The sequence below is a fragment of the Orcinus orca genome, chromosome 8, assembly GCF_937001465.1.
Source record: "Orcinus orca chromosome 8, mOrcOrc1.1, whole genome shotgun sequence".
Classification (NCBI taxonomy): Eukaryota; Metazoa; Chordata; class Mammalia; order Artiodactyla; family Delphinidae; genus Orcinus; species Orcinus orca.
This window is the reverse complement of record NC_064566.1, coordinates 17,907,537-18,051,715: the sequence shown is the minus strand read 5'-3', so window position 1 is coordinate 18,051,715 and position 144,179 is coordinate 17,907,537.

The following is a 144,179-nucleotide window of genomic DNA, read 5'->3' as shown; positions in this document are numbered from 1 at the left end:
GTATCCTTGTATTAGAATGACTCTAGGTTAATGCCAAGCCAGCTAGCCTGGGCTTGATGTATTAATTCTCAGATTTTGATGTCATTCGTCTCTGGCCTATTTACCTTTGATGAAAGACCAATCTCTTTACAGCTAAGGGCAAACAAACTTATCTAATGGTAGAATTTTAGTTGGGGGTGGCAGGGGTAAGTATTCTGACCATTGTAAGTCTGGTCCTGATGAAACTACATATCCAGATCAGAGCCTTTATTCTTACTACCTTAGGAAAGAGATAAAGATCTTTGCTAGAGGATCTAGGAGTGGGATCCAGAGGTGAGAAATCATCTATTTGCTATCAGGTGCCTGTACAAAGATAAATTTTCATCTGGATATAACACAGGTTGAAAATTAAAAGTCAAGGTTGTTTTTGAAACTCTGCCAAGTGAGACTCTGTAATTGTGTCCTGTATCCAGAATAGCTTCACTCATCTTCAGTCAATACCCCCAGACTCCAGCATCACAGTTAATCTAATGCTCTGTGCGATAGGCATTGCAGAATGACCTGTTGAGTGATACAGAAAGCCATGCGGCTACTCCTATAGACCAAACCAGCGATGATGAGGGAAGAAAAGAAGGAGAAGAAAGAAAAGTAGTAATCGTAGCAGTGGTAGCAGAGGAGGAAGGGGAGAAAATGAGAGAGAAAAAGAATGAGAGAGAGGGAAAAAACAAAAGAAAACCCTCCTGGGGTCTCATCTACACTATATATACTGAAAGCCAAAGGCACTTAAATGAGCTACTGAATTCCTTTCATTTTTAATTGTGCCTTTTAATTATTTCACCATAGATATTTTATGCCATTGTATGTTGTTACTGTTCATCTTAATTAAGAATGAGGGAGAGAAAGAAGAAAAGCTTTAAGGAGAGAGGGAGAGATGAGAGGGAAAATGCGGCAGTGGGGGAGAACGAGGAGAAGAGGAAGAATAAGAGGAGGAGTTGGAACATAAAGGAGAGACAGTCCTTTGAGATCCTGAAATAGAACAACCTAGACTGGAAGGTAAGCTCATGGGCTTGAGTTTCCTCATCTCTAAAATGGGGATTGCAGGGCTTCCCTGGTGGCCCAGTGGTTGAGAGTCCGCCTGCCGATGCAGGGGACGCGGGTTCGTGCCCCGGTCCGGGAAGATCCCACATGCCGCGGAGCGGCTGGGCCCGTGAGCCATGGCCGCTGAGCCTGTGCGTCCGGAGCCTGTGCTCCGCAACGGGAGAGGCCACAACAGTGAGAGGCCCGCGTACCGCAAAAGAATAAAATGGGGATTGCAATGTATCTGTCCTTCAGAGTGGCTGGAAAACTTATATGAGAAAACTTATGCAAAACAATTGTCGGGGCTTCCCTGGTGGCAAAGTGGTTGAGAGTCCGCCTGCCGATGCAGGGGACGCGGGTTCGTGCCCCGGTCCGGGAAAATCCCACATGCCGCGGAGCGGCTGGGCCCGTGAGCCATGGCCACTGAGCCTGCGCGTCCGGAGCCTGTGCTCCGCAACGGGAGAGGCCACAACAGTGAGAGGCCCGCGTACCGCAAAAAAAAAAAAAAAAAAAAATTGTCAGAAAAACTTGGAATAATGCCTGGCATACAGTAAGCACTTAATGAATGATAGTAACTATTATTATTATTAATTATTAGCTCCTAGCTCCTATAACCCTTAATAAGTCAAAACTCTATAGAAACCTATTTCCCCTTGCACCACAATAGAAAAACCAAGTAATTTTGATGAACTGTAAATGCACCAAATTAAATGCCCAGGCATATGAATTAGCATAAGCAATATCTCTCCACAAAATTGGCACTCAATATCTCTCAGCACATAATCTTTACCATCAAAGGAATGAGCTACCTAAAATAAGCACATTAGTCAGCTACCAGACACAAGCAATGTTAACATCTACAGCAAGCTACAAATTATCCAACAGCCACAACACATGTTTCTAGAGGAAAATACCAGGGTACAGAAAATCAGACTTTAGGAGTACAAGGCTCACGGTGCAATCAGCTTCCAATGAGGAAATCAGGAAAAGACTGAACTTGGCTCTGGGAAAGGAGCTGGGAATGGGGAGAAATGTGTTCTTCTTCCTACCTGTAATTATATGTAAAGTGACACATTAAAGTTTATTTAATAAATTAAATTCAACATATATTTAAGTCTGCTTTTCTCAGGTCTCACACCCATTTTAATAAAAATCTAAAATATGAGCCAACATTTTTCAGGACCAAATAACTGACCAGCCTCATCTTGGTCACTACTACCCACTTTCTCCTTAATCAGGGTAAAATATTTATTAGAAAATTTTATAGCTTTAGAAATTTTAAGCAGATAACACAGAACATATTTTCTAATATTCTCATTTTAAACATGAGAAAACCTGAAGTTAAATGACACCCAAAATATTACTTCTTAGCAGCAAAAATTAGAATTTGAATTTACACCAAGGGTCCCATAGTAGTTCTAGTTCCATTTTGTCACTCTTCAGCTCTGTTCATACCGCCCGTGGCCCAGTTCCTGTCTTGTTTCCTCTTGCCCAAATCCTACAGCACAGTCCCATCTTAACTCCCTGCAACCCACTGAACCCTTTCTCCAGTTTCCACCCATGAGTCCAAGTATGCTTCCTCAAGTACATGTCTAATTTTGACTCTCCGGCTGGTGGCAACACTTGAATGACTCCCCAAAGCACTCAGTATATAGTCAAGAATATTTCACATGACATCGAAGGCCCTGTGCATTACATACCCTGCTAACGTTTCCCTCACCAGCACTCTCCCATTCCCTGCACCCTCTGGGCTTTCTAATACCTGCAGTTCCCCCAGGGCTAGACCACATGCTCCTGAACCCTTTCACCTGGGACTTCACTCCTGCCTGAGTACCTTTTCCCCATAAGCTCAAGTTTATACCTCCAAGGTCAGAAGTCCCTTCTTCCTCACCCACGTGACAGGCCAAGGGTTCTTTTTTTGTGCTCCCATGTATTTTTTTTTATAGCAATGATCACACCCGGGTGCAGAAGCCTCTTTGATTCTTTCTTTTTCCCTCTAGAGTGTCATTGAAGGTGGACACCATATCTTATTCATCATTATATTCCCAATGCCTAGAGCAAAGCCTGGCATACAATGAAAGTTCAATAACTATTTTTAATCAAATGACTTACCTCTCAAGCCTGAGATATTTTTGGTATTCCACCATATCTCCCTAGCACTTAATTATCTACTATTTGCTTCACATGGATTAGCCACAGCTCATCAATTATATGAAAGGCAACTTGAGGGCAGATAGAGTTTTACTCATCATTCTTACCTCCTTTGGGGCCAAGCCTATAAGGCAGCTTGCTATGACTAAAGGAGTTAAAACTTTTTATTTTTAAATCTAAGGAGTACTTTCTTTATCTAAAAATCTTAGGTAGAACAGAATGTAAAATTTTTAAAAAATCCACAGAGAAAGAGAGCAAGCTAGTGAGCTGCTCTGGTTTAAATGGAGTCTGTGGATTCCCATCCTCAAGGCCTGAGGCCATATCTCTAAAGGTGTACGTTTTAAAATGTGTGTCATGGGGCTCCCCTGGTGGCGCAGTGGTTGAGAGTCTGCCTGCCGATGCAGGGGACACAGGTTCGTGCCCCGGTCTGGGAAGATCCCACATGCCGCAGAGCGACTGGGCCTGTGAGCCATGGCCGCTGAGCCTGCGCGTCCGGAGCCTGTGCTCCGCAACGGGAGAGGCCACAACAGTGAGAGGCCCGCGTACCACAAAAAAAAAAAAAAAAAAAAAATGTGGGTCATGGTCCATTAGTGATGAGTGACATTAATTTACTGAGACACAATTTGCATTTACAAAATGCAAAAAGAAAAGATTAGGTTCATCATATATAGTAAAGACAAGTATTGTTATGGAAAATGACTTCTATTATTATTTACTTATATGTGGATCTCCTGTGTTTCTCAATCAAAGAATAAATTCAGGAGATCTTCTGTACAACATTGTGCCTATAGCTATCAATACTCTCTTGTACACTTAAAAACTTGTGAAGAGGGTAGACGCTCAGGTTAAGCTTTCTTACCACAGTAAGAAGAAAAGTTTAAAAAAAAGTTTGAAATCCACTACTTTAAAGTGCTTCTTAAAGCACAGGTGAAAATATTGGTGTAGTAAATTTGTTCCAAACTTTGGTTCACGTGGGGAAGACCTCCGTATTTGATGAAAATACAGAGTCCCAGCCACCACTGCTGTAGACTCTGCATCATGTAGTTTAGGTTGGATCCAGGCATTTCTATGAAGCACACAGAAGTCTGAAAACTGCTGGGCTCTTGGAAAGGACACATATATGATTAGAACCCCGGAGCAAAGGAATCTGAAAGTGTCTGCTCCCCTGATGTTCGAACGTATACCCTCCTGAGATGGAACAACTCATAGCACTCTAAGACACTTCCCTCTGTTTGTGGGCAGCTTCCACCCTTCACCTTGATTCTTGTGCCCAAGAGGATAAATTCAAATCTTCCTACCAGATAAGTTTTTTATTTATTGCACAGCTAGCCTCAATTTCCTCAACTCTCAAGGTGGTTGAAAGAGGTTCATAAAAGATCACAGTCAAACATACATTAACAGACATTGTAAAATGTAAACCATAGTATCACAAACAGTTTATCACCACAGTAGGAGTTCAGGAGATATTTTTTCATTAGCTGGGAGCTGATAAAGATGTCTCCTTACACTCCAAGCTAAGCACTGCCCTTCTCTTTCCTTCTGAATTAACTACTAGGTTAAGCTTTGTAAAACAGGGACCCTGATTTGCTCTCTGAATAGCCTTGGTGCTCAGCACAGTGCCTGCCGTTAAGTAAATATCTGTAGACTGAATGAACCCATAAGATGGAACCAAAATTCCTCTAAAGGTGGTGTATGTAGATGAACTGTGTCTCCACGGACTCTTTTCTTGGTCTCTCTCAGCCCAGTGCTCCCTCCTTCAGTCCTGAACTCCAATCACTCTCCTCAATAGGTACACATACCCTGGAAGAAGTAACTGTAGGATGGATGGAGTGCTAAAGTTTTTCACAGGCTCACACCTTCCTAGCGATCTTTAATGGCACCTGCAGTAGAAATGACATGAAATGGCTCTCTCATTCACAATGATCTGAGTGGCTCTAAAATAAACCAGATGTCTCGAATACTGGGACAGCCACAGGCATTTAGGGGCTCACACTTTTCCCAATCACTGGTAAAACATGGAGGCTCCAGCCTGAATTTATTGCTTGTGAAAAAAAAATGTTTTTAAATAAACACACTCCTTAAACAAGGAATCGAATCAGAGTCAATTTCAATCCTGTGCTCTTATATAGATTATCATGGGAATCTACACTGCAGGAATAATTATTTTGAAAACATATTGAGTCTATTTTAGTCCATTTTGTTGACTGTGATGCAATAGTGAGCAAATGCGAAAGTTAAAATATCATGCCTTTGATTTTTCCTACTTTACAAAAAGTTGTTCTATTTGATCATACTGGTCAGAGACATTGCTTGTGGTCTGAATGTTGGGCATTTTTTCTGGGCTACTCTAAATACAAATATTCTTTTATCCATGGAGTATGGTAATTCAAACCTCATTCCTGGTAAAAATAGGCATGTAGAAATATAGAAACCACAATGATAGTAATACTTAATGCCCTGATGATATTATGAATTAATCCCTCAAAGACTGCTAGACAATTATTTTACATGTAAAAGCTATGGAGACATTTTACATCATTTGAACAGAAGAAGCTAATACACTCTGTCTTCCAATTGTTGTTTTATCCCTATCTTGCCAAACTCTGCCTTCTATCTATTGACTCAGCCTCGTCCATCTGTCAATGATCTTTAAGAGCTTTGTTTCGTTGAAGACCCCACAATATAGGTACTACTATACAAACCGATTTGCAAGTAAATCAACTGTAACTAAGAGAACTTAAGCAACGTTTTCAAGATTCTACAGCTAAGCCACATAGTTAAGAATCACTATGTCAGCAGGGCCAATGCGGTATGTGTATGTGAACATGCCTGTGTGTATCATATCATAAAGCAGAAGCCAGAGTTTATTATGCTGCTAGATAAGGCTGCTGTTTGCCCTCTGACAAATTCCCATGAAAATACTTAAATCAGATACAGGGCCAACTACACAATCCGATGGGGTCCAGTGAAAAATGAAAATATGGGGCCCGACGTCCAAAATTTATTAATAATTTCAAAAATGGTGACCGCAGAGCATTAAACCAAGAGTCAAGCCATTTGTGACTGCATAGATCACACATCCAAAAAGCTGGGCCTGAATGTAGAACAGATTTAGTGTGAGGCACTGATAGAGACTGTAAAGGAGTGTGGAGATTTGACTTGACATATTAATCAGATTGTGCTGCACCAGCAAATAACCCCCAATCTCAGTGGCTTAAAACAACAGTCCTTTCTCACTCCCCAGTCAACGAGTCAGCAGCGGCCTGCCTGGACTTGGGTTCAAGTCTGCTCTCTATGTCTTCTATTCTGAAACCAAGCCTGAAATAGCAGCAGCTACCTGAGGCCAGTCTCCTCAGGGCCATGGCAAGAGTAAAGGCCAAACCATACAAGTGCATTTAAAGCCTTTGCTGAGTCACATCTCTTCACATTCCACTGGCCAAATAAAATCACACAACCAAGCTCCAGGTTGGTGTGGTGAGGATGAGAATGCCTCTTCCATGGAGGTGGGAAGGAAGGGTATTTGCTGAACAATCATATTGTCTCCCATGGTTGAGATGGTGCTCCCTTGAGAGTCTAATTATTAACTAATCCAAGCAGTATTTGGAGAAGATCTGGCTCTTGGCTCGAGATTCCAGGTTTGCCCCAAATGCAAAAGACATCAAATAGGTTTGTCTGCGTATTCTTTTTTTTTAATTAATTTTTATCGGAGTATAGTTGATTTACAATGTTGTGTTAGTTTCTGCTGTACAGCAAAGTGACTCAGTTATACATATACATATATCCACTCTTTTTCAGATTCTATTTCCACATAGGTCATTACAGAGTATTGAGTAGAGTTCCCTGTGCTATATAGTAGGTCCTTATTAGTTATCTATTTTATATATAGTAGTGTGTATATGTCAATCACAATCTCCCAATTTATCTCCCCCTTCCCCCTTGGTAACTGTAAGTTTGTTTTCTACATCGGTGACTATTTCTATTTTGTAAATAGGTTCATTTGTACCAATATTTTAGATTCCACCTATAAGCGATATCATATGATATTTGTCTTTCTCTGACTTACTTCACTCAGTATGACGATCTCTAGGTCCATCCATGTGTCTGCATATTCTAAGGACAGTTAAAAAGTGCAAACAAGGAGTGAAGAAAATAGACCTGTGAAGGAAAGCATAACCCTAGGACATGCAACTTATTCCCCCTCTCTGAAGTTGAGGAGAGGAGGACGTTAAGAGACAAGTTAAGTGTGAGGCATCTTAAAGGAAGGAAAGCCTGGGATTTCATTCACTGACACAATGTCCATTAAACCAGAGTTTATGGACCTTCCACATACAACTGGAGCAGACAGAGGCACATGAGAGGGGCATGGTGGAGTCAAGGAAGTGAGTGCTGAAGAAGCAACCTGCATTTCCACCACTTAGGAAGACAAGTTACCACTAGATGCAGGTAGCTAGGGGCTTACTCTGCATTGCCTTCCCTCAGGGGCATCTTCTGGATTAGGAGATTATAACAGCAAAATATTTGAGGAAATACCAACTGGAATCAAGGCTGAGAATTAGGGATGAAGATGCTGAGTGCCAGTCAGATATTTCAAGCCAAGACACTAAATAGGAGGGGACCACCACAAGATCTACTCAAAAGAACCAACAAATATGTCCCCAAGAAGGAACCCGAAGTTGGGTCCTTTTTGCACAAAAGGCAGGCATTTGGCATTAGTGTGGCTTCAACGACCTCAAAGAGCAAACAACAGCTACACAAGTGATTAGCGATTACTACTGAGAAAGGAGGAGACAGCTAACCTGCCATAAGGTAAGGCCATCCTTTCCTCTCTCTCTTCCTTATTTTGACGTCAGAGAAGTAAATACAGAAAAGCGGGTGAGGTCATGGATGGTAGAAAGAGAAAATGGGATGTATACAGCCCTGCTCCACTCCAAATCCTGGACTAGAACCACAAATCTAATTGATATCTGGAGGAAAAGGAGAGTTTTAGGTCACATATGAAGAGAAAAATTTTAAGCTCCACTAGAAATTTGATAAGGGGAAGGAAGTTATGTTAAATTTAGGGGATTTTTGTTTTGTTGGCATTGCATTACTGGAGTTTATTTATAATATCACTTAAAGTCATTATTTAACTTCTGGTACAATATATTAGGCGACCTGCCTGTGCATATTCTGAAATGAGAAATGGAATCCCAAGTGTCAGTTTTCAGCCTAGGGTACAGCAGGGCCTTGGAGTTAAATAATGTGCCGTTCAGGAATATTTCTGAGCTTTCCTGTGGCAGTCAGGGGGCAAACCGCTATCTACTAGCGGTGCCGGGAGAATCACCAGAGGAACAGGGGTTGGTTATTAGGGTAGGACGAAAATGGTTTAATGTGACGGGGAGGTAAATCTGACTCATTGGAGGTGAAATGTCAACAGGTTATAGCTTCTTATTAAAGTGACATCCTCCACGCGGCTTTATCAGTAACAAAGCAAAATTTTCATCTTCACCTTTCACATTGTATATTCTTTCGTTTTTTAAACAGCTTTATTGGAGTATAATTTATATACAAAATAACTGCATACGCTTAATGTATACAATTTAATGAATTTGGACATATGCCCATGATACTGTCAGCACAGTCAAGCTAATAAACATACCTATCACCTCCAAAGTTTTCTTGTGGCCCCCTCCTTTTTTTTTTTCTTTGCTGCGGTAACAACGCTTAACATGAGATATATCCTTCTAGCAAAATTTTAAGTGTATATACTGTGTTGTTGGCTACAGGCACGGTGTTGTACCGTGGAGCTCTAGAACTTACTCATCCTCCGTGACTGAAACTCTACATCCACTGACCAACATCTCCCTACTTCCCCCTCTCCCCCATCCTTGGCAGCCACCATTCTATCCTGGACTTCTATGAGTTTGACTATTTTATATGCCTCGTGAAAGCGCAATTATATAGCGTCTGCCTTTCTAAGACTGGCTTATTTCACTTAGCGTCACGTCCTCCAGGCATATTCAATCTTTCCATTCTAAACTATGCATGAGGAAGAAAAGACTGTTATTATTTTTCCTTCCCTCTCCCATATTCTTAACAGTACCTGTAGATGAGGTAAGAGTCAATTAACTCCAGGTTGCGTTTGTAGAAAGTTTTCAACCCAGATTTAAGTCCTGGTTAACTTTACTCCAGTGTTCAGATTTTTTCATCCCAATGACCATCATGAAGAATGTAGTGATATTATCTAATATTTATATAATAATCGTAACATTCACACCCAGCATAGGTACCCATTCTTTCCCTACACTGCATGGCCTGTAGTCAATATGCATTGGTCAAAATACATGTATAATATTTAATGGGGAATCAGTAATTGAATGAGATACTAAATGCTTAATATTTCATAAACTGCTACTGTCTTATTCTATTGGTAGAGTAGAAGCTACTAATCATTTTAAATGATAATAATTTACTCGACTTTACAAATGAGCGACATAACAACCTCAGTTTACTCATTCAGTTCCCAATTCATTTAATTCTTCTTTGTCAAGTTAATCTAAGATTTTCCCTCAAGTTATGTACCAGAGAGCAGACTTCCTTTTACTTACCAAAGCACTGTACTTTCTGTGATAGATTATTCATTCAGCACAAACTCACCTGCAGCCTGAAGCCAAGCCGTCTCAACCAATGCAGGGTCTTTCTGAGAGAGAAAATTAAATGCTCGGCGCGAGCCACTGAGGTTTTAAGGTGATTTACTATGCAGTATTTTTGCATAGCTGACTTACAAATTACTCCCAATCTTGTTTGAGAAGCCAGTAGGGAAATATACCTTCTGTAGGGACCCTGCATTCATTCACTCTCTGTGTTGCTCTAATGTTTCTAACTGCTGTGTGTTGCAGAAAGAGTGAGCAAGTGAAGAGGGAGTGGTATTATGTGGTAGAGCGAGGGGGTGTTTACGTGCTCAGCAGTTCTCAGCTGTCTTCCATGGAGAAATGCATGATGGATGGTGTTTACAGGAATGGCACATTCCCGTGAGGGTCCCTGGGAATTCTTGGCAAGCTAGCCGAAACTCTCCCAGCCCTTTTTCTCTAACTCAAGACAGCATATTGTCATAGAGGTAAAAGTGAAAGTGATGTTTTTTACAGAGATACTATTGAATCTACTTTAAAATGTATATAAAAATAATTGTCATGAACATCAGTATTTTAATATTCATCTGCCTGACAGCTAATATGGCTGAACTATGTGTCAATATAGCAGAGAACTATAGTAGAGGAATAGGTAGAAACATTCCTCTCGCATTGTATGCAAGCCTGTTATGTTCTACCTCAAGAGTTGAAACCATGCATATTACATCTCAAATTGCATACTACCGTATCTGGCATACAGCACACACTCAATAATTTCCAATCACTTTCTTCAATAGTCTTCTAAAGATAAAGGCATTAAAACTTCCACCCTTCTACACTAGTGAGAAACACTGATTTTGACCCCTGAAACTACTTTTTTGTATGATCTGATAACTTGTTGGATTTTGTAAAGGAAAAAATGTGAAACTCCCACTAACTGCTATTGGATCCCTTTTCCTGTTGCACAGTGTACTTCTTGTAACATCTCATGCCAATATCACAGTATTGTAAGCACTTCCAGTTATTAAAACAGACTCATTTCAACTATTACAACTGACTTAGTCTGGTCCATCTAAAACAAAAACACAATTATATGATAAGATCCAAGTAAATTAAATCTCACGTCTTATAGCCCTTCCCAGTTTCCATTTTGCCCAGTCTTAGGTAGGATGCTGACTCAAATTTCTAGGTAGAAGGATGTTCTTTTTTTTTTTTAGTTGCCATAGATGCAAGCCCCTTAAAATCGTTAAACTGGAGTGAATCTGATTCCCAGACTCTTGCATACCTTACATTTTTTTAACTTTTTATTCTGAAAGAATTGTAGACTTATAAGGTTTCAAAAATGTCACAAAGTAATGCTATAGTAAGGCTGCCAGAAAAACACTGGGCATCCACTTAATTTTGAATTTCATGAAAATAATAATTGTTTTAATATAAATATGCTCCAAATATTGAAAATAAAATACAAGACATCCAGATACCTTTGAATTTTAAATAAACAACAATTTTTAAATATAAATATATTCCGTGTACTCTTTAGGGCAAATCTCTAACAAAAATATCCATTACTTATCTGAAATTCAAATTTAACTAGGTGTTCTATATTTTTATTTGCAAAATCTGGTAATGCTACCTGTATTCCGTTCATCCAGATTCTCCAAATGTTAACATTTTACCACACTTGTTTTATGATTCTCTCCTTCTCAAGAAAAAAAAAAAGTGTAAGTTGAAAATATGATGTCTCTCTATCTCTATAAAAAGAATATCCTCTTACATAACCATAGTGTAATTTTTCTAATCAGGATAGTAATGCTGATACAAAGTGTTATCTAATCTAGGACCTTATTCAGACTTCCCCAATTGAATACCCTTTTTCCTGGTTGGCATCCAGGATCAGGCACTTGGTTTCATTGTCCTGTATCTTTAGTCTCCTTCAGTCTGGTAGTTTGTCCTTCATGTTGTTTTGACTTTTATGTGTTTGTCTTTCAAAGTTTTTCTTTTTCATAACCTTGGCCGTTTGGAAGATTACAAGCCAGTGATTTTGCTGACTCTCCCTCAATTTGCGTTTGTCTGACATTTCCTTATGATTAGATTCAGATCATACATTTGTGGCAGGAATCCTACAAAAGTGAAGTCATATTTTTCTCGGTGCGTCATATCAGGGTGCTTTACCTAAGGAGTACAAAATTGCTTAAAGAGTACAAAATGATAACAGGAAACACCAGTTTATCACAGCACCAGTCTATACCTACCATATTTAGAAACATAAGCCGATACCCATCCCCTGGTAAAGCTCTCCAAACAAAATGATGTTATCACCACTCAGTTATCTGTATAATCCAGACCCATCTTTTGCTAAAGACCAAGCAAAGATTTGTTTCTACCTGAGGCAAGGTGGGTAGATGAAATAAACTTTGGTTTCTTTCCTCTAGGATGCTAATCAAGCTGTGTCATCCAACCCCGATTTATGAGTTTAAACTTACTTTGCAGAGACTTCTATTCAAGAGATTCACAGTGGTTCTACATGTGGTCTTTTAAGGGGAAAACCACGCACAAAACCGCACTCAACTTTTATACTCTGTCCATTTTCTCCTTACACATTTTAAAGACTTGTAATGGTGGCATTCACAGCTGCTTGATCTTCTTGGAGTTGCCTTTTTTATCCAGGATATCCAGAACTCTTTAATATCCCTTTCACCTGTGAGCCTTAAGTTTCTGCCGCTCTAGTACCGAACAGGATCATGGTCTCTGCTATCACTTTTAAGCGGGTGATTTTAGTCTGGTGCTAAAGTGACTACTGCTGCTATTTCCTGCCACGGCACCACCTGAGCCTATAAAAACCTCCCTCATAGGAAAGGTTTCCACTTCATTCTGGATTTAGGTTTTGCTGAAGGATCACCCTCAACAGATTCTGTAATGCTTCTGATATTAAGCTGGTTGTATCACGAGAATGAATACCTTTGCTATGTTTTCTTTTCTGATACCTTGTCCTTCCCCAACTTTTAAATTTTATGGACTTGAATAGTTTATGTTACTTCAATGGCTGCTAAAATATCTTCAACATTTTTGTTCACAGTAGTAGAATATGGATATATTTCTAATGCTCTCTTTTTTCAATCCTCTATCACTTTGGGGAAACTTCTGTTGAGATTCTCACATATCATCCTGTCCCTTTCCTTCTCTCCCACAGGTAGGGCTAGATATGAGGACTTTTGTTCTCTTTGGCTTTTACGGTGTTTTCTGGCCCCTATTTTATTTTATTTTTATTTCTTAAGAGCTTATTTCACTAGATTTTGTCCTGTTTCATCCTCTATTTTGAAGAGATAGGATATTGATAATTTGCGGTCTGCCAAAAGAATTCATTGTGTAAGCAAATATGGTCCAAACTCAACTTTCTGAAGTAGAAAAACTCAGACAGGAACTTATTCTCCCTGCTGAATAACCCAGATATCAGCTTGGTCTATTCTGCTCTGACCTGGCTCCCCTTTAGTATGTTTCATCCTTCTTCATTTCCACGGAGTCCTAACTTCATAAATTTCTTAAACTTATTCCCTCAGGGCACAGAGAATATCTTTACCTTTTCCTATGGTAGCTGTGTCAACGTGATGGTCATCCCATAAAGCTTAAGATCATCTACAAGGAATGTTTCCAGTTGTTTTTTAGCCTCTAAGAGGTACCACTGAATGGTTTCTCTAGGACTCTTGGGGGTACAATTTCAGTCTCTCACTGAGATAATCTTTTTTTGCTGCTTGACTTATTTTAATCTTAGATATCCTTTCCATCTAAGGACAATTATAATGTCTAACCCTTTTCAGGTCCCCCTATTAAATGCAGTTCACCCTGGTGCATCTCTTTTCCCTTTCAAATGTATCTAGCCTGGATACCAATATCTAATTTCCTGTATATATCTATCTAATCTACTTGTCAATCTTTCTCAATGAAATAATCGTGCCATGTGTCTTTTTATTTTTCTTTTATTGCCTCATTGCTTTGATTCTGGTACTTAGAGTAAAATTTAGATTATTTTCTTTTCTAAGCAATCCAGTTCCACCTTGACTTCCTGAGCAAAACTGATTCTTTGAGACAGTGTTCTAACTACATGACTTTCTGACCTTTATTGGCTTATTAGCCATTGGGTTGGAAATAAAGATACAGGAAGTTGCTTTTCTAAGTTCAAAAAAAAACAATAGCCTGTGTAAAATAAGGGCTCTCATTACTTTTTATAAAAATTTCCACCTTCTAATAAATAAAAGCACAGTCAAGGACTCTGATATTTTCAACTGTATTCAAAAACTATGTAATTAACCTCTCTGGAGCCAATGTGAGACCATTTGGTGAGGGCTTAAACGCTTAGCCCTGAAAAAGCCCATGAGTCAAAGAGCTTTGCCCCAGTCCAGTTCTTTCTGTAGGCTCTAAACGCTGTTCAAAATAACATAGAAAGGAACAGAGCTTGGACGTTAGATTTTGTTTTGCCTTCTATGCCGGCAGGAGCCACACTGGTGTTTTGTGGAAGCCAGCTGCCTTTGTAGTGTCATATCGCATGTTGCAGACACAGGTGAATCACCAAATAAAAGCGGCAAAATACTGTTCAATTTTCCCATGCCAAGAGTCCAAACCAAGAGGCCTAGATACTAAAATTCTACTAGTTTGAAATAATTTTTGACTAGTAATAAAAGTCTTACTTTTCATTCCAACAGTTTCATTTACTCAGGTAAAATCTGTTTCTGCTCAAGTCAACCAGTATCACCTGCAACAGCTTAGTCTCCAATGCCTATTGCTTCTCAGTAAGGCCCAAGAAACCTGGTTTCCTATTAAACATTAGCTCTGCACCTATAAAAACTGGACACAATTAGCAGCTCTTACCTGTCAAAGTGGGTGGTCTTGTGTCATCCATGCCCAAATCCTCAGGCTGAAGTCACCATGCTCCGTTAGGTTATATCAGCAGCCTTCAAACCTGCGCCATCTTGCTTTCCAAATGTCAGCAGACTTTTAAAGCTGCAGACTAAGGCCCAAGATGTGGGTAGGTTCAGGGAACCGATAAATAATGCTTTTTTTCTCCTCCCGAGTTAGAAGTGATTCAGAGTTAAGCACTCTAGTTAGAGTGATCCTAAAATGCTAACATTGCCAGCTTCATTAGGGATAAAGCTGAATGGAGATGTGCTTAGCTCTGCAGTCACAATGGGCTCTCTAAAGTTCGCCTCTGAGGTGTTAAGCACAACCTACCAAGTCCTCAGCATAAAGGGACAGCCTCAGGACTCCCCCAAAGGGCAGAACACACATACTCAAGTAAGTTTGTTGTCAAGATGAACACCTCTGAAGGCCAGCAGATCCAGATGAAAAAGCCAGAGGAGGTTAAGGCAAGCTTCTCTGTTCTTGCTCTTAAATTCACCAGTCAGATCCGTCACCTGTCCTCCTTTGGGGAAGAACCGGGGAGTAGGAGGGAGTGTAAGAAGAGCCGGGGGGCTTCCCTGGTGGCACAGTGGTTGAGAGTGTGCTTGCCCATGCAGGCGGTCCGGGAGGATCCCACATGCCGCGGAGCGGCTGGGCCCGTGAGCCACGGCCGCTGGGCCTGCGCATGCGGAGCCTGTGCTCCGCGGTGGGAGGGGCCGCAGCGGTGAGAGGCCCGCGTACCGCAAAAAAAAAACAACAACAAAAAAAAGAAGAGCCGGAAACATTCTAACGACTTTCTCTCCCATGTCTGGAAGTGTGGCTCTTGGGAAATAGAAATTTTTGCCTCCAACAGGCAAAAATTTCACATCTTATAAACTTTTGTTAGCGGGGGTGCTTTCCTCCCGCCTCTTCACATGCCTGTGGGGAGGGATTTCCAATAGGGTAATGCCACTCATTTCTTCACTTATCTTCCCCACCTGAAGACAGTTCTTCTGATCGTGAAGTATGATAAGATTCAGCTGTGCTTGAAGACTGGCTCCTTCCTCTGTCTCCTCTCGGAATATTCTGCAGTCTCATTTCTTTCCTCCGTGGGATGGACCTGCAATTTGGAATAAGTTGGGCTGTGTTTGCAGGTACACGTGGCTGCATCTGCATCTCAGTCTCCAACAGCTTCAAAAGTCATAAAGCTGATATTTTCATCTCCATCTGTCAATCCCTTGTGTCTGCCTCTCAACTGCTTCTGAACTTAAGTGGAGAAAAGAGGGGGTACAGTTTATCAGGCCTCTTCAGCCCCAATAGTAATGTAGAGAAAATATGCAACAGTGCCTAGCCTGGGGCAGGCAATTAATAAATCTAAGTTCTCTTCCATTTTAAGCTAAACATCTATCATACAGATTCAAAGACCATGTTTTTCTAGACACCACCCCCTCCACCTTGCATATGATTTAAAGACTATTCAACTGGATAAAAATCAAGCTCTTCTCTACTCCTTCTATTATATTTTATTTCATCTGGCTAACATAGCACATCAATTATCTTCCGGCAAACTCCTTGAGTGTTCTTTTTCGTATCTCACTGTTTATCTACATAATCTGGACCCAACTGATGATCAGCCTTTTGTCAACTCTCACCACTCTAAACAGGCCTTGATGAGAAAGAGGGTTAGGAATACTCTGGCAATATGGTGTAGTTAATTTCTGTGAGCCCAAAGACAGCTAATGGGACCACAGAAGCATTGAGGGGAGTGGGTTCTCTGTAGTAAAATGGGTCAAATTTGTTTTCCATTATGAGTCTGCATTGTGCAAGTCAGTGTTATTGTATTTCTCTATCCTATCCAGAAAGCTCCTCTCATTCCTGCTGTGATGAAACAGGAATATCTGTCTTCCCTGAAAACAGACCAGTTTCTCAGCCTGGAGATATAACACAATGCACATCCCAAATGCAGCTGTCCTAATTTGCAATCTCCATCCCTCTCTGGACAATCCCCAGGGCCATTCTTTAATGACAGCCTTCACATATAAGAAGAGTTATTACATGGCAAATCTACTTCTGAATAGGGCTGAACAAGAGGAAATAGCTCTAAATTATACCAAATATTGCAGGCTGTACATTAGTAAGAAATCTCAAATAATAAAGCTCTTGTTGAACATGGATAAAGGTTATGACAGTATAAGATTATCCAGGTCATCCTTAGGAATACATTGACAGAAAGTCACTGTGTAGAAAGCTTTAGGCCTGAGTAGGGTAACTATCTGGCCTAGGTGCCACTGTTTCCCAGTTCCCTCATCATGACAGATATCACTAATTGATGCTGGAACTCCCATTGAGCCCAGACATGGCCATGGAATTACTTTCAATATTGTGTTTCAATAGAGTATTACCAATAGATCAAAGTAGGCACATGAGATAAAAATGTTGCCATCACTATTTTAGGCTTGCAAAGATGTCTTTGAAGTTTCAGATATCAATACTGGCATTCAGGATTTTATTTTCAAATATGCTTTCCTTTGATATAGTAAAGTGCATTTGTGAAACTCCATTGTCCTTTTAGTGTAATATATTCTCAGGAAAATGGACTAGCAATAATAAAGTTTCCGAAGATGGTGAGCCCAAGTATCTCTAGCCTAATCCTGACACATATTATACCCCAGAGGGAGGGAAAAAAACACAGCATGGATATTTAAAGAAAGATACTCTCAGGAGATGGAAGAAAAATCACTATATAATGCATTAAAATATTCTTATGTGATGTTCTCTTAAATATTTAGTAAAAAAAGAGGTACAGCCATTTTAAAGGAGGTTTTAGATGAAAATGCAAACCGACAAACAAGAGATAATTTCAAGCAGACATACACCAATCATTGATTATCATGGCTGAGAAATTGCCATGAATTTAAGAAAACTTAACAGAGAAAATGCAAAATCCACCAGCGTCATTTTGAGAGATGCCCCACTTTGGATAGATAGAGACTGCCCCAGCAGGGATATTGGAATGATTATATTTTGTGACTCTCCATTTTAATTCTCTTCCAAAGTAATCATAATATAAACAGGATTCATGACATAATAGAGCCAAGCAATGCAGAGGTCCTAATTAAAGTAATTAGAAAACAAATATTTTTGTACATGGAATATGTGGGACGAGACGGCAGACAAAATGGCCAGCCTTCATGTTGTAATTGTCCTGTAGCTTCAAAGCTGAAGCAGCTATGAAAAAGAATGTTGAAAGAGGAAAGATATTTGGTGTGCAGTTATGGTGTAGGTTAGAGAAACAGACCCAGAGACCGTCCATATCTGAGTCACATAAACTTCCGTATTATACATTCTTTTACGTGTTACCCTGTGTTTTAGTTTTCATTACATAAATATATACTCATGCACACATATGTAGCTCTTTGTAGTTGTCTACCAATAGCATCACATATTGTAAGTAACACGGGCTTGGGGCCAGAAAGACATGGTTTTGAGTCCCAATTCTGTCGTTTATTTGGTGTGTGACTTTGGGAAAGTTAATTAAATTTTATGTATGTTACTTTGAAGTCTTTATGACAATTCTATTCAACAGTCTTATGAAGTTACTTAGTGGAGTGTCTGACCTAGAGTAGTGATTTAGCAAAATTATTTCCACTGCCTTATCATAAAAAACGAATAAACTCAAATCACATAGACTGACTTAAATTTCATTTGTAGTTTATTTCCCTTAGAAACCTAGGAGGAATCATGCCAATGAGTTGCTGCCCCAAAACTCCTAATTTCACCTGGTGACGGCCACCGGGGTTAAGGTCTCCTAAAAGACATCCTGATATCTTTTGGGCTGGCCTTTGGGCTGCTAGTATCCTTTTATGTCATGAATAATACAGCACAGCAAAAGGGAGACAGATTGCCTGAGTTCAAACCCCAGCTCTAACCTCTTACTAGATGTGCACCTTTGAACAAGTTTCTTCACTGCTCTGTGCCACTGTTTTTGCATCTGCAAAATGGAAATAGTGATAAGTTTCTACCTAATAGGGTTGTCCAGAAGATTAAATGATTTAATGAGTGAAAGTACTTAAACATCATCTGACATACAGTCAACACTGTATAAACATCGTAACACTGTATAAACTTGGAGCCTGTTTAGGTTGTGAACTTGGTCGAATATCAGCTACTAACATGGCTCATCTGATGAAAATACAGTTCATTCAGGGTAAATACATTCCCTTCCTTACAATAAGATCTATGCTATACAGTGCACTAGAAATGGATTTACTCAATGGATTAAGACGTGTAAAGGGATACGTTCCCTGACATTTATTTCCTATGAATAAAAGTACCCATACTGAGAGGCAGACATACCATTTTTTCCCACTCTAAAGATGAGACTGAATTTCTGTGTATTGAAAGAAAGAGAAAAAAAAAATTAAAAGTAAAAAGAGAGAAAGAGAAAATAATCCTGGCAAATGGACCTGAAGTGAAAATCCTCTCTTATTTAGCAGTATTATTCACAGGTACAAAGATGTGGCCTTGTTTTCCACTGCGTGACCACGCAGTCACAGCCCCTCTTCTCTTTCTGCCTCTTTATTCAATTATGGAGAGCACATTTTGTAGTAGCCCTACATCTAAAAGGAATTTTTTTTTCTGATTAGATATTGAACATTACGATGGTCGGGCCTACTTACAAACAAGGGAGGCCTGAGTCAGTGGGAAATCTCAGCGACAAGGAACAGTCCCAAGGAGGCTATCCATTCCAGAAAAGTGACAAAGACACTTATAAAACTGTCTGAAGATTATAAATCAAATTGAGAGCCCAAAGAAATTACTGTATGTTGGATATATAAATATATATAATCACGTATACACAGCAATGATTCATGACATTGAGAGATGCAGAAAAGCTAAGTTTTAGGTTTAAATAATTCTGTTTCTCAGACATGCTTTTGCCAGGAAACAGGGAGAGAGGATGCAGCTCACTGCTCATTGGTCAAACAAGCATAAAATAAACTAGTGAAACCGGAGGATTTCAGGTGTTAGGCTAGGGAAAATGACGGCGGGGGACTAAGCAGCATCGTATTTAGCAAACCTGACCCTACTCAGGCCTCTCTAACAGCCCCTAGGAGGCACACTGTGGCATTATCCCATTTTATGGATAAGGACTCAATAAAATGTAGGCTAGTGAATCTCCCCATGGCTAGAGAAGAATTCGTTTTGGTGCTCCCTGTGGGGCTTAAGCAGCTGGGCTGTAGTAGAAAGTAGGGAAGACTTGGAGCCTGTCTAGGTTGTGAACTCGGTCAAATATCTTACTTCATTCTTAAAATGCTCAGTTTCTTTAACTGAAAAATGGTTTAGGTATTTTAATCATGCCTTTAGAGAACGCTTCACTATTGAGAAAAGGGTAGCCATATAATTGATGGATTGTGTCTACAATTGTAGCTAGTTTTGCCCAAGGTCATTTCAGTTCTTCTATATTTCCTATGTTACACCCATATCCCTTCACCTCCCTTACCTGTCACTCTGGCTGCTGTCAGCTCCTTCCCCCCAAGCTACTGTGTCTGGGCTATCAGAGGGATCTACCTATAATATGTCTATTAGCCCTTTGCTTTCCTGCTACAGACCTTCAGTGGCCCACAGAGCCAATACGTTCATTGAGCATATGTTTATGTTCTCTGCTGTGTGGTATAGAAAGGTTATAGCAACAAAATGAACATCAATTCATTGACTGGTTCATTTGTTCATTTAAGCAGCAATTATTTACTGAATGCCTACTATATGCCAGGCACTTTCTGAGCACTGAGGATGCAACAGTGAACGAAGCAGACAACAGTGTCACTCCTCATGGAGCTATGTTCTAATGGGGTAAACAGACAATATACAGATAAAGGTGTAAATATATAGCATGTTACATAGTGAAAGGACTAGGAAAAACAACAAACAAAGTAGAAAAGGAAGATATAAGGTCATGGGAGGATTGCTAAAATATCAGATAAGTTAGCCAAGGGCAACCTCAAGAAGAAGGTAACATTTAAGCAAAGACCTAAAGACGTGTAGCTATTTTGTACCGTGCCCTTTACATACCAAACAACTCTGTGAAGTCAGTGTGATTTCTCCATTTACAGATGAGGAAGCTGAGTCTAGTTAAATCTAGGATTGCTAGATTTATCAAATAATAATGCAGGACTGTCAGTTACATTTAAACTTCAGACAAGTATATTCCATGCAACATTTGGGATACTTATACTAAAAACAATAGTGTTGGGTTTCCCTGGTGGCGCAGTGGTTAAGAATCCACCTGCCAATGCAGGAGACACGGGTTCAAGCCCTGGTCCGGGAAGATCCCACATGCCGCGGAGCAACTGGGCCCGTGCACCACAACTACTGAGCCTGCGCTCTAGAGCCTGTGTGCCACACCTACTGAAGCCCGTGCGCCTAGAGCCCGTGCTCCACAACAAGAGAAGCCATGGCAATGAGAAGCCTGCGCACCGCAACGAAGAGTAGCCCCCCGCGCACAGCAACTAGAGAAAGCCCGCGCGCAGCAACAAAGACCCAACACAGCCAAAAATAAACAAACATTTAAAAAGTAAATAAAGAGGAGGAGCAACATCCTGGCGAAGTAAAGGGAAATAAAATAAATGGAGAACACATTTAAAAAAACAAAAGCAATAGTGTTGTTTATGGAGTTTCTGGGCTGGTAAATGACTGTGAATTGCCTAAAGAGATCAAAGAGATTATCGGTAGTACTAATACTATGAAACACTTACGTAGCATTTACTATATACTGGACATTGTTCTGCATTAACTCATCTAATATTCACATATTCATGTTAATTCTCTGAGGTAGGTACTATTATTGTTTCCACTTTAAGAATAAAAAAAAGCATAGCGTAGTTAACCTCTGATTATCAATCCAGGAACTGAGTTTGGAACTGAAAAAAGACTTTGTCACTTTGCTAAAGATCTAATATTAATGATAGAGTATTGTTTTGAAAAAGATTTTTATTCTTTTTTGTTTTCATCGTTTCTTACCTTACATACCATCTAAACAGAAATTTGTATTTCATGTTTATTTTGTGCATATCATTTTGAGCAGTTGCCATTTATTATATTCCTGGATTTCTTATATCTTTATCTTCAGTTCTTTAACAAAATTTTAAAATATACTCCTTTTCTCAGTTCAGGGACTGGCTGACCTCAGCTGGGCAGTTTTTATTTGAGGCTTTTCATGTAGTTGTAGTTGATGACAATTGATATGATTATCTGTGAATGGTTTCTTCATTCACATCTGGCATCTGGGCTGGATGGCAAGAACAGCTGGATTCTGGTCAGGCATCTCTCTCCACCTGGCTAGCCTGGGCTTCTTTACAACTTAGCTCTCTAGGGGAAACCAAAGAGAGTCTGGCTTCCCCCAGAACTAGCACTCCAAGGACACAGTCTATTCTTTACAAGAATAGATGAAGATGGTTAAAATACTTGCCCTAGATAGGTGATAGAGAAAGAATTTGAACTCAAACTCATATTACCCAAAGACTGATCATCTTCTTATTCTTCCATGCTAAAGCCTCAAGCTAGTGGCAGAGGATTTTATTCTACAAATAAATTTTCCCTCCCAAGTAGATCTTATTTAAATGTATATATAAATATATATCAAGTTTTCATATTTATATGCAAGATTTTTAACATGCTTTAATTACTGTACAACATGCTATACTGCATAATATATTTTTAAACAAAATCCAAAATACAATTAACTAATTAGGAAGGAAAGGACTTTGCCTATAAGCCAACATCAATCCTGAAGCATCCCTGCCAGACTCTTTTTTTGTCTTTCCGTTACAGTGTTTATCTCTAGATAAAAACTCAGAGAAAAATTCAGATGTATCAACTTTTTCAAGGAGTGTATTAGCTGACAAAGAAGGAAAAAATATTATAGATTCTCACTTTACAATCTGAGCTAACTTCCCTATGAATAAAGATCCCAGGGTAGAAGGAATAGCCTCCCTGATCCTTTACAACAGTGGAATTTTAGTGACAAAGAAAAAAGGAACGCAGCTACCTTCTGGTTCTGATTCTAATTCTACTTCATTTAAAATTTAGTTTCGATATTTGCAAGATACGGCTACAAATACAAGATAAACTGTATTCGAAATCCATCTTAATAATAGAAGTTTTTAAAAATGTTACACTTGCAGGATCTGTCCTTGTAGCCATGGAGTCCTGGGTCCTGGGAATGCTGCTGAGCATCGAGGAGGTAGAGACCAAAAGCACAGTGGCGTAGATGAGAAGAGCCACAGAGGGCACTTTGAACAGACACGAAAAGACAGATGGGTTCAAGGCGCAGTTTTTGAATGCCCTAGTAGGGAATGTCGATTTCACCCTGTGGACAACGTATCAACACTGAAGTCTCTGAGCAGGGTATTTCCTCAGTTTTCCCTTATTCTTATGGTTTAGAATAAATAAATCACCTGTGCTAAGGATGGATTGGACCGGTAAGTCACAAGATCTCTTTTGGTGTTCTCCTTGCTGTAAGATAAGGGAATCACCCTAGCTTTGTCTTGGGGTGGTCTATATTTCAGATGGTATCTAAATAGATAGATAGATAGATAGATATAGAGCCATGACCTCCTTTTTTTTTTTTTTTTGCGGTACACGGGCCTCTCACTGTTGTGGCCTCTCCCGTTGAGGAGCACAGGCTCCGGACGCGCAGGCTCAGCGGCCATGGCTCACGGGCCCAGCTGCTCCGCGGCATGTGGGATCTTCCCGGACCGGGGCACGAACCCGTGTCCCCTGCATCGGCAGGCGGACTCTCAACCACTGCGCCACCAGGGAAGCCCCATGAACTCCTTTTAAATGCCCCAAATTCTCTGTGGCACCTACAAAAACAAACTTTCATATACTTAAGTATTCAAACAGCTTCTTTCCTAAAGAATCACAGGAATGAGGCAATGGCCCCACATGATTGAGCATACGTTTCACTGGATGTGTTACTTCATGTCTTTCCTTAATGCAATATGAAATAAAGTGAAAAACTAGTTGGAAGATTTGATAGGCTCTTTCCATCTTTCTCAATGAAGAAAGAGTAAGCAACATTCAAAATAGATTTAAACAATAGCAAGGAACATTCTTTTTTCAGTAGGGACATTTTAAAATTCATATTCCATGCATAAGACTCTCACTGAAGTACTAAATTAAAAAGGAGTTATAATTTCCCAGGTGCTTCATTTCTGGGAACACCTCCTTTTCTGCAAGTTGTTCTAGTACTCCCTTGGCCCTGAACAGAACTTGATTCACGTTTTAACTATCAGAAATATCAAGTCGAGTATCCTAGAAAATAAGAGTATAAGGAGTACTACCAGGTAGACAAACTCACATTGTGGGTTGTTGTCCTACAAAGCTATGAAATCAAATGGCTCTGGTTTCAGTTAACTTGGGGATTTGATATACAAATATATTCAGATACTATTTAAAGAAACAGTCTAATTACAAAATAGGAAAATGTATATGAAGAGACCGTTCATGAAGAGGAAAAGAAGCACATGAAAAGATTTCAATGTCATTAGCCATTAGAGGAATGCATATTAAAACCACAGTGAGATGCTGATGCGCACCTATAAGAATGGCTAAAATTGTTAAAAAGTAACGACGACACTAAATGCTAGCAAAGTTATGGATAAACATTGTATATTGTTGATGGGAATGTGACATGGTATAGCCACTCTGGAAAACAGCTTTACAGTTTCCTTAAAAACTAAACATGCGGGCTTCTCTGGTGGCGCAGTGGTTGAGAGTCCGCCTGCTGATGCAGGGGACACGGGTTCGTGCCCCGGTCCGGGAAGATCCCACATGCCGCGGAGCGGCTGGGCCCGTGAGCCATGGCCACTGAGCCTGCGCGTCCGGAGCCTGTGCTCCGCAACGGGAGAGGCCACAGCAGTGAGAGGCCCGCGTACCGCAAAAAAAAAACAAAACAAAAAAACTAAACATGTAAATACCTTATGACCCAGCAATTAAACTTCTGGGCATTTATCCCATAGACACAGTAAATGATATTCACGCAAAAACTTATGTATGAATGCTCATAGCAGCTTTATCTGTAATAGCCAGAAACTGGAAAGAGATGTCCTTCAACAGATGGTTAAACAAACATTGGTATATCCATACTGTGGAATACTATTCAGCAATGAAACGGAACAAATTCTTGATTATACCCAACTACCTAGATGAATCTCAAGAGAATTACTGAGTGAAAGATGTCAATCCCAGTTCACATGCTGTAAAATTCCATTTAGATAACTTTCTTGAAATGATGAAGTTATGGAAATGGAGAACAGATTAGTGGTTGCCTATGATTACATAAGGTGAAGCGAGGGAGGAGGAAATTAGTATAGCTATTAAAATGCAACATGAGGGTTCCGTATGGTGATGGAAATGTCCTGTATTTTCATGGTACCAGTGTCAATATCCTGGATGTGATATTGTACTGATTTTACAAGATGCTGCCGTTGGGGGAAACAGAGTAAAGGGCTCATGGGATTTTTATGTATTACAGTGCATGTGAATCTGCAATTATCTCAAAATAAAAAGTTTAATTAAAAATAGGGCTTCCCTGGTGGCACAGTGGTTAAGAGTCCGCCTGTCGATGCAGTGGACACGGGTTCGTGTCCCGGTCCGGGAAGATCCCACATGCCACGGAGCGGCTGGGCCCATGAGCCATGGCCGCTGAGCCTGCGCGTCCAGAGCCTGTGCTCCGCAACGGGAGAGGCCACTACAGTGAGAGGCCTGCATATCGCAAAAAAAATAAAATAAAATGAAAGGGTACATCTCCTCTTAGCCAGCCCTCCTGTATTTCTACAGCTTCTCTTCCTTTGGATTACAATAACTGTTCCTTCCCTTTGCCCCTTCAGGCCTGCAGCTGGTAACATTTTCATGTTGTTGCTAGTCTTGGCCATTCTATACCATTCTTTGTTGATTTCCTTTAACCCTGCCCCAACCTTTGTTAATAATACATTTTTAAAAGCATTATTCTACTTGTTGCTACCAAAATCTGAATGACATTAATGTAAATATATTTTTCACCTGGCTTTACCTTCCGCTCCCAGGTGATGCCCTTAGTGAAAGAGAAGTTGTGGTGTGGTTAAAATAGCATATGAGTGAAGGTCAGGAGCCTGCTAATCACGTCCTGTGTGTCAGGCACAAAGTTAAATGATTTTGCATGAATCATTTCATCAAGCATCTTTCTGTCCAAGTCATGATGTTTTCTGCCATTACACTGTTAACACTTTTAAAAGCCTGGATTCTAGTCTAGCTATGCCCCCAAATCCTTGTGAGTATAATTTCCTTCTCCTTTTAAGCTTCAACATGGATATTTCATGACCAATGCTTAAGGGTCTCATCCAAACTCAAGAGCACACTCCTTTTATAGTCTTTCTTTTTTTTTTCTATTTCAGAAGTCAATGTTAGTGTCCCCACCTCTCTTAAGATGCAGCAGGAAAGAAAGTATGAGTGGAGCACAGTATCCTGGACTAGATGTCCAGGGATGCTGGCACTGACCCCATCTCCCAGTGTGACACTGGACAAGACAGTTAAAACTGCAGATGTTCAATCTTCTTACCTAACAATGGTGGGTAAAAGAATAAGATCTCTTTCCATTCTCATATATTATGGTTCTATGAAAGAACATATTTCTTCTTTTTTTTAATCCTTTTTTTGGTTTTACTTTTTACAAATTTTTCTATATTTTTGTTCTAGGGACATACTTCTTAATTTTTCTGTTCTGTGTAGCCAATCGTTTTTAACCAAAATGTCTGCCAGACTCAGAGAGTAAACATATATACATCTATCAAATTCTCATTTCATTTGCAATTTGTGTTCACACATTAGTATGAGCAAAATGTAGGACTTGAGTGACATTTTTTATTCATATAATTTTCTGAAAAAAATTCTTACCATCTCTGTTATTTATTTCTCAATTGATCTCTCTGAATTAGAAATTTTTTTTTAAAAAAAAGAGCCCTGAGATGCAATACTATTTCTATTGTTTAAAAGCCCACCAAGGGTCCCTCAATGTGGCTCATTTTCCATTTGGAAGGTCTTGTCCAACCATCCTGGAACACTTTACTTCACTTCCGTCCATCCCATGCCACCTCAAAAGATGAATGCTCTCTGTTTACTGGGGCTGCTTTATGTTCTTTGTATTGTGACAACCTATTTAAGAGAAATGGAACTCATGTCCTGCATAGGAGTATTTTGCTCTTGCCTTTAAATGGCTTGTACTCAGCCTGTCAGAGAAAGGAAACCCAATCCCATTTTCATCAAATATACACTGCAGAAACATTAGTATGAACCAGAGCTTGAAAATGGAGAAGCAATTGTTGTTGCTAATCAGACACAAATTTCACACAGAGACAATTGCTTTTTTCCTGCACAAATAATATATTTACTCATTAAATTCAGTCACACTCTCAGCACAATCTGATCAGAAGCCGTTTTTAGCGCAAGATGCCTCAGAAATGCTGGCTTGTGTCACACAAGAACACAAGCTCCTATCTACTTCTCTCTCAAGCAAGAGGAAGATGGAAAAACAAAAAAAGCAGCTACTATTTACAAAGCATGCAGTAATTGCCAACATTTACTAAACACTTTTTATGTACCAGGTACCGTGATAGGTGTTTGACTTCTTTCTTTTTTTTCCTCCTAGAAAAAACCTAAGAACTGTACACTGTGATGCCAATTTTCTTGGTAAAGTTAAATAACTTACAGAAGCTCACACTATTAAAAATGGCAGTAGAGGGCTCAAATCTAGTCCTGTTAGATGACAAAGACTATATACTCTCTCTACACATGAGATGGCTAAGAACAAATGTAAAAATGGTCTGCTCATCATCCACTCAATCATTCATTTACTTCATGACTATTTACTGAGGACTTAATATGTGCCAAACATTATTCTGGGAATTGGGATCTATCACTGAGAAAAAGCTATTATGATGCCTACTTTATAGAGGAGGAAGATAAAGAGTGAATAATCCACATCCACATAACTTAAAAAAATAAAATACATAGCATAGTAGAAAGTGGTATGGGCTATAAGGGACAAAAAGCACCGAGTAAGGGGGAGGGGGTGTGGGGTGTGTGTGTAGTGGGTGAAGGCTGGACACAATTTTAACTTGAGTGGTCAGGGCATACCAGATTGTAAAGGTAACATTTAAACAAATATTTGAAGAAGGCAAGGGAGTTTGATAGGTGAAAATTGGAGGAAGAATGCTTGCAAGAAGGGGAACAACTCATGCAAAGGCAGTAAGGAAGAGGGGCATCTTGTATGTTTGAAGAACAGGAACAGCAAAGAGGCAGGTACGTCTGGAGGAGAATGAGTGACAGGGTAAATAGCCGGAGTTGACCTTGGAGAAGTGACGTAAGCTAATAGAAGGCATTTGACTTTTACTCTGCATAAGATGTGAGCCATTGAAAAGTTTGGGGCAAAGAAATGACATTATCTGACTTTTAAAAGAATCATGCTGGGGAGTTTCCTGGCAGTCCAGTGGTTAAGACTTCGCCTTCCAATGCAGAGGGTGCGAGTTTGGTCGCACCCTGGTCGGGGAGCTAAGATCCCATATGCCTCGTGGCCAAAACACCAAAACAGAAAACGAAACAATACTGTACCAAATTCAATAAAGATTTTAAAAATGGTCCATATCAAAAAAATCTTTAAAAATAAAAAAATAGAAGAATCACTCTTGCTGCTGTATTGAGAATAGAATATATTGGGAGCAAAGTGGACATAAGGTGACCTGTGAGAAGGCTCATACAGGGTGATAACAAGTGGTAAAATTCTGGATATGTTGTGAAGGTGGGACAAATAGAATTTTCACTGAGATCAGATGTTTGAGAGCTTGAGATCAAGAAAAAGTGAAATCCAGGATGATCCAAGATTTCTGGTCTCAAAAAATTGAAGGCTAGAACTTTCACAACTCATTGACAAAGCCTGCAGATGGAACAGAATTTGAGAGGAAGATCAGAAGTTCAGTTTTGGACACATTAAGTTTGAGATGTCTAGTCATACATCCAATTGGTGGATCCAGGCAGTTGCACCTATCAGCCTGGAGTTCAGGATCTTGAGGTGTAAATCTAGCAGATGGTGGTACGAGCACGGAGACCAGATGAGATCATCAAGGGGATGAGTGTGGATGGAGAAAACAATAGGACTAAGGACTGATCTCTGGGACAGAACAACTGTAAGAGATCCAGGAAAAGACAAGGAACCAGCAAGAGAAGGTTAAGAAGTATTGTTGAGTGAGATAACATGAAAGTGATGAAAGTAATGTCCTGAAAGCCAAACAGTGAGAGTGTGTACAAGAGCAAGGAGTGATGACCACAGGCAAGTGCTACTCTAAGATTATATATGCATGTAATACATATATATATATACACCTATTTATATAAAGCACCAAGAATTAAGATGAGCCATGTTGGAAAAAGTAACATTCAAACAGGATCTAAAATCATTTCCATGTCAAGAGAAGTAGCTCAAACATTGGTAAGCAAGAACACTAGTGAGGGATGGTGAGTAGATGATATAATATGATGACATGAGATATCAATCTGGGGCTTTTAGGGAAAGATCTGGAAGCCTAAGTGAGGCAGAGAGATAGCTGCCCCACCGCCAGGACTAGTGGTTTGAGAGTAATGGGAGAGAAAATAGCCACACTTTAGAGGATGTTAGGGGATGCAGTGTTCTCAGAGAGCATGCAGTTTTCCTTCAGAGCAAGAAGATAAAGGAACGTCCATAGAACAATCTGTGGATACAGGGAATTCTGCTGATGATAGACTATTAATTCTAGAAGGCACACTGGAAAGGTTTTGGAAACTGGAAGTCATCAGGTAATAGGGAATGTGCAAAGTTTACAGAGATTTAAAATGTGAGAGACAAAGAAAGCCTGGGACTTCTTTCTAGTTATTCTGAGAGCCCAGAACTCCTCTGGCCTCCTGATATATAAGCTGGGGTGGAGGATAATGCTTTTTTTTTTCTTTTTTTTTCCTTGCGGTACGCGGGCCTCTCACTGTTGTGGCCTCTCCCGTTGCGGAGCACAGGCTCCGCACGCGCAGGCTCAGCGGCCATGGCTCACGGGCCCAGCCGCTCTGTGGCATGTGGGATCTTCCCGGACCGGGGCACGAACCCGTGTCCCCTGCATCGGCAGGCGGACTCTCAACCACTGCGCCACCAGGGAAGCCCGAGAATGCATATTTATAATGTTTAAAATGGGCTAGGCTCATAATTCTAAGGAGTATCTAACTTTTATACATTCTTCCCAGTTCTAATAAATCTAAGATTTGGTGGATATGGAAGTTTTTTTTTTTTTTTTTCTCACCTCCAATCCAGATTACTAAAAGGTTGGAGGGACTAAGGATTGGAAATGATCCCTCTGGAAATCGGAGGGAATCTACATATGTCTCTGTGAGGAAGAATGGTGTGTGTGTGTGTGTGTGTGTGTGTGTGTGTGTGTGTGTGTGTGTGTGTGTGTGTGTGTGTGTGTGTGTGTGTGTGTGCATTCATTGAGAATAGAAGACCAGAAAATATGTTCCCCAAAGACTACTCTTCTATTCCCCAGGTGATGAGGAATTGTGTGATAGGAGAGACTTTCTCCTAACAAGACTAAAAGCTAACAGGTTTTAGCCTTCCAGCCCAAAATAGCTGATAAGAATGAGCCTTCTTCCTACCCCTGCGCCTGCCTCTGATACTCCACAGAGCCTCCCAGGATGCACGGGATGCAGAGAGCAATGGCTTATCTTCCTGTGAACCTCTTTCGTATTCTTCCTTCTCACTCAGAAAGGGTGTGGGAGAATGGCTTTCAAGCATGGTCAGTATTCATTTCCTCTATGCAAGAATCTGTCACTTACCAAATCATTAGTCCATTCCATGCTGGATACCGAAATATTAGTTTTAATTCCATACCCTAAGATATTGGAGAGACTAATCAATTACAGACATTTTATCCTTTTATATGGCCCTTATTAATTCATAGATTACATGTAACTCACTGTCAATTTTCTTGACAAGAACATCAAAGGATTTCCTCTACTTTCTCCATTTGTGTCCAACTGACCTGCACTTTCAACCTCTTTCATAATCCCTGTGGACGCTCAGTCCCTTTCCATCCCTCGGCTATCACTAGAATACTCTCTAAACTTCTTCTGTAATTTGATTTTGCCACACAGCAACCTCAGTAATTGTTTGAATTCTCTTCACTTAGACATAACCCCCCTTCCTGGAATTTTATGATAATGCATGAGGCAACACAAGTGCTTCAAGAATTTTGGCCTCTTAAAAGACAATAACCAATGGTGGGTACTTACAACTCACAGAATCAGTGCAGTGGAGAAAGTGCTCATCTTGAATTCCCAAGGTATGAATACAAAACCCACTTCTATGGGTTCAAAAGGAGGAAGGTAGTAGGATGTAAGACATACTGTACAAATTTTAACATGTTGTACAAAAGTTAAATTATCTTTTCTTTTTGAGTCAGAAGCTGTAATATATAATCAGCCCACCTACCTCCCACAATTTCTACCCAGCTGTCAATACTGAAATTGTTCTTGTCCTTTCTGTCCTTACCTTTGACAAGTTTGATAATTTTTCTGAGTCTCATATTTCTCAACAGTAAAATCGATTATATATAAACACAATGTGTGCATGTGTGAGAGAGAGAGTTAAACATGCCTGCTACTTCCAGTGCCGCTCACCAGGTAAACAGGGGACCCGGAGTTCTGTCCAGGCTGGATTTCAAGGAACCTTGCTGGGCATGGACACATATAGTTAGCAAGTGTCTGAATGTCTGAAGGTCATGGGCCAGAACAAGATTCCAATTTGGGATGAAAGAAGGCCCAGAATACAAGGTTTAGTTTTAACACAGATAAGTGTCAAAGAATAAAAATTGGATTCAGTGGAAATGGCTGTCTCTACAGAGTAGACCTGATGAAATAAGTGGGTCCAGGGAGCAGACCAGGAAACAATGCCAAGAAGCAAAAATGGGATTATAAATATACTCAAACTAAAAGTGGGAGGGAGGCTAAGTTTGTTCAGTCAAGAAGGAGAAAGGCACACCATTCTGAGTCCAGTTACACAGGGATTGCTGATCTAACCAGATGTGTCCCAGATACTTCGCACCTCCAAAAGGATACTTGTTAGAAGTGTAGAAACATCAGATCCTTTTGATGACTGGTGAGGAATAACAAGACTGCCTTCCTAGCCCTAGGAGAGAAACAAACTGATCTTATCCCATCATTTGGAATAATGTGAAAACTGACTTAAAAGATTTTTCTTTTAAACATTACCACTGGTGTGATATAAATACATATGGTGTTTCATGGCACAGTCAAAATGTGAAAGGATGTTGTAGAGAATGCTCATTTTCTGAAATGCACTCTGCAGAAAGCTGTCACTCATGTGGCAAAGGAGAATTCTGGGTGGCTTCCTAAACAGGACTCCTGGTGGGTCTCTTTGTGCTATTGATCTTGTGTCATCGGTTCTCCTGTGGTTGAGTGAAGCCCAAAGGAGTTGACAGGAGAAGGAGCAGGTAAAGGCTTCGATTTCACGTCTTTTTCTCCTCTATCTCAGAATTATCCCAAGTGAACCAACGTCCAAGGTGTTCTTAGATATGCACTTCCTCAGCCCAAGCAAGGCTTAGGGGAGCCGGAGACCAGGGGCAGCCTCATCTGGTTTTCTCAGTGTACCTGACAAATACCACCACATTTTTTTTGTGCCATGAGGTGAAAAAAGATGTGACACACAGAGCTAATTAGTAAGAGGGAATCTGAAATGTACATCTATTCAGAAAGGATGAATCTCAGCGTCTAATAGCGGGTAGTATAACCGTGTTGAAGGAATATAGAATCTATAACAATTTAACTCTAAGTTTACATTCAAATTCTTCCAGTTAAGGGAAGTTTGTTTAATTTAACCCTCCTAAATTTGTTTTCTCATCTGTAAAATGGAGACAGCAACCGCACTTTCTGTTAACTTCTGATACAGTGAAAAACGAATTGCTTGGCCCAGTACTTGGCATGTAGTACATGCTCAACAAATGTTATTTTCATTCCCTGCCCTTTGCTCACCATGACCGTGGCTGTACGTGAATACGAGTTCCTGATTTATAAGCCCAAAGACCCTTCGAGTGAGATAAAAGCACTCTAAACTCGGGGTTTCCCATATTAAGATAAAGAGTTTTGATAGTGTCTCCGTCTTTGCTTAGAATGTCAACTGTTGCTTCCTTCTATTTAAATATGAGTCAGCTTCTAGATCAAATTAGATTAGCTTCTCCTCTATAAGATAGTCCTCATTTCCATCCTCAACCTCCGGTGAATCATTTCTTCTTCTGTAGCCCACGCTGTTTGCTTACGTACATTTGTTTCTTCTTCTGTAGCCTACGCTGTTTGCTTACGTACATTTGTTTTCTGATTCCATCTTGCCCTGCATTAGAGTTATCTCATGTTTGTGTTCATTAGGACATTCCAGCTTCCTTAAATGGCCTTTTGTGATTGCTCTTTGAACTAATTCTCTTAAACCTAATTCTATGCCTGATAACAATCATCTGTACTTATTATTAAAACTAACTATATTCTAAGAAGGGTTCTAAGTATTTCACTTGAAAGAGATCATTTAGTCCTCACAATGACTCAAGGAGATGGGCAGGATTCTGGGTCATCCCAATTTTACAGATGAGGAAACTGACATTCTTAGAGTTTAAGTCAGTTGTCCACGGCCACGTGGCTAAAACATTGTGGAGTCAGCATTCAAGCTCAGTCAGACTGCTTCCAGAAGCCACGCTTGTCACCACTATCCAGGTGATACAGCATGTTGATTTAGAACACAGGCCATTTCTTCCCCTCTCTGTCAGACTGAGACTCTCAGTAGAGTGACAGCACAGGAACACGAGTGCAGAGCAGAGAATGTGTCTTTCGGCACCTAGTGCATCAGTAAAGGTATTTAAATTAAACTGTCATGTTCCCTCCCACACACAGCGCAAGGATTTGAGTCATCCTTCAGGAGTAGCAGTGCGAGGCTGTGGGTAAACTACCTCATGCGGCACTAATTTGGATGGCAGTTCCCAGCCCAAATCTACATCTCACCACCAATCAAGGTGGATACTGTCTGTGCTGGGAGACAAATGATGTCAAACATCTGCTGGAAAACACGCCTACAGATTGTAACAAGCCGAGCTTACAAACAAGCGCAGGCACAGACACCCCAGTTACCTTGGTGGTGGGAGCCTTACGGGTCTCAACTGGATTCTTTCCGATAGCAAGGCAGTTTTCTTCAAGATATCATCTAGGCAAGGTGAGTGGGATGTACAGAGAAGGAAGGGCCAGAGCAGACCTGAAAGTAAGCTTTATTGAGTTCAAGGGACTATGCACTGTGTCAAGTGGTTTACAGATGTTATTTTTTATTTTTTTATACAGCAGCTTCTTATTAGTCATCCATTTTATACATATCAGTGTGTACATGTCAATCCCAATCACTCAATTCATCACACCACCACCACCACCACCCCGCCACGTTCCCCCCTTGGTGCCCATACGTTTGTTCTCTACATCTGTGTCTCAATTTCTGCCCTGCTAACTGGTTCATCTGTACCATTTTCCTAGGTTCCACATATATGCATTGATATACGATATTTCTTTTTCCCTTCCTGACTTACTTCACTCTGTATGACAGTCGCAAGGTCCATCCATGTCTCTACAAATGACACAATTTTGTTCCTTTTTATGGCTGAGGAATATTCCATTGTATATATGTACCACATCTTCTTTATCCATTCGTCTGTTGATGGACATTTAGGTTGCTTCCATGACCTGGCTATTGTAAATAGTGCTGCAAGGAACATTGGGGTGCATGTGTCTTTTTGAATTATGGTTTTCTCTGGGTATATGCCCAGTAGTGGGATTGCTGGGTCATAGGGTAATTCTATTTTTAGTTTTTTAAGGAACCTCCATACTGTTCTCCATAGTGGCTGTATCAATTTACATTCCCACCAACAGTGAAAGAGGGTTCCCTTTCTCCACACCCTCTCCAGCATTTCTTGTTTGTAGATTTTCTGATGATACCCATTCTAACTGGTGTGAGGTGATACCTCATTGTAGTTTTGATTTGCATTTCTCTAATAATTAGTGATGTTGAGCAGCTTTTCATGTGCTTCTTGGCCATCTCTACATCTTCTTTGGAGAAATATCTATTTAGGTCTTCTGTGCATTTTTTGATTGGGTTGTTTGTTTTTTTAATATTGAGCTGCGTGAGCTGTTTATATATTTTGGAGATTAATCCTTTGTCCATTGATTCATTTGCAAATATTTTCTCCCATTCTGAAGGATGTCTTTTTGTCTTGCTTGCAGTTTCCTTTGCTTTGCAAAAGCTTTTAAGTTTCAGTAGGTCTCATTTGTATATTTTTGTTTTTATTTCCATTGCTCTAGGAGGTGGATCAAAAAAGATTTTGCTGTGATTTATGTCAAAGAGGGTTCTTCCTATGTTTTCCTCTAAGAGTTTTATAGTGTCTGGTCTTTTTAGGTCTCTAATCCATTTTGAGTTTATTTTTGTAAATGGTTTCAGGGAATGTACTAATTTCATTCTTTTACATGTAGCTGTCCAGTTTTCCCAGCACCACTTATTGAAGAGACTGTCTTTTCTCTATTGTATATCCATGCCTCCTTTGTCATAGATTAGTTGACCATAGGTGCGTGGGTTTATCTTGGGCTTTCTATCTTGTTCCATTGATCTATGTTTCTGTTTTTGTGGCAGTACCATATTGTGTTGATTACTGTAGCTTTGTAGTATAGTCTGAAGTCAGGCAGTCTGATTCCTCCAACTCCATTTTTTTCCCTCAAGACTGCTTTGGCTATTCGGGGTCTTTTGTGTCTCCATACAAATTTTAAGATTTTGTGCTCTAGTTCCGTAAAAAATGCCATTGGTAATATGATAGGGATTGCATTGAATCTGTAGATTGCTTTGGTTAGTATAGTCATTTTAACAATATTGATTTTTCCAATCCAAGAACATGGTATATCTCTCCATCTGTTGGTATCATCTTTAATTTCTTTCATCAGTGTTTTATAGTTTTCTGCATAAAGGTCTTTTATCTCCCTAGGTAGGTCTTCCTAGGTATTTTATTCTTTTTGTTGCAATGGTAAATGGGAGTGTTTCCTTAACTGCTCTTTCAGATTTTTCATCATTAGTTTATAGGAATGCAAGAGATTTCTGTGCATTAATTTTGTATCCTGAGACTTTACCAAATTCAATGATTAGCTCTAGTAGTTTTCTGGTGGCATCTTCAGGATTCTCTATGTATAGTATCATGTCATCTGCAAACAGTGACACTTTTACTTTTTCTTTTCCAATTTGTATTCCTTTTGTTTCTTTTTCTTCACTGATTGCCATGGCTAGGACTTCCAAAAATATGTTGAATGATAGTGGTGAGAGTGGGCAACTTTGTCTTGTTCCAGATCTTAGAGGAAACACTTTCAGTTTTTCACCATGGAGAATGCTGTTTGCTGTGGGTTTGTCATATATGGCCTTTATTATGTTGAGGTAGGTTCCCTCTATGCCCATTTTCTGGAGAGTTTTTAGCATAAATCAGTGTTGAATTTTGTCAAAAGCTTTTTCTGCACCTATTAAGGTGATCATATGGTTTTTATTCTTCAATTTGTTAATATGGTGTATCACAAAAGTTGATTTGCATATTTTGAAGAATCCTTGCATCCCTGGGATAAATCCCACCTGATCATGGTGTATGATCCTTTTAATGTATTGTTGGATTCTGTTTGCTAATATTCTGTTGAGGATTTTTGCATCTATATTCATCAGTGATATTGGTCTGTAATTTTCTTTTTTTTGTAGTATCTTTGTCTGGTTTTGGTATCAGGGTGACGGTGGCCTCATAGAATGAGTTTGGGAGTGTTCCTTCCTCTGCAATTTTTTGGAAGAGTTTGAGAAGGATGGGTGTTAGCTCTTCTCTAAATGTTTGATAGAATTCACCTATGAAGCCATCTGGTACTGGACTTTTGTTTGTTGGAAGATTTTTAATCACAGTTTCAATTTCATTACCTGTGATTGGTCTGTTCATATTTTCTATTTCTTCCTGGTTCAGTCTTGGGAGGTTATACCTTTCTAAGAATTTGTCCATTTTTTCCAGGTTGTCCATTTTATTGGCATAGAGTTGCTTGTAGTAGGCTCTTAGGATGCTTTGTATTTCTTTGGTGTCTGTTGTAACTTCTCCTTTTTCATTTCTAATTTTATTGATTTGAGTCCTCTCCCTCTTTTTCTTGATAAGTCTGGCTAAAGATATCAATTTTGTTTACCTTCTCAAAGAACCAGCTTTTAGTTTTATTGATCTTTGCTACTGTTTTCTTTGTTTCTATTTCATTTATTTCTGCTCTGATGTTTATGATTTCTTTCTTTCTACTAACTTTGGGTTTTGTTTGTTCTTCTTTCTCTAGTTCCTTTAGGTGTAAGGTTAGATTGTTTGAGATTTTTCTTCTTTCTTGAGGTAGGCTTGTATAGCTATAAACTTCCCTTTTAGAACTGCTTTTGCTGCAACTCTTAGGTTTTGGATCGTCGTGTTTTGGTTGTCTTTTGTCTCTAGGTATTTTCTGATTTCCTCTTTGATTTCTTCAGTGATCTCTTGGTTATTTAGTAACGTATTGTTTAGCCTCCATGTGTTTGTGTTTTTTTATGTTTTTTTCCCTGTAATTTATTTCTAATCTCACAGCATTGTGGCTGGAAAAGATGCTTGATATGATTTCAATTTTCTTAAATTTACTGAGGCTTGATTTGTGACCCAAGATGTGATCTATCCTGAAGAAAGTTCCATGCACACTTGAGAAAAAAGTGTAATCTGCTCTTTTGGAATGGAATGTCCTATAAATATCAATTAAATATATCTGGTCTATTGTGTCATTTAAAGATGGTGTTTCCTTATTAATTTTCTGTTTGGATGATCTGTACATTGGTGCAAGTGAGGTGTTAAAGTCCCCTATTATTATTGTGTCACTGTCGATTTCCTCTTTTATACCTGTTAGCAGTTGCCTTATGTATTGAGGTGCTCTTATGTTGGGTTCATATATATTTATAATTGTTATATCTTCTTCTTGGATTGATCCCTTGATCATTATGTAGTGTCCTCCTTTGTCTCTTGTAGTAGTCTTTATTTTAAAGTCTATTTTATCTGATATGAGTGTTGCTACTGCAGCTTTATTTTGATTTCCATTTGCATGGAATATCTTTTTCCATCCCCTCACTTTCAGTCTGTATGTGTCCCTAGGTCTGAAGTGGGTCTCTTGTAGACAGCATATATATGGGTCTTGTTTTTGTATCCATTCAGCAAGCCTGTGTCTTTTGGTTGGAGCATTTAATCCATTCACATTTAAGGTAGCTATCGATATGTATGTTCCTATGACCATTTTCTTAATTGTTTTGGGTTTGTTTTTGTAGGTCCTTTTCTACTCCTGTGTTTCCCACTTAAAGAAGTTCCTTTAGTATTTGTTGTAGAGCTGGTTTGGTGGTGCTGAATTCTCTTAGCTTTTGCTTGTCTGTAAGCTTTTGATTTCTCCATCGAATCTGAATGAGATCCTTGCCGGGGTAGAGTAATCTTGGTTGTAGGTTCTTCCCTTTCATCACTTTAAGTATATCATGCCACTCCCTTCTGGCTTGTAGAGTTTCTGCTGAGAAATCAGCTGTTAGCCTTATGGGAGTTCCCTTGTATGTTATTTGTCATTTTTCCCTTGCTGCTTTCAATAATTTTTCTTTGTCTTTAATTTTTGTCAATTTGATTACTATGTGTCTCGGTGTGTTTCTCCTTGGGTTTATCCTGTATGCAACTCTCTGTGCTCCTGTACTTGGGTGGCTATCTCCTTTTGCATGTTAGGGAAGTTTTCAACTATAATCAGTTCAAATATTTTCTCAGGTCCTTTCTCTCTCTCTTCTCCTTCTGGGACCCCTATAGTGCGAATGTTGTTGCGTTTGATGTTATCCCAGAGGTCTCTCAGGCTGTCATCATTTCTTTTCATTCTTTTTTCTTTATTCTTTTCTGCAGCTGTGAATTCCACCATTCTGTCTTCCAGGTCACTTATCCGTTCTTCTGCCTCAGTTATTCTGCTGTTAATTCCTTCTAGTGTAGTTTTCATTTCAGTTATTGTATTGTTCATCTTTGTTTGTTTGTTCTTTAATTCTTCTAGGTCTTTGTTAAACATTTCTTGTATCTTCTCGATCTTTGCCTCCATTCTTTTTCCAAGGCCCTGGATCATCTTCACTATAATTATTCTGAACTCTTTTTCTGGAAGGTTGCCTATCTCCACTTTATTTAGTTCTTTTTCTGGGGTTTTATCTTGTTCCTTCTTCTGGTACATAGCCCTCTGCCTTTTCATCTTGTCTATCTCTCTATGAATGTGGTTTTTGTTCCACAGGCTGCAGGATTGCTTCTGCTCTCTGTCCTCTGGTGGATGAGGCTAGCTAAGAGCCTTGTCCAGATGTTGTTATTTTTAACTCTCTCTTTCTCTCTCATACACATGTGTGTGCATGTGTGTGTGTGTATTTGTGTAGTGCATATATATATAATTTCCTTGAGTCTATTCAGTTATCAAGGCAAGATTTTTTTTGTATAAAACGTCATAATTTCCCCATTACTTCAGAGAAATCCAGTAAGTAAATTTACAGTGAAGATCCTTGATGAAAACTATGAGTGAGCACCAGGCCCTGAGGACCTCAACCTGCAAGCCCCAGTGCAGTTCTGTCTTTTTCAAAAAAAAAAAATATATATATATATATATGTGTGTGTGTGTGTGCGCGCACGTGTGCATGTGTGTGTGTATCAGTTTTTCTGTTGAGATAAATGAGACTCAGAAGTTTAAAAATTTAATAACATGCCAAAGTTAAGGTGGGCAGAACGAGAGAAGGATTCAGACTCAAGTTGAGTCTATAGCTTGTTCTCTTCCTGCCTCACTTCAACCTCAAACAATGGCCTTCATAAAGGCTTATTATATTTTTATTCATTCATTAGGCAAACATGATTGTACCTAATAATCACCAGCATTGTTGTATGAACTGGGGATCAAACAGTATAAAACAGCCACAGTCCTTAGCCTCATGGGGAGGATGGAAAACAAAAAAAAAATCAATGTATCAGGTGGTGATAACTTCCATGAAGAAAAATAAAGCACAGTCTGGTGCATAGAGAGAAATGGGACATTCTATTTTCAAAAAGGTTGTCATGGAAAGCCCCTGATAGGACGGCACTGAACAGAGAGTGGAAGGATAGACTTCTAGAAGTATACATGAGCCATGCCAATTAGAGCATACTAAGAGCATTCTACCCAAAAGAAACAAAGACTCTAAGAGGGGATATATTTCAAATATCTGAGTTCACTCTTTTATAGGAAGAACAAAGGGGCTATTGAACCTAGAGCACAGTGAGAGAGGGAGAAGCAGTAAAATTTAGGACAACGAGATATCTGGGGTCAAATAAAGTAGCATGAGTTGGACACTTATAAGCCATGAGTTGGAAATTACTTTTTGTGTAGTGGGAGGCTACTGGTTTTGAATAGAAAAGTTACAGAATATGACTTAAAGTTACTCCTACTGTATAGAAAATAAACTAGTGTGTGTGGGGGGTGGTCAAGGTGAAAGCAGAAACACCACTTGGGAGACATCTGAAATAATCTAGGTAAGAGATCGTGGTAGAATGTTCCAGGGTTGTAGCAGTTGGGGTGATGTGAAGTGCTTAAAACTAGGATGTATTTAAAGATAAAAGTCTAAGAATGTATGGACAAATTTTATGTGTGATGTGAGAGAAAGAGAGAAGTCGAGTTCAAAATTTTTATTTAGGCAACTAGAATAATGGACCCTGCATTACTGAGATGGGGAAACTGAAGGAGTAGCAGTTATGTGGGCAGAATCAAGAGTTTAGTAATGTTTGAGATGCCTATTGAACTTCTCAATCAGGTTGGACGTAACAGTCTAGAGTTCAGGAGGGAGATCAAAAATATAATACACGAATGCAGATAAATTCAGTTACATGCCCTCTCCATCTTTCTCTAACCTTCCATTTCTTCTCAATCCCTCTTATACCATGGCTCCTGACTTTCTGTTACCTAATTACATTGGGTTCTTTTGGGAGTCTGTGAAAGAAGTGTGGCCTTTTTTTTTTTTTTTTTTTAAGAAAAGTACTCTCTTGAAAATGAAACAAAGTGAAGAGTCTTTCTTAATCATGCAAAGAGATATAGAAATATCAAACTTGCTAGTTTAGTTGGAGAGATTAGAATGAAACTATGTGAGTTAGAAGAGATATAGGAAGATCTATGAAGAAAAAAGAGTGGATTTCTATCAGAAGTGAGAAAATTTGCTCCAGAAGATGGATAGCAACTTATATTGAATTTTCCCTCAAAATTCATTCACCCTGCAAGGTGTTCAGTTTGACATGCTCTTCAGGGCTATGATGCTATTACACTAGAGACAAGAACATTCCATTAGTGACTTTAAATAGCAGAAAACAAGAATGGCAATTAAATTTTATACTTTTCCAGGGCTTCCCTGGTGGCGCAGTGGTTGGGAGTCCGCCTGCCGATGCAGGGGACGCGGGTTCGTGCCCCGGTCCGGGAGGATCCCGCGTGCCGCGGAGCGGCTGGGCCTGTGAGCCATGGCCGCTGAGCCTGCGCGTCGGGAGCCTGTGCTCCGCAATGCGGGAGGCCACAGCAGTGAGAGGCCCGCGTACCAAAAAAATAAATAAATAAATAAATAAATTTTATACTTTTCCAAAGGGAAGAAAAGTGGCCCTGCCAGGCCCAGAATATATGGTAGAGATACAAGAAAATCTAGGATAAGATTTGGTTTTGTGTTCAGACAGATTGAAGGCATCAAAGGTAGAGACAAGCTCCTTTTGGGGGCAAGAGAGAGAGAGAGATAGAGAGACAGAGACAGAGAGAGGGAGAGACAGAGAGAGGAAGAGACAGAAAGACAGAGAGGGACAGAGATAATGATAATTTGTGTTGTGGGTAACAAAAAATTACAAGGAAGGAAGGAAGGAAGGAGCGGGATAGAAAATATACCACAAGATGAAAAGTACTAGAAAATATTGTTTAACCTGAAGAAGAGAAGACATAAAACATATTTCAGGGATGGACTTCCATGTAGAACATGAGACTGCTATGTAATTTCGGAGGGCAGAAGTCACAATTGGCTAACCCCAGACTTAAGGCATCTGGCTTCTTCTCCCTGCTAGCTATGTCAACTAGAGCAAGTTACTATACCTCACTGTGCCTTATGTGTGTCTTCTGTAAATTAGAAATAATAACAGCACTACTACAAAGTATAGTGAGGATTAAATAACTTTGATAACAAATGAATAGAATAAGGTTTGGGAAATAAACCTTGGTATGGGGCTGGGTCCTAGTATGAAAAAAAGGGTAGAATGCTAATTCATACTTGATACAGGATAAGTCTGGCACTGAAAATGGTCAGTCTAATAGATACAAACTCAAAAAGGTATGAAGATTTCATCTAGATAAGCTACAGTTCAGGCTGGCCTCTAGTCCCAGCTGGAGAAACCAAGAGAGAAGCCCAGCCACATGGCTTGGTCCAACACAGAGTAGTCAGGGCAGACTCACTTGCCAGACTGGCTTTTAAGGATTTTTCAAATACTCCCCAGAATTCATCTTCATGTGACACTGAGGCTCCTTGTGTTCTCCCAGCAGTGACTAAACTGACTGCTGGATTTCAGTAGCAGAAGACACATACTGAAGGGTACCCATGATTATGGCTGAACTGACAGGGGGTCCTAGGACAGAAATGTTTCATTGCTGGAGACCTAATTTTTTTTTTTTTTTTTAACAGTAAGAATGAACAGAACAAGTTGTCAGGGAGATAGTGAGCACCTTGTTCCTGGAAAATTCAAACAGAAGCTTGAAAGGTCAAGTTATTACTTTGTTAAATGAACATTTGTTGAGAGCACAGGGTGTGGGATGGTGAACCATGGTTGAAAACAGACCACAAGGGAAATTGAAACAAAGATGTTTATTACTCACAGGTCCTGGAAGAAGCACACAGCTGGCCTCCAGAGGCCACATGGGGAGGGCAAGTCAGGGTCCCGGAAGAGAAAGAGGCAGGACATAAAGCACATGCCTTTATTAGGGTCCAAGGGTAAAGAGCTTTGTTGTGCCCTAAGGCTAGATTCATCAATTTAAACCAAAAGAAGCAAAGTTTTGGTAAACTCCATGAGGGTCTTATCTAAGGGACATGCAAGGGGAAGGCCCTGGGAAGTTCAAGGAGACTATTAATCACAAGGGCTATTAGTGAAATCCTATCAGGAACATAAATCTGCTTGTGACTCTGCTGGGGTACTCTACTTGGGGTACGTTCTTGCATGGGGGGCTAACATCAGTTTACAATCCCTGCAGGCCACTTGGCCAAACCAAGTGGATGCTGAGTCAGCAATACCATGGAATAGTTTAGGTAAATTCTCAACAGTCTACTTACTGAAGAGGTCACTGGGAACATTCATACATCAGGAAGGGGGTCTAGTATACTTTTAATGTTATACTTTCTAACTCTGGGTAGTGAGCTGAATGATAATTTTCAAAGACACCCACTCTTATTCCCTGAAATCTCTGTTATTGTAGGTGGTGAAGTTTTTGCAGACATAATTACATTATGGATTTTGAGATGAGATTTTCCTGGATTATGTGAGTGGGTCTTAAATGATATCACATGTATTCTTATGAGAAGAAGGCACAGGGATATTAAACACATACAGACAGAGGAGAAGGGAATGCAAAGACAGACCAGAGAACTGCAGCCACAAGGCAGAGAATGCCAACACTCCCCAGAGGCTGGAAGAAGCCACGAACGGATTCTCTCCTAGAATTTCTAGAGACAGTAGAGAGCCCTGCCTGCACCTTGATATGAATTTCAGGCCTCAGGAACTATGAGAGAATAAATTTCTGTTATTTTAAGCTACCCAGTTTGTGGTGATGTGACATAGCAGTTTCAGGAAACAAATCCACTCTGGTTCCATAATTTTTACAGACAAATATAAGTATGGATTATCTATCTAAAGATGGAGCAACAGCAATCAAATCCTATTTACTCTTTCCTATTTTATGTATTTCTTCATAAATATTTTCTTAATTAAAAATGTCCTTTAATCCAATTGTCAGATGTTACAAAGGGAATACATTTAACAGAATGAACACATTGGTTTCTCAATTTCGTCTCAAAATATATAGTGCCATGGGGAAGAAGTTCTCCTTAGGCAACTAGTAATGAGACTCTTAACGTTCTTTAAGTCAATCAATGCTCTAAAAAGGTACAGAATTATCAATTAAATATCTCAAGAGGAAACTGGAAGGATAAGGCAATTGCAGGTACTTTGAACATGTACTGATTAATATATTCTTGCAAGGAATATTGATGAGCCTTGTACTATGTAAAAGATACATTTTTGAATTTTTTTATTTTTTTTTAACATCTTTATTGGAGTATAATTGCGTTACAATGGTATGTTAGTTTCCGCTTTATAACAAAGTGAATCAGCCATACATATACATATATCTCCATATCTCCTCCCTCTTGTGTCTCCCTCCCATCCTCCCTATCCCACCCCTCTAAGTGGTCACAAAGCACTGAGCTGATATCCCTGTGCTATGCAGCTGCTTCCCACTAGCTATCTATTTTACATTTGGTAGTGTATATATGTCCATGCCACTCTCTCACTTCGTCCCAGCTTACCCTTCCCCCTCCCTGTGTCCTCAAGTCCATTCTCTACATCTGCGTCTTTATACCTGTCCTGTCCCTAGGTTCTTCAGAAACTTTTTTTTTTAGATTCCATATATATGTGTTAGCATACAGTATTTATTATTCTCTTTCTGACTTACTTCACTCTGTATGACAGTCTCCAGGTCCATCCACCTCACTACAAGTAACTCAATTCTGTTTCTTTTTATGGCTGATTAATATTCCATTGTATATATGTGCCACATCTTCTTTATCCATTCATCTGTCGATGGACACTTAGGTTGCTTCCACGTCCTGGTATTATAAATAGAGCTGCAATGAACATTGTGGTACGTAACTCCTTTTGAATTATGGTTTTCTCAGGGTATATGTCCAGTAGTGGGATCGCTGGGGCTTATGGTAGTTCTATTTTTAGTTTTTTAAGGAACTTCCATATTGTTCTCTATAGTGGCTGTATCAATTTACATTCCCACCAACAGTGCAAGAGGGTTCCCTTTTCTCCACACACTCTCCAGCATTTTCTGTTTATAGAATTTTTGATGATGGCCATTCTGACCAGTGTGAGGTGATACCTCATTGTGGTTTTGATTTGCATTTCTCTAATGATTAGTGATGCTGAGCATCCTTTCATGTGTTTGTTGGCAATCTGTATATATTCTCTGGAGAAATGTCTATTTAGGTTTTCTGCCCATTTTTGGACTGGGTTGTTTGTTTTTTTTGATACTGAGCTGCATGAGCTGCTTGTATATTTTGGAGATTAACCCTTTGTCAGTGCTTCGTTTGCAAATATTTTCTCCCATTCTGAGAGTTATCTTTTTGTCTTGTTTTGGTTTCCTTTGCTGTGCAAAAGCTTTTAAGTTTCATTAGGTCCCATTTGTTTATTTTTGTTTTTATTTCCATTTCTCTAGGAGGTGGATCTTGCTGTGATTTATGTCACAGAGAGTTCTGCCTATGTTTTCCTCTAAGAGTTTTATAGTGTCTGGCCTTACATTTAGATCTTTAATCCACTTTGAGTTTATTTTTGTGTATGGTGTTAGGGAGTGTTCTAATTTCATTCTTTTACATGTAGCTGTCTAGTTTTCTCAGCACCACTTACTGAAGAGGCTTTCTTTTCTCCCTTGTATGTTCTTGCCTCCTTTGTCAAAAATAAGGTGACCATATGTGCATGGGTTTACCTCTGGGCTTTCTATCCTGTTCCAGTGGTCTATGTTTCTGTTTTGGTGCCAGTACCATACTGTCTGATTACTGTAGCTTTGTGGTATAGTCTGAAGTCTGGGAGCCTGATTCTTCCAGCTCCGTTTTTCTTTGTCAAGATTGTTCTGGCTATTCAGGCTCTTTTGTGTTTCCAAATAAATTGTGAAATTTTTTGTTCTAGCTCTGAAAAATGCCAGTGGTAGTTTGATAGGGATTGCACTGAATCTGTAGATTGCTTTGGGTAGTATAGTTATTTTCACAGTGTTGATTCTTCCAATCCAAGAATATGGTATATCTCTCCATCTACTTGTATCATCTTTAATTTCTTTCATCAGTTTCTTATAGTTTTCTGCCCACAGGTCTTTTGTCTCCTTAGGTAGGTTTATTCCTAGGTATTTTATTCTTTTTGTTGCAATGGTAAATGGGAGTGTTTTCTTGATTTCTCTTTCAGATTTTTCATCATTAGTGTACAGGAATGCAAGAGATTTCTGTGCATTAATTTTGTATCCTGCTACTTTATCAAATTAATTGATTAGCTCTAGTAGTTTTCTGGTAGGATTTTTAGGATTCTCTATGTATAGTGTCATGTCATCTGCAAACTTCTTCTTTTCCGATTTGGATTCTTTGCATTTCTTTTTCTTCTCTGATTGCTGTGGCTAAAACTTCCAAAACAATGTTGAATAATAGTGGTGAGAGTGGGCAACCTTGTCTTGCTCCTGATCTTAGTGGAAATGGTTTCAGTTTTTCACCATTGAGAATGATGTTGGCTGCGGGTCTGTCATATATGACCTTTATTATTTTGAAGTAAGTTCCCTCTATGCCTACTTTCTGGAGGATTTGAATTTTGTCGAAAGCTTTTTCTGCATCTATTGAGATTATCATATGGTTTTTAGCCTTCAATTTGTTAATACGTTTTATCACATCGATCTGCGTATATTGAAGAATCCTTGCATTCCTGGGATAAACCACACTTGATCATGGTGTATGATCCTTTTAATGTGCTGTTGGATTCTGTTTGCTAGTATTTTGTTGAGGATTTTTGCAGCTATGTTCTTCAGTGATATTGGCCTGTTGTTTTCTTTCTTTGTGACATCTTTGTGTGGTTGTGGTATCAGGGTGATGGTGGCCTCGTAGAATGAGTTTGGGAGTGTTCAGCCCTCTGCTATATTGTGGAAGAGTTTGAGAAGGATAGGTGTTAGCTCTTCTCTAAATGTTTGATAGAATACGTCTGTGAAGCCATCTGGTCCTGGGCTTTTGTTTATTGGGAGATTTTTAATCACAGTCCCAACTTCAGTGCTTGTGATTGGTCTGTTCATATTTTCTATTTCTTCCTGGTTCAGTCTCGTAAGGTAGTGCTTTTCTAAGAATTTGTCCATTTCTTCCAGGTTGTCTATTTTATTGGCATCTAGTTGCTTGTAGTAATCTCTCATGATCCTTTGCATTTCTGCAGTGTCAGTTGGTACTTCTCCTTTTTCATTTCTAATTCTAATGATCTGAGTCTTTTTGCTTTTTTTCTTGATGAGTCTGGCTAATGGTTTATCAATTTTGTTTATCTTCTCAGAGAACCAGCTTTTAGTTTTATTGATCTTTGCTATAGTTTCCTTCATTTCTTTTTCATTTATTTCTGATCTGATCTTTATGATTTCTTTCATTCTGCTAACTTTGGGGTTTTTTTTTTGTTCTTCTTTCTCTAACCTTTTTTGCTGCATCCCATAGGTTTTGGGCCATGGTGTTTTCATTGTCATTTGTTTCTAGGTATTTCTCATTTCCTCTGTGATTTCTTCAGTGATCTCTTGATTATTTAGTAGCGTACAGTTTAGCCTCCAAGTGTTTGTATATTTTACAGTTTTTTTCCTATAATTTATATCTAGGCTCACAGTGCTGAGGTCAGAAAAGATACTTGATACGATTTTAACTTTCTTAAATTTACCAAGGCTTGATTTTTGACCCAGGATATGATCTATCCTGGAGAACGTTCCATGAGTACTTGGAATAAAGTGTATTCTGTTGTTTTTGGATGGAACATCCTTTAAATATCAGTTAAGTCCATCTTGTTTAATGCGTGATTTAAACCTTGTGTTTCCTTATTTATTTTCATTTTGGGTGATTTGTCCATTGGTGAAAGTGGGGTGTTAAAGTCCCCTACTATGATTGTGTTACTGTCGATTTCCCCTTTTATGGCTGTTAGCATTTGCCTTATGTATTGAGGTGCTCCTATGTTGGGTGCATTAATATTTACAATTGTTACGTCTTCTTCTTGGATTGATCCCTTGATCATTATGTAGTGTCCTTCTTTGTCTCTTGTAATAGCCTTTATTTTAAAGTCTATTTTCTCTGATATGAAAATTGCTACTCCAGCTTTCTTTTGGTTTCCCTTTGCATAGAATATCTTTTTCCATCCCCTCATTTTCAGCGTGTATGTGTCCATAGGTCTGAAGTCGTTCTCTTGTAGACAGCATATATACAGGTCTTGTTTTTGTATCCATTCAGCCAGTCTATGTCTTTTGGTTGGAGCATTTAATCCATTTATATGTAAGGTAGTTATTGATATGTATGTTCCTATTACCATTTTCTTGATTGTTTTGGGTTTGTTATTGTAGGTCTTTTCCTTCTCTTCTGTTTCCTGCCTAGAGAAGCTCCTTTAGCATTTGTTATAAAGCTGGTTTGGTGGTGCTGAATTGTCTTATCTTTTGCTTGTCTGTAAAGGTTTTAATTTCTCCATCGAATCTGAATGAGATCCTTGCTGGGCAGAGTAATCTTGGTTGTTGTTTTTTCCCTTTCATCAGTTTAAATATGTCCTGCTACTCCCTTCTGGCTTGCAGAGTTTCTGCTGAAAGATCAGCTGTTAGGGCTTCCCTGATGGTGCAGTGGTTGAGAGTCTGCCTGCTGATGCAGGGGACGTGGGTTCGTGCCCCAGTCCGGAAAGATCCCACATGCCGTGTAGCGGCTGTGTCTGTGAGCCATGGCCACTAAGCCTGTGCATCTGGAGCCTGTGCTCCACAACGGGAGAGGCCACAGCAGTGAGAGGCCCGCATACCACAAAAAAAAAAAAAAAAAAAAAAAAAGATCAGCTGTTAACCTTATGAGGATTCCCTTGTATGTTTTTTGTTGGTTTTCCTTTGCTGCTTTTAATATTTTTCTTTGTATTTAATTTTTGATAGTTTGGTTAATATGTGTCTTGGCATGTTTCTCCTTAGATTTATCCTGTATGGGGCTCTCTGCGCTTCCTGGACTTGACTATTTCCTTTCCCATATTAGGGACGTTTTCACCTATAATCCCTTCAAATATTTTCTCACTCCCTCTTTTTCTATTTTTCTTCTTCTTCTGGGACCCCTATAATTCGAATGTTGGTGCATTTAATGTTGTCCCAGAGGTCTCTGAGACTGTCCTCAATTCTTTTCATTCTTTTTTCTTTATTCTGCTGTGTGGTAGTTATTTCCACTATTTTATCTTCCAGGTCACTTATCCATTCTTCTGCCTCAGTTATTCTGCTACTGATTCCTTCTAGAGAATTTTTAATTTCATTTATCTTGCTCTTCATCATCGCTTGCTCTTTAGTTAAACATTTCTTGTATTTTCTCCATTCTATTTCCAAGATTTTGCATCATCTTTACTATCATTACTCTGAATTCTTTTTCAGGTAGACTGCCTATTTCCTCTTCATTTGTTTGGTCTCGTGGGTTTTTACCTTGCTCCTTCATCTGCTGTGTATTTCTCTGTCTTCTCATTTTGCTTAAGTTACTGCGTTGGGGGTCTCCTTTTCGCAGGCTGCAGGTTCATAGTTCCTGTTGTTTTTGGCATCTGCCCCCAGTGGCTAAGTTTGGTTAGTGGGTTGTGTAGGCTTCCTGGTGGAGGGGACTGGTGCCTGTGTTCTGGTGGATGAGGCTGGATTTTGTCTTTCTGGTGGGCAGGACCGTGTCCAGTGGTTTGTTTTAGGGTGTCTATGACCGTATTATGATTTTAGGCAGCCTCTCTGCTAATGGGTGTGGTTGTGTTCCTGTCTTGCTAGTTGTTTGGCATAGGGTGCCCAGAACTATAGCTTGCTGGTCGTTGAGTGGAGCTTGGTCTTAGCGTTGAGATGGAGATCGCTGGGTGAGCTTTTGCCATTTGATATTATGTGGAGCTGGGAGGTCTCTGGTGGACCAATGTCCTGAAGTCAGCTCTCCCACCTCAGAGGCACAGGCCTGAAACCCGGCCAGAGCACAAGGACCCTGTCAGCCACATAGCTGATTTAGTCCTCTCTGCAGCCATCTGATATAGCTATTTGTGGTAAGACAACTAGTTATCCACCAAAGAGCAATCTCCCACTTTTTCCAGAGTAAGAGAATTGTAGCTCTAAAAGATGTATTTTCGTACAGACAATATGGTGATGAAAAAATCATAGAAATCTTCTTCCTTCATGAAGCATTTTACATCATTGAATGGGAAAGGTAAAATATGTGTAATTTGGAAGTAAATAAGATAATCTCAGATAGTAGTAAGTGATATAGAAAATAGCAGGTTATGTGATAGAGAATGTCTGGTGTAGGTAGTGGAGGTTACAGATGGTGGAAGAGACATTTGAGTTGACACATGAATAGGAAAATCTAGACACGTGTTAATCAAAGGATGCAATGATATGCATATCAATCAATCGGCTATATTTAGTATATGGGGAGAAGCAGCAAAATTATATTAAAGGATGAAATATTTTCCCATGAGAATTATGCTATTATTTCCATGTGGGAAATAACATGAGAGAAGTAAATCTTTATAAGAAACATTGGTCTTTTACATCTTTAAATATTCTCCAAGGAAAAGTTTTTATACTTTACTAGACTACACCTGTGATCTTCTAGATATTGTGTATGTTTTTAAATAGACTTGAATCTCCTATTATAACTGTTTTCATTTGTTGAAAACAGAGAACATCTGGCCAGATGATGCATATCCTATCACATTTGGGGCCAGATCTGAACAAATATTCACTAAGCTTTTTTAAAATCCATAAAGAAGCTATTAAAAAGCAATTGGGTTTTTATAGCTGGTATTCAAAGTTAACAGATAAGCAGTTTGAAAGGGGATGTGCTGTTGAAAAATGGAAAACAATTGTACGGTAATAAGAAGATCTGGACTTGGTTTTGCCCCTCAGTGGTTTTACAGACTTGAAAACATCATTGAACCTCTCTGATTGTCTATGTCGTCATCCCTTAAAGGAAAATAATGGGCTAACACCACTAAATTTCTGTCTCTAAAATTTTTTGAAAATATAATTTGTTTTCCACAAATTCAGAGCCAATCCTTTCCCTTTTTCTTATCCACGGTTTCTACCTCACCTATTCCAGGCTCTTTTTCTATTTTCATTACAAGGGCCTTTTAATTTTTGAATGGCTTCTTTGAAATGAATAAATACATTCAACTCAAATCACAAGGTTAGTGTCTTTAAAATGTTTTTTCTCTCCAGTAAATTGAATGTATGTTTTTTATGCACTAGACACATTTCCCTCCTCATACTTAGAAATACTTTTATGTTTTGTGGTCTCTCGAGCATTTTAAAAACCGTTCATTCAAAGTGGGACTGTTCTGGCTTGTCTCATGTTTCCAAGAATATACAGTTATTCTAGAAGGCTTTGATTTAATTCACAGGGATTTCCAGATCTATTTGGGAAAACTCAATAATGTCTTTTCCTTAGAGAATATTTAAAGATGTAAAGACCAAGGTCTCTCATAAAGATTCATTTCTCTCAGATTATTTCCCGTATGTGAATGATAGCATCATTCTCATAAGAAAATATGCCATCCTTCAATATAATTCTGCAGCTTCTCCCCATGCACTAAAGATAGCCAATTAATTGATATGCATTTTAAAGAAGAATAGTGGTGGGATTGTGAACTCAGAGTCAAAATAAATAGCCTTATTCTTTTACATACCTCATTTGTGAATTTGAAAGACTTGTCTTATTTAACTTTCAAATGCAGAGAATAAAAACACAGTAATACCAAGCATTTCTGAGTTCTTACTGCAAGGTGGGCTCTGTGACAATCACGTTATGTATAACACCTCATTTGTTATTCATGATACTACATGTAGGCATTCTCTTTTCAAAGACAAGCACGTTATGTATAACATCTCATTTGTTATTCATGATACTGCATGTAGGCATTCTCTTTTCAAAGACAAGGACTCTAACCTTTTGAAAAGAAGCAAAAGCTCCAGGTCACAGGGACTCTCAATCTTTACAGGGCTGTTGGACTGTAAAATCCATGTCTTAACATGTCTCTATTATAAATGCCGATTTCTATCCTCACAAGTTAGGCACACCTACTAATATACAGTGAATTGTTTAAAAACTATTATGCCTATTCAGATAAAAAAGATGGAGATGATAAAGATAAACATGATTAAAATGATGATGCTGTTGAAGTTGTCAGCCTCAGATTTAACCTTATGGGGGAAACTGATGTTTACAGAATTTGGCAATCTCTTAATTTGTAGTAATATCTGCTGCCCCCATGTGGTACACTGTATAACTATCCTCTTCTCAGTGCTTATTTCCCCCTCTGCCTGTGAAAAATATTCCTGTACTACTACTTGTCTTCCATGATTCTTTCTCCCTGCTCTGGAAGGGAAATAGATAGTAAGGAATCATGATTATGGTTGGATGGAACTTAATGACTGATAATGTGTTCATGTGTGTATCTGAGCATGTTTGTGGACTCTTTTAACAAGAAAAAAAGAGAATTTGTTGAAAACATATAGTGGAGGACTTTCTAATATAGAGGAGAAGCCATGAAACAAATTCCAGCGGAAAACAGTAGCAAGTCTTAGAAACTGTTATTCTATCTCTCTATCTCAACAATACCAGAATGAACAAACTCCAACCATTAACTCTACTCTTGCCTTGTTCATGTCAATTACCAGAGTCCTGGAAGAGAAGATCTAACTGATGAAACTGAGGTTAAGATCTAATCTCTTCAAAGTGCTAGCTGGAGAAAGGGCTGATGTAAGAGAAGGGACCTCCAGGATAGCTGCTGACTTTTGTAGTGGTAGCATGGGACATCTTGATTTACTGTAAAGTAAATAAGGATAAAATTTCCTGAAAGCATATTTAGATGACTTCAGCATGGAAAATTGAATACTGGGCAACCAAAACCCACAAAGCCCATTAAATGTATTATGTTACTAGTCACTTGAATTTCATTTAAATATAGTAGTTGTAGAAAAATAATGCTTTGGCATAGTGATATAGGGCTCTCATAGTGTGACAGTAGGAATTAGGAAAGTCACTGACTGATTTGTCAGTAACTTCATTTGCAGGGGTTTTTAACTTGTGATCTCTAAAGCCTAGGCATCCCATGAATGCCACCAAGGGGTTGTTGAACCAAAACATTGTATCTAAATATTTGAGAACATGTTTGCATGTGAATTATTTTTCTGGTCAGATTTCACATAATTTATCATATTCTCAAAGGAATCTGTGTTATTCCTCACCAAAATATAAAATATTTAATCTACTGTGAGTCATGTAAACCATAAAATATTTAACTAATGACAATTTCTGCCCTCAAGAAGTTCATAGTCGCATAATCTCTCTTCAAGGAAATAGATACATATAGAAAGATTGCTACAAAATATGATAAAATAGTTTTTTTGATAAATGGTATGGAAGGAAAGATTTCTACATGTGTATGGAATGTAGTAACTGGTATCAGACCAGTGCATGCACCTACAGACAAAAGGAAAGTTGAACAAAGTACAGAGATCATTTCTTTGGGTGTGATGAAGAGGAGGCAACATAAAAAGACTGACCAAGATTCAGTAGAGGAAGAACTTCAGAAAGATAAACTGACCTTCTGAAACTACTTTTATCCTGGGGGAGTTAATGATTCTGGCTGTGAGCAGGAGACCAAGAATCTAGGAGTTAGAACCCAGAAGGCTTTTGCTGAGTAACAGAGAGAAACAACAGAATTTCGGCAGATATTGAAAGGAGCAGAAGCACGTGACTAGTTCTTCCCTCAGTATACTTGCTAAACTCAGGTTTGTTGTGGGGGAGGCCATAACCTAAGCAGAAAAACAGAACAGAGAAAGGTTAGGGTTTGTGATCTGTCAAAGGACTGGGTTCCGCAGAATACAGCAGGTTCTTAGCCAAAAATCCTGGAAAGACAGCGGCAAAACCAAAGTTGACTCGGTCTTAAGAAGGCTTCAACCTAGCTTTAACTCAGCACCACTAAAGATTTGATTAACATAAGCAATCACTAGTGTGGGAATGGGTGAACTCACTCTTGAGAGTCATAAGATCATCTGCAGCCTCTACGGTTTTTAAACTACTGTCTGGCATTCAATTAAAAAAAAAAAAATCACTAGGCACACCAACAGACAGAAACTGGGAAATTGATGAAGAAATGAACAATTCCACCAGAAAATTATAATCCTTAAAAAAGAATCAAATGGAAAATCTGGAATTGATGAATATCAATAGTATCTAAAATTTTGAATTTATTAGATATGTCAATATGAAATGTGATTAATGAGTTCCAGAATAATTGAATTGAAAGACAGGTTTATATTATACAATCCAAATTTAGAATATAAAATAAAAATAAAGAATAGAAATTTAGAGACCCATGGAACTTAGAGAATACATCTAATTTACATGTAATTGGAGTCCCTGGAATACAGTACAGAAAGAATGGGTCAGAAATAAGTGGATTAAAGAAAAAAACACACAAACCAAAAATGAAACAAAAACTAAACCACAGGCTCATCATAACAGGTCTGCTAAAATCCAAGACAAAGAATAAATATTCAAAGCAACAAAAAAGAAGAAAAAAGAAAAAAAGAGATGCATTACCATTAAAGAAGTGGTAGTTGACTTCTCAGCAGAGATGATAGAGGCCCACATAAAATAAAAAGTAATAAACAATAAATTAATCTTAAAAGAGAGGTATGCTTTGATATTATTTATACATGTGGTTTTGTCATATAGAGTTGACTGAATTCCAATACAGACAAAACCCACAAAGATTCTGAAAAGTTGTATTGGCAAAAACATCCCGTTTGTATTAAAAAGACTAAAAATAGGAGAAGGCGGAAGATGGCGGAAGAGTAAGACGCGGAGATCACCTTCCTCCCCACAGATACACCAGAAATACATCTACACGTGGAACAACTCCTACAGAACACCTACTGAAGGCTGGCAGAAGACCTCAGACCTCCCAAAAGGCAAGAAACTCCCCACGTACCTGGGTAGGGCAAAAGAAAAAACAGAGACAAAAGAATAGGGACGGCACCTGCACCAGTGGGAGGGAGCTGTGAAGGAGGAAAAGTTTCCACACTCTAGGAAGCCCCTTCGCGGGCGGAGACTGCGGGAGGCGGAGTGGGGAGCTTCGAGGCTGCGGAGGAGTGCACAGCAACGGGTGCGGAGGGCAAAGCGGGGAGATTCCCGCACAGGGGATCGGTGCCGACCGGCACTCACCAGCCCGAGAGGCTTGTCTGCTCACCCGCCGGGGCGGGCGGGGCTGCGAGCTGAGGCCGGAGCGCAGGGAGAGGACTGGGGTTGGCGGCTTGAACATAGCCTGAAGGGGTTAGTGCACCACAGCTAGCCGGGAGGGAGTCCGGGGAAAAGCCTGCACCTGCAGAAGAGGCAGGAGACTTTTCCTTCCCTCTTTGTTTCCTGGGGCGTGAGGAGAGGGGTTTAAGAACGCTGCTTAAAGGAACTCCAGAGACGGGCGCGAGCCGCGGCTAAAAGCGCGAACCCCAGAGACGGGCGCGAGCCGCGGCTGAAAGCGCGGAATCCAGAGACGGGCGCGAGCCGCGGCTGAAAGCGCGGAATCCAGAGACGGGCGCGAGCCGCGGCTGAAAGCGCGGAATCCAGAGACGGGCGCGAGCCGCGGCTGAAAGCGCGGAATCCAGAGACGGGCGCGAGCCGCGGCTGAAAGCGCGGAATCCAGAGACGGGCGCGAGCCGCGGCTGAAAGCGCGGAATCCAGAGACGGGCGCGAGCCGCGGCTGAAAGCGCGGAATCCAGAGACGGGCGCGAGCCGCGGATGAAAGCGTGGAATCCAGAGACGGGCGCAAGCCGCGGCTAAAAGCGCGGACCCCAGAGGCGGGCGGGAGACGTTAAGGCTGCTGCTGCCGCCACCGAGGGGCCTGTGTGCGAACACAGGTCACTCTCCACACCCCTCTTCCGCGGAGCCTGTGCAGCCCGCCACTGCCGGGTTCCCGGGATCCAGGGACAACTTCCCCGGGAGAGCGCACAGCGCGCCTCAGGCTGGTGCAAAGTCACGCCGGCCTTTGCCACCGCAGGCCCGCCCCGCACTCTGTGCCCCTCCGTCCCCGCCGGCCTGAGTGCGCCAGAGCCCCCAATCAGCGGCTCTTTTAACCCCATCCTGTCTGAGCAAAAAACAGACGCCCTCCAGCGATCTACACGCAGTGGCAGGGCCAAGTCCAAAGCTTAGCCCTGGGAGCTGTGAGAACAAAGAAGAGAAAGGGAAATCTCTCCCAGCAGCCTCAGAAGCAGCGGATTAAAGCTCCACAATCAACTTGATGTACCCTGCATCTGTGGAATACCTGAATAGACAACCAATCATCCCAAATTAAGGAAGTGGACTTTAGGAGGAAGATCTATGATTTTTTCCCCTTTCCTCTTTTTGTGAATGTGTATGTGTATGCTTCTGTGTGAGATCTTGTCTGTATAGTCTTGCTTCCACCATTTGTCCTAGGGTTCTATCCGTCCATGTTTTTTTTTAAATTTTTTTTTCTTAATAATTAATTTTAATAACCTTATTATACTTTACCTTCGTTCTTTCTTTCTTTCTTTCCGTCCTTCCTTCCCTCCTTTAGACAACGAATCATCCCAAATTGAGGAGGTGGTCTCTGACAGCAAGATTTAGGATTTTTCCCCATTTACCTCTTTTAGTGAGGGTGTATGTGTATGCTTCTGTGTAAGATTTTGTCGGTATAGCTTTGCTTCCAACATTTGTCCTAAGGTTCTTTCCGTCCCTTTTTTTTTTTTTCCCCTAAATAAGAAGTTTTTAATTCAATAACTTTATTATACTTTATTTTATTTTTACTGTATCTTCTTTCTTTCTGTCTTTTTTCCTTCTTTCCCTCCTTCCTTCCTTCCTCCCTCCCTCCCTCCCTCCTTTCTTTCCTTCTTGCCTTCTTTCCTTCTTTGCTTCTTTCTTTCTTTCTTCCTTCCTTCCTACGCTCCTTTCCTTCTTTCTTTCCTCATACTTCTACTAATTCCCTCTACTTTTTCTCCCTTTTATCCTGAGCCTGTGGATGAAAAGCTTTTGGTGCTCCAGCCAGGAGGCAGGTCTCTGCCTCTGAGGTAGGACAGCCAACTTCAGGACACTGATCAACAAGAGACCTCCCAGCTCCACATAATATCAAACGGCGAAAATCTCCCAGAGACCTCCATCTTAACACCAGCACCCAGCTTCACTCAACGACCAGCAAGCCACAGTGCTGGAAAACCTATGCCAAACAACTAGCAAAACAGGAACACAACCCCACCCATTAGAAGAGAGGCTGCCTAAAATCATAATAAGGCCACAGACACCCCCAAACACACCACCAGACGTGAACCTGCCCACTAGAGAGACAAGATCCAGCCTCATCCACCACAACACAGGCACTAGCCCCCTCCACCAGCCTACACAACCCACTGAACCAACCTTAGCCACTGGAGACAGACATCAAAAACAGGAGGAACTACAAACCTGCAGCCTGCAAAAAGGAGACCCCAAACACAGTAAGATAAGCAAAATGAGAAGACAGAAAAACACACAGCAGATAAAGGAGCAAGATAAAAATGCACCAGACCTAACAAATGAAGAGGAAATAGGCAGTCTACCTGAAAGAGAATTCAGAATAATGATAGTAAGGTTGATCCGAAATCTTGGAGATAGAATGGACAATAGATTGGACAAAATGCAAGAATCAGTTAACAAGGACCTAGAAGAACTAAAGATGAAACAAGCAATGATGAACAACACAATAAATGAAATTAAAAGTACTCTAGATGGGATCAATAGCAGAATAACTGAGGCAGAAGAACGGATAAGTGACCTGGAAGATAAAATAGTGGAAATAACTACTGCAGAGCAGAATAAAGAAAAAAGAATGAAAAGAACTGAGGACAGTCTCAGAGACCTCTGGGACAACATTAAACGCACCAACATTCGAATTATAGGGGTTCCAGAAGAAGAAGAGAAAAAGACAGGGACTGAGAAAATATTTGAAGAGATTATAGTTGAAAACTTCCCTAATATGGGAAAGGAAATAGTTAATCAAGTCCAGGAAGCACAGAGAGTCCCATACAAGATAAATACAAGGAGAAATACACCAAGACACATATTAATCAAACTGTCAAAAGTTAAATACAAAGAAAGCATATTAAAAGCAGCAAGGGAAAAACAACAAATAACACATAAGGGAATCCCCATAAGGTTAACAGCTGATCTCTCAGCAGAAACCCTACAAGCCAGAAGGGAGTGGCAGGACATACTGAAAGTGATGAAGGAGAAAAACATGCAGCCAAGACTACTCTACCCAGCAAGGATCTCATTCAGATTTGATGGAGAAATTAAAACCTTTACAGACAAGCAAAAGCTGAGAGAGTTCAGCACCACCAAACCAGCTTTACAACAAATGCTAAAGGATCTTCTCTAGGCAAGAAACACAAGAGAAGGAAAAGACCTATAATATCGAACCCAAAACAATTTAGAAAATGGGAATAGGAACATACATATCGATAATTACCTTAAATGTAAATGGACTAAATGCTCCCACCAAAAGACACAGATTAGCTGAATGGATACAAAAACAAGACCCTTATATATGCTGTCTACAAGAGACCCACTTCAGACCTAGAGACACATACAGACTGAAAGTAAGGGGATGGAAAAAGATATTCCATGCAAATGGAAGCCAAAAGAAAGCTGGAGTAGCAATTCTCATATCAGACAAAATAGACTTTAAAATAAGGAGTATTAAAAGAGACAAAGAAGGACACTACATAATGATCAAGGGATCGATCCAAGAAGAAGATATAACAATCGTAAATATTTATGCACCCAACATAGGAGCACCTCAATACATAAGGCAAATACTAACAGCCATAAAAGGGGAAATCGACAGTAACACATTCATAGTAGGGGACTTAAACACCCCACTTTCACCCATGGACAGATCATCCAAAATGAAAATAAATAAGGAAACACAAGCTTTAAATGATACATTAAACAAGATGGACTTAATTGATATTTATAGGACACTCCATCCAAAAACAACAGAATACACATTTTTCTCAAGTGCTCATGGAACATTCTCCAGGATAGATCATATCTTAGGTCACAAATCAAGCCTTGGTAAATTTAAGAAAATTGAAATTGTATCAAGTATCTTTTCTGACCACAACGCCATGAGACTAGACATCAATTACAGGAAAAGATCTGTAAAAAATACAAACACATGGAGGCTAAACAATACACTACTTAATAATGAAGAGATCACTGAAGAAATCAAAGAGGAAATCAAAAAATACCTAGAAACAAATGACAATGGAGACACAACGACCCAAAACCTGTGGGATGCAGCAAAAGCAGTTCTAAGGGGGAAGTTTATAGCAATACAAGCCCACCTTAAGAAGCAGGAAACATCTCGAATAAACAACCTAACCTTGCACCTCAAGCAATTAGAGAAAGAAGAACAAAAAAACCCCAAAGCTAGCAGAAGGAAAGAAATCATAAAAATCAGATCAGAAATAAATGAAAAAGAAATGAAGGAAACAATAGCAAAGATCAATAAAACTAAAAGCTGGTTCTTTGAGAAGATAAACAAAATAGATAAACCACTAGCCAGACTCATCAAGAAAAAAAGGGAGAAGACTCAAATCAATAGAATTAGAAAAGCAAAAGGAGAGGTAACAACTGACACTGCAGAGATAAAAGAGATCATGAGCGATTACTACAAGCAACTCTATGCCAATAAAATGGACAATCTGGAAGAAATGGACAAATTCTTAGAAATGCACAACCTGCCAAGACTGAATCAGGAAGAAATAGAAAATATGAACAGACCAATCACAAGCACTGAAATTGAAACTGTGATTAAAAATCTTCCAACAAAGAAAAGCCCAGGACCAGATGGCTTCACAGGCGAATTCTATCAAACATTTAGAGAAGAGCTAACACCTATCCTTCTCAAACTCTTCCAAAATATAGCAGAGGGAGGACCACTCCCTAACTCCTTCTACGAGGCCACCATCACCTTGATACCAAAACCAGACAAGGATGTCACAAAGAAAGAAAACTACAGGCCAATATCACTGATGAACATAGATGAAAAAATCCTCAACAAAATACTAGCAAAAAGAATCCAACAGCACATTAAAAGGATCATACACCATGATCAAGTGGGGTTTATTCCAGGAATGCAAGGATTCTTCAATATACGCAAATCTATCAACGTGATAAACCATATTAACAAATTGAAGGAGAAAAACCATATGATCATCTCAATAGATGCAGAGAAAGCTTTTGACAAAATTCAACACCCATTTATGATAAAAACCCTGCAGAAAGTAGGCATAGAGGGAACTTTCCTCAACATAATAAAGGCCATATATGACAAGCCCACAGCAAACATCATCCTCAATGGTGAAAAACTGAAAGCATTTCCACTAAGATCAGGAACAAGACAAGGTTGCCCACTCTCACCACTATTATTCAACATTGTTTTGGAAGTTTTAGCCACAGCAATCAGAGAAGAAAAGGAAATAAAAGGAATCCAAATCGGAAAAGAAGAAGTAAAGCTGTCACTGTTTGCAGATGACATGATCCTATACATAGAGAACCCTAAAGATGCTACCAGAAAACTACTAGAGCTAATCAATGAATTTGGTAAAGTGGCAGGATACAAAATTAATGCACAGAAATCTCTGGCATTCCTATATACTAATGATGAAAAATCTGAAAGTGAAATCAAGAAAACACTCCCATTTACCATTGCAACAAAAAGAATAAAATATCTAGGAATAAACCTACCTAAGGAGACAAAAGACCTGTATGCAGAAAATTATAAGACACTGATGAAAGAAATTAAAGATGATATAAATAGATGGAGAGATATACCATGTTCTTGGATTGGAAGAATCAACATTGTGAAAATGACTCTACTACCCAAAGCAATCTATAGATTCAATGCAATCCCTATCAAACTACCACTGGCATTTTTCACAGAACTAGAACAAAAAATTTCACAATTTGTATGGAAACACAAAAGACCCCGAATAGCCAAAGCAATCTTGAGAACGAAAGAAGGAACTGGAGGAATCAGGCTCCCTGACTTCAGACTATACTACAAAGCTACAGTCATCAAGACGGTATGGTACTGGCACAAAAACAGAAAGATAGATCAATGGAACAGGATAGAAAGCCCAGAGATAAACCCATGCACATATGGACACCTTATCTTTGATAAAGGTGGCAGTAATGTACAATGGAGAAAGGACAGCCTCTTCAATAAGTGGTGCTGGGAAAACTGGACAGGTACATGTAAAAGTATGAGATTAGATCACTCCCTAACACCATACACAAAAATAAGCTCAAAATGGATTAAAGACCTAAATGTAAGGCCAGAAACTATCAAACTCTTAGAGGAAAACATAGGCAGAACACTCTATGACATAAATCAAAGCAAGATCCTTTCTGACCCACCTCCTAGAGTAATGGAAATAAAAAGAAAAATAAACAAATGGGACCTAATGAAACTTCAAAGCTTTTGCACAGCAAAGGAAACCATAAACAAGACCAAAAGACAACCCTCAGAATGGGAGAAAATATTTGCAAATGAAGCAACCGACAAAGGATTAATCTCCAAAATTTACAAGCAGCTCATGCAGCTCAATAACAAGAAAACAAACAACCCAATCCAAAAATGGGCAGAAGACCTAAATAGACATTTCTCCAAAGAAGATATACAGACTGCCAACAAACACATGAAAGAATGCTCAACATCATTAATCATTAGAGAAATGCAAATCAAAACTACAATGAGATATCATCTCACACCAGTCAGAATGGCCATCATCAAAAAATCTGGAAACAATAAATGCTGGAGAGGGTGTGGAGAAAAGGGAACACTCTTGCACTGCTGGTGGGAATGTGAATTGGTTCAGCCACTATGGAGAACAGTATGGAGGTTCCTTAAAAAACTACAAATAGAACTACCATATGACCCAGCAATCCCACTACTGGGCATATACCCTGAGAAAACCAAAATTCAAAAAGAGTCATGTACCAAAATGTTCATTGAAGCTCTATTTACAATAGCCCGGAGATGGAAACAACCTAAGTGCCCGTCATCGGATGAATGGATAAAGAAGATGTGGCACATATATACAATGGAATATTACTCAGCCATAAAAAGAAACGAAATTGAGCTATTTGTAATGAGGTGGATAGACCTAGAGTCTGTCATACAGAGTGAAGTAAGTCAGAAAGAAAAAGACAAATACCGTATGCTAACACATATATATGGAATTTAAGAAAAAAATGTCATGAAGAACCTAGGGGTAAAGCAGGAATAAAGACGCAGACCTCTTAGAGAACGGACTTGAGGTTATGGGGAGGGGGAAGGGTGAGCTGTGACAGGGCGAGAGAGAGTCATGGGCATATACACACTAACAAACGCAGTAAGGTAGATAGCTAGTGGGAAGCAGCCGCATGGCACAGGGATATTGGCTCGGTGCTTTGTGACAGCCTGGAGGGGTGGGATGGGGAGGGTGGGAGGGAGGGAGACGCAACAGGGAAGACATATGGGAACATATGTTTATGTATGACTGATTCACTTTGTTATAAAGCAGAAACTAACACACCATTGTAAAGCAATTATACCCCAATAAAGATGTTAAAAAAAAAAAAAAAAAAAAAGACTAAAAATATTCAAGTTCAAACATGTGCTGGCCTAAAAACTTGTATAGCCAGAAAACATCCTAAGAAACCATACTGGTCTCTAACACCAGTATATATATTTAATATATACCAGTGTATATAAGAAGTGTATATCCTATAATGTCTCTTTAGATATGACCAACAAAAATGGTGGAAAGAAAAGAATTATGGAGACGAACAGATTTGAGAACCATCCAAATGAGCAGATCCAGGGATCAATTAAGGAACAGTCCATGTCCCAAGGATAGCCAAATGCAGCGACGTTTGTCCATTGAGATTCCAGAATTTCTAAGAAACAGTGATTGTTATATGTTCCCTGTTCATCACTCTTCTAAGTGAGAATGTTTATTAGTTTATTCTGTCCTTGAGCTAGGCATGTATAGGACTGACTTGTCTTTTTTTCCCTCTAAAGGTTGCAAACAGGAGGAGGAAAATACTGACCTGATATAAAGCATCAAATTCTGGCCTCTGAGCTTCATACCATGATCAGATAAGACTTTGGGAGTGTCTTGGGGAATGAGTAAATTTTGTGTGTTTGAAGGATATAAATAAATGTCATCAAGAGAGCAAACTGTGATACACTGTGTTGTTATTCCCAATGCTTCACTATTCCCCGCATCCATATGTTTGTTAAGTGATTTTGTAGCACTTTTCGCTAAAGATGGGGCACATGTTGACGTTGGCCTTAGCTGTATGCTTTGACCGATAAAATATAGATGGAAGTGACATTATTCTAGTTCTCAACCAAGACTGGAAGAACAATGCATGTTTTCACCCATTTCTCTTGCATTTCTTCCACTGCCATAAGAAGAAAATGCCCTAGGTAGCCCACTGATCCAACAAGGATGAGAAATATGTATAACCAACTTTTAGCAACTGGAAACTCAAAACTGATGTTGTGAATATAAGTTATTCAACCACTGTTGAGTGGCAGTATCCACTAAAATTTACCGTTTGTATATCTAGCATTTCTATTTCTTGGTCTAGACGCCGAAGAAATACATATGTCTATATATGCAAGACCACTGATGAATCTCATAAGCATAATGTTGAAACAAAGAAGCCATACCCAAGACAATTAATAATGTATGATTCCAAAAAGCTCAAAGGAGGTCAAACTAATCTAAGATAATAGAAATCAGGGTAGTGATTACCCTTGGGGAGAAGTGACCCTAGGAGAAATAAGGGGCTGTCTATTTGCTGCTAATGCACTGTTTCTTGATCTGGGACCTGATTTCCGGGTGTTCATTTTGTAAAAATTCATCGAGTTGAAGACTCATGATTTATGTCCTTTTTGTATGTATGCTATTCATAAACAAAACACGCATTAAAAATACTGTGGGAAGGGCTTCCCTGGTGGCACAGTGGTTGAGAGTCCGCCTGCCGATGCAGGGGACGCGGGTTCATGCCCTGGTCCAGGAGGACCCCACATGCCGCGGAGCAGCTAGGCCCGTGAGCCATGGCCGCTGAGCCTGCGCATCCGGAGCCTGTGCTCCGCAATGGGAGAGGCCACAACTGTGAGAGGCCCGCATACTGCAAAAAGAAAAAGAAGAAAGAAAAAGAAAAAAAAAAAAAAAATACTGTGGGAAGATTAATGGAGGATATTCTGTTCTTCTTTCACATTACCTCTACTTTTGCTGTCAAAAAAGCGTTAGTATCTTATACTTTAAAAATGAAGTTAATTAGAAAGTCTGATTTATTTATTCTTGGGTGAAGCAAAAATATGGATTAAAATACACATAGATTGCATTTATATTAAGCTTTGTATATAAGTAGGTATGCATCTGGTGTGGAGAGGGTAAAAGAAGTTAAAAAAAACATTCAAACGGGCAATGTTAGGAAAGGCAGAAAAACTGCAAACTATAAATTACATTGAATACACTCAAGGTGTTTTGTTGCAGCTAGTATTGGTTAGGCCATAGCTTGGGTTAGGCCCAGTCCAAATATATCAGAGCACTTAATAATTTCACAAATAGATTAATCCACAGTATGTGAGAAATGTGTCAAAAATGTTTGGCCAGTTTGGACTTCCTACTTTCTCAATCAGACAATGAGATTTGTCTGCAGCTTTTAAACTGCTCACAGCTTTGCTTCAGAAAGCTACTTCTGCCAGAGTAGAGACCAGAGTCACACCAGTTAGAAAAATTGTAAATTTTCAAGGCAAGAAATAATCAAAGCCTAAACTTGATCCAGGGAAGGTAATTTCAATAATTGTTCTTTTGGTAACACTCCTAAAACCATTCTATGCAAGCATCGGGCCAATTCCACTTCTTCATAGGAACAAACTTCACTAATAATTCATTAGAAAATATAAACAAGAAATAAAGTTCCTCTTTACATAGCAAAGTCACCATAGTGTTGTGTAATGACCAGACTCAGAGCCCCCATATGGGGCCAGAAATGTTTTCTCTCTTAACACTGTCTTATCCTCTCCAGTTTCTGCCACTATACTCCTCAGAGTAGAGTTCACTCTCCCATGAAATGCATATCCTACCATTGGGACTGTGGGCCAGAAAAGACTGTACATATGACCCACAGCAATAAAACCCACCTTTATCCCATTTATGGAGCGTCCCTTGGAAACACTTTTTTTCAAGTATAAAACAGATTATATCTTATCTCCCCCCAGAAGACAGCTTAAAGTTATTCTAGCATTTTACTTATTTCCTTTCTTTAGTGCATGAAAATTTCTGGAGATGTTATTATTGTCTCTTTACTTCCCTTAGGGTACAAAGCAGGTTGGTAAATTTTGCTGGATACGTAGAAATCCACCTGTGGATTTCTCTCTAGTCAGTTAGAATAGATACATAGTTCATAAAATAAAATCACAGAAGCACAGAATTGAAAGTTTAGAGACTATCTAGTCCAACACCCTTATTTTACAGATGAGGAAAGTCAAGAATAGATTTTTTTTTTTTAATTTGTTCCGAATCAGTCTCCTAGTGACTAGCATCCTAGGGAGGGGAATGTAGGTCTCTGGAATCCTTTCTGTGTCAGAAACATTTTTTGAAAATAATTTTACTAGACACTTAATATTCTCCTACTCTCCTTCTTTTTAATTTTTTTTTTTTTTTTTGGCCATGCTGTGCAACTTACGGTATCTTAGTTCCCTGAACAGGGATTGAACCCAGGCCCACAGCAGTGAAAGCGCCAAGTCCTAACCACTGGACCGCCAGAGAACTCCCTCCTATTCTTATATACAAAGATCTAAAATATGACTTTCTTGCCTATCTACCTATATATCTATCTACCTATTGCCTATCTATCTCTAGACAGATAGGTAGACAGATAGATAGGCAGATAGGTAGATAGACAGGTAGATAGGTAGGTAGATAGATAGGTAGGTAGACAGGTAGATATATAGGTAGATAGGTAGGTAGGTAGGTAGATAGGTAGACAGATAGGTAGGTAGGTAGATAGATAGGTAGGTAGGTAGATAGGTAGACAGATATGTAGATAGGTAGGTAGGTAGATAGGTAGACAGATAGGTAGATAGGTAGGTAGGTAGGTAGATAGGTAGATAGGTAGGTAGGTAGGTAGGTAGATAGGTAGGTAGATAGGTAGGTAGGTGGGTATGTAGGAATGAGTGCCTCACCTGTGTGTGACATTAATTTGGTTGGCATGTACTTTTTTGGGGATTTGGCACGACAACACTTGTGGAAAATGAAAATAAAATACTGGTGTTTATAAATACCCATACATATATGCAAACAATACCACATTCAGTTAAATGAAGCAGCTGAGGTATGTATTTAGTCAACTTAATATTTAGTTAATTAGGATCTCTCTTATTAAAACTCACACCTGGTGGAATATATATAATTTCTGGAGATCTGCCAAGGGTTTGCAGGCCACTGAAAAGTGACAGAAGTATGAGAGATCAAGTATGTTTCCCCAAATTAAATTTTTTTCAAGTGTGCAGAAACAAATCAAAGTAATTTTTAGGACAGTGGCAGATGTCAAAATTTTTCGAGAGGTTCCATGCCTTATGAATATCCACTGAGTGCCTGAAAGGATTGCAAGACCAGGAAAGTATGTTCTATAGGGAAGTGCTGACAGGCTGATGGCATATGATATACTTGCTTCCTGCCTTTATTGTGGAGTCCATGAATGCAAAGGGAACTCTATTAGGGAACAAGAAAGGAAAAAATGAACAGCATGGTTATGGGCTGCATGTTTGTGTCCCTCTAAAATTTTTGTGTTGAAACTCTAATCCCCTGTGTGCCTGTATTTGGAGATGGGGCCTCTAAGAAAGTAGTTAAGGTTAAATGAGGTCATAAAGATAGGGCCCAGATCATACAGGATTTGTGTCCATACAGGTAGAGACACCAGGGAGCTTGCTCTCTCCATGCACACATACTAAGGAAGGACCATGTAACGACATAGCAGTAAAGCAGCCATCTATGAGCCAGGAAGAGAGCCCTCACCAGAAAGCTAGCCCTGTTCTGGGACTTGATCTTGGACTCCCAGCCCCCAGAACGGTGAGAAATGCTGGTTAAGCCATCCAATCTGTGATAATTTTTTTATGGCAGCCCGAGCAGACTAATACAGGCATAAAGAAATGCTTCTCCAATCACCCAATTTATTCTACTAGATACATGAGCTCTAGGGACTTGAAAGAAAGGAAGGAAGCACTTCCCTTTGAGGAATAAATCACAAAGTTAGGTACAAGTATCACCTACACAGAATCACTTAGTTGCTTCAAAACACATGCTTTCAAACATGCTCAAAATTAGCCTGACGTTGAACTGGGAACCTGTGTTATTAGCAAGATTCTGTATGAAACTTCTGAACAATACATTTTGATAACTGCTGTCTTAGGAAGGTAGTAAATGTCAATTGAAGAAAGGTCTCATGTGACTTACCTTACAGTTTTGTCCTTGGCTCATTCTGTTTAAAATATTCTGGAATGAATGAAAACCTACATCTAGAATAATAAACAATGCTTTGAATGATGCTAAAATATGATGAAGAAGACTGAACCAAGATTTATAATAAATTAATAAAACAACCCATCTAAGTCATAAAATTCAACAAGAATACATGTAAACACCCTGGATTTGTACATTAAAAATATTTGATAATTTCATAATGAAGAAGATCCTATTGACTGAGATATTTCTTATTTATACCAGGACTCTCTTTTGGTAGCTATGGCCCTGCAGGGAACAGGTGTTGTGATAGCAATGAACTTGAGTGAATTCATGAGCTTCATGAAATTAATGTGCCACATGGCAGCACAACCATGTGACATCCCAAGCTCATCACAAAGCAGAATATTTTTACACGTAACATTTTAGAATCACCTCAGCCCCCAGACAGAGTATTTGTGTGAGTATGACTACGTGTGCATCTGTGTGAGGTGTCTGTGTGTGTGTATATGTTGTGTGTGTTGGTGAGGTGGGAAGGAGCCTGTAGGTTATAAGGAAAAGATAGAATCTGCTTCTAATTCTGAAAGGTTTATTCTCCGAGATCTTTTCCTGTTCTCCCCTTTAAGCTACATTATTTTTTAATTTCAACATCTGCCTATATGCCTTAGGAGATTTGATCTTTACTAGTGTTCTTGGCACTTTCAAGAGTTTATAGTTCAGGAAATATATGAAGATATGATTAGATGTATCATTTTGTTTTTTTTCACCAACCCAACCTGCCATGTGAGCTCTGACCATTCATATTTAATTTTCTTTTAACTTAGGGTAATTTTTAATAATTTGATCATGATTTCTGCTTAGGGTAATTTTTACGTATTTCAAGACTGCTTCTTCTCATCTTTTCTTTTCTGGGAGCCCTCTCCTTCTGGATGTCCTTAAGTTCACATGCTCGCTCTGCTGGGTCTCCCAGATCTATCCTGTAGGTCTCTTACATGTTTTCTCATTTTTTATATATCTTTATGCAGTTTTGCTTTATATATTAAGATATTTCTTCCAGCACATCTTCCAGGCCATGAGTGTATCATTGAAAATCATGGTTTTCTTTCCAGATTTATGTTATGGGACACAATGCAACCCACAACAAAAACTGCTTGGTTTTTTTCCCAAATGGCATCTTATTCAGAAACTCAATCTATAAAACAGATACATTGAGCAGATCTGGTTAAGTGAGAGTGGGGGCAAAGCACAGCTGACCTTGACTCTACCTCACCTGCTCAAACAGCCACTGAAATGCCGCCAAGGCACTTGCAGCCTCCTCAAAGCACAGTTTAAAAATGGTTATTGGACAGCTCCATTTCTGGACAGCTGTATGCTAAACCATGGTATGGGGAACCATAATTTATTTTAATAATCTGATTTTCCTAGACATTTCAATCATTTATACTTTTTTGTTACTAGCACAAGCAACATGGTGCTAAGCAACTGCACAGCTAAGTTTTGTGTTCATTGCTGATCATTTCTTTAGTGAAATTTCCTAAAAATTGAAAGGATTTTAAGTACTTAAGAACATTAGCACATGATGTCCCATGGCATCCTCTCAAAAAAAGAAAGTTGTTGTCCTAAATTAATTCTCTTCCCAGCTTCACACCATGTACTTTTAGGTTTAGCAGGCATTCATCACAGAATATTGTGCTTCAAGATGGAGTCATGTTGTTCTAAATTATTTTTAAGTAAGTGGAAGAAAACTACTGGCCCTGCAGCAGCCCTGGAATACCCCACCCCAAAGTCAGAGTCTATTCTCACTTAAAAGAAAATAGATTTGAAGCACTGAGAGGGGAGATATTAGGCAGAGAAAGAGCCTGTAAGCATACAACTCATTGTCCCACTGAGGCGCTGTATTCGTTTCCTAGGGTTACAACAAATTACTACCAACTAGTTGGCTAAAATCAAGAGACATGTATTGTGTGGAGGCCATAAGTCCAAAATCAAGGTGTTGGCAGGACCATGTTCCCTTTGAAGGCCCTAGGAAAGAATCCTTCCTTGTCTCTTCCTAGAATTTGATGGTGGCCAGAAATCCTTGGTACTCCCTGGCTTGTAGCTGTGTCATTCCGGTCTCTGCCTCATTCATAACATGGCTGACTTCCCTCTGTGTCCTCTGTGTCTTCAAATATCTTTGTCCTTACAAGGACATCAGCCATTGGATTTAGGGCTCACTCAATTTTGCCTGACCTCATTTTAACTTGATTACACCTGCAAAGACCCTATTTCCAATTAAGATCACATTCACAGATACCAAGAGTTCAGAGCTAAGTATATTTTGGGAGGAACACAATTTATTCTCTATCAGGCATTAACTGAATTCTGGAAGAAGGAAGGTTCCTAGGTTTGGGGCTGTTCTAAACAGAAGTTCAAGGGAGTCCCTAAGATTAAGCTGGCCTTCTTTAGATTCATGCAGTGTGATCGCTGACCCCTCTCCAAGTGACATCCTGGATTGGAAGCACTTTTTTGTGAAATGGAGCCACCGGCCACCTACTTTCTGCATCAGAAAGATAAACACACAATTTAAAGAAAACTCTACATTGTCACAGAAACTAATTGTATCCAGGTATAAGACAGGATTCTGCAGTGTGCTCTTTGCAATCGCTGGGCACAGAGAGAAGAGTGGAGTGTGCCCATTAAGATAAGTGGCACGTTTAATTATAAACTCAGAAACAAAGGTTTCAGAACATTCTGTGAGGGAGCACATCACATTTCCTGCACCTTTCAATACACCATACCTCTCTCCTGGTATTCACTCCTGTGTATAATCCTTTTCCCTTAAGTATGGTGGGCCCTGTGATTTGCCTCTAACCAACAGAATATAGCAAAAGTGGCAGAATATACATGATTATGTGTAGATAATTATATTACATAAGATTGTAGCACTTACGTTGGGAGGGTAGTCTCTCTCCCTTGCTAGCTTTAAGGACAGAAGCTGCCATGTTGGTAATGTCCATATGGCAGAGAACTGACAGCAGCCTCAGAAAAAAATCTTAGCAAGAAATTGAGGCCCTCCATTCAAAAATCCACAAGCAATGGACTGCTGCCAACAACCACTTGAGCTTCAAAACAAATCCTTCCTTCGGGAAGCAGCCGCATAGCACAGGGAGATCAGCTCCGTGCTTTGTGACCACCTAGAGGGGTGGGATAGGGAGGGTGGGAGGGAGGGAGACGCAAGAGGGAGGGGATATGGGGATATATGTATATGTATAGCTGATTCACTTTGTTATACAGCAGAAACTAACACAACATTGTAAAGCCATTATACTCCAATAAATATGTTAAAAAAATATTTTGTTCAAGCCTCTGATGAGAACTAACTCCCAGCGAACATATTGATTGAAGTTTTGTGAGAATCTAAAGAAGACCCAACTAGGTTGTATTCAGGCTTCTGCCTTACAGAAAACTGTGAGACAATAAATGTGTCTTGTTTCAAGTCACAATGTTTATGGTAATAAGGTTACATACCAATAGATAACTCATACATGGCATATGCCAACTCTGAGCATTTAGTTAAACTTCCTGCAACCCTAAGATTAAGGATTCTGAAAACACATTTGGATCCACCAAAAATAAGTGCCATAAGGTATTAGTGACGTTTTCAGTGAACATATTTATGAGAAGTAGTACACTTAATGCTTAAACTCCATCCTACTCTAACTTATACTCGTAAGATCAGCAAAAAACAAATGAAATGTTTCCACACATTATCTCCTGTCATAAAGGTCAATGCTGGTAGGCAATAGGATGTAAAGTTGGTGGTCATGAAAGGGACATGGGTGAAACAGGCTACGCGTGAGTACTTTTGCGTAAATTGTGTGAAGGGTTATGACTACAGAAAACTGGTCCAGGCTCAAAGACTCAGCTGTTACTAGGCTAAAGAAAACGGTGGTTTTGAAAGATGCCAGTCCAGTGTTTCTATGTCTAACCGCGTTTCAACAGAAGCTGAATTTCTCACTTTTTATGTGAAATTTCTTACTTTTTAAACATCAACTAATTTTCATGCACAGCTATTATATTAATCTTCTCACCATGTTTGCTGCGCTACTGTTGAGTCACAAGCTGCTACTCGTGTGCTTTCTTTCTAGAGTTCACAGCTTGATCCATTATGCAGCACGAAAGTTACCAGTGCCATTTCACTTCTACCCATTTGGAAGGCAATTATGATATAATCATCAACTTAATTTTCTCCAAGCTTATATAATTAAGTGGTAGAATGAATATCTAAGGATGACATGCATGGAATGCATCATATTGAGTTAATCATACTGAAGGCAAGACTCCGCCCTCAGTTAGTTTTGTGCACATACTTGCAATATTGGTGGGAGTTGCTTACGAATGTTGGTCCAAAGAGCTGCTGAAGCAGAAATCATGATATGTACATGGTAGTTTGTAATCCACATCAAGGTCTTACTTTTTTCCATTGATGATAATGAGCTCATCATTGAATAGACAATTCTGAATAATTAATTACATCTCCAGTTTGTCAGCAATATTGAAGAAGCACAGACTCTAGCATAAAGCTTGAGGATCAGTAAGGAAAGAAAGCATGTTCTTGTCCCCAGAAAGCTTATAATTTACCAGAGACAATGAATAAAGGTCAAACAACTATAAGTAAGTTACTGGTTTGTCATACAGGCTGATCTCAGAAGAACTTTGATAGAAAACAGCTTCATCCTCTCACCGTTTCTACAAATTCATTCTGTGGACTAATTGTTATTGTTCTAGTGGATGAAATATTTGAGTGGTCCCAAAACTCTTTTGGTAGCCAGCTAATAAATAAATTGTCCTTTTACTTTGGCATATACACTGGAAAGGTACAAATGCTTAATGATGGTAGATCTAGTTCTGGCCCACCTTCTTTGCAAGTTCTCAACAGAAGTTCTAGCACATCACTGTGGACCTTGGGGAAAGTTGGTACCTATTGTTTTATTGACCTTTGGTGCATCTGCTAAAACCACAGGAAAAGATGTTATTTACCATCCTGTTACCAATGCAATGAAGACAAATGTGAAAATATGTAAAGTTTTGAAATGAAAAATTATTTAATGCTAGAAGAGAAGGTCTATCTGGATTCAGCTAGGCAAGTATTGAAATTACACTCTATTGAGCACTTAGAGTACACACTGCATCACTTAAACCTCACAACAATCTTATAAAAATTTAAAATTGAATTTAAAAAAGCTGAGTAAGATTGACTGTGTTTCAACCCCCATCTAGTACAACTTGACGTCTGATCTTGGGAAAAGGGTTGAGCTTCTCTGATAGTCATCTGTACAATTTCTTCATCTGTTAAATGAAGATAATGATTACAACTAACAAACGATTAATCTATTCCAGGGACTATTCTATATATTTTACATGGATCATTTCATTTAAAACTCATCATAACCTTATAAGGTAAATACTACCACCATCATGCCAACTTTGCTAATGAGGAAAATGAAGATCATGGTGGATAAGTAAGTAGTTGCCAAGATCTCATAGCTATCTGGACCTCAGAAGCTTGTTTCTAAAACCAAGGATCTTAAATATTTTAACATATTCCTCACCTGCTATGGCTATGATGAAATTTAGTAATGCTTATAAAGTAACAGGAACATAAAAGGTTCTCAATTCGTAGTTGTACATATGAATCAGAGTAATAATATTCAAATAGGAAAATTTAGAAAGACTGAAGAGTTATTTCAAAGGAAAGATGACTACTGATTTATTTCCCATGTTATTTTATTCAAATATTTTTCACACCAGGGTATTCTTTTCTCATCATCAAAAGACCTCTGTTCTGAGCACAGCATCTTTAGGGCCCCCTGTGAGTTGGGTATTAATAGCCAAAGGAAAGAATGTTCTTCCTGCTCCAGCCTCTGCCCCCCTTGGAATTGGAGAATAGCCACTGGGATAAGCAGAGCCAATGCCATGTGGTATTTCCTAACAGCCGTGCTATTTCCAGTTGGTTTCTTTTGCTTTTAATGAGAGGAAACTTCTCTCCAATTTGAACAGCAATTCTCCATGGATCCTGCCTACAGAGCAATGGCAGCTAGATCTCACTCCAATTACAAATGGGAAGCTAGCTGCCAGTGAAATTTCAGAGTACTAGCAAGGTTATGCTCACGTGGAGATTTACGTTGGTCCTTGGTCTCCCCCATAGAAAAAAAACCCAGGTAGTCCTCTGGGGAAAGGAGGGGTTATGAGTAAGAAGGCATTCTTCTCTGCATGGTTCCTTATCTGTGACACCAGCACCAATACATGTTGATCAGGCCACAGCCAATCCCTGGGTCCATTCTTGGTAAATCATAACATCCTGGTTTTCTAAACTAAAAATTGGCATTTCTCATACAAGCTATGTAGCTTGGCTAGAAAACAAATGTAGAAGAAAAAGTGTGTGCATATGTTCAGTAGGTAAAATGAGAGATTTCTTACGCGTACACTAAACTTAAAATAAGATAAATAGAAATTTTAAATGATAGGGTGATATAAGACATTCAAGCATTGTAAAAGAATTTGGAATTATGACCATAAACAGTCATGAGGACATTACCAACATGAATTCAAAACCTGAAACAATTTTATGGTTGTAGAAGTTTTAATTGAGGTAATTTAGATACTGGTTGCCTTAAAAATTGGTACAATAGAGTTACTTCTGAAATATAATATTTTTAAATCAGTTTGCAGTGGGAGTTTTTATGTGTCTACATACACTCACAATTCATGCATACTCAAGTTTAATGTATAGAAGCTGAGGCAGCTGTGGTGTTCTGGGAAAGATCACTGAACTCAAAATTAGCAGACCTTGGTTTGAGAGCCAGTTTTACCCCTTGTGATTAGCACTTAGAAAAATCACTTAATCATATAGGCCTTGTTTTACATCATGTGGAGATTATAATGCCCACTTTGTTGTTCTGAGAAGCATAATGAGATAAAAGATATAAAAGTACATAATGTTTTATTTGGTTCATTGCAATAGTAGTTTCCAAATCATTCCCTTGGAAAATGAAGGCAAAAATCTATTATGAATCAAGCTTATTTTCTGAAAAGATAACAGATTGTGTAGTATGGTGGTTAAAATGTTTTCTAGTTAGACATATTTGAACACTTAATAATGTGTAACACTTATACAGCCCTCATTAAATCACAGTGGTCTAAGCACTTTACATATATAAGCCCATTTAATCCTGCAATCCTATAAGGTAGCTTAATATTGTTACCCTCCTTTCAAAGACAAAGGAAACTGGGTCATGAAGAGATAAAATAATTTTCCTAAGATCCTGCCTATAACCGGTCATTACATTTTTAAAGCCTCAGTTTCTTCCTCTGTGAATTGGCTATAATAATAGTCCCAACTTTTATTAGGTGAAGATGAAATGTGAAACTTACCTAAATTGTGTGGCATGCAGTAAGAAGTTAATAGTGTTAACTCTTAATATAAATTCTTAAAGATTATAAAAGTGAGGCTAGATGAGAGTATCAAAGCTTGAGTTTAGCTGCTAGAAACAGATACCTATAATAAACATGGCTTTAGAAAGATGTTGTGTTCTTGGTTTTTTTTTTCTCTCATATAAAGAGGGGACCAGAGACAGGCAGTTTATAGAGTTGATATAAATTAATACAACTAGGATCCTTCTATGCCTCTTTAAGGCTGTGCTTGTAAGCTTATGGTCACAAGATGCCTGCCAGGATTCCATCCATCAAATGCAGATTCCAGACAGGAAGAAAGGAAGGGCCGAAAATCTAAAGGGTTTGACCATTGAGTATGCCCCATTTTTAAGATTTCCAAGAAGTCCAGACCAATGACTGCATTTCATTAATAAAAATTTTGTTGCATGGTGGACATGCAAGGTTCCTTGAGTAAAGTGATGGAGAATGGTTATTGGATAGGCAATGAGCAGTTGTTGCCACCCAAGATTAAAAGAATCAGTTTCAGTGCTAATTGCTGGTAAATGCCTCCCTAAAGACAGTGGTGTGAACATTGCTCCAAATTTGCAGGTAGCCTTAAAAATGCAAAGCCAATTTGTTTATCAATGACATGATTATGCATCTTTATAAAATGAAAATCTTTTAATTTAAAATACATCAATTAGGGGCTTCCTTGGTGGCGCAGTGGTTGAGAGTCCGCCTGCCGATGCAGGGGACGCGGGTTCGTGCCCCGGTCCGGGAAGATCCCACATGCCGCAGAGCGGCTGGGCCCGTGAGCCATGGCCGCTGAGCCTGCGCGTCTAGACCCTGTGCTCCGCAACCAGAGAGGCCACAACAGTGAGAGGCCCGTGTACCGCAAAGAAAAATAAAATAAAATACATCAGTTATAATAAAATCCCTAAGACTTCTATGTCAGCTTCCTAGGGCTGCTGTAATAAAGTACCGCAAACTGGGGAGATTAAAACAACAGAAATTTACTCTGTCGCACTTCTAGAGGCAGAAAGCCCCAACTCATAGTGTCACTAGGGTTGGTTCCTTCTGGAGGCTCTAAAGAGAGAATTCATTCTGTGCTTGTTTTCCGTTTCTGGCGGCAGCTCGCAATCCTTGGCATTCTGTGGCTTGTTGACACACCTCTGTCCTCACCTGGCCTTCCACTCTGTGTGTCTTCTCTTTTCTGTCTCTTATAAGGACACTCCTCATTGGACTTAGAGCTCACCCTAATTACAGGATGATCTCATCTAGAGATCCTTAACTTACTTCTTCACAGACCTTACTTGCAAAAAAGGGCAAATTCACAGGTACCAAGAGTTAGTATTTGGACATATCTTTTTGAGACCACTATTCAACCCACTGTACAACCAAAGGACAGAGTGAAAGGGTTAGGGAGGTCATATGCATAGTGTCAAGATCTTAAGAGCTCAGACTGGAACAGGGTTGAGGTAGAGCCAAAGAGAAAACACGGCAGGAGTCCATTCATTGATCAGCGCTATCTGGGAGCATCACCATTCATCGAACTCCTTCAAGGAAAGAGTATATTTATCTGATCCCCCAAAGAAACAAAGGCCCAGTTATCCATGCTGAGATTAGTTTTTAGTTTATTCTAGGCGAACGGAAAGAGTAAGCAGATCTTTGTGTCCATGATTATTTTTTTCTTTCAGAACAGCACTGACTCCAGCATGTATGGCTTCCTCCCAATACCACTCAACTTTAAAAACTGCTTTGATGGAAACAGCGAAGGAAATGTAGGTAATATTTTGGTTGTTTTTCTTTATAACTGAAACATTTTGGAGGGTTTCTATACCAGGAGTCTGCAAACACATTTGTTTAGAGGGGTCAATGAAATAAGCTTTGTATTAAAAATGCATTACCCTCTCCACTTAACTTTTTTTTTCATTTCTGATCGAAGAAAGAGTTCAAGAATTATTTTCATTTTCCCTCACTTGAATTGTAAGAAAAGTGATGTCAAAGTTCCATGGAAAAATGGCAACTGATCCTAAATGTTAGTGGCATGGAGTCAATGGAGAATGAGGGGACTGGGACAAACTAGAGGAAGCTGGGCCCATCCTAAGAGGGACAGGTACGACTCAGCTATTTTTGATGATTATCCTAAAGGAATGAAGGTTTTGGGGGACCAGATCTTCTCAATATTTTTCGAAAAGTAGCCAGGAATGCTATCTTTTTATAAACAATGTTATAATTCTCAATTCTAAAATATTGGCAACTGGTTAGAAATTCTTCCTATTTTAATGATCATTGAGCAAATTAATCCTGTGCAGATCAAGCAAAAATTATGTGTGATAAATTCAACTTATAATCTCTGCATACACATATGTAGGTGAATGCACAGAGATACATGTTTCTGGCAAACATCACAATTCTATCTTATAAATCCAGGCACATGCATGTCAAGGAGACAATGACATCCCTGTCTTTAAGGAAACCTGCAGCAAGTGTATTTTTCTGAGTTCTGCATAACAAGGCCGTTTCTTGCTGAAGGAATATTTTTACATCTGATCTGGCATGTCAACTTGTTTATAATTGTCTTGTTGTTAGATGTTTGCTTAAGATTTTTCTTTTACATCTGTGGTTTGATATTAAAATGAGTTACACGGATCAGCCTGGGTTTCGTCAAAGTCACTTTGAGGGTCTTTTTTTTTTTTTTTTTTTTTTTTCCGGCACGTGGGCCTCTCACTGTTGTGGCCTCTCCCACTGTGCCACCAGGGAAGCCCTGAGGGTCTTTTTTTACACTTTCATATATTTGGCTGATAAAACGATGCTATTGTCAAAGCCTCCAAGACTGAGTACAAGACCAAAGTCTTAAACAAGTCTTCCTTTCACATCCTACCAAGTTCCATATTCTATTCAGGGTCTCACTGACAATATACACATTTTTCTTTGAAGATATTAGTCGGCCTGAATCTTGGAGGTACAACTTGTCTCCAAGGTCTTGGAATAAAATTCCATAGGTTCCTTGGAAACGTACTTTGTTCTGTTTTAAGTTCCTTGAAGAAAAGAAGAGAAAACAACTCTTCAAACTTTACAAATTAGGGTACCCTCTTATACTTGTGCCAGGCATTAAAAAGACAAAGCATTCAAGTCTGTAATCCTTCAACAAATAACGTTTTTATTGAATGATTAATCTGTGCTCAGCTTTGTGCTAGAATCTAAGACATCATTCATGTTTCCAATTCTCAAGCCTTGAACCCTTGAGAAAGGTTATGAGAATTTCCTTTATGGATAATGTATCCCTAAGGAGTCTCCAAATCCACCCTTTCTAACTCCTATTACAGAACTTCACATGCTGACCACGCTAATCCTCTAACTCGGAGTTCCGGTACTTGAAAATCCTGGAATTTCTACCCAGAGACGAATGAACAGTGCTAGGCTCCATTAACAATCCTAGCCTGAAGGTGCCCATGTCAACTCAAATTTTTCAGAAGTTTCCAAAGATATATCCAAATAGATGGCATGAACGTATTTTAAAGAAGAAACAAATATAATAGGACTCTTTTGTAACGCTAGTTTAAGGCACTAAAGGACTATCCACATTTCAGAAGGAAGGTTAAGAGGAACTACTGGAGGATACTGTGGTAAGGATGCCAGAAGTTCCAGGTTCTGGCCTCAGGCTATTGTGCTCTTCAGCCTTGAAAAATTCTCAAAGAACATAAAACACAAGAAATTAGAGCAAATTAATGTCAACTCCCAAGTTGTTTTTGAGCCCCACAAGTCAATGAAAATCTCTGGTGAGCCAGATTAGACTAAACAAATGAGCTTAGGAGATAAATCCACATTAGCATCTAGGCATACCACACGCCAGCTCCAACAGAGAAAGAGGCAGAAACAGAAATCGACCGCTGTGTGCTCCTCCTTTGCACCCCAGTGACTCCACCCTTCCATAAACACAGCCCAATCAAGGTTCTGAAGTCTCCCCAGTCGAAACAGAGTTTCTTCAACCTGGAGAGAAGTGAGGATGGGAGCATGTACAGGAGGTCTTGAAAGCATGCCCTTTCTTAGATATGAACCCCACTTCATAGACTCTAAGTTACAAGAAGAAATAGTCCATAGTTTACAGGACAGTCCCGTGTCATATAACGGTACTTTTTAATGAGTGAATCATGAAATGTGTAACAAGTGATTTCATATTTACAGCCTATACTCTTTTCCAATAATCAAATGTGCAGATCTGAAAATTTTATGTCTCTTATTAGAACATATATAGAATTAAGAAAATTGTTCTCCAGGTAAATGAACAAATAATGTCAACACTGTGCCACCACTGCAGAAACAGGGGTGTGTTCAAATAGCAAAAGCACGGATGAAGGAGGGATTAATTCTATGGGACATGCAGAGGAGCCAATCCCAGAAGATGTCACTGAGAAGTCTCTATCTACTGTAAAGGATAAGTAGAAGTTCAGAAGGCAGATGGGGGGAGAAAGGCTTTTCTGTCAGAGGAAGAAAAATGCTCAAAGGCTTAGAAACTTAAAACAGCACGGTATGTTGGAATGTGAGAAAATTGTTAGTCTGTATGACCTTATGTCTTGATAAACGTGAGGAGGGAGGAGAGGAATTTAGATGGTTCGATAAGTAAAGGAATCCAAGATTGTTTCTGGCACCTTCACAAAAGCCTAATAATTATATTACCTCTGCTCTGTGTCTTGATTTGCTTTTCCAAATACTGAGAAATAATTAGAAAGCAATTTTTTTCCAGTGAGAATCTAATATTTCTGTCTGGATTAATAACCTGCACTATGGAGGATATACTTACAGGAAACTAATGATGGCTAATCTCCAGCAGGAGCATGTACTAAGGGTGCCTAACCCCTGCAGCTTACCACACTGAAAAGGAACCATGTTGGGAAGTTAATTACTGGAGGGTAGGGAGTGGCCAAGAGGCCCTGAGGCATAAAATAGACGGAACCATGTTTGGGTTCTTTGGAACAGTGGGAATCTCTCATCATTTATGCCATTTATTCCTCCAGAATTTGCCCAGCACAGCTTGGTAATGCAAACATTGAACACTGGAGGAAACAAACAAGCAAAATAGATTAAGATGTCTATGTTTATTATAATTCAGAACAAGTGTAAAGTCATCCTAGAACATTTTGCAATGTGTACCTACTCCATGCACAAGATTAAAACAAATACCTTGCTTAGTTTCAATATTAAGCATAAGTTAGAGGAACTTTGGCATTGATTTTCGCAGAATGTATACTAGCAACCAGCTCATCATGCTAGAACCTTCTAATGTTGACCCAATATCATAGAATATTAAAATTGGTTTTGTTGCCATTACTATGGTACAAAATCTTCTATGTTGTTTTTATTATTTTTAAACTGAATTTCTCTTTGAATGTTTTCAAAACCAAATGCAAATTGGAGTGTAAGGTAAAGATTCTCATCCTCATCCATATCTTTTCCCCACTGCTTTTGTTTCTCATGTATCCTTCCAGATATGATTTATGTATATATGAGCAGCTAAAATGACACAACCTTTTTTTCTATTTTCATAAAAACAGTGGCATACATGATACACTTCAAGAAACTTTCATTTTTTTCACTCAAAAAATAGATATAGGCAGTGGCTGTACATAATGAACTTCATCGTTTTATACAGCTGTATAGTATTCCATTATTTGAGTGTACAAAAATTTATGTAACTAGTTCTTATTTATGGTCATTTAGGATGTTTCTTTAATAATGTCACAATGAGTAACTTTGTTCACTTGTAATTTTGAACCCACGCAAGAATATTTCTAGGATAAATTTAAGAAGTCTAATTAATTGTGTTTAGAAATGGGCAAAAGACATGAACAGATTTTTCACCAAAGAGGATATACAGATGACAAATAAGCACATGGAAAGATGTTCAGCATCATTAGCCATTAGGGAAATTAAATTTAAAACCACAAAGAGATATCACTATAAACCTATCAGGATTACCAAAGTGAAAAATAGTAACCACACCATATATTGGTGAGGGTGTGGAAAAATGGGTCACTTATACAATGTTGGTAGGAATGTAAAATGCTAAAGGCACTCTGGAAAAACCCTTTGGCAGTGCCTTAGAAACATGGAACTACCCATTGGACACAGCAATTGGATTCTTGGGCATTTATGGCAAAGAAATGAAGACTTATGTTCACCAAAAAGCTGTACAAAACTGTTTAAGGTAGTTTTATTCATAAAGGCCCCAAACTAGAAACAACCCAAATGTCCTTCAATGGATGAATTGTTAAACCATGCTACACTGAGTACTACTCAGCAATGAAAAGGAACAAACTATTGATATATGTGACAATCTGGATAAACCTCCAGATAATCATGCTGAATGAAAACAGCCAATCAACACTGTGTAATTTATACAGCATTCTAGAAAAGTCATACTTAAAGAAATGGAGAACAGATTCATGGGTTAAAGGTGGTAGGGGTGGGAAGGAAGTATATATGGCTATAAAAGGGCAATACGAGGGACCGCTGTGGTGATGGAAATGTTCTGCATCTTGACTGTATCAGTGTCAACCCTGGTTGTAATACTGCAAGATGTTAACCACCAGGGGAAAGAAAATGGGTAAAAGGATACAAGGGATCTCTCTGTATTATTTCTTACAACTGCACATGAGTCTATAGTTATTTCAAAATAAAGAGTTTAATTACAAAAAAAGTCTATTTGTAGTGTCAAAAGATATGTGCAATTATACATTTAGTAAATATAGCCAGACTGACTTCATTTTTCTTTTCTTTTCTTTTTTTAAATTTACACTCCAGCTAGTGGTGAGTGGGAGAATCTTGGTTTCAACACTTTGTGAATTTGTGTCTCCAAATCCAACAGGTAAAATGGTGAGGTTTTCATTCTTTTTCTGAATGTGTTTCTCAACCAGAAGAGACAACTGTGCCATTTCCCAATTAAAACAAAAACAAACAACTTCAATGACAAAAATAAAGTAAGCTCCCTCTTATATTAGGAAAAAAGAATCTAACATAAAAGCACCAGTGAAGTGGATTCAAAATTCCACTTCCAGCAAAAAAATGTTAAGTCTTTTGTTTTGTGAGAATCCTGCTGGTGACCAACAGTATTAAAGGTGGATCCAAAAGTGGGTGACAAGAGTAGATTAACGTAGCCAGAGTTCTTTAGGGTTTTGGGTTTTTGGTGGGTTTTTTTTTTGCATCAATTTAATTGATTTCATTTACTTACTGTTAGGTTCGAAATGTCCATATATTACATACATATTCAAAAAACTGACTTTATGTCACATATGTCTTCCTGCACCTGGCGAAAACAAAAGGCTCTTCCTGGTTTTGAGAGCCCATTTATTAACATCCAAGTAACAAGTAGGCAGGAAAAAATCACAGTGAAACAATTAAGAGCAATTATCACATTATTGAGTTTTGAGAGGCATTTCAGCTTTAGGTAATTGATGTCAAACCAGCTGTGAATCAAATAGATGTACTTATGACCTGCTAGACGTTTCTAGTGCTTCCAACAAGCTAGCTCCAGCAAGCCAAAACGTTGCTTTAGGAATTTCCAAAAATAAAACAAAAGGTAAACTAAGAGTTGCTTGTTTTTTTGTTGTTGTTGTTGTTTTTCTTTTTTGTCTGGTAGACAATGATGTTACCTGGTGTTCAGAATTCAAATGTTAATGGGCATGTTAATCACCTAAGCATTTCGTTAATGGGGATTCTGATTCAGTAAATCTGGGGTGCGGCCTGAGATTTTGTCTTTTTCACCAACTCTCAGGTGATGCTGATGCCCCTGGTTTATGGACCACGTTTACAATAGCAAAGGTGTAGAGAAAAGGAATATGACTCAACTTGGTACAACTTCAATCTTTTATATCAGACTCTGAGTTTACTGGGGGCTTATAACCTCTTCTTGCATGCATATTCCCAGCCAGATGAACTATAATCTCTGCCATTTTCATAAAAAGAACAGAAAAGTAAAACAACTTTGATGTCTTTCCCATTATCAGAAAAACATCAGAAGAGAAAATTCAAAAGTATCTTCCTATAAAAAGGACAACACTTGATAGTAACTATATTAGTTTGCAGGGGCTTCCATAACAAAGTGTCACAGATGGGGTGGCCTGAACACTGGAAATTTATTCTCTTATAGTTCTAGAGGCTAGAAATCCAAAACTGAGGTGTTGCCAGACTATCCTTTCTGAGGGTTATGATGGAAGAATCTTCCAGGCCTCTCTCCAAGGCGTATAGATGGCTGTCTTCTTTGTGTCTCCTCACATGACTGCCTTCTACATATGTCTTTGTACATCTATGTATTTCAAATTTCCCCTTTCATTAAGGATACCAGCAATATTGGATTAGGGTCCATCCTAACGACCTCACCTTAATTTGACCAGCTTTGTAAAGGCCCTATCACCAAACAAGGCTACATTTTAAAGTACTGGGGAATAAATAGGACGTTAATATGTGAAATTTGGGGTGGACACCACTCAACCCATAACAGTAATTTTCCTTTAATAGTTTCTTTCTGCCCAAATCTTCCACCTTAAAATGGAACAATTATACTGTTGAAACAATGACATTTAGTAGGCATAAACAGAAGTAGAGGCATCACTCCACCCACCAGCTGATAATTTCAAAGATGTATATTATTTGGAGTAAATGTTGAAAGAACCTTCCATTTAATGGCTGGAAAGACAGGCAAATTAAGTGTATGAAAGTATAAACATCAAGCCCCTATGACTCACTTAGATCTGTGACTTTTCACTCATTAATAAAGGTCAGATTATTTATACAATGGGGTAAAATATTTTCTCATAAATTAGTTGACTATTAAATTATTTCAGTGGTAGACTGGAGTATTGTCCCTAGTCATAGCAGTCAGGGTCTTGCCAGGACAAAGAAACCACTCCAGTCATTTGAACAGGGAATTTGTAATATAAACAATTATAAACTAGGGAAAGGTGGTTAACTAAAAGAAAAGATAAAAAAGGACTCTAAGGGGCACACAAGTAGCAAATGCAGGAGGCATGTACTACATTTAAGGGAGAGGGAGAATGAACAAGAAAGGAACAAGCTACTTAGAAGAGTTCCTTCCCTCGAGGCTGAGATTCAAATGCTTTGGAGAGGGTGCGGCTTCCTGACCACACCACAGGAACAGGCAGCCTGCTGGTGGTGAAGAAGCCTGCCCAGGATCAGGAGCTGGTGTACAGAGAGACTTGCTGGAGGCTGAAGGCTGCACCTGACCTCTGGGCCTCTGATGTGGCTGCCACACACTGATCCTCTGTCTGCTACACCAAAGAAAAACAGCTCAGAGGAACCAGGATACTTTTGCTATAGAAAACACAGGACATCAGTGAAATTTAAATTTCAGATAAACAATGAATAACATTTTAGCATAGGTATATTCCCTGCAATATTTGGTACATCTTCATAGCACAAAAAACAAATTGTTCGTTATTTATCTGAAATTCAAATTTGCCGAGCATCCCTAATTTTGTTTGCTAAATCTGGCCACTTGAACCAGGAAGGAAAAACCTTTGCTCCTGCTGTGACTTTGCAGTATCTCTCCAGCGCCCTCTATTGACCAAGCTTAACACTGAACCCACAGGACTAACGTTTACAGGGTTCAGCTCCAGTATCACAAAGTCAGTCAATAAAAATGCAGATTTGGAACAGTGTCAATACATTGATAATAGGCATATCAATAATTCCCTTCCCCTAAGTTTTCTGTTAAAGGGATAGAACATCCTTGACTGTTACAATGTGATTTGCAGGTTCACCTCACCATTGAATAATCACATCTCACCTCACTAAGGTTGAGTTTGATCATATGATGTGTATTGGTCAATGGAACATGAGCAGATGTAACATATGCATCATCAGAGCAAAAGCTTTAAGAAGTCTTGTGAGTTTCCACAAGTCTTGATTCTTCCCCTCTGCCAGAAAAATGGTACATCCCACATAGCGACTGCTTCTTCAGCTTGGACCCCCAAGTGTGGAAATGCTTAGGGCAGAGTTACAGCATCTCACCCACAACTGCTGACAAGCACTGTGAGGGAAAAGATCTGTTTGTTCCTAAAAGCAATGAGGTGTTTCTTTCTTTTTTCAACTGCAACAAGGCTGACTAATACACTTCAAAATATAAAGCAGTGGTTATACTGCTTAGCATACTGTTTAGCTTTGGATAAAATAAGCAACATGCCATACAACATGTATTTTGAAAGTAGATTTGCTTTCCAAGTAAAGTTTTATTATATAATAATCAATGTCATAATAAAACAACCTAAAAAGAGCAGATAACCACTGAAGGACATTAGCAGGAAAGGAGCATTGCCAGACTCTGCGAAGGAAGATTACTCTCATGCAGTGTTCAGCAAACTTTTTCTGTGAATGGTCAAATAGCAAATATTTTAGGCTTTGGAGGACAAATGGTATCTCTTACAATTACTAAACTCTGCTGTGGCTGTGTGAAAAGAGCCATAGACAACATGGATATGAATAAGTGTGGTTGTGTTGCAATAACATTTTATTTTCAAAAGTAGGAGATGGGCAGGATTTGACCTAGGGTCATACTCTGCTGACCACTGCTCTGGTGAACTCTTCCACTCTTACCCCTTGACAAGCAATCCTCTACATGAAAGCCAAAGGAATCTATTTAAAATATAAAACAGATCACGTCTTTACCCTAATTAGTAACATCCAGTGTCTTTCCAACATACTTAGGATAAAATGTACACTCATCTGAGAGCTCTAAGACTTTGTACCATGACCTCTACTTTTGCTGCTCCTTGACTAATTTTCTTAAGCCATCGTGAATGTCACTCTGCAACAAATGGCTTAGACACCATTTCTGATCCTTGTCGTCTCTTGTTCTCAGCACCATTGGGGGACATCAGCTCTTGCTGGACCCTGACTGAATTCACACAGGTACACCTTAATAGCAACTTCCTTTATCCTTGCCCCCAATGTGCCTCACACCTCCTGCCCCAGTGCATCTCTATTGATTTTGAAGTGTGAAAAAACAAGACTTCCTCTTGGTCTAAAGCATGTACATCCCAGAAGTTCAGGGGATTAACACCCTCTGGTGCAAACTCCCTTGATCAATTGGCAAAGGTGGTTGATGGATAATTTTTCTCCCTTTTTCTCCTTGAGTTCCAGTTTTTCACTTGATTTATAGAGGATGGTTCTTTAAGGTCAAGCAAACAGTCACTCTTAGCAGTCAGCTTGATTCCACATCCTCATATTGGCTCGCCCGCTTACTACACTCCACGCCCCTCGTGCCTTACTTCTGCTCCCTGGTTTTTCACTTTCTAATAGATGTGTGCACATAGCCTTTGGCCCAGAGGCTGATATTTGGAAACAAAAACTGAGGCACTCCATCTCACACTCATGGTTTTCTAGCCATCACTGCCCTGTTGTTTGTAATTGGAATGTTCAAGCTTGTCCCTATCCTAGGGTACTTGCCCTTGCTGTTTCTTCTCCTCCTGGGTCTTTCCTTGAATGGTTATTTCATGTCATTCAGACTTCAATTCAGCTCAAATATCACAGCCTCAGAAAAGCTTCCCCTGACTACTAAGTCTAAACAACTACCCTACCGCTCTGCACTACTTGATTCAGTCAAATTACGTTCATACCATTTATAACTCTACGAATAATTCTAATTGCTGTGTTTGATTGCTTTGTTTATTATTTTTCTTTCCCCACTGCTTCTAGTCAATTCCCAGTATGTTGTAAGCTCCGTAAGAATGGAGACTTTTTCCTCCGTGCTTACCGATGCATCCCTGCACCTAGAACAGTATCTGACACCTAAGAGGAACACAGTACATATTGTTTAATGAATAAAGATAAATACAAACTAGGGAGAAGGGCTGTGATTTGAAATCCTACTTCAGTAGAAAATGTGACACTCATAGTCAAAGAAGAACATCAAATAGAAAAGGAAGTTTATCACTGGAAAGTAGATCCACTGTCTCTGAGATGGGTAGAGCTAGACCTACACTGAGTCAGCCAAAATGCCCAGAGAACATGTGGAACCCTAAATGACACAGAAAGCTTAACAATGGCTTTAGGAATCTGAGTCGCCAATTGCATTATCTAGTGTGTAATCTCCACAAGAGAAGGCTACACAACAACTGTGTCAACTCTTTCACACTGGAGTGAATACATGAATACGGGAGGCAGAAGCAGCAGCTTGAAATGTCGTGTATGAAAGTTTTCTGAGTGACCAATGCATCCTGAGTCACACCTGGGAATATCAGATAAATGGTTGTGAAACAAACCCAAGCATTCGGTCACTCTCAGGGAATCACTGTAAGAACTTAGTATATTGCAAAATGCATTTCCCTCTTATGCTGATGAGAGCTGAGCTATAGGGATGTGCTTGTTATGGCTTTGAGAAATGAAGTTTCAGAAAAATAAGGATAATTAATTGCAACTCAGAATAAGGAAACTTTCCCCCAAATCTGCTGCAGGGCCCCATACTTTATCCAAGGCTTAGGTAGTACAGAGTGAGATACAGCACAGATTACCTACAACTTCCTAAATTTAACAAAATAAAAATCCAGCAAATATCAAAATCTTGAAATACTGTCTCATTTTAAAATGGTTTATATTCTAACATTGGAGAAATGTCACAGGCAGCCTGTCCCATTTTCAATGAGATTATTCTTTTATTTCGCTTGCTTTCTTATGTCTATCACATCATATTATCCCTTTTTGATTTTCTATATATTTATTTTAAATTGTTCATTTAGGACAAATGGTTTTGAAAATGGATAAAAATGATTTATGTATTACATCATTATCTTTATCACATAATTGACTTCAAGTCTGATATTGTGTCTGGTATGCAGCAGTCACTCAGTAAATGTTTCTAATGTCAGGAATTCCTTATCCAGCCTTGGATTTGATGTATCACTGCTACCAAGTGACACTTGGGGGATCGGCATGGTAATTCCCTCCCATAATAGCAACTTTATGTAGCAGGATACTATTGAACTCCTTTCTGAAGACGCACAAATGATTTCCTGTAGCAAAGAACAAAGATATGACTATTTATGCACCAGAACATAGGTTTCTTGACTGCAGCTGTTACGATGAATTTTAAATGCCCTGAGACACTAAGTCCTCTTTATTGCATATTGCAGGTGGAGGCTCAAGTCCATCTGCTCTCAAAAGCAATAACAACCTGACCTAAGTCAAAACCCATTCTTCTTAGATGAGCCTCACACAGGACATGAATCCACTGGAGAAATCCTGGAGACCGTCCTTACTCAGAATAGATATTCTTTTCTTCTTCTCTCTCTCTACTTTTTCTGCCATCACTTGAATAGAACGAGATAAAAGGTCATTAAAGTATGCAGGTAGCACAGTCTATAATGAAAAGATTAAGTCCCGAAAAGGAGGGAGAAGTGATTTCTCAGCTGAGAGTTTCACGTCTGGTAGACTGAGGGCAGGAAAAAACTTAGAACAAGCATTGAAGAAAAGTCTACTTTTCCCTCACATTTGCCCTAATCTGAGTATAAAGATTCAAAAGAACCAGAGAGAAAAGGGAATGAATCATTCATACGGCCTTTAAAAAACTCAACCAACTCTATTGAGAGTTGGGGGGGGAATGTTATCTGAACATAAAGCTCTTGAATGAAACTCGGCTGACCTGTAAGGACCCAGCAGAGGAGGTGCTAAAAGCAAGAGCCTAAGCTGGCGCCACACTAGAACTGAAGGAAGTCCCAGCGAATGCACGCGCCACTGCTGGGTGCCACACCTCCCCAAGAAACTCAAATCAACCCTTGAAGCAGAGCCTTCACTTTAGTCACTGTCTTGAGCATCATGCCCGCTCCTAATTTAAATATTAGTTAAAACTAGCCCCCAACTAGTAAAATACCCTTTTTAATTAAAACGCTGTGTCACTGTGGAGATCTAGTGGGTTTTCCTCGTCACTGAGATCAGTAGAGAAGTTTAATCAAATCCAAAATAATGAATCAACTCTCTTATGCCCTTTGTAATCTCACTGCAACACACTGCACTTCAAGGCCATTACAATACATTTATCTTTAATGAATAATAAATGGTACATTGGTATTGACTGAACAAGCGATTAACTAACTTTTCCATCAGTAGAGGAACACAGAAATATTTTTAATTATTAATAAACCACAAGCTTTGCTTGTCAGGTACAATCATCTTTTGGTAAGAATGACTTATTTTCCTTTTTATTATCAGAGACAAGTGGAATCAACTGTCATTTCAAACCACCTCTGGTCATTCTCCAGCAGAGAACTGACAACTTCCAGCCTCACTTCTTACCAGATGTAAAGGGCAATAGATTTGCAAAAGAAAAAAAAAGGATGAAAAAAGTGCTCATTTCATGTAAAAAGCAAAGAAAGAAGGTTGGAAGTAAAATTATGTTCTCAAACTTCCCTATGCTGATTTAAAAGGATAGATGTATTAAAGGTACTTGTGAAATATTACAGGACAAATACATAAAATGGCTAACACTGTAGAGAAGAGACATACTGTGCATAAAAGAGTTTATCCTTGTCAAAAGAGAGAGGATACATACATACACACACAGAGATACACACACACACACACATATACACATATAAAGAGAGAGAGAAAAAAATTGAAACTATATATGGAATAGAGTGGCAAGCTTTGAAATGAATGTAAGAAGAGAGAAAATATGAAAATAAAACACTTGAGAATTATGATAAAAGTAACTCAACCAGACGTGCTTCAAGATGGCAGAGGAGTAAGACCTGGAGATCACCTTCCTCCCCACAAATACATCAGAAATACATCTACGTGTGGAACAGCTCCTACAGAACACCTACTGAACGCTGGCAGAAGACCTCAGACTTCCCAAAAGGAAAGAAACTCCCCACATACCTGGGTAGGGAGAGAGAAAAAAGAAATAACAGAGACGAAAGAATAGGGACGGGACCTGCACCAGTGGGAGGGAGCTGTGAAGGAGGAAAAGTTTCCACACACTAGGAAGCTCCTTCACTGGCGGAGACGGGGTGTGGTGCGGGGGAAGCTTTGGAGCCACGGAGGACAGCACAGCAACAGCGGTGCAGAGGGCAAAGCCGAGAGATCCCTGCACAGAGGATTGGTGCCGACCAGCACTCAGTAGCCCGAGAGGCTTGTCTGCTCACCCGCCAGGGCGGGCAGGGCTGGGAGCTGAGGCTCGGGCTTCTGTCGGATCCCAGGGAGAGGACTGGGGTTGGCAGGCAGAGCCTGAAGGGGGCTAGTTCATCACAGCTAGCCAGGAGGAAGTCCGGGAAAAAGCCTGGAACTGTCTTAGAGGCAAGAGACCATTGTTTCGGGGTGCAGGAGGAGAGGGGATTCAGAGTACCACCTAAACAAGCTCCAGAGACAGGTGTGAGCCAGGGATATCAGCGTGGACACTAGAGACGGGCATGAGATGCTAAGGCTCCTGCTGCAGCTACCAAGAAGCCTGTGTGCAAGCACAGGTCACTGTCCACACCTCCCCTTCCAGGATCCTGTGCAGCCTGCCACTGCCAGGGTCCTGTGAGGCAGGGACAACTTCCCTGGGAGAATACACGGAGTGCCTCAGGCTGTTGCAACATCACGCCGGTCTCTGCCACCGCAGGCTCACCCTGCATTCGGTATCCCTCCCATCCCCTGGCCTGAGTGAGCCAGAGCCCCTTAATCAGCTGCTCCTTTAACCCCGTCCTGTCTGGGAGGGAAACAGATGTCATCAGGAGACCAACAGGCAGAGGCAGGAAAAAATCCAAAGCTGAACCCCAGGAGCTGTGCGAACAAAGAAGAGAAAGGGAAACTTTTCCCAGCAGCCTCAGGAGCAGCAGATTAAATCTCCACAATCAACTTGATGTTCGCTGCATCTGTGGGACACCTGAATAGACAACGAATTATCCAAAAATTGAAACGGTGGATTTTGAGAGCAACTGTAGACTTGGAGTTTGCTTTCAGCATCGAATTTGTTTCTGGTTTCATGTTTATCTTAGTTTAGTATTTAGAGTTTATTGTCATTGCTAGATTTGTTTATTGATTTGGTTGCTCTCTTACCTTTTTTTTTGAATATATAGATATATATAATTTTTTTCCTTTTTCTCTTTTTGTGAGTGTGTATGTGTGTGCATCTTTGTGTGATTTTGTCTGTATAGCTTTGCTTTTACCATTTGTCCTAGGGTTCTGTCTATCCTTTTTTTTTTTGGATAGTGTTTAGTGCTTGCGATCACTGGTGGATTTGTTTTTGGTTTGGTTGCTCTCTAGTTTCTTTCTCGTCCTTTTTTTTTCTTTTTTTTATTACTATTTACTTTTTAAATTTTTAATAGTTTTTTATTCTTTATTTTAATAACTTTTCTTTCTTTCCTTCTTTCCTCCTCCCTTCCTTCCTCCCTTCATTTCCTTCCTTCCTTTCTCCTTTCTCTTTTTTTTTTTTTTTTTTTTGCGGTACGCGGGCCTCTCACTGTTGTGGCCTCTCCCGCTGCGGAGCACAGGCTCTGGACATGCAGGCTCAGCGGCCATGGCTCATGAACCCAGCTGCTCCACAGCATGTGGGATCTTCCCGGACCGGGGCACAAACCCATGTCCCCTGCATTGGCAGGTGGACTCTCAACCACTGTGCAACCAGGGAAGCCCCTCCTTTCTCCCTTTCTTTCTTTCTTTCTTTCTTTCCCACTCTCTCCCGCTCTCTCTCCCTCTCCCTCTCCCTCTCTCTCTTTCCTTCTCCCTTTTCTTTGGAGCCGGGTGGCTGAAAGGGTCTTGGTGTTCCGGCCAGCTGTCAGGCCTGTGCCTCTGAGGAGAGAAATCCAAGTTCAGGACATTGGTCCACGAGAGACCTCCCAGCTCCACATAATATCAAATGGCGAGAGCTCTCCCAGAGATCTCCATCTCAATGCTAAGACCCAGCTCCACTCAACAACCAGCAAGCAATAGTGCTGGACACCCCATGCCAAACAACTAGCAAGACAGGAACACAAATCCACCCATTAGCAGAAAGGCTGCCTAAAATCGTAATAAGTTCACAGACACCCCAAAACACACCACCAGACGTGGACCTGCCCACCAGAGAGACAAGATCCAGCCTCATCCACCAGAACACAGGCACTAGTCCCCTCCACCAGGAAGCCTACACAACCCACTGAACCAACTTTAGCCACTGGGGACAGACACCAAAAACAATGGGAACTACGAACATGCAGCATGCGAAAAGGAGACCCCAAACACAGTAAGATAAGCAAAATGAGAAGACAGACGAACACACAGCAGATGAAGGAGCAAGGTAAAAACCCACTAGACCTAACAAATGAAGAGGAAACAGGCAGTCTACCTGAAAAAGAATTCAGAATAATGATAGTAAAGATGATCCAAAATCTTGGAAATAGAATGGAGAAAATACAAGAAACATTTAACAAGGAACTAGAAGAACTAAAGAGCAAACAAACAATGAAGAACACCACAATACATGAAATTAAAAATCTTCTAGAAGGAATCAATAGCAGAATAACTGAGGCAGAAGAACGGGTAAGTGGCCTGGAAGATAAAATAGTGGAAATAACTAGCACAGAGCAGAATATAGAAGAAAGAATGAAAAGAATGGAGGAAAGTCTCAGAGACTTCTGGGACAACAGTAAATGCACCAACATTCGAATTATAGATGTCCCAGAAGAAGAAGAGGAAAGGAAAGGGATTGAGAAAAGAAGGGATTATAGTTGAACACCTACCTACTATGGGAAAGGAAATAGTCAATCAAGTCAAGGAAGGTCAAAGAGTCACATACAGGATAAAGCCAAGGAGAAACACGCCAAGGGACATATTAATCAAACTATCAAAAATTAAATACAAAGAAAAAAATATTAAAAGCAGCAAGGGAAAAACAACAAATAATATACAAGGGAATCCCCATAAAGTTAACAGCTGATCTTTCAACAGAAACTTGGCAAGCCAGAAGGTGGAGTAACATATTTAAAGTGATGAAAGGGAAAAACCTACAACCAAGATTACTCTACCCAGCAAGGATCTCATTCAGATTTGACAGAGACAAATCTGTCTTTACAGACAAGCAACAGCTAAGAGAAATCAGCATCACCAAACCAGCTTTACAACAAATGCTAAAGGAACTTCTCTAGGCAGGAAACAGAAGAGAAGGAAAAGACCTACAATAACAAACCCAAAACAATCAAGAAAATGGTAATAGGAACATACATATCAATAACTACCTTAAATGTAAATGGATTAAATGCTCCAACCAAAAGACATAGACTGGCTAAATGGATACAAAAACAAGACCTGTATATATGCTGTCTACAAGAGACCCACTTCAGGCCTAGGGACACATACAGACTGAAAGTGAGGGGATGGAAAAAGATATTCCATGCAAAGGGAAACCAAAAGAAAGCTGGAGTAGCAATTTTCATATCAGACAAAATAGACTTTAAAATAAAGACTATTACAAGAGACAAAGAAGGACACTACATAATGATGAGGGGATCAATCCAAGAAGAAGATATAACAATTGTAAATATTTATGCACCCAACATAGGAGCACCTCAATACATAAGGCAAATGCTAACAGCCATAAAAGGGGAAATTGACAGTAATACAATCACAATAGGGGACTTTAACACCCCACTTTCACTGATGGACAGATCATCCAAAATGAAAATAAATAAGGAAACACAAGCTTTAAATGATACATTAAACAAGATGGACTTAATTGATATTTATAGGACATTCCATCCCCAAACAGCAGAATACACGTTCTTCTTAAGTGCTCCTGGAATATTCTCCAGTATAGACTATATCTTGGGTCATAAATCAAGCCTTGGTAAACTTAAGAAAATTGAAATCGTATCAAGTATCTTTTCCAACTACAATGCTTTGAGACTACATATCAATTACAGTAAAAAAAAAATCTGTAAAAAATACAAATATATGGAAGCTAAACAATACACTACTTAGGGGTTGGTGGGAGATAAAACAAACAAACAAAAAAAAAACAATACACTACTTAATAACCAAGTGATCATTGAAGAAATTAAAGAGGAAATCAAAAAATACCTAAAACAGGGCTTCCTGGTGGCGCAGTGGTTGAGAGTCTGCCTGCTGATGCAGGGGACGCGGGTTCGTGCCCCAATCCGGGAAGATCCCACATGCCACGGAGTGGCTGGGCCCGCGAGCCATGGCTGCTGGGCCTGCATGTCTGGAGCCTGTGCTCCACAACGGGAGAGGGCGCAACAGTGAGAGGCCCGCATGCCGCAAAAAAAAAAAAAAAAAAAAAAAAAAAAAAACCTAGAAACAAATGACAATGAAAACACAATGAACCAGAAACCATAGGATGCAGCAAAAGCAGATCTAAGATGGAAGTTCAGAGGAATACAGTCCTACCTCAAGAAACAAGAAACAACTCAAATAAACAACCTAATCTTACATCTAAAGCAATTAGAGAAAGAGAGAACAAAAAATCCCCAAAGTTAGCAGAAGGAAAGAAATCATAAAAATCAGACCAGAAATAAATGAAAAAGAAATGAAGGAAATGATAGCAAAGATCAATAAAACTAAAAGCTAGTTCTTTGAGAAGATAAACAAAATAGATAAACCATTGGCCAGATTCATCAAGAAAAAAAGGGAGAAGACTCAGATCAATAGAATTAGAAATGAAAAAGGAGAAGTAACAACTGACACTGCATAAATACAAAGGATCATGAGAGATTACTACAAGCAACTATATCTCAATACAATGCACAACCTGGAAGAAATGGACAAATTCTTAGAAAAGCACAACCTTCTGAGGCTGAACCAGGAAGAAATAGAAAATATAAAAAGACCAATCACAAGCACTGAAATTGAAAGAGTAATTAAAAATTTTCCAACAAACAAAAGCCCGGGACCAGATGGCTTCACAGGTGAATTCTATCAAACTTTTAGAGAAGAGCTAACACTTATCCTTCTCAAACTTTTCCAAAATATAGCACAGGGAGGAACACTCCGAAACTCATTCTACGAGGCCACCATCACCCTGATACCAAAACCAGACAAAGATGTCACAAAGAAAGAAAACTACAGGCCAATATCACTGATGAACATAGATGTAAAAATCCTCAACAAAATAGTAGCAAACAGAATCCAACAGCACATTAAAAGGATCATACACCATGATCAAGGGGGATTTATCCCAGGAATGCAAGGATTCTCCAATATACACAAATCAATCAATGTGAAAAACTTATTAACAAATTGAAGGAGAAAAAACATATAATCATCTCAATAGATACAGAAAAAGCTTTTAACAAAATTCAACACCCATTTATGATAAAAACCCTCCAGAAAGTAGACATAGAGGGAACCTACTTCAACAAAATAAGACAACATATGATGCACCCGCAGCCAACATCGTTCTCAATGGTGAAGAACTGAAACCATTTCCTCTAAGATCAGGAACAAGATAAGGTTGTGCACTCTCAGCACTATTATTCAACATAGTTTTGGAAGTTTTAGCCACAGCAATCAGAGAAGAAAAAGAAATCAAAGGAATCCAAATCAGAAAAGAAGAAGTAAAGCTGTAACTGCAGATGACATACTATACATAGAGAATTCTAAAGATGCTACCAGAAAACTACTACAGCTAATCAATTAATTTGATAAAGTAGCAGGACACAAAATTAATGCACAGAAATCTCTTGCATTCCTATACACTAATGATGAAAAATCTGAAAGAGAAATTAAGGAAATACTCCCATTTACCACTGCAACAAAAAGAATAAAATACCTAGGAATAAACCTACCTAAGGAGACAAAAGACCGGTATGCAGAAAACTATAGGACACTGATGAAAGAAATCAAAGATGATACAAACAGATGAAGAGATATACCATATTCTTGGATTGGAAGAATCAACATTGTGAAAATGACTATAATACCCAAAGCAATCTACAGATTCACTGCAATCCGTATCAAACTACTCATGGTATTTTTCAAAGAATTAGAACAAAAAATTTCACAATTTGTATGGAGGCACAAAAGACCCTGAAGAGCCAAAGCAATCTTGAGAAAGAAAACTGGAGCTGGAGGAATCAGGCTCCCAGACTTCAGACTATACTACAAAGCTACAGTAATCAAGACAGTATGGGACTGGCACAAAAACAGAAACATAGATCAATGGAACAGGATAGAAAGCCCAGAGATAAACCCACACACATATGGTCACCTTATCTTTGATAAGGGAGGCAAGAATATACAATGGAGAAAAGATAATCTCTTCAATAAGTGGTGGTGGGAAAACTGGACAGCTAAATGTAAAAGAATGAAATTAGAACACTCCCTAAGTCCATACACAAAAATAAACTCAAAATGGATTAAAGACCTAAAGGTAAGACCAGACACTATAAAACTCTTAGAGGAAAACAGAGGCAGAACACTCTATGACATAAATGTCAGCAAGATCCTTTTTGACCCACTTCCTAGAGAAATGGAAATAAAAACAAAAATAAACAAATGGGACCTAATGAAATTTAAAAGCTTTCGCACAGCAAAGAAAAACATAAAGAAGACGAAATGACATCCCTCAGAATGGGAGAAAATATTTGCAAATGAAACAACTGACAAAGGATTAATCTCCAAAATTTAAAGGCAGCTCATGCAGCTCAATATCAAAAAAACAAGCAATCCAATCCGAAAATGGGCAGAAGACCTAAACAGACATTTCTCCAAAGAAGATATACAGATTGTCAACAAACACATGAAAGGATGCTCAACATCACTAATCATTAGAGAAATGCAAATGAAAACTACAACGAGGTATCACCTGACACCAGTCAGAATGGCCATCATCCAAAAATCTGCAAACAATAAATGCTGGATAGGGTGTGGAGAAAAGAGAACCCTCTTGCACTGTTGGTGGGAATGTAAATTGATACAGCCAGTATGGAGAATAGTATGGAGGTTCCTTAAAAAACTAAAAATAGAACTACCATACGACCCAGCAATCCCACTACTGGGCATATACCCTGAGAAAACGATAATTCAAAAAGAGTCATGTACCAAAATGTTCATTGCAGCTCTATTTACAATAGCCAGGACAATGGAAGCAACCTAAGTGTCCATCGACAGATGAATGGATAAAAAAGATGTGGCACATATATACAATGAAATATTACTCAGCCATAAAAGGAAGAAAATTGAGTTATGTGTAGTGAGGTGGATGGACCTACAATCTGTCCTACAGAGTGAAGTAAGTCAGAAAGAGAAAAACAAATACTGTATGCTAACACATATATATGGAATCTAAAAAAAAAAAAAAAATGGTTCTGAAGAACCTAGGCTCAGGACAGGAATAAAGATGCAGACACAGAGAATGGACTTGAGGACACGGGGAGGCAGAAGGGTAAGCTTGGCCGAAGTGAGAGAGCGGCATGGACATATATATACTACCAAATGTAAAATAGATAGCTAGTGGGAAGCTGCCACATAGCACGGGGAGATCACCTCGGTGCTTTGTGACCATCTAGAGGGGTGGGATAGGGTGGATGGGAGGGAGATGCAAGAGGGAGGAGATATGGGGATATATGGATATGTATAGCTGATTCACTTTGTTATAAAGCAGAAACTAACACACCATTGTAAAGTAATTATACTCCAAGAAAGATATTAGAAAAAAAAGTTACTCAACCAAACAGAACGTAAGGACAATAATTTCCTAAGGCAATTGTCACAGAGTTCAGATATAATAATGGGGTGGGCCATAACTGAGATATTTATTTGACACGTTTATTAAGTTCCCTTGGATTTTCAGAACCTTAGAGATATAAGAACCTATACTAGGAATTCTATATTCTATAACAGTGAAGCAGACATAGACTCTGTCCTCAAAATTTTTATAGCATTTTGGAAAGGAAAAAAGTTCAGAAGTCATCTAAATTATGGAATACCTCATTCAGTGAAATCAGCATTTCATATTCAATTTATGTCTCTGATATTTAACACAATGCCTTGCACACAATTAGAAAAATATAAGTTTATTCAAGAAGCATTTACTGAGTATTTATTATATGTTTCATCAAAATGTCAGACATGCAAAGATAAACATGATCCTTGATCAAGTCACAGTCTAACAGAGACATGAGATAATAAACATTTGTTTAATTAAATTTAAAAATGTATGGGCAGTCAGTGCCCATCAGGGAATCTGAATCTGAAGAATTCTAAAATGGAAAATATCACAAGAGTCATGGGAGATTGTAGGAAAATCATAGTATAATGACTGTTTAATCACACTTCATCATTAATCACAATGTGGTGTGGCTCCAAGTAACTTAAAACCTAAGAAGGCTTAAAAAATAGGTGTTTCGGGACTTCCCTGGCGGTCCAGTGGTTAAGACTCCGTGCTCCCAATGCAGGGGGCACTGGTTTGATCCCTGGTCAGGGAACTAAGATACTGCATGCCGTACGGTGTGCCCAAAAATTAAATTAAAAATACAAAAAATAGGTGTTTCTTCTCATCTGACAAAACATTGGGGGGTTGACAATTGCTTGTGAAATTTTATTAACTGAACAAGCTTCGTCTCATGATTACAACAGTATCATCTGAACATTTCATCATCATACCGTACTCAAAGACAGGAAGCAAGGATGCTTCAAAATACAGAGTCACTTCCTTCTCACCTTCTTTGAGCAAAAGTCTTTTCTAAGGCACACCCCCATTAGACAGCTATCATGTCTCATTGGTTAGAATAGCTGCGTGCCTATTTTTAGATCAATAACCTAAACCAGGTGTCGCTAACCCCCTGGCCATGTACCCCTAGCAGTCCGTGTCCTGTTAGGAACCAGGCTGCACAGCAGGAGGTGAGCAGTGGGTGAGCGAGCAAGCAAAGCTTCGTCTGTATTTACAGCCGCTCCCCATTGCTCGCATTACCGCCTGAGCTCCGCCTCCTGTCAGATCAGCAGCGGCATTAGATTCTCATAGGAGCGCGAACCCTACTGTGAACTGAGCATGCGAGGGATCTAGGTTGCATGCTCCTTATGAGAATCTAATGCCTGATGATTTGAGGCGGAGCTGAGGTGGTGATGGCAGCACTGGGGAGCAGCTGCAAATACAGATTATCATTAGCAGAGAGGTTTGACTGCACAGAGACCATAATAAATCAATTGCTTGCAGACTCATATCAAAACCCTATCAGTGAGTGGCAACTGAAAACAAGCTCAGGTTTCCCACTGATTCTGCATTATGGTTAGTTGTATAATTATTTAATCATATATTACAATGTAATAATAATAGAAATAAAGTGCACAATAAATGTAATGCTCTTGAATCATCCAGAAACCACCCCTATCCTGGTCAATGGAAAAATTGTCCTCCACGAACCCAGTCCCTGGTGCTAAAAATGTTGGGGAGCACTGACCTAGACCATCTTTTCTGAGAAAAAAATATCAGGTTACTGTTCTAAGGAAGAAGACAGAAGGCAGATTTTTGTGGGACATAAAACAATCAGTACCTGCCACAGATCTTTAGTAAATGAAAAAGGAGCTGTGCACAGAAACAAATGAGGCCGTACATGTCTGATAAACAACGTGAAAATGGCAGGTATAAATGATGAGGGTAGAGCACCCTACAATAATAGACAGATTGTCTACACCAGAAGGCATCTGCAATGTGCCAGGACCAATGTGAAGAATTTTCAATTCTATCCATACAAAAAGAGGAGAAAAAGAACACACAGGAAAGTACTAGAGCAGATGGTGTACTTTAAGTCAACGAGTATTTATTGAGCATCTGTAAAGATTTTTACTAGGAATTGGAGAGAGACCATTCAGAAATTTGTCTTCCTCTAGTATTTTGGCTCCTCTGCTGTTCTTGGTTTCCTGAAATTCACTCACTATATATAGGAAATGGTGTATCTGAATTTTGAGATTTAGTATAACTTAAGGGTAGCTAAATAATAGCCCCTGATTTAAAAAAAAAAATTGAGAAGGCAGGTTTCTAAATTGTCTATAGCATAATCAGATCTCCCCAACTGGGTGCCCAGCATCCCGGTACAGTGGGTGATGAATGCACTGATGTATTGTTTGCCTCATCCCCTGAGGCGGCCAAGGGGCTGTTACTGCCAGCGGACTCTTCTGTTTACCCCAGTGTGCCTTATGTATGTTATGACTTACAGTGCTCTGTGATGGGAAAAAAAGTTGGATAACCCTGCCATAAGTGAGAGTCTGATATTGGTCCCTGAAAACTTCTGGATGAATGATTAATTCCATAGTTTTCATGCAACTGGAAAACAGAGGAATGATCATTAAAGGTCAACATCCATCCACTAGCATACAAACTCTCAAACAAATGCTGCTAACATTTAAATAAGAATAATACCAAAGGTAGGCTCTCTAATAATGTAATAGAAGTCAAGATGAGGCAATGCCCTCTAAATCCTAACAAAACACATTAAGATAAATTAATTAAACCAAGTCAAGGAGTTGCACTCGTGTTTTCAGTAAACAAACATTTTTTTTTGAGTCCTGGCTGTCCTGGTTCCCGCCCCATGACTCCAGGAACACAAGCCATGCTACCTCTCACTGTGTACAGCCCTCTTCTGTAGAATAGAAAAATTATACACTGTCTTTTTCACCAGGCATTTTCATGGAAGCAGTGGCATTTGAGTGGAGCCATAAAGAAGGGATGAGATTCCCATATGTGGAGCTGGGAGGACAGTCCAGATTGCAATACTATAACAATCATGGTGCTTACCTTCATAGGAAGAAGATGCTTGCTAGAGCTGGATGGATACTATAGCCTACAGGGCAAGAACTAAGTGACAAGGTCTGGCCAGTATTAGAAGCTGGGAAGAAAAGATTGTTATTAAGTTAGGGTTCTTCTGAATTTGCTGTGGTTCCTTGAGTAACCCCCTGGAATAGTGTTAGGAAACTGGTTGCTGCACCACACAGGGGGCTGTCAGAGGCTGTCCAGTGCTTGCAGACACACCCAATCAATGAGTGATGAACCCCTGCTCCAAAGGCTCAAGCGTGGGCATTTAGGTGACCCATGAAGTGGCCTGCCTACCAAGGGTCTGCCAAACTGGGATGATAGATATGAGATCCGCATAGCTCTCTGGCTCCCTGACAGCTAGTTCAGCAAGTAAGCCAAGAATGTTCCAAATGAAGATGAGAGGACACAGTAGTGGATCCAGAGAACATAAGAGATGCAAACATAGAGAAAGCAATGTGATTTCTAATGGCTTTTCCATTTTACCAAGAGCTGAACTGAATCCATCCAAGTAACCTCCTTTTCATAAGATGGCTAAAATAGGTTGCTGCTTTTCTGTAAGGGAAAAAGACAACTTGTAGAGGAGAACCGTGCTACAAGGCTAAGAGAGAAAGAATAAAGCATATGCAGCTCTGCCTGAGCAGTGGCTAGGAATGCAGTAGATCTGGTAGGTACGGGTTTACACTCAAACACACACACACACGCACACACACACACACACACACACACATTCATAGCAGTATCTTTTAACGTTCGATTTGTTCTGAATTTAATTAGCCAAGCATACAAAATTGTTGGAAGCAAAGGGACTATAAAGGCAGGTCAAAGCAATTATTTCAGGAAGTCTTCCCTTGTTCCCCAAAGTTTCGAAAGGAGACATGCAGCTGTCAGTGACACTGTTCAGAAAATGTATTATCTTTTCAATTCTGGATTATTCTATGCTTAGTGTGGCCCTGTCATTTTATACCTAGGCTTGATACCATTGTTCTGGAAAATAAGTAGTGATAACAGCAGGGGCTATACTGGCCCTTACCAGCTATGTGACTATGCCTGAGTTTCTCAATCTGTATGTGTCTTCCTTTCTTCATCCATAAAATAAGGAAAACATCATTTTTATCTAATAATAACTTTTAAAGTATAGATGAATATACAGAAATACAACAATACCTGGGATTTAATAACTATAATATACTATTAATATTATATATTAATATTTATGATTACATGAAAAATCTATGACTTTCCTCTAAGGAAAGATTTACTAACTCTCCTGGTTAGTGGACTCTTCCGGTTTGTAAATCAAAGACACCATGTCCGTATGGTCATAGCCTTACCTGGAGGGACAGACAAGAGTCCACCCCTGGAATTCCTGAAGAATATTTCTGCCACTCCCTTTATATCCTCATGAAAACCTGGTCCCCTGCAATAGTATTTATTTGATCTTCTCAAGAGCATGGTTCACATAGTCCTGTCTGTCCCCACTGTATACCCAGTGGAAATGTATATAAGCAATTCTACTGTTCTTTTACATTTCTCTCTTTAAACTAAAATCATCCAAAAAAGCAGTAAATTCTTAAGGGCAGAAATGGTGATTCATTTATCTCTGTGTCTCCAATGCCTGAAGGATAACAGGCATTGCTTTAATATTGGCTGAGTGGTTAGTTGAAGAATGAATGGATGAGAGTAACAGAAAACAAGAAAACAAGGTTGGAAAAGAAGACTGTAGGGTCTTAGGGCTTTGTAGTCAGACAAATGGATTGATTCTCAATTTCACAATTTTCTGGCTATGTGATTTTAGACAAGTTACTTAATCTGTTGGAGCCTCAGTGTCCTCATCTGTCAAATTAGGATTATAATAAAATCTACTTTATAGGACTCTGGGTGAAGATTAAATGTGAAATCCATTTAAAGTGCCTGGAATAAAGTTAGTGCTTAATAAATGTCAGTCACTGTCCTTTTTATTCTTGGTGTTATCATCACTGTGTTAGTGACTATATAGCAAAGAATCTGTTACAGGATATCATAATGTTTTAAAATATTATGTGATACAATGGAGAAATTTTACAATCCTAAAAAACTACAAAGCCTACATAAGTAGAGTCATGATACATTTTAAAGCATTATGAAAAAATATGTTTAAACACCAGTTACTATAATTAGCTATTCCAGCTTGTTTACCTTCATATCAGTTAAGGTCCATTCAAGAACACCAAAACTACACTATGCATTTCAATAGATATAATTTAATATAGGCAATTTCTTATGCATGTATCCAAGGGCTGAAAAGTAAAAGAAAGCACTAAATGAACCAGACATAATAACGGAAGAAAGCAACTATCATCCCTAAGGCTGGGGAGAATAAAGGGCAGTGGTTGGAGTTACAGAAACCTGAAGAAGACAATCTCTTAGAAAGAACGCTGGAGGCTGGAAACAACAGCTGCTACTGAGGTGAAGGATATTTCTGGGATGCTGAGATGATGTTGACGGACACAAAAAATGAAGAAAAGAACTAGTCCTTTCTGCCCTCCTCCTGATTTTCAATCTCCTACTAGTACTGCCCATTGGCAGAAACTTTGAGTAAGACAGCTGGTGAAGAAAGAGCCCCACCATCACAGAGATTTGGAGCTGAAACATGATAATTTAATAACTGGCTCAGCCTTATGCCTGCTCTACCTTAAAAGAAAAAAACAGAGACAAACTTAGCTTACCTTTACTTTACCTTCCATTGCTTATTTCAATCCTAGCTTTTTCCCTTCTCAAAAAGGCACTTCCACATATTTTACTATATTGTCACTCATAGGCATCCTGCAGTAAAGATATTATCCCCAGTATCCCAGTATAAGGATCGAGAATATGCAACTTAGAGCAGTGCTTCTAAACTTAACGCACAAACAAAACCACCTGGAGATCTTGTTTTTCAAATTCTGATTCAGTGAGTCTGAGGCTGGGTTTGAGAATATGCATTTCTAACATACTCTCAAATACATTGAGGCTGTTGGCCCAGGGACTACAGTTTGGATATAATATATATTAAAAGGAGGATCCACAAATCACTCTCAGGTTTAATGATAATACGTATTATGTGTTCACCACAGCAAATCCCCATTCAGTTCACTTAATTTTAAATACCACAAATTTTCATTAAAATAATGATTTTCTACTATTACTATATTAAATTCTACTTCACATTTATTATTAGCATGATTGGGCAAGAAAGTATGAGCAGAACATGTCCTTTACATATCAAAAGCTTATGATAGTTTATATACATGTTTATAGATTATATATACTATATATAATTATATATACACACATATATATACATATATAATGTGTAGATGCCTTTCAGAGATAAACTAAAATTTAATTTAAAGTTCATTGTCAGGTAAGCATGAGATTTATGAATCCTTCTCCTAATAGTTCCCTCTGGTTTTGATTCTCAGGTTTGACCTATGCTTAGAAAGCAGAAAGTTGTATCAGCAGTTATGGTCTCAAAAGTGCCACTCTCCTATTCGTTCCAAAGTGCAGTTTAGTGCTACAGTTGCTGACTTTGCCTACAAAATACACTGTGCTCCTGCTAGCATTGCAAATTCTAAAGATCAATGGGCTGGTTACACCGAATTCCATTAGCATCAGAACTGTCAGCACAGTTCTGATGACTGAATCTCTGCAACTTGACCAAAGGTACCTTGTTGGCCAGCTTCACTGTGGAGTAGGGAGCCATGCAGTTTAGGCAGACTAATTTTTGGATTGCAAACTCAGCCTACTAAGCGTGGGTTGATACTTTTGCTTAGATATACACAGAGCCAATGTCATTTTTTTTTTTTTTAATTTGGACTTCTCAAAGCCAGAAAATGCACTTAAAAGCACATTTTAAACAGTCATCAGTCACAATCTTTGTTTCTCACAATTTAGTGTAAATAAATTAGTACATCCTTTTTATGCACCATTAATTTAACTGTTAACTCTGTAAGAAGATTAGATAATTGGTTCATACTCTAACTCATGGTTCAGAAAGATACAAAATGATATCAAAGTGTTATGTACCTTGTATAGCTTTATATAATAAACAAAGAGGACTAAACATGGAGTTTAGCACAGCAAGTTTTGCTAATATTCAATCATTCTAAAATTAATCAATTTGAAGGATAACAAGATGCCAGAACACTTTACTTTTATAATTTTTATATTTTATTTATATTATTTATTATAATTTACTTACAATAAATTATTTATTATAATTTATTTATAATAAATTATTTATTATAATTTTCAGATTTCTATTTTCTAAATAAAACTTAGCTATCAAACTTATTTCTTCTAATTCTGCTACTCTGTGTCCCCTGCTAAATAGTATATTATTTCAGAGTACAGGCCATGCCATATCCTCCCACTTTTAACCTGGAAGCACCTCCCCTATCATATGTTAAGCAATCATCTCACTACTTATTCCACCATGCCTTTCAAACCCTTCCTAAAATGTTATAAATTTCTGTTTTACCTCTAGATGTAATGTCCTTCTTTGTTAGACATGTTTTTCCTATCGTTTTTACTTTTAAAAATTAACTTTTTAATTTGATATAATTGTAGATTCACATGATTGTGTAAAATAATACAGAGAGGTCCCATGTACCCTTTACAAACCTCTCCCAATGGTAACGTCTTGCAAAACTATAGTATGATATCACGACTATGATATTGACATTGATGCAGGCAAGATACAGAACATTTCCATCACCTTAAGGTTTCTCCATGTTGCCTTTTAGAGCCGTAACAGTTTCACTCCCTTCTTCCTTATGAGGCAACCACTCATCTGTTCTCCATTTCTATAATTTTGATATTTCAAGAATGTTATATAAATGGAACCATACAATGTGTAACCTTTTGGAATTAGCTTTTTTCCCTCAAAATAATTTTGAGACTCATACAAGTTGTTATGTGTATTGATAGTTTGTCCTTATATATTGCTAAGTGTGTATTACCCCTAGTGTGGATTACCACAGGTCAATTTTACGATTTTACAATTTTTTGTACAATTTTACATTCCCATCAGCAGTGGTATTTGTCAGCTCAGGTTGCCATAACAGAATACCATTATAGACTGGGTAGGTTAAAGAGCAGAAATTTATTTCTCCTAATTCTGGAGACTGAGAGGTCCAGATCAACCTACTGGTCAGTTCGGTTTCCAGTGAAAGCTGTTTTGTTGGCTTGCAGCTGGCCACCATTTCATGGGTCCTTGCATGGTGGAGAGAGAGAGTTCTGGTATCTCTTTATATTCTTACAAGAGTACCTGCTCTATAAGATTAGGGTCCCACCCTTATGACCTCATTTAACCTTTATCAACTCTTCACAGGTCTTTTTCCAAATACAGTCACATTAGGGATTAGGGCTTCAACATATGAATTTTGAGAGGACACATTCAGTCTATATCAGACACTTTGCAAAACGATTTGGCAGTTTCTGTGAAAACTAAACATGCAATGAGTAATATGATCCAGCTGTTACACACTGGACATATACTTCAGAGACATGAAAATTTATATTCCACAAAAACCTGTAATAAATGTTCATAGCATCTTTATTCATAATAGCTCCAAACTAGAAACAACTCAGAAGTCTTTAAATGGGTGAAAGACTCAATGACCTGTGGTAATCCACACCAGGGGTAATACACAACCAGCAATATATAGCGACAAACTATCAATACACATAACAACTTGTATGAGTCTCAAAATTATTTTGAGGGAAAAAAGCTAATTCCAAAAGGTTACACATTGTATGGTTCCATTTATATAAAGTTCTTGAAATGTCAAAATTATAGAAATGGAGAACAGATGAGTGGTTGCCTTATAAGAAAGAAGAGAGTGAAATTGTTGACTATAAAAGGCAACGTGGAGAAACTTTAAGGTGATGGAAATGTTCTGTATCTTGCCTGCATCAATGTCAATATCCTAGTTGTAATATCGTACTATAGTTTTGCACGACGTTACCATTGGGAGAGGTTTGTAAAGGGTACATGGGACCTCTCTGTATTATTTTACACAATCACGTGAATCTACAATTATATCAAATTAAAAAGGTTAATTGCATTGTACAATTTTACATTCCCATCAGCAATGTATGAGTATTCAGCATTTGGTGCTGTCAGTACTTTTTTTTTAATTTTAGCCATTCTGATAGGTATTTAATAATATCTGTTGTGGATTTTAATTTGCATTTCCCTAATGACTAATGGTGTTGAGCATTTTTTCATGTGATCTGCGCCACCTCTACATTCTCTGGTGCTTTGGTGAAATGTATGTCCTTGTCTTTTGTACATTTTCTGATCAGATTGCTTGATATTTTTCACTTTTAAGTTTTGAGTATTCTGTATATGTTCTATAGTCTAGCTTTTTGTAAGATATGCAATTTTCAACTATTTTCTCTGTGGCTACAGCTTTTCTTCTCATCTTTCATAGCAGTAAGTCCCAAAACAAAGTTTTAAATTCTGATCAAGTCCAATTTATCATTTTTTTCTTTTATGGATTATAAGTTTGGTGTCAAGTGTAAATTTATTTTTTTTGCTTAGCCCTAGACCCAAAATTTTTTTCAATTTTTTTCTAACACTTTTATAATTTTAGACTTTATAGTAAATACACATTCCATCTTGACTAAATTTTTGTAGGTGTGATATTTAGGTTGAGCTTTTTGGTTGTTGTTTTGAGGGAATATTTTTTGGCCATGAATGTCTAACTGCTCCTTAATCATTTGTTAAAAAGGCTATTGTTCTTCCACTGAATTCGTTTTGCATATTTGTTAAAAATCAGTTGAGCATAATTGAGTGGGTAGATTTTTGGGTTTTCTATTTAGCTCCATTGATCTCTGTGTCTATCTCTCCACTGATATCACAGGTTATTATTACTGTAGAAACATTGAAACCAAGTAGACTGATTCTTCTTACTTTACTCTTCTTTTTCAAAATTGGCCTCATCGTTCTAGTTTCTTTGCCTTTCCCTATAAACTAATCCACATCAGCAAAATATCTTCCTGGGATTTTGATAAGAATTGTGTTAAACCTGTATATCAATTTGAGGAGAAGGATATGTTTACTACATTGGGTCTTCCAACCCGTGAACATGGTATGTCCCTCCATTTATTTAGATCTTCTCAGTTCCTTTATCAGCATTTCAGCATACAAATCCTGTTCATGTTTTCTTATTTTTATAACTAGGTATTTCATTTTTGTCACTGACTGTGAATAGTAGAGATTTTCCATTTTGGTGTCCATTCGTCCATTGCTAGTATATAGAAATACACTTTCTTTTTGTATGTTTATTTTGTATCCTATGATCTTGCCAAATGCATTTTTTACTTTAATTTCCTTTTCTTGCCTTATTGCACTGACCAGAACTTCCAGCCCTTTGTTGAATAAAAGTGATGAGATCAGACATCTTCACCTTGTTTCTGATCCCAGGGGAAAAGAATTCCGTCTTTTGCCATTAAGTATAATGTTAACCATACGGTCTTTAAAGGTGTTCTTTCATCAAGTTGTGGAAGTCCTCCTCTATTCGCATTTTTCTGAAGAGTTTTTTTAGTCATGAACGAGTGTTGAATTTTATCAAATATTGTTTCTGCATTGAATGATGCAATTGTGAGATCTTCTTTAGCCTGCTAATATGGTAGACTGCATTAATTGATTTTTCATATTAGGCTTGGATCCCTGGAATAAAGTCCACTTGGCCATGGTGTATAATTCTTTTTCCATGTTGATAAATTCAATTGCTAACGTTTTGTTTAAAATTTTTGCATCTATACTTACCCAGATATTAGGCTCTAGATTTCTTTTTTTTTTTGGTACTATTGTTGTCTGGATTTAGTATTAATAGCTTTATAAAATGAATTGGGAAATATTTTTTCCTTTCTGATTTTTTGCGAAATATATTGCATAGAATCAGTATTAATTCTTCTTTAAAAGTTTTAAACAATTTGCTGCTGAAACCATCAGGATTTAGACATTACTTTTGTGGAAGTTTTCTTAAATTATAAACATAATTTCCTTAATAGTTGTGAGACTATTAGAATCACCTACTGCATATTATGTGAGTTGTGGCAGTTTGTACATTTCAAGGAATTGGTCCATTTCATGTATGTTGTCAATTTTTGTTCATAGAGTTGTTCATGGAATTCCCTTATAACACTTTTTTTTTTTTTTTTTTTGCAGAACGTGGGCCTCTCACCGCTGCGGCCTCTCCCACCGCGGAGCCCAGGCTCCGGACGCGCAGGCCCAGCGGCCATGGCTCACGGGCCCAGGCGCTCCGCGGCATGCGGGATCCTCCTGGACTGGGACACGAACCGATGTCCCCTGCATTGGCAGGCAGACCCCCAACCACTGTGCCACCAGGGAAGCCCTCCCTTATAACACTTTTGATGCCTGCAGTGTCTGTAGTGATATATTTTGTTTCATGCCTGATATTGGTAATTTATGTTTTCTTTTTGCTGTTATTCCTGTTACTGTCTTCTCAATTTTATTGACTTTTTTCAATAAACCAGCATTCTGTTTCATTGACTTCCTGTATTGCTTTTTGTTCAACTTTCTTGATTTTTTTTGTATATTTTAAAAATTGTGGTAAAATATACATAACAAAAAATTTTCCAGTTTAGGCATTTTTAAGTACAGTCCAGTAACTGGTAACATTAAGTACATTAACATTGTTGTGCAACCATCACCACCATCTACCTCCAGGACTTTTTCATCTTCTCAAACTGAAACTCCATATTGATTAAACAATGACTCCCCACTTCCCCTCCCCTGGCAACCACCATATTACACTCTGTTTCTATCAATTTGACTACTCTACCTACCTCATATAACTGGAAACATAAAATATTTATCTTCTTTTGACTGGATTATTTCACTTAGCATAATGTCTTCAAGGTTCATCCATATTTAGCTTCTGTCAGAAGTTTACAGTTTCTTGATTTCTGCTCTTATTTTTATTATTTTCTTCTTTCCGTTTGCTTTGTGCTTATTTTTCCCTTCCTTTTCTTAGATTATTGCTTAGATTAGATTAAAGAAGCTTAGATTATTGAGTGCTGTATATTTCCCTCTCTGCATGATTTGCTGTGCTCCACAAATTTTGATATGTTGTACTTTCATTTTCATTTATTTTAATGTGTTTTTAAAAATTATTTCTTGCCACTTCCTGTATTTACCCATGGATTATTTAGAAGTGCATTGTTTAGTTTCCAATATTGAAAAAATTTCTGTTATTTTCTTTTATTGATTTCAAGTTTACTTCCATTGTGGTCAAAGAACACACTCCGTATGATTTCATTTTCCAAAAATTTGTCAAGGTTTTTTGTGTGTGTGTGTGTGGTACGTGGGCCTCTCACTGTTGTGGCTTCTCCCGTTGCAGAGCACAGCCTCCGGATGTGCAGGCCCAGCGGCCATGGCCCATGGGCCCAGCCACTCCGCAGCATGTGGGATCCTCCTGGACTGGGGCACGAACCCGTGTCCCCTGCATCGGCAGGCAGACTCTCAACCACTGCGCCACCAGGGAAGCCCTCAAGGTTTGTTTTATGGCCCAAGAAATACTCTTAGTATATATCCCATGGGTACTTGAGAAGAATGTTCATTTTGCTATTGTTGGGTGAGTTTTCTATAAATGTAGATTAGATACAGTGAAATGATAGATTTTGTATATCCTTATTGATTTTCCATCTAACTTTTCTTTCAATTTCTGAGAGAGCAATATCACAGCCTCCAGCCGTAAGTGTGAATTTGTCTATTTTTCCTTTCAGTTATACCCATTTTTACTTCATGTATTTGAAGTTCTGTTGTTTGGTACACACATATGTACAATATGTCTTTTGTGGTGGATTGTCCCTTTATTATTATGTAGTTTTCTTATCTGACTCTGGTAATTTTCTTAAATAATGTTTGCATGACATATCATTTTTTTCTATTTATCTGTATTGTTTTATTTGAAATGAAGTTTTTGTGTGCACCACTTAGTTGGGTTAAGTTTTTTAATCCACTCTGTCCACCTCTCTGTTTTTTATTTACTGAATTTATACTGTCTACATTTAATATAATTATTGATATATTAGTGCTTGTCTATCATTTGATATTTTTTTCTGTTTGTACTCCCTGTTTTTACTTTTCTGTTTTCTCTTACTTTCCTGTGAATTAAATGAACATTTTTTAGACTCCATATTGTTTTTCTATAGTGTTTTTGAATATCTCTTTATATATATATATCGGATAGATACATAGATAAAGATATCTTTATATTTTTATACTAGTGATTGTCCTCAGTATTCAATCATAAGTACAATATTTATCATAGTCTTCTGGTGTCAATATTTTACCATTCAAGTGAAGTGTACCTTACCTTTCCCATTTATAATATAATTTTCTTGGATATTTCCTCTACATACATTGAGAACCACAAAAAAGTGTTATAATTTTTGCTTCATGTACCAAACGTAATTTAGAAAACTCAAGAGGAGAAATAACATGTATGCACTTACTCATATTTTTACTCTTTCAGTTTTTATTTCTCCCTTTTTGATGTTCCAAGCTTCCTTCTTTTATCATTTTCTTTTTTCTGTTTGGAAAACTTTCTTCAGCCATTTTTAAATGTAGGGTTGATGCTGATGAATTCCTTTAGTTTTTCTTCATCTGAAAATGTCTTATATTCCTCTGCATTCCTGAAGGGTATTTTGGCTAGATACAGAATTCCAGATTGGTAATTCTTCTCACTAGGCACTTGAAAAATATTATTCTGCTTTCTTCTGGCTCCATGTTTTAGAAGTGTGTTGTCATTCAGATTGTTTTTTTCCCCTGCCAGTAAGATGTCTTTTCTCTCTCATTGTTCTCAAGACTTTTTCTTTGTTTCAGTGGTCAGAAATTTGTCTGTGTTGTGTCTTAGTATGATTTTTAAAAAAATTTCCCTCTGGAGTATGCATAGCTTCTTGACTCTTTATGTTTATGTCTTTTGCCTAATTCGAGGATGTTTCTATACATTACTTCCTCAAGTTCTTTTTCAGCTCCATCTTCTTTCTCATCTCCTTCCAGAATTCCAATGACATAAACTCTCATCTCCTTCCAAAATTCCAATGACATAAACGTTAGAGTTTTGTTATTGTCATATAGGTCCTTGAGGGTTTTTTTTTTCTACTTACTTTCTGTCTGATTTTCAGGTGGTTGATTTCTATTGTTTTCTCTTCAAGTTCACTGATTTTTTTTCCCCCTGTACCATCCATTCTGCTCTCATCTCCATCCACAGAGTTATTATTGTGGTTATTGATTATTTTTCAGTTCTAAGTTCTCCATTCATTCTTCATATTTTCTATTTCTCTGCTGAGACTTGCCAGTTGTTTATTTGCTCCAAGCATATTTGCTATGGCTCATTGATGCATTTTATTACATAAATGGCTTAAAAATCACCCCTGTAAGTTGGCCCTATGTTGTTTACTTCTTCACCACAGGCTTAGTTCTTTTTGCTTAAAAGTTCACCAGCACCAAAATTAAAATTTACATATCCATTTGTTTAAAATATAGCCCACATGAGCAGAGTTTTAGCCATTTAAAGCCTGACTGCTTTGCACACTCCATGAAACTGTATCACTGGCTTCTTCAAACATTACTCTGGCAGAGGAAGGAAGAGTCATAGTCAAGTGGAGAAAGAATCTAACCCCACTCACCCTCTGTTGATACTTGAAGGGTAGCTCCTCCTTACTGCTTGGTGGAGTTCAGAATCCTGGCTCCCCACCAGATCTCCCCTTAGGAGAAAGAGCTTGAGAGGGACATATATGCCTCATTACTTCTGCCCTTGTAGCTGTCACTGACACAATGGAGGTGACCTTATTACTGCTGGACGGTGGTAAACGTCCTGAATCTACATCAGCCCTCTTTTGATACCATCCAGCAGGGAGAATGGGGTAGATATCTTGGTTCTCTATTCAGCTTTCTCTGACAATTCCTTGATGGTGGGGGGAAGGGGCTGGCACACCTTGTTACAACCTGGTGAGGATGGAACTCTTGATTTTCCTCTCAAATTTTGCTGTTGTGAGTGGAGGGAAGACTACAGTTTTCTCTGTGGTATTTGGCTAGAATAGGTACTTATTGCTTAAAAGATTTTGGCCCAACTAGCATGATTTGTTGGGCTTTTCTTTTTTTTTTTTTTTTAATGTGTAGGCACCCATTTGCATTTCTGGATTTCCAACTTCTTCAGCTTCAAGTGTGGGATATATAAGGAAGAAAGAAAAATCAGTGATTTCACCACCATGTCATTTCTCAGAGCCTGTGGCTCCTAACCTGTCTTCTTTTCTCCATCTTTCAGTCTATTATTATGTTCACTTTATATATAATATTCGGGGTTTTTAGTAGTACGTAGTGGGATAAATATGGAAAAAAGCATCTACTCTATCTCTCCATCTTTTCAGAATAAAAAGTCTCTTTTTTTTTTTTTCATATTTTAAGACTTGTATATAAGGGGTCTTATTCCTTGTCTTATTCTTTCCTAGGTTCTCTTGTGACTAGCACAACAGTTCAAACATGGCAGCCAATGTTTATTAAATTAATGAAGAGGTGAGTGTATGGTATGGTCTCTCAAGATTTTTTACAATATAGATCACTTCTTCCAGAGTACCTTCTGTTAAATCTTCAAACTGAGAATGTGCCCTACAATGTACTTTCATATTATCTCTTACGTCCCTCTAACATTGCATCACCCCATCGTTATTGTATTCATTCCCCCTGCTACACAGCAAGAACCATATATTTGACTTTCTCTCTTCAGTTTTGGTGGAGACTTTTGGTCATAGTTATAAGATACATGAAGCCAGGGACCATGTTGGCATTGGTTCATGGCTCACAGGTATTCCAGAACTTAACACAATCCTCAAGTACATAGTACTTGTTGAACAAATGAATGAAATAAAAAATGAATGAGAAGATAATAGGAACTCAACAGATTATGAATGACTCCATGTATCTGTTGCATCTGTTACATGAAAAATCTATCCAATATGCCTTCCCCAAAACGTCAGATTCTCCTCTTTGGATATCAACATTTATGGATATCAACATTTCTCTTTGGATATCAACACATTTTTCTAATTACATTAAAATAACTTCTGCTACATAAAGTCTTTCTTCTTGAACCATTTCAAAACCTGAATAATAAACTTGTTTGTGAATTACCTACATAGTATTTTTCCCCAAACGCTTTAAAGAACTTTAGTGCATGTTTGTCATAGTTTATGAGACAGCAAGAATGTAAAGGGACATGGCTTCTTCATGTGATAAGCGTTAGTTAACTGTGCCTGAAGGGCTCTTTTGGAGGCTAGTCTAGAATATGCTTTACTTGCTAGTCTCATAAATGGCCAAACCTATTGTTATTCCCTTAGTAATGCAAAAACACTTCATAAATGATTTCTCTGTACTTTATTTCCAAGTCTCAAATTCGTATCTAAAGCTCCAAAACCCAAAACAGTAAAAAAAAATCTTCTAGAAGAGTTATTTTAAGTGTTGTAAGATTCCCATATGAACATCCATCTTACATAGTTAATTATTTAACCTCTTATTTGCATGCCAGTTTGTTAAGCATTGCTGAGAGTGAGGCAAGAAAAAGAGCCGTAAGGCAAGAATACTCGTCCTTTACACACAGTTCCAGGGAAACACACTGAATGACAAAATGTTACAGAAGGAGAGGAAAAAGATTTCTCTAAAATCACAATGTCACAAAAATAGAGACAGATTCTGTTCCCCTAATATAATCCATTGCCACTCATGCCATTATATGAAATTGAGGTTAGGCCCTGGTGTTTGACCTCTGCTCTGGAGGTTATATTTTAGAAGTTCAATCTTAAACTCATAGGATAGGTGAAATATAGATGTTTTGATATTGCCATAATCTTTATAAAGTAGATTTCCTAAGGGGTTCCATGAAGTTGGAACGTATGAATCGTATGTGATAAAATAAAGATGACACTCTCACAAAGACTCATTTATACAGATGAACACTCTGTATTAAACTTCAAAAATTGTAGGGAGAACAGAAAGAAATAGGAATTAGTCTGAAATTTTATTTTATGAGGGCTGATTTGTAAAATAATTAATGAAGACTGTTATCTACCATTTAACAATCAGAAACTGTGAGCATAGCTTGTATTATGTAATCAGGAAAACACAATCAACTAATAAACTATTCTCAGGTAAAAATTTCATGCTGCTTATCTTTTTTTTTTTTTAAGTGGATCATAACTATATCTACTTGAAAGTACTAAGAGGCCCTAAAAGTGTAAAAAATATTCTTTATATGATTCATATTATAGCATGGCCTTATCTATTGATAGCTGCCCATTTGAAGATAGTTGTGCATTTCTGCAAATATCTATACTGAATACTCATGCATGGCTTAAAATATACTCATTTTGTATTTACCATTTTGAGACTGTATCTTAGATCAAGTCAGAAATAATCTACCAAACCCTCTACCATAGGTATTTGTGTAATAAAGGTTGACGTATTTGAAAACCTATCCCTCGGTCTGTATGTATAAATGAGTAACCACTGCCCAGTTGACCCATTTAGCCTCTGTTGTATCTAGTCACCATACCAAGCACACTTTAGTAGTTTCAAGTAATGGCGATAACTAAAAAAATTCTTAGGACTTCTCTGTCAGTCATGAAACATATTGAAACTACTTTTTTTCCCACTTGCTAGTCACTTCTCTACTTTAGATCATAAATTCCTTCAGATTACATACGAAGCTGTATTTTCTGTTTTTTAAATTACCTAAGGGCCATAATTTCTTGATTAGCTTCCTCTCGATTTCTAAATGATTAGACTATAATCGCTAAACACATAATCTCTAATGTAGAAACAATTTATGCAGTCAAATTATTCTGACATACTAAGCCCTGCAAGGAAATGTTGGAGGAAGGCCACCATTCACACTGTATCTTCCTAGGCATTATTTTAGCAGTAGTTCTCGGAAAGAAAACATATCTTCTATTGAGTAAGGCATAGTTTATCTATTGCCAAAAAGAAAGCACTGAGACCTCCAAATAAGCCTGGCAATAACCAAATCTATGAGCCATGAACATGAAAATCCATTTAATAATTAATTCTAACCATAACAGAGAACTCCATTCTGCAAAAGAAAATTGGGAATATAATGATCTAACAATGTCTGTTAAATGAGATTCTTTCTTACTGAACTTTCTAATATTCAACCTCTTCTTTCGGACACTGAGCATTCCAGTCAGACAAAAATAAAAAGAACATGAGCCTCCCCTTCATGTAGAAGGGCCAGTTCATTTTGACTATCTGAGCTTCACCACTGGTGGAAGACCCTTGTATGAAGGGGCAAGTGGTTTAGCTCTCAAATGTAGAACTAAATGTCATCCTTGAAGTTCCACTTATGTCTACTTTATGTAAGGAATCTGTTTCAGGGAGATGCCTAACTAGAGCAGCACAGGGTCCCTTCAGGGGAGGCCCTCAGGAAGACTCCATCAAAGTGTAAGAACCAAAGTACAAACACTTCATCAAAATATAACCACTTATTTTGCATAAGTTCTTAAGAAATATAGGAAATTCAACTGAGATTTCTGTCCAGAATTGTAACATTCATTTCTCAGCTCCTTATCTCTAAACTGGGAACCAATGTAGATTCCAGCTAAATGTGTCTGACAAGCATTTAAGTTGTAAGAATAGTGATTTATGTTTCTAAAATACATAGCGTATTAATTTATGTGACTTTATATGAGAGAAGCTCTGTATTCCCCACTAAGTTCTGGCCGTCTAATTGAGTATTGAGAGAGCTGCTGTCTAGGAGTGGCTGGTGAAGGGTTAATTTCTTACTTCGACTTCTGTCTTAAAAGAGGACAATGCAAATAAGGGGATTAGCTCTGACATGTGTACCCACAAATTATTTGCAAAATCTAAAATACTTGACCTAGTTTAGTATCAAAACACAGTCTGATCTTTTTTTGGGCTGACAGTCACTTAGAATTGGCAATAATTATTTTTTTATTTTTAAACATTAAAAGCATTGATTTTGCTTGTTATTTTCCTCCTATTTATTGTCAATGTAATATATGCTTATTGTATAAGTTTAGAAAGTATAGAAAAGCAAAAGAATGTTGAAAAACAATCTCACTGCATAATCACACCACACAAGTTAGTAACTTTTGGCATATCTCCTTTTAGTCTGTTTCATTGTACATATGTTTTACATATGCTCAAATTGTATATACAACACTTTGTCCTGTGTTTTTTCATTTAACATCATATTCAGCATTTCTCTTGTTATTAAAAAACTCTATAAATAGCATTTAAGTGCCTTTTTTCCTAATTTATTAATTAATTAATTTATTTTTGCCATGTTGGGTCTTCATTTCTGTGCGAGGGCTTTCTCTAGTTGTGGCAAGCGGGGGCCACTCTTCATCGCGGTGCACGGGCCTCTCACTATTGCGGTCTCTCTTGTTGCGGAGCACAGGCTCCAGACGCACAGGCTCAGTAGTTGTGGCTCACGGGCCCAGTTGCTCCGTGGCATGTGGGATCCTCGCAGACCAGGGCTCGAACCCGTGTCCCCTGCATTAGCAGGCAGATTCTCAACCACTGCGCCACCAGGGAAGCCCCTTTTTTTCTAATTTAAAACTACATTAGTACTCTAATGTTTTGAATAATACTGTTGCATATGAATTATATTGTTAACTAAACTATCAGCGTTTTATATTTTAAATCACACTACCAACATACAAATATATTAAAGAATATAAAATATGTGGCATATATATTAGTTTTATTTTCTATTGATATGATAGAGCAAAGGTAAAAAGAGTTGCAATTCAGGATTTTTCAGACTAAAAGAATTTTTCATTTTTCCTCAGCAGTCCTAAATTCATTTGAAATGTTGTTAAAAGGTAGCAGATAAAAGAATTTTTCAGTCTGATGAGTTCTCAGTAGAAAGGCTGAAAAGTCATGATCTCCATGAAAAATGATAGAGCCATTTTACTTGTGAAATGACTTCCACTCCAGGGTAGTACTTTATTTTGCACATTTTATCAGGGCATTATTAGGCATTTTTGCAACCATTTGACTCTGCCTGGCTCACTTCTCTGAATGGAACAGGCTGACCATACAGAAGAAGCAGTCCTTTTCCAATAATTTCTACTTAGTACTGAGGTATGAGTAGGATCCAACTTCTCTTGGAGTTCTGTGAGTTTTCATGGACAAAGCCTACTATTCCAACTTTGTAAGGATAGGATTTTCTGAAATTGAAGGAGATCGCCAAAAGTGAAGGAAATTTTACTGAGAATCTCTCCTCCTTGTTGTGCCAGATGCTCTCACTTGTGTTATTTCATTTGCTCTGCGTCTGTTGGGGGAGGAGAGAGTTGGCTTTTTTTCTAGTTGGCAATGAGGTGTCATAGAGGCAGCAATGTTCATATGAAGGTAACAATGTGAAATCTGAATGACTAAATTCAAATGAAACCAAACGAAGAGCAAGAAGGGAAAAATAGGACACTAAGGTGCTGAGGACGGAGGGTAGAGAATACAGGAGGACGTAGGTAGGTAGAAGGAAGGCAAGCCAGGAAGAATTTCTAGAATCTCAGGGTAAGTTAATCAAGGCGGGTTTGTTCACAGTTCCTCTGGGCTTCGGCGTGAAATATGGGAGCTATTAAAGGGGTTAACAAGAACAGACCAAACAATCCATGGGTTATCCCTATCATCACCTCTGTACTAAACCTAGACTGAAAAGGCCATAAAAAGGGAATGGAAGCATTTAGAAGGACAAGGAAACAAGAAAGAGATGAGTTAACTAAATGTGGCTGAACTCTGAACACATCAGTATGAAACAGAATTTGAAGCATGTTACAGAAATTTGATGTAGTGAAAATGCACTAAGGGAAAAACAATTTAATCAGGTTGCTCCCAACAAAATCTTTTACAGCTCTACTGGCGCATCACAGAAGTAGCAACATCATGACTATTTAGCACACAAACTACCATCTCTGGAAGACAGAACGATAATGAATGGAGAGCATTTCACTCCAGTAATGACGAACCAGCAAAGCAATCTTGCCAACAGTAGTGGTTTTCCCCCTCACAAATCCATTTGTTTTTCCTGTGTTGGAAATAATATTGTAAACAGAATTTAATGTGATGGTGGTATTGGAGGGGGGAGTTGTAGACTCAACTCCCCATAACTGCACCATTACTTTCTTCCGTGGTGAAATACACAATGCTGTGTTAAACTTTCGATACTGACTGTCACTGTGTGCCGAGAGACAGAAAAACTGAGAGATCAACCTTATGATGTAGGAAGATACTCCTTGAAATTAAAGGACACATTGATTCAAAGGATTGTTCTGCCCCTTTTTATATTTTCCACCTTGGTCTGTGACTTAACCACTCTACCTCTCAGTTTTAAATCAGTATCATTAATAAAACATGAAAAGCTTTTCTTTAACATTATTACTGAAGTATAATATTCATAAAGAAAAGTGTACATATTCAATTGCATAACTCAACAAATTAAAAACATCTGTGTAACCAGTGCTCGGATCGAGAAATAGACCCCAGAAGCACCCCTTCCAATCACTCCGCAGTCCAAAAGAAAGTATTTTACTATCTCTCACAGAGTAAACTAGTTCTTATTGCTATTGAATTTTATGTAAATAGAATCATACATTTGTGCTATATTGTATTGGGCCTCTTTTGCTCAAATTATGTTGTCAAATTTCTCCATACTATTGCAATTTTAGAAGTTTTTAATAAGATGATTTTTGTGAAAATAGGGCAATGATGAATACAGAAAAAAGCTCAATTAATAATTTTTGCTATTGTTACAGGAGCTAGGTTATAACAAGTAATAATAAATAAAATAATTTTTTAAAAACAGTAGTGGTAGCACTAGCTCAAGAGTACTTGTGAAGAATGTCACTCTGTTGAGGACAGCCCTGCCAACATGCTACACTTTCTACTCAGTGTGGTCTAAAAGCACAAGGCACCCTCTCAGAATAGATTCTGAGCATGACTGTGTCTCCTCACACAGGTAGATGAGAGTGAGGCAGCTTTTACATCCAAGTGTGGGCTCTGTCTACACAAGAGGAACTCTGACATTCAAAGAGATAGCACGCATTTATCACAATTGTCACTTGCTATTAATTTATATTCCCTTTATGCATCCATTCAAAAAATAATTAGGATTTTATGCTGCAGTAAATATGCTTGTTCATCCATTAGTGCAAAGCAAAAGATTAATTGAGTTACAATGGGAATCAGGACTACAATACTCCGAGCCACAATGATAACAGTGACAGCTGGGCTGCCCACAGTACTTTGCTCTGATAATCTTCAAAAACAAGTGTAGATGGGAAAATAATTAAATCACTGACAAGGCAGCACCAGCCTTATTTTCCCTCTTCTTGCATTCAGCTTACAATCACCCAACAAAAAGGTTCTCACTGCATATTAAGAAGGGGCCTTTTATTTTTTTCACCATCTCCAAATGCCCTAGTTTAACATTAGTAATGAGCTGGATTACTAACAGATCTCACTTATACCATTTATCTCAGCAAGCTAAAGGAGGGAGAGGGATTGACCTGATCCAGTCTCTGGTGAGTTATCTACTGAGAAGCCAAAAGACAGGGCAGGCTTTATGGACATGTGTCCAGTGCAGTCACATGGGGCCCAGTGCTTAGTTTAATGCTCTGTGGTCACCCCCCTTAAATGCTTAATAATTTTTTAACAATGGGCCCCAAATTTTAATTTTGCACTGGGCATCATACATTTTGTAGCCAGGCCTGCCAATAGATGTAAAACTAATAACATAATCTCTCTCTCTCTCTCTCTCTCTCTCTATATATATATATATGCATATATATAAAATATATATAATACACACATATACACACATGTGTATGTATGTGTGTGTGTATACTCAGATATATATCAGTGAATACATCCATACTCATACTCATTGCTGCATCTCCCCAAAAGGAAAAAAAAATAAAATAAAAAACAAGCTCTCCTTTTCCCCTTTGTTTCCCTGGTCGATTAAAAAAAAAAAAGAAGAAGAAGAAAAAAGAAAGTGGTGATACTGAATGGAAACAGAGCATCTGGTTTTTGAGGAGACATCTGAGAAGGAAGAGATGTGCTATACTTGTACTACAATCGGCTCCTGACTACAGATACTTCTCTATGGTTCAAAATATACTGATCATTGTTTTAGCAACAATGGGAGTTAACAACGTTTTAAACCTTGGGCCGGAGTTTATATTATTCAAGAAAACACCTGTGCAGTGGTTTGAATAATGATCTAGCCTACTGCACACCCCCCACCAGAAAATAAAAAGAAACGGTTACAGAAGTGCTCAATTCAAAACTTCATTCTTTCATGTCTAATCAAGGTGACAAGAAGTCAGGGAACTACTCTCAGCTCTGACATTTCCACAAGAAGTAACTAACAGATGGTCTTGATTATAACCAAAATGTTTAGATAATCATCTTCGATGAATCGTTTATCAAGGCGGCTCCTCTTATGGCAGTGACTTCTTCAGAGTCCCCTAAAGACCTGACCCGTTAAGCAATTGCTTGATGACATCATGTGTCTACTACTCAGCTAAAAAGTAGCTAGAGCTTATCCTTCTATACGATTTTTTTAATCTTATGTCTTTAAAGGCCTTTGGATTTGCTAAATGTTATTAATGACAACTTTTCTTCTTCAAGTTGGAAGATAAGAGAGGCAGTTTTGTTATTGATAGGGGCTGAGGGCTTCAAAAATAGGTCAGGTACAACAACGAATGAGACAGCCTGCTTCAGGGAAAGGGAAATGCAAATTAACTACTGAAGACGTGGGTCAGTTTTAGCCCTGGCAGCAGCTGCTGAATAATTAGGGCCCAAAGGCCTTCATAAAGGTTATAAGTCTTGCTACTATGGCTAACCAAATCTGCTTGAGTAGTTTTCCTTTCACTATGGCAATTATGGGGTTTTAACTCACTAGGTAGCTGATTTTGTGGCATGTACATATTCCATGTGTCGGGGAAAATGAGCTTCCAAGGCTCCCCTCCGGACCACTTTAGAGCTATGATCATAAATCCTCACTAAAGGGAAACTGGTTCTTAGCAGAAGCAGTTTTAGGAGTGGGAGTAGAGTGAAAGGTGGGAGGAGGTAGTAAACATTTCATAAGCAATGGATCTGTAAACCCAAATTGTAATACAATACGCAATGTAACATAATATCATGAACTGGGATATGTTGTATTTTGATGTCATATAACATACATTTCATCTTTTTTGGTTATTACATTACAGATAAGCATTCATTCTAGATTTTGCCAGATAATTTTGATCCTGCTTAGATGCATTTTTCCCATAAATAACCCCTCCTTTCCGAAGTGCCCGCTGTCACAGCTGTGAAAGCATGGGCCTTGTATCTGTAGCTTTTCTTGTGTAACCCTGCGCCTCGAGTCTTTTTCTCACTTGTTGCACTGTCAAGTTTGTCTGCTCCTATTCTGACACAAAATCTGGTATTAGGATGGGACAGAGCAGCCAATGGTGTGAGAGAAGAAATGGACTTGATTTCTGGTGGTACCATTTCAGTTCTGTGAGTTGGGTGATTAATTTCTTTGAACTACAGTTTTCTTACTTTTGAAATGGAGCATTACTAGCTTTAGAGGTTTTTTTATGAAAATCAAATGTAAAAATTTACAGAACAGTTATTTTTTAAGCTTAAATATATTTGTCTATCATCTATCTATCTGTCCATCCATCATCTATCATTGCCTTCTCCTTATGTCTTCCGTCTACCGATGCACGCATTTACTTTATCCTGTCCTTTATATGAAGACAGACATATTGATAAAGCTTAAACATTTCAATTCACATCTTTATATAAAATATAAAGTCTATTTTACTAATACATACTTGATATAATTTCCAGGCACTTTTGACATTTAATTAGTAAAAGGAAAAAATAGTTACAGAACATTGTTTTAATGGGGCCAAAGAAGATATTCTATCCACAGTTGAGCATATAATAATCCTAGGGATTGGTACTATTGGCACTTATATCACCAAAGGGCCACTAGTAAATGAAAGTGTGTTTGCATCTCCACAGATTTTACATTCCATACCAAGGATCTCGGTTCAGCAAATTGTGTTTTATTATAGACAAAGCACTTTTAACAAATAATGTTCTAAAATATAGATATTTAAATAGAAATGTAGAATTCATGAATTCATTAATAATTTTCCCTAACCAAATATAGTCAATATTTTTTTTTTTTTTTGGTGCACAAGTGCCTCCTACATAGTGCTTTTTCAGTTGGTGAGACTTAAAGTACTTTATATTGATTAATAGAATGTCTTATTGTTGCTAAGAGACCTGGCCCAGGATTATGCTAAATTCTGAGGAATCAGAGGCAGGATATGGGTAGTCATCTGCGGAAAAGGGGATGTTGGGAGTCAAAAGTTAGAGTCAGTGTCAGGGAAAATTTATAATTACAAATTCATCAGCCTTCTCCGTTGTGACCTAACATGAAAGGGTAATTACCTTTGATGTGGACAATGAATATTTATGGAAATCTTATGCAAAGTGTACATTTTAAATATCTAAGATTACTTTAATTCTGAAATGGTGTACATGCATGCAAATGTGGATTCAAGATAGGGTCCCTAATCCCTGTCCCCTCCAACACACCCACTGACCTGAAGGATATCACTTAGTTCCTCCTAGATAGAATTTCAGAAGCCAGCCATTATGACAAGCCAAAATAAAATCTATTATTATAGATTAATAGATAAAGTTCTCCATACCATAGAGAGTTTATATGAGTACTACCTCTTAAGGGCTCAAAGATGTAGAGACAGCAAGAGAGTGATCTTAAGTTATAACCTCAAACAGTATCTGGCACAGAACCCTGATCCTTATAGGTAAGCTTATCTGTGATTAAGCCACGCTGACTTAAAGAGTCAGATTCGGGGCAGAGAGAAGTAAAATACCTGCATCAGGTGACTCTCCACCTAATTTCTACTTGATCTAATATAGGATTGGATTCATGCCTCAATATTTGTGACTGTCCCAAGAGTGGAAAGGCAGTATAGAATATTAGAGATGAGTTCAAATGTTAGTAATAGACAAATATAGACTCCAACCACTTATTAGTTGATTGAATTGAGCAAGTTATTTAATTTCTTTGAAACTCAGATAAAATTAACAGCTATTGTCAGGATGGAGAAAATGTGTCTAACATTATTTGCATATTATTTACTATAAAATAATACTCTATAATGTTAATTATTACTATTATTATTATTATTATTGTAAAAAGAAGAAACATCTTAAATGTGGTACATAATCACAGAGACTCTAATGCTCTGATATTTGGGGCAGAATATTTTTAGCGTAATATTCAAGTTTCCCATATACCATTTTGATCTGATGTGGTATAGACCGAGAGTCTTAAGATCTTCTTTTGGAAATCCATCTTCTATTTCCTCTTTCTTCAGCTAAAATGAACGGACATTTGTGTGGATGATTTGGTGTCTACTTTTTTATGAAACTGTTCCTCGTAACTCTGCTCAACTCTGCTCACTTTGTTGACTGCCCATGGTGTTAACTGTACAGAATGTGTTAGCGCATTTATTTTACCTCTTCATCAGAAGGTCTCTGCTGGGCTTGTGTGCATATCGCCTTATTAACACATCTGTTAAATTCTTGTAAGTCAGGCATTTTGCCTTATGTCTCCTCTAGGTCTCCCATGGCACATAATTAGCACATTCTGGAAAGATACTAAGTCATGTTGAATCAGAATCCCATATTCACCTTATTTTTGGTAAAATTCCCAGTTGAATTTCAACTACTTCCTTTCAAAATGCAGTTTCCATAATAGTATATAGTACTCCACTAATGTCCTGATCAAAGCTACTTCAGAGTTACTGCTTACTATATGCCTGTTTCTAAATTCCAGAGTCATCAAGGGTTTTGCTTTTGTATCTTTTTTAATTGCTAAACTATTATGACTTCTTTATATCCATACATTATTCAGTTTATGATGTAGTTTGATATCTGGGTTTAAGTTTATCACAATGCAGCCATTCTATAAAAATACCTTATTTTATCATTTGGGGAATGTTATGATTATAATGCAAGGAATATCATGTTAATTTGTTCAAGAATTATCACATTTTAAACTTAAGATTTTAAAGATTTCGTAGTAGTATTTCCTGCTACATAAGCCTCAGACCAAACTTGATTAGTCTTCTGCCCATTCAATTATTTCGAAAATCAGAGATTGAGTCCACAAAATGCATATGTCTACATGGCAGGTATTTTTTATTTTAACTTACAACTTTTTCCTATTTCAAAGAAATTAAATGGTCATTGAAGAAAATTTGGAAAATAAAGAGAAGTAAATAAATATAAATAAAGAAAATCCCATGAGATCTCCTATCTCAAAATGCCTACTATGAACATTTTTAAACTTTTTTTGGAACTAATTTTAAATTTACAGAAAAGTTGCAAAAATAATTCAGATAGTCTTCATATATTCCCTCAGCCAGCTTCTCCTAATGAGAGCAGTTTGCACAACCATAGTAGCAGGGATCAGAACCAGGGACTAACCATGGGTAGAATACTACTAACTTTTTGGCCATTATTCTCTTCCCTAGTTACCATTGTCTTTACAAACCTTGTACAAATTTCCCTAGGCCATATCAGACTGGAGAGCAAATATGGTAAAGTAACAGTAACAAAACTCTATTTCTCTGAATACAAACTCCCCTATAGAGGTGAGAGAACATCTGGACCTTTCACGTTTCTTTCATTCATTAACTGTTCACTTGCAACTTCCTAAGGACTGGCCATTATTTCAGGCTCTGGAGATAGTGCTTGAACAAAGCCTTCTCTTGGTGAAGCTGGCACTCCAGTGAGGGAGACAGACAGTACAAATAAATGAATTTATATTACAGTGTCAGGAGGTAATAAGTGCTAAGGAAATGCTTAAGCGGGATAATGGGATAGCAACTGATAAGGAGGGAGAAAATTATTTTACATAGTGTGGGTAGGGAAGATTTCCCAATCTTGTAGCGTTTGAGCAGAGTTCAGTGTCAGCCTGGTGACTATCTAGGGAAAGAGGTTTCCAGGCAGCAGCTGCAATGTTCTAACAGAGGAGCACGGTGAGCATATTGTAGAAGCAGCAAGAAGGCCCTCTTGACTACACTGGGCTAAGGGCAAGATAGGAAATGAAGTCTATCATGGGGCTAGGGATCAGATCAAGTGAAGTATACCTACCCCAATAAATTCCTCTCAACTTTTAGGCAATCCTCTGTGAACTCCGAAATGCACGTCTCTGGGCTGCAGCAGAGATTCTACCAGCTCTTCCCCTGGATTACAGTGATAATCCTTGTCGATTCTCATGACCCATGACCTTGGCTATATGTGGCAAATATGAATCTATGCTAGCTGGTTTCCTGTTCAGGCTATTACTCGAGACAGTGCCCTCAGGAGGTGCCCTGGCTCCCTTAATGTCACCTGAGAGACTGATTACACAAAGGGACAATGGCCAGATCATAGATAAAAGTAGAACCTTTTCCCACAACTTGCAGCCATCTGCCCAGGAAACCAATCCCTTACCTACAATAAACAGCCTAAGAAGTGAGCCTGCTGTTAAGTCAGACTTTCAGGAGAGCAGGTTGGTATCTCTAGTAACAATTCAGGAAGTTAAACAAGAACTTCTGTAACAGTCAGCCCAAGAGAGCAGCAGACTCTCTTGCTAGCACGCTCTCAATAAACAGCCTTTGTCTTTCTCATTTGGCTGGTATTTGTTTAATTCCACCCACCTTCCTGCAGTAGGAAAAATCCCTCCATCTCCTACTTCCACAGTAATAGATTATCCCTACATTCATACACACACACACACACACACACACACACACACACACACACACACACATATATAGATGAAGTTTGAAATATGTATGCGTATTATATGTGCAAGTTTCTTCCTTGAGAGTTGGTTGCGTTTGGATGACAAACACATACTTCTGCACATAACTGTTAATGGTTTGTATTCCTCAAGGGCTCAGTCCTAAACTCTCTCCTCTTTCCCTCTCTCTATTTCCTTCCTCCATTACTCTACCACTATAAAGATAACTTTAATTTATATTTTTGGCCCAGACATTTCATTTGGGCTTCAGACCTTATGTCCCACCACCTTTTGGGTTTCATACAGACACCACCAAGTCAACCTGGGTGGGTGATCTTCCTCCACAAACCTGGTACCCTTCCAGTGTTTCCAGTGTCAGTGAATGGCATTACCATTCACCTAGTTGAGCAAGCTAGGTGAACCTAGGTGTCATCACTGGTACCTTCCTCTTCTCTTATCCTCCGTCTCACACGCAGTCATCTATCCCTGTCAATTGTACCTTTTAAATATCTATCAATACAGTCGGCCCTTCCTATCTACGGGAACCCATAGATACAGAGGGCCGTCTCTACTAGACTATTTATATAAGGGACTTGAGCATCTGTAGATTTTAGTGTTTGCAGGGGTCCTGGAACCAATTCCCCAGGCATACTGAGGGAAAACTGTACTCGAGAGTTAAGGAACCATTTCTTTTTGCCGCTTCCATCTTAGGGTGAGCTACCTTCGTCTTTTACCTGGTCTTCTGGAATAGCATCTATTATGGTTTTCTAGGGCTGCTGTAACAAAGTACCCAAAACAAGGTAGCTTAAAACCACGTAAATGTATTGTCTCATCATTCTGGAGGCTAGAAGCTCAACATCAATGTATTGGCGGGGGCACGTTTGCTCTGTTGGCTCTAGGGGAGAATCCTTCCCTGCTCTTCTAGCTTCTGGCATTTGCTGTAATCCTCGGCATTCCTTGGCTTGTAGATGCATCACTCCTGGCACATGGCCGTCTTCCCCTTGGGTCTTCACATCACCTTCCCTCTGTACATGTCTGTCTCTGTGTCTAAATTTCCCACTTATATGGACACCAGTCATATTGGATTAGGGCCCACACTGATGATCTCGTTTTAACTTAATTACCTTTGCAAAGCCCTATTTCCAAGTAAGACCACATTCTGAGGTAAACGTTCTGGAGGTTAGGAGTTCAACATATCTTTTTGGGGGACACAATTCAATCCATGAAAGGATCTAAACTGGTCTCCTTGATATTCTCAGGTTGCCCAAGAACCCATTTTCCACTCAGTAATCCAAAAACAATTTTCAAAGTTAAATTGGATCAATTCATTTCTCTGCTTAAAATCCTTACCTGCTATTCTAATAGGCTTAGAATAAAAACAGAAGTCCTTTGACATGGTCCACAAGGAACTTCTTAGTCTGGCCCAGTATAACTCCTGTGCCATGCCCTAATCCCTCTCAGCACTGTGTCTAAACCAAAAGACACAAAAGAGATGTGTCTCTTCATCTTGTCTGTAATGTTCCCTATTGCCCCAGAGATCTTTTATATGGTGTTTCTTCTGTCTGGAATGCTCTTTCTTTCCTTCTTTTACCTAGCTTACTCATATATATCCTTAGATTCTTTTTATAGGAAATCCTTATTTAGCATGTCTCCTTTCCAGAATTACAATTTTATGCCTGTGTTAAAAAAAATGTGATTAATATCTATCCCTTCAACTAGACTCTGAGCTTTATTGAGGGCAAGGAATCATGGCTGGCTCTGCTCACCAATTTATCTCTAGTCTCTGATAAAATGACTGACATGTCATGGGTAGTAGTCTTTTGAAGAAAAAATGATTAAATAAGTCAGATGTGTGTAATTAGAGCAGTTCTCAAATTGTCTATGCTGAAAGACAAGTTGATTTTTCTCTATCTTTTGTGAAATAGAAAATATGCTTATGTCATCATGGGTCAGTCCCTAGCTTACGGAGTCTATCATTCTGAGATTTTGGAACTAAACCCATCTCTTTGCAGGACAAGAGACTTATTAATTTTAAAAAATAAAAACATGTGAAATAGAACTTTGCCATTTAACTTCTTCACTTGCCCAGAACACTGTAACCTGAACATTGGGCAGTGTTCAATCAGAGGTAACTGTTGGTTGTTCTTCCACTTTCCACTATTATCATGGCCTTTTTAAGGGGGAGCACCCCAACCATAAAGTAAGCTCAGAGTAGCTATTGATCCCTTTGATCAACTTAGCTGGTTACTATTTATCTGCCCAGCTACCATGAGTTACAGTGATTATGCAGGTGGGTACTCTCCATCTGAAAGTGGTGGTGACAGATGACATGTCTCCCAACTTGTCACAGGTTCTGACTGATAACCTAAGAGTAATTGCTGGTAATCCCACTTCTTCTGGGAAGAGATGGAAAATATAGGTGGATACATAGACCAAACTCTAGACAGGGGAGCCTTTATCAGCCAATACTCCAAATTACTAATAATGACCCTAAAACACAGTATTTAAAATCTTAGGACTTTCTCTCTTAGGAACAGCCATATGAATGTTTTCTAAACCTTGTTTGGCTTTTGTCAGGGTTTCTTTGAAACCAGAGAAAATGAACGAGCCAGTTAAGTAGGTGTTCTTTCTTTGTCACCTGGTAGAGTTTCTGGTGGAGTCCTGGAGTCCTGGTACAGTTTCTGACAGAAATTTTCTAACTCACGGAGGCCTACTCATTTGGAAATAAATTAGAATTATCTGTCTGGCACAAAATTACTTTTGCAGCAAGTGGTACATTATCCAAGACATTCATGGTGATCACTACTAGCTAACATTTCAAACTCAAAGAAGACAAAAGGAAAAATTCTGTGTCTACACCAAATTTTAAATCTTGAAGTAATGTAAGATTTCTGCCCAGAAGATCTGGATATTACATCAACCACTGACTTCACCAATAAATATTCATTGCATTCTTGAGGTATGAAACCTACTGGGTGAAATACGATACATTAGCCAAGGTCCTGAAAGGAAAGAGATGACATATTCTACCATAGACTACCAACTACCCCATGTTTTATCACCCTGCTCTAGTCCTCTTCCAGCTACATCTTTCTCCATGAATTAAAAAAAAAAAAAAAAAATCTATGGTCTAAGGAGTTGTGTCCTCTGGGAGCCATAGTCCTTTTTCTAGACCATGTTTCAGGTACCTGGCACCCCTGGAATTTCCTGTCCAAATACTCTGTATCCACTTGGAAGTTCTGCGAGGGCCTCCTCAAAAGTTTCAACTTGCCTAAGGCAAGATACACCACCAGTGTGCAAACCCATAAGCTCAAAGAATGTCCAAGAGATGGTTGTGTGTCTGCAGACAACTTGAATATCTGAGCTGGAGTGTCTGTACATACATGTATGAGGCCCCTCAAGGTGCTGGATGGTGTTTATGTAAAAGAGAGAGGCAGGTCAAGGTGTCTCCACACTCCAGCTTGGAACTTAAGGGGTCCAATAACCTTGCATTCAAACCTGGTCCCCCAGGTCATTTGTAATGTTACATTTATCAAGGTAGGAGAATGGAACATTCTTTAAAGAGTTTTGTAGAATGATTTAACTCTCCTAAATATTTCAACATATGGTATGTATGCCTCTATGTTCCTCTGCCCTACCCCATGTATGTTAGGGAAGATCTGCAGAGGACATACTCAGAAGCGCTGAGTAAAGAGAGTTTAATGAAGGAATATTTACAAAGATGTTAAAAGGATTAAGAGAAATCAGTTGCCAGAAATAGCTTGAATCTACTACCGTTCCTAAGCATGAAGGCAAGGGTGGGGATTTGTTAAAGCAACCTGGAGAGAAATCAGCTCAGGAGAAGGCATTCCCCAGAAGTTGGAGCCTTTAGCAATCTCTGACAGCCCACAGCCTGGCAGAGAGAGATGAGTAAATGAATATCACAAACCTCTCTCTTCTGCTCTCTCATCTCCTGGTGGCATCTTCTATTGGCTAAACCCAATCAAAAGCCAGATGGAAAAAGACCCTAGTCAATACAATCCAAAGAGTACGGCCTCCCAGCTTAGAGTGCAGAATGGAGAAGAGTAGAGAAAAGGAAAATGCAAATGAAGACTTTGAGCATAGGCTGGGGTCAAACAAAGTTCAGATCCAAACTTTTTCTTTTAGTAACTATGGGGCCCTGAGTAAGTTGTTTACTAATTCAAAGTCTTCATCTCTTCATCTGTAAAATGAGTCTCTTAATAACACCTCCATTATGGGGATGTAGGGATTAAATAAGAACATCTTTAAAGTGTTTAGCATAGTACTCAGTCCGGTAGATGCTTAATAAACATTACCTTACACTAGATGCTTGTGGAATTCTACAAGATGCAGTCAGTACTCTCAGTACTTCCAATCATAAACCCTATTAGATATTCATTCATCAAACATTTATGGAGTGCCTACTGTGTATCAGCCACTGTGCTAGACTATGGGGTATAGAAATGAACAAAACAGGTAAAAATACTTGCTTTCTTGGATGAATGAGAAAAAAAATCCCTGCTGTAATGTAGTTTTTAAACTGGCTGGGGGTACAAACAAATAAACAAGAATTTTCTATATAAAAAATAAGCACAAAGGATGTAACGTCTAAGGGCTCTAGAATCAGACTACTTAGCTTTGAATCTTAGATCTTCTACTTACTAAACTTTTTACTTTGGGCAATGTTCCAGTTACAGCAAAACTTAACAGTTTAAAACAATCATTTTATTACACTCACAGATTCTGTGATCATGGATTTAAAGAGAGCATAATGATAACTTATCTCGAGTCCATATGCTTCGAGCTTCATCTAATAAGTCTTGGAAGCTCAAGGTGAGGATGACTCAGGGCTGAAATCATCAGGAGGTGGGAGTCTTCATTCACATGTCTAGCAATAGACACTGGCTGAGACTCTGGCTCTGGCTGTTGGCCAGAGCACTATGGCCAGTCCTTTTTATCTCGGCTTTCTCACAGCATTACAGCCTCAGATCTTTTATCTGGTTACTGAGAGGTTCAAAAGTGAGCATCCCAAGAGAACCATTGAGAGTCACTGACACAGCTCCCAGTCTAGCTTTAGAAGTCAGAGACTACCTCTTCTTCTGTAGTCACAAGCCACCCAGAATCAGATATAGGAAACAGACTCCATCTCTCACAGGGAGATGATTTAAAGTCACACTATAAGAGAGCACATAAGATAAGAAACATTGTTGCAGTTAACTTGTGGAAAATACAGCCATGCTTAACCTCTCTGTAAATCTGTTTTCTTCATCTATAAAATGGAGATGGTATTAATACCTATTTTAAAAGATTATTATATCAAATAGGATGACACATATATGCTTAAATTGTGCCTGACATACAGCACATGATCAATAAATATTAGGTAATATTTTTAAGAACCAGATACTATTGAAAGAACATAGATAAGGTCCCTGGATTTGGTGGGAGGTCAGTCAAGTAAGATATCTAAATTTAGACACAAAAAACAGGTAAGAATATCCCAACCAAAGCAAAGAGCAAGGAAAAGGAAGATTTTTATTAAGCAAAGACTGAGATGCTGTAACAAAAAGGCCCAACAATACAATAACATAAAACACAAGTTTATTTCTCTCTTGCAGATAGTTCAAATGAGAATGCCTAGGTCAGCAACACAGCTCTTTTTCTCACAGTCAGTTATGGACTTGAGTTCTTTTCAATCTTTGCTTCTCAACTTTCTAAGGCATAATTATTGTCTGCTATCATTTTCAAAGCTGGTCATACAATATCTGGGTTCCAAGCAGTGGAAAATGTGAAAGAGGTGTACCCAATATATTCAGACTGAGTCCTAGAAGCAACACACAGCACTTCTTACATTTTGTTGGCAAATACTAGGCCATGTGACTTTACCTAATTGCAAAGATAGTAGGACATAAATCTAGCTGGGCAGCCATGTGTCCAATAAGAAGAATGGAATAGAAATTGTTGGAAAACTATCACTCTTGCATCCAAACTAAGGAAAAATAGCCCAGAAGCAAGAGAGAGCCTGGTGACTACAACTTAGTAGTTTACCAAATAAAATGGAGGGTAGAACAAGATGGGAAGAAGAATGACACAAAGTTGGAAGAGATGGAAAGAGTTAGATTACAAAGATCATTATGAGCCAAGTTAAAGAGTTTTTATTTTACATTAATAGGAAGCCAGTGAAAGGTTTTAACATGAGAGAAACGTCATCAGACCTGGAATTTCAAAAATCACTGGAAATCATGTGGAGAATGAATTAATGAAGTTAATATTTGGAGTCACAGAGATGAATTATGAGGATGTTACAGTAAATGGAACTTCATCTGTAGTTCTTAACATGGCATAGGAGAGCATGTCTAGGCAGGATGTACTTACAAAACAGGTGAATAAAAATATTACTTCATTTATTCACTGAATATATTTTTCATGTACATAATAAGAAACATTAATTAGGGCTTCCCTGGTGGTGCAGTGGTTGAGAGTCCGCCTGCCGATGCAGGGGACACGGGTTCGTGCCCTGGTCCGGGAGGATCCCACATGCCGCGGAGCGGCTGGGCCCGTGAGCCATGGTTGCTGAGCCTGCGAGTCCGGAGCCTGTGCTCCGCAACGGGAGAGGCCACAACAGTGAGAGGCCCGCGTACCACAAAACAAAAACAACAAAAAAAGAAACATTAATTAACTGATATCCATATATCAGAATTTATGGCCATATTTAAAAATCTACATTTATTTGTTTTGTTTAAAAATATCTCTACACTCTAATTTTAACATTTGGTAGTACTATAACTGATACTATATATAGTATGCAACCATTCTCTATGAAGTGACCTCCCAGAAATATGACTTCCTTTGAGCAAATACCACATTTGTTTGCATCCATTGCATATAAATAAGTTAATATACTTTAATTATCCTGGAATTTTCCACAAAATGAATCTTCTACTTTTCACTAACATTCCTGAGCATTCACATTAACTCACGTATAAATTTAATGTACAAATACAAACTTTATGTTCATTAACTCAAGTAGAAAGTTGACAAAATGACCCTGTGGCAACTATCAAAATGTAATATTAACTGTACAACAGATATCTGAAAAGAAGAATCTAGGTTTGCTTGTAGTAGTGCAAGTGATAAGTAAACCTTACTTAGATCTGGAGATTGAAAAAGGTAAATAAGAGGAGAAATGAAAGTTTGTGCAAGTTAGGAAGGCATAAGTTTTCGAAACAGATATATATGGGGTTTTTAACCTCAGTTCTGTCACTTACTAGCTGTGTTACTCTGAAAAAGTTATCTTACTTCTATAAGCCTATTTTCTTTTATTTAAATTTATAATAATAATACCTATTTTACATGAAATAGGAATATTGTGACTATTAGGTCAATTTATACACACATAAAAATGAGTAACCAAGTATTGTCATGATACACACTTCCTAGAGAAAATCTCCTTCCCTTTTACTCTCTTTTCTGGCATTTTGTTGGCAGCCAATCCCCGGCAACCAAGAGGAACTCTACAAAGCACATGAGTAGCCAAAATGTTGGGGATTTCATCTTTGCATTGAGAGCAATCTGTCAACACAGGAAGAGAACACTGCATAGAAATACAAAATGTAATGGACTTTTAATTTGCGAGAAAGCAATAATTTTAAATAAGGTGATAAAACAAAAAATTGAAAAATAATAATTCTCCATTTTTGGAATGATAGTATGATACAAAATCAATAATATTTTGAAGCCCTTTTATATAAATGCTTTAGAATTATAAACCTACTAAAAGAATAAGTGTAAGATGTGCCCTATCTTTTATTTCTCTTTCTAGAGTGAATTTACTTTTAAATGAATATAGAATGGTATTCAAAAGCTGCCCCATATAATGTATCAAAAATCCTAGAGGATAACAGAAATGCTCTAATTGAAGACAGCAGGAAAGAACTAGGAATATGGGATTTAACAGTAAAGCTAGATGAATCCAAATGTTAACATGTGTTTTAAAAAATCCAGTCTTCGGGGCTTCCCTGGTGGCGCAGTGGTTGAGAGTCTGCCTGCCGATGCAGGGGACACGTGTTCGTGACCTGGTCTGGGAAGATCCCACATGCCGCGGAGCGGCTGTGCCCGTGAGCCAGGGCCGCTGAGCCTGCGCGTCCGGAGCCTGTTGCTCCGCAACGGGAGAGGCCACAACAGTGAGAGGCCCGCGTACCGCAAAAAAAAAAAAAAAAAAAAAAAAAAAAATCCAGTCTTCAGTATTTAGTATGATTGTCATCCTTTGACATTAAAGACTGTAAATGAAGCCTTATGAGAAGAGTATTCAACATGTTTAACATCTGACCCATGTTTTCTAGGCCAATGTAATAGTGAGGATAACACAATTTTTCCTTAGATAACTTTTCTGTATTACAACTATTCAATTGAATTTAATAAACATTTATTGTACAAATGTTACATGAAAAGTGGAAGTCTAGATGGATATTGGGGGAAACACAGCAAATAAAATACCATGCCTTCTTGATCTCACAAGATAAAGGAGTTAGATCACAGATACATGTTGAGAAATTATTTTAAGGTTAACTTCACTTTTAAAATAAAACAAAACTTGAAATCACTTAATTTTCTTTAAAAATAAGAAATTTGGGGGCTTCCCTCGTGGCACAGTGGTTAAGAATCTTCCTGCCAATGCAGGGGACATGGGTTCAAGCCCTGGTCCGGGAAAATCCCACATGCCACAGAGCAAGTAAGCCCGTGCACCACAACTACTGAGCCTGCACTCTAGAGCCCGCGAGCCACAACTACTGAGCCCGTGTGCCACAACTACTGAAGCCCGCGTGCCTAGAGCTTGTGCTCTGCAACAAGAGAAGCCACTGCAGTGAGAAGCCCATGCGTCACAACGAAGAGTAGCCCCCGCTCGCTGCAACTAGAGAAAAGCCAGCATGCAGCAACAAAGACCCAACACAGTCAAAAATAAAATAAATAAATAAATTTAAAAAAAAAGAAGTTTGGGAGACAATGTATTATGATTACCTGAAGAAAGAGGACATTAACTTTATGGTAAGTGGGAGTAAAGGAAGTGCTTTAAAAAAGGCAGTATTTAATGCTGGCTTTGAGAGATGTATAGGAATTCAAGGGACAGAAGTAGTACAACTGAAAGAATAAATACCACAAATAAGGGCATGAGGAAGTAAATCTTCAGGGAAGAATAAGTCCTCTATGTTCATAGTGGAGTTTGTGTGCTGGGATGAGGATTGGGAAATATATAATTTTTAAGAAAAACATCTGAAAAGGGAGATTTTTTAAAATAACAGTGTACTGAGATACAATTTGGTACCATACTATTTATTCATCTAAAATGTACACTTTATTCTTTTAACCATGTCTACAGTGTTGTTCAACCATCACTGCAATCAGTTTTGAACATTTCATCATCCTGAAAAGAAAGCCTGGACTCATTACCACAGAAGTATGTGAGACTGAAATAATTTGGAAGAAGTTAAGATATGTAATGGTTATTCTCACTTTCTTCAGATTTGTTTAAAAATGTTTTAGAAACCCAAGTATAGAATTAGGAAATGCATTTTGTTAAAGAATAACAAGGATATTACAGTTTCTTAGTATGAATTTGACAAGAAAAGTATAACGACAAACCTGCACCTATGACAATTTAAACCCTAGAATACTACTGACTAGTGCATAGACAACCACCACTCTAGAAGCTGCAACTCTTAAGTTGACCATTCCTAATAATAATTAGCTTTTAACTAATAACCAATTCTTTTATTCATATGGTCATCCAAGTAATAAACTTGCTCAGGTTATAAAGGCCATTTCCATGCACCATCTGAGAGCAGTTCTCACAGCAACTCTACAAGGTAGAAAAGCTAAGGCTAGGAGAGGTACAAAGATTTCCCCATGTCATTAGAGTCACAGGTCCACTGACTCCAAAATCACAAGGGCATTTGAAAGGGCTAAAACACAGAATGCGCATTTTCTCATTCTCCTAGTCTTCCAAGGGAAGAGCTATTTATTGAACAAGGTTTAGATCAAATTCTATTCCCAATGCAAGTCCTTGGCATTGGACCTTGACCTGACACAAGCTTAAGGAATGTTTTCTCTCTTTCTAATGTGCCATACCATGTATATTTTAAAGGCTATGAGGACATATTATCTTCCTCTACTCAAGTCCTCTACCTTAACATCAGCCTCCCAACTGCATCAATAGTATTCTTAGTCTAAGATTCCAGCCTCCTTAATGAATGCTTCTTTTCTCTAGGCTAATTGTTTCTCTAACCTGTGGACTTTAATTAGGAGCCTCAGAATCCTGAATCTTAAGACCTCTTCCTCTTGAGCATTCATAGAAAGCTTATGTGGAGACACGGAGATGTATGGATTCAATGTGGCTTCCTTCACTCTTTGACATTTCCTTATTTTAGTGTCACCCTGATGGTTACAAATTTTGACAGGAAGAGACCATGGTGTTTCACTATCTTTCAAAATGTTGCCAAGTATTTCTTGGCAAACATAAAAGCCAGTCTAAAGAAAAAGGCCCATAGTAAATACATGGGATCCAAACACAGGTGAAGAAGAATTTCTTTGGAGATGATATCCTCCAAAAGGGGTATCAAAGTGATTTAGAAATTAATATTCATGCTGTATAATGAAAGTTCCTACTTTTGCCACTAAAGGAAGGATCACAGGGATGGATTTCTCCAGGTATGTCCCTAACATTGGCAGGAGTACAAATGGAGAGTTGTCTGCCATATGTCTAAATATTTAAGGATGTAAATCAAGCTCACTGTTAAAAAGTGTTCTATCTCTGACCTTTATAATGACCTGGAAGGTCAGATTTAAATTCAGAATTCTCAGATTCCTCAGAGTTCTCTGCTGCATGGGGAGGGCTGGCCTGGGCCCAGCAACTTTCTTTTTTCATACCTTGCTCCATGCCATTTGGGGGCCCCATCTGCATTTGGGGGAGTGACAGCCTCTAGTCACAAGTCCTATATAACCCTTCCCAAATAACCTTCTTTGAGACCTAGAAGTCAGGGCATCACTTGCAAATTCCACCCTGGAGGACACATCCAGCCTTGGAAGCTGTGTCAGGTTTAAGGAAGGCAGGGGATTCTTGTGCTCTGATATCTATAGTGTGGTGTAGACGAGGGCATGATGTAAGTTTGGGCACAGTTTTGGGGCCCCAGGAAATTATTGCATAATGGGGAAAGGTGTAAACAGAGGAGAGGCAGAGAAGACCCTTTAAAGAGCAGGATGCAAGGCTTGGTTCCCTCCTGTCAAGGTCTAAATATTGTCTCTCCTAGACATATACTCCAAGCATAAAATCCATTAGCTGCCCACCTTGAAAGTCATCATGCAACTAACTTCAGCTTCTAGCAAAAATGCAGTGGTAATGACATTAACTTAGTAGAGATCAAAGACGTCACCACGGCCCTCAATGAGCTCAGTCAACCAGAATAGATAGACAAAGGGATATGAAGTTCCAAACAAATTTAATACAATGATCAAAGACATAAAATAGTGAGTGCAGAAAAGTTAATCCCTTAAATTATCAATAAGTGGAGAAATAGCATACCTAGCAACAGATGAGGAGACAGTGGTTCAGAGAAGTTAAGTAACTAGCCATGTGTCACAATGATAATCCAGAAGAGATTTAGCCCCAGGTCTGTCCATCTCCAAAACGCCATGGTTTTTCTACTTCTTGGAAACTATCGTTAGATGTATGAAATTTCTATCAAAGATAAGCGCTTTCATCTCTTTTCTCCTTTATTTTCCACCAGAAATATTTTAAAGGACATCTTTTTAATAGAGAGTCTCACCTCATATGCACTCTTTATCCCCTTTCCACTGCTCCATTTCAGAAACAGCCAGGATGAGTTGCTTTAGTTTTGTTCATTTTTCCATTTTCCACAACCAATGCTCCCTGTTCTCACCTCTTATCCCTTTTACTTTCTGTCTCTACCAACATAACAGACTTCCAGAACACCAATCTGATCTGTGAAGCTCAGCAGGGAATACTGCTTATCTGGGGCATTTCATAAGAGGGAAGAAACTTGCACTTGAATAGCCAACTCTATTCCCTTCTGCATGCCTCACTTGGCTCATTACCCATTAAAAAAAAAAAAAGTCCTTCCTTGCTAGTTTCGCACTAGGTGATTATGAAAAGAATTAAGTGATGTGAATTTCTTAATCAGTTTCATGCTGAGAGAGGATCAGCAAGTTATAACAGAAAGAGAATGTGAAGGGAATTAATGCCCCATCTAGGTTGAACCTTTCTCTGTATCCACCAGGCAGGCCTATATACTCAACATTGTCAGCAAAAATAAACAATACATCAATGGATAAGTAAAACAGTAATCTTCAGTTATACCTTTTCAAATACTAGTTATCAGAGGCTGTGTATAGAATGATAATGACATTTGCAACTATTCTGGAATATTATATCTTCATAAAGGTAATATAAAATAGCTCCAATTGGTAATGCCCTACTTGGTTCCAGATGCTTTATATTTGCAATTTCTAATCTCTGCATTTCTCTAGTTATTTCTCTCCTCATATAAGAGATGAGAATAAAAGATACTGAGAGGTAGAGAAATTTCCCCAGGTCACACAGCTGATGAGAGGTAAAGATGGATTGAATCCAGCTTGCCATTGAGCCATACTGCTCTTCCAAGGTAAGCCAAGGACAAAAATAACCAAAACTTTGGGAGAAAATAATTCTAAAACTTAGGGGACAACACTTTGTTGTCCTGAAACTGTCTCAGTTTATTCTTTTTCCATAACTCAGAAGTCTCAGTGGTTCCTGGAGTGATAGCCTAACATGGTAGAAAAGGTGGGGTTCTTGGAATTAGATGGACCTGTGTTAGAATCTTAGTTCTCTCTTTAATTACTTGTGAGATCTTAGACAAGTCACATAATCTGAATCTCAGTTTACTCTTCTGGGAAATGTATATTATATATATAAATTCTAGTCCACTGGAAAGGCGAGCAAGAAAAGTAACTTTAGTAAACTTAGCTAAGTTTCTATAAGCTTTCATTCTGCAAAGAAGGTAGAAACATATCTCCGTCAGTTGGATGCCCCACCCTACTTCCTTCATTTTGGAAGTTGAGAAGGCTTACAAAGGTGTTAATGGTGAACAGTAAAGAGGAGTGATTCTAAGTATCTGTCTGGACCAGCATCCACTAAGGCCAGCATCATCTTGTATTGTGTATAGACTTTAGTTCACAAAAGTCGTCAGAGAGCCATCTACAGGCTCAGTGACTTTCTTGACTGTATTATTATCACTGTGGAGCACATGGAAATCCTCCTGATTTCAAAACATGCTGGGACAAGGGATCCTCTGTGACACTACCACCTCATCTACCCAGTAGAGCACTTGCCATTTCTCCCACACAGTCTTGCCTTACTGTTGGGCTCTAACCAGACAACAAGCCAGCAGTGGGCTTGCCTAATATATTTGTGTCTCAGAGAGCTAGTTTTGAAAACTCATTCTTTATACATCAAAATTATTGTCAAATAATGACGAAATGACATGAATAATAATAATGGTCAGAAAAAACGCATTCAGTGAAAATTTTCTTTTATTAAACTTTGTATATATGATCATACCAGTAAAGTAATAAATAATAAATATAACAGTACAAAAGAAAAAAGTAATAAATTTGTACTTTCTAATTAAACTGATGTTCCTTTGGGGGAAATTTAAAATAAATAGTACTCTTCTGCTGTGATAACACTACCATAATTTAATAACAATTACAATAAAGAAGTTGAAAAATCTCTATGTTAAAGATATTTAAATTCAGTAAAATATTTCATACATACACGCAACCAACAAAAATATCATATCTCTCAGTTCATGCTCTATTGAACTCTTTAAAATTTTAAGCACAAATAAAAATTTCATGAGTCACACATTATGGCAGAAGTGAAATAATTCAAGTTCTGTTACTCATCTTTGTAATTACCGCGCTATCACTGTTTATTTCAAATATTCCGTTTAAACACAGTATATGGAGTTAACTGCTGCAGAAGGGAGCTGGAATGAGTCTCAACAGTCACAAAGTTACTCTAGGAATGCATCTGCTTACAGCTGAGCATGTGGGTGGGGTTCTAGTAGTTTCCTAGGCCTGCTGTATGAAAGTACTTGGCAGTTTAAAATAATTGACATTCATTCTTTCATAGTTCTGAAGGTCAGAAACCCAAAACCAAGGTGTTGGCAGGGTCACACTCCTCCCGCAGACCCTAGGGAGGACCCTTGGGTCTTCTAGCTTCTGGTAACTGTCAGCACTTCTGGGTTTGTGGCTGCATCTCTACCACTGTCTTCATATGTGCTCTCCTCTTCTCTCTGTATTTCTTTCCTGTATGTCTCCTGTAAGTGTACTTGTCATTGGATTTAGGGTCCCCATTCCTCAATAATCCAGAATGGTCTCATCTCAAGAACCTTAATTATATCTGCAGAGATGATTTTTCAAAATGCACACAGGTTCTGGGAATTAGGATATGTGCATAACTTTGGGGGGCACCAATAACCCATGCAGAGAACAGCTGAATAACTGGGAGTTCTCTGAAATCTCTGAAATCAATATTTATTAAAGGATAACATATTTAAAAAGTATGAACTAATTGTAAGCTTAGGTATATATTACTAAAACCCCCCAATTACCTTTGTTATCCTACTGCAGGGCACGAGCCTCTCTGTTTTCCCATCCTATAAATGTATCTGATGGCTCACCACCTCTTAGAACGTGTCCCAGGGAGTGGGCACAGGGCCCCTTCCTCTGGGATTTACCCTCAATTCTGTCTCATTTTTTCCCCTGACTCTCATTTTTCTCTCATCCTAGAAAATCCTTTCCTACTGTGAAGGACAGATGGTAAAGAAAAGATGGGAGCAAGTGAAATTTAAACTTCTCATACTGTTTTCTCTCCAAGTTTTTCCTATATGCCAACAGTTAGATTCCCTTAGGAGCCTAGGTATTCTAAACCATACAGTCATAAAAAGTCTCTTCCTCTCTTGTTTTACGGTTCTCATTTTTTCCTTAAGGCATACCACTCTTTGGGAGCATTGCTATAGAAAATGAAAATCTTTATCTGCAGCTCTTTTGGGTTATTTACTATGTTCCCCCACTTGCAGAGTAGAGACATCCCCTTAAGGCTCACTTATTTCTCAAGTGCTTCACTTGACCAGAAGTTTAAAATACTTTTCCTTAGGCCTCAGGCTTTAGAATCTGCTTAGCAGAGTTAGCCTGAGCAAGATATGGCTACGCATGAGGTCTTGACTGCACGTTCAATTCCTACATCCACAGTAATCACCATATATATATATATATATGGTGATCCATATATATGGTGATGTATATATATGATGTTACCATGTAGGTGTACGCCATCTAGGTTGCAGGTTGATTCCTTTATCCTAATTACCTGTAAGAGACAGGGGTTTATGATGTCTAGAAACTCAGTGTTGCCTTCTCCTCTGCAGCCAACTATCCTCTAAATGCATGCTCCCTCACATGTTATGCCTCCACTGAAAATATACGCTATGAAGCACAGCACAGTTCCTAAACATAAGGGTTGGTGACAAAGAGCATGATTTAATCCTCGGTTCGTGCAGACCAAAGGACACTCAACTGCATCATCCTTCCAAACACTGCTCCCACCCATCAGCGCCTTAGCTGCCTTTTCATATTGTAACTGTTAGATCAACAGGATATGTGCCATACCTTATTCAAAACTAAAAGTATAAAGAATATCTCTTTAAAAAGTCAAGTTTTTTAATTCTGGTATCCTTCTCCCAAAACGTCTGTGAATTATTCTTTAAAAATGAGTTATTAAGCTTCTTCATTTGCTTGCGTTTCATTATTCATTCACCTCAGAGAGAACTAGAGCAGGCGTAATCAAGAATTCTATTTCTACTACTGAGTTTCAGTTTGTCTTCCATAATTTCATTATTATATTTTCCACACAGTTGCAATTTCCCTCTTTCTATACTGAGATTTACTATAAAGTTTTGGAATCATCCTGGATACTGTATTTGCAGAATGTAGTTGTGACAACTTTCATTGAAAGTTTCTTTTATCTTACATATGCTTTCAAGCAAGATCTATATTCTGCTGTATGGGAGAATGGGAAACTGAGTTTACCAAATGGGAGCTTTCTAAAAAACTACGTTGACGTTGTGGGGAGAGAGTGAGAGGGAGGCTGCAACTGTCAAGATTGTTTCCAGTGAGGAGTGTGCTATGTCAATCAAATAGGACCACTAGTATTTTCTTTCTAATAAAGATCATTCATAGTTCATAATACTTCAGAGTCCAGCAGGAAAACAAATCTGGAAATTAACGCCTTGCATTTAGAGGAATTATTACAGTTGAGACTGTCCATTTATTTGTTGATTTTTTTAAATTCATGTGGCCTCCCCTACATTAGTCTGTAAGCTTAGTGAGGGCAGGGACTATGCCTCTGGCTTACTTGTCTGTTTGGTTCCACAAAGTACTCCAGTGCCTAGTAAAAAAAAAAAGTCTGATACACAATAAGTGCTTAATAAATATTTGTTATGTGAATGAACTGTCTTCATTCCTTAGTAAAAAATGACAGCACTGAGATTGGGACTTCTGACTCTGATAGGAAAACTCACTATAATAATTAGTCTGTGGTTTTGTTGCTCATTGACTTCTAACAATTGCTTCAACTCTGCAAGATGGGTTTCTAGATGGTGTTGTAAACAGACATGATAATATGCATATGGTCTGATCTCAGGACCGTTTGGCGGTCCCTTAATAATGACATTTTCCACCAGTCCCAGGAATCCTGTCGTTAATCGGGTAACAGGTTCAAAAGCTCACCTGCTGTATCTACAGTTTGTCATCATTACTCATTCATTTGCCTGATTTGGATCATAAGACTGAAACCCTGGGAGCCTTAAAAGAGACCTGGTTCAGCAATAGTGCATATGCAAATTTTCCCCTTGGCATCTACAAATAGAATAACTGTGGTAACAGATGCCTTCTAAATTTGACAGCAAAAATATATAGCTATTTAAATATCAGATGACTACAGACGTTAAAAGGGAACTCCCATTATCTGAGGTCAAACAGCACAGAAGAGTCATAAATTCTACCTTGTTGATCGATTCATATTAAAGGCCATTGGATCTACCCACATCTCCCTTTGCATATACATGCTCCCTCCTGCACAAAGCTGTGGTGGTACTCTGAACATTTCTGGAATTAAGAGATGTGTACCTTTACTGGTCAAACTGCCACGTTTCTCCTAGTCTACCTTCCCAGCTTTATACCTCGGCTTTTAAGACTCTCTCTAGAGAAGGATCCTCCCATCAGAGACCAACCACTGAATAAGTAAAAGAATGGCTTCTAGCCAAGTTGATTTTCTACCACTCTAACTCATTATTTGCAACAAGTTAAAGGTAAAAACAAGTTAAATACCAGACTAGTTTAGCATATATTGAAAAGTAATACTTCAGGGAAATTAGTGAAAACAATAAATGTAAAATAAGGTCTTAAGCTGGCATTCAGAAGCAGCGCTGATGGAAGATGGGCAATGCTAGGAACGAACCCACACCCATTATGCAATAAACAAACATCCAACAACACCTTCGTTCACCCGCAATAACCTTCTCTATTGGATGCTTGAAATGCTTCAGAAAGGTATATTCA